The sequence below is a fragment of the Trachinotus anak genome, unplaced genomic scaffold, assembly GCF_046630095.1.
Source record: "Trachinotus anak isolate AG129_WGS33_773 ecotype Australia unplaced genomic scaffold, CSIRO_AGI_Tana_v1 ptg000019l, whole genome shotgun sequence".
In the NCBI taxonomy this organism is placed as follows: domain Eukaryota; kingdom Metazoa; phylum Chordata; class Actinopteri; order Carangiformes; family Carangidae; genus Trachinotus; species Trachinotus anak.
This window is the reverse complement of record NW_027273870.1, coordinates 5,030,063-5,151,958: the sequence shown is the minus strand read 5'-3', so window position 1 is coordinate 5,151,958 and position 121,896 is coordinate 5,030,063. Positions and strand designations below refer to the sequence as shown.

The following is a 121,896-nucleotide window of genomic DNA, read 5'->3' as shown; positions in this document are numbered from 1 at the left end:
TGGATGTCATTGTTTGTGACAGAGAGACATGTCTTTAATGGCACACCTAGTGCCCAAAGATGACTCTATGTTTGTATATGAATTAAAGTTCAAACTCGGTCAGACGGTGATGAAGTAACAAAATAAATAAATCTCTATCCTTAGCTGAGATCTTACATTTAGTTGTTTTATGGCAGGTCACTTACCAACAGAGGCATACAGCATGATGACATTTATCAGAGAGCACCAAGTCTTGAAAACATAATCATTCATTATGGCCAGCATCCTGCTAACTACGGTAAAACTGGTGGAGACAGATAACCATTGATGGTTAGGGGTTTGAGTGGACCATGGCATCCAGATGAAGCTGCCTATAACTAACATTGGCTGGCCATTTAGCCAGTGTAGTTTAACCTGAGCAGATACAATGCTGCTGAGTATCTGCTCTTTGCTTAGGTGAGTGTTGAATTCAAAGGCACTATAAAGGTCCCGTATTGTAGAAGGAGAGATCTCTATGTCTTTTTTTAAATTATAAAGCAGGTCTAGGTGCTGTGAGAGAAATGCACACAGCCCGTATTCAGAAACTGTGTTGTAAAATGAGCCGTCACGACTTCTGTAACTTTGTGATGTCATAACAAAGCCATCACCATCCTCAGCCATGCCCCAAATCCAGCCCACCCGGACCCATCATCCAACCTTGCAGGATTTAGTTTCTTTGAGCCTCTCTTCTGATTGGCTGGGCCACCTGTTGTTACTAGTGAGGGGATGTAAAACTATCCTGAAATGGTTTTTGGTTCTTAAAACCGCAAATAAACCTTCTTATGAATATCAAAACTTCAAATAGAATACAGGAAAAGTGTAAAATATGGGACCTTGAAAGTTACGTTGGGTCAGGGCTAGAGAATGATGTCATCTGTCAGGGCCCAGTAGATTTATGACAACACATCCTGATGCACAGCCTAGTGATAGGTCAAAATACCATTTAAAATGAGAAGTCGACCTCTGTAAGAATACTCAGCCACATTTTACATTTATGTATTGATTACTAATCTGGTATTTTATGGATATTCAGAAAGTTTATTTCACATTTTGAGTCTCAACCATCAAGGATTTGGGAGAAAATTCTTCAAAGAAGTGATCAGAAGGTGAACAGTTTTTCTATCTAGTCAACAATTTGTCTTTTAAATATTTTCCTTTTCAGAAATCACCGACATTTAAGGGAAGCACTGAGGTGATCAAACATACATATCATAACTTTGCCTCTCCCATTTCCTCTGCATTTACATTTAAATGTATGTGATACATTAAACTCGACAAAACATTAATATCGAGATGACTACTGCAGTATGATGAGCTCAGAGTAAACTGAAAAGACATCAAACTTTAACAAAAAAGTAAAATCTCTAGAGCTTAAAACAGTGAAGCATAGCCGCAGAAAATATGGCCCAAATTCAGACACATGCTGACAATGTCACTGACACACAAACAGGAGTGCATATCGGCTGTAGACTCATAGTCACTACTCATGGCTCAGAAATAACTATGGTTTGATAAAGAGAAACACTGTGCAGAGACCATGCATCATTTCAACTGACAAGTCTCTCAACCGATGGTTTGCCAGTCGTTAATGTCCTTGCTTAGTGCAGTGTGCTGCAGAGTTTATCACACATCCACACACGTCCTCGTCCTTACAGATACTGTAAAGTACGTATCTAGAGAATACTATTTGATATCTTACAATGATGTTTTTACACAGAACAAAATTTAAGAATATTACTATGTGTATCTTACTATATGAATGTAACTACCTGCAAGGCGGAGGTACTATACTTATGATTACAATATTAACAGTAAGGAATCACATTATTAGTCCTCACAATATGTAATTCTCCTGCTTCCTCTGTTTTTTTTTTTTGTCCATGCATTCTAGGGTCAGAAGTTGCTGAAGATCTCTTGTTTCTTGCTCCAGTCCATAGGGGGCGCTTTCTTCTTGTTACGGCTGGCGAGGGCCTTTTGTTTAGCCTCAGCAGCCGTAGGACTTAGACGCAGGCCACTGTCCACGAAAGGGTCCGAAACACGCCTCTCGTCCTCATCGGGAACCTACAATACACACAAACATACATGTTTTATGTGCACACTTATCAGCTTCTCATTTCCTGACTGCTTTATTTGCTTCTTATGTCATTCCTATCTCTCTCTCTCACACACACACACACACACACACACACACACACACACACACACACACACACACACACACACACACACACCCTGTCTCACCTGGATGCTCATGTCTGAGCTGCTGATCTCTGACTGAGTGGTGGAACTTCTAGAGGACTGGGATGCTGAGCTCCCATTAGTACGAGATTTTGGAGACATCTTTGTGATCGGGGAGTCTGTCAGCGTGACATTTATGACTGGTGGATCTGTGGCAGGGATTTCAGTGGTAGGAGAAGGGGTGGGTGGGGCACTTTCTGTGGCTGATTCGTCCACATACACCTCTGTGAGAAAACAAACAGAAAACACATCATTAACAATGATGGCAGGAGAGTAAAACGGGTTGTGTGCATCTGTCTGTGTGTGTGTGTACTACGACACCTTGGACATGGCTGGTGGTGGGTGTGATCCCCAGTCTGTGGAAGAGCTCGTCCGTTTCCTGGTCGACCACGAGGAGGCGGACTTCCTCCCCCCCTGCTCTAATGAGGGCCACCACTTCTGAGTGCCTCAGGCCCTCTACGTTCACTCCATTCACCTGAGAGAGAAGAGGAGATGAATAAAGGGAAGATGAAGGAGAGAGAAGATGCAGACAAAATAAATGAGACAGACAGAGACAGGGCGCAGGGAGCAGCCTAACACAACACAACAAGCGGGAGGTACAGGTTTTTGTCTAAAAGATCAAATACAGATAGAATCTGTGATTTGAGTGGAAGGGAACTCATTTGCATGAATTCCCTTCCACCTTATACAGATGGAAATGAGAGTCTCACTCATACCTGCAAGCGCGTGATACATGTCTGCATAAAGACAGAAACACCATCCCCTCCTCTACACCTCCATTCAAGATTATCCCGTGTCGTCTTTTCTTCCTTTCCCTCTTTTAATAAAACCTCTCTCTCCCACCTACTATAAACTTGAGACCAGCTAATCTGCTCTAATCCAATCACAACACCTCAAGTAGGTGCACAGACCTGACTGACGTGGGGAGTGGTGCTGTTGTTTTTCCCATTAATTCCCTAAAACTTTACATCTAATGATGGGATCCCGTATCTAATTCAAACAGCCAGATCCCCCTTTTGTCTCAAGTGTGTGTTTGTTCTGGTTTTACCTTGATAAAGAATTTACATTTCAACCAACAAAGACTTGATAATGTCTGTGTTTAATCTTTTTTAATATAGTTTACCCAAACCCACCCCAGGTTTGTGAATGCAAACCTGCCTCACCCATCGATCACAAGCTATCTTATATGCTGTCCTGCCTTTATTTACAGTTGTCTTTCTTTCTCAGACCCACATTCTGCACCTGTAAGCATTAAACACGGCACGAAGCAGACTTCTGAACAAGACTTTGAATGATTTCTTCAACAACCTCGACTAGTCTGTCTCCAGGCCGGATGTCTGCGCTCTCAGCAGCTGAGCCGGGGTCCACAGAACGTACAAACTGTCCACGCTTTGTCTTATCGCTGTGCAGGTTGAAGCCGTAGCCGTGCTCCCCCTTCACCAGGTGACACAGCCGGGGTAAGAGCTCAGTTGTCGGCTCTGGTGAGGGCTCTACCTGCAGCTATGATGAAAATAAGACAACGACAAAGTCTAAGATGAGAAGTTTACAAAAACAAAATATCAGAGAAGGTAGATTTAAATCAGTCTGATAAAAAATCCCTGCAAGAACTCCTATATATGTTATATATATGCCTCATATGTATTCCTTAATGAAGGAAGTGCTGATTTGAATGTCACAAATCACACACAATATACTTTATATCACAACTCTCAATTTATCACGCTCTTCTTTTCCAGCCACTGGATTCATTTCATTCCCGTGTGATATTAAAGCACTTAACACACCCGAGTCTTGCTTCAATCCATCACTGTGTTTCAACAACATTACATTATCAGTTTGTGTTAATGCATTTTTATTGCAGACTGGCTTGAATTTCATGCAAAGATAATAAAAGCTTGATATAAAAATCAGTGCAGCCTTGATGTTCGCTTCCATGGATTACACAAGTGAAGAAAGTTTTAAGTGTCTGCAGGGTCTGATCTTATCAGATGGAAGTGTAAAACAATGGCTACTTGTAACAGCATGAAATCTAAAGTGTATAGTAAGATGTTAAGACTGTATGCTTTGTTTTTAAACAGTTAAAACTTGCAAAAACTTGTGGTTTGTGGTGATGTTGAATTGGACTGTACTGAATGCAACATGATGCAGTACAACACTGCAACCACCACTAATTATGGCTTCAAATATAACCATAGTTTTGTGACACAGAGTCGACAAAAACTGAACATCATAAGCTGCACAATGATTGGAGTTACCACAGGGCTGTTGTTGGATTGTAGTAGATTGTGCAGGTTAGGGGTGGGCAGTAATTAAATATTGCATTTTTACTTTTGATACAATTGCGACGATATCAACACATCATATTATCCTTTAACAAAATTATTTTTTCTAAATCATTGATTCAACTTTTCAAATAAGAAAATTATTGCAGTCTTTGTTTTACATTTAAGAAGAGTTTTGTCTATTGTAATGCACATTTATTTTTGCATATATTTGCCACATTGTAATACATATTGATATAGTAAAATATCCCTCTACAGGTGTACCTATTAAACTGGTAACTCGCAGTATAGTAGTGTGGCTGTATTATGGGTTAATCAGGAGAAAGTGGCTGCCAGGATGAGCCAGTGGTCTCAGAGCTGAGCAGAGTGGGCTAAGTGGATCTGGCTGAGAGACGTTAAAACCAACTCTGAGCCTAATGACCATTGACAAGAGTTGACACATTGCATGATTCACCTGCCTGACTGAAGCTGCGCTCCGACTACTAGGTAGATGCTGGCTGTTTGTGTGTGTGTGTGTGTGTGTGTGTGTGTGTGTGTGTGTGTGTGTGTGTGTGTGTGTGTGTGTTCTGCTCAAGGACCATCCATGGATTAGTCCGTGCCCTGAGGGCAGCGCAGGATAGTGACTGTCTAGTGACACTGCTGTGACTGCGCCTTCATGGGTGACCTGAGGGCTTTCTGACAGATCTCTCTGTTCTTTCTGCTCCATCAAGAAAGGTTCACTGCACACACACACACACACACACACAGATGGAGACAGTGGCCAGAGTGCGAGCTGTAATAGTGGAACAGAACACCTTGGTAACCTATCGCCATGGTTCCAGGTCACGTTGCTGTCTCCTACTGGTTTTTAAACATCTCTGTTTCTATTGCTGGCCTGTTTGCTATATTTAACATGTCAGCCCAAATTAATTGACAGATGCAGACACACTCACACAAAGCTGCACACCATGCTGACCTGGAAATACTGTAGCTAAGCTGATCTATTTGAGGAACTCGTGTTTTTTCCATAGATGCTGTATTTCCATCTTGCAGTCTAGATAATCACAGTTAGTGCAGCAGCAAATTGTAGATTAATTGATTAGTTGATGGTCAAAAAATGAATCGAGAATCTTTGGAGACCAATTAACAAAAGTCACAAGTTCTATTTTCTTAAAGGTGAGAATTTGCTGCTTATCTTTGTTTCATGATATTATTAATAAATGTCTTTGGGTATTGAACTCTTTGGGTGGACAAAACAAGCTCTTTGACTATGACAGTCATTTTTCATAATAATTTTTCACTAACTTATAGACCAAGATATTAATTGATTAATAGAGGCAGTAATCTGTATATTAATCAGTGATGAAAATAATTGCTAGTTGCAGCAATGGAATCAATCAATGTTTCCACCACTTAAAATCACATTACACTGTTTTTGCTTTTAATTTCTTTTGTAAAATAGTCGCTACAATGTTATTATTGTCACATTTCTGACACCATATTGTGGATAGCTGAGTTAAATAATTAACAAGATAAATAAAAACGCTTGCTGTGAACATTTTGAGGAAATCAGCCTTACACAGAGAGGTTAGTGGAAGTGTTTCATGTGTGTGTGACTCAGACCATTGTGTGGCTGTGATAGCAGCCAAGTCCATGGTTACATAAGAATTCTGCATATGGGCGTCTGCTGCCACAATAACGTCACGCAACAATGACACTGCGTCTGTATTTATATGTACAGTATGTGAGAAGACAGAGGTGGAGAGAAAGAAATTATGTGTGTGTAAGAGTGCGTGTGTGTGTGCCTTTTGTATGATAAGGAAGTGCATGAAAAGCACAAGGCTTCAGTGTTGTTGGGATTAATATGCCATAATGGTTACCTAATCTGACCTGCGCAATTAAAGGTTAAAAATAATCACTCGTATTCAGCACTCACTGAAAAGGGCTATAAAGTGATGCCATCCTTTTCTGTATAATCATTACATTTTAATGGATTTAAAAAGTGACAAAAACTCCAAAATGAATGTCTACCAAAAGACAGAACCAGGGGAACTGCATCAAACTGCAGGGACCTTAATCTTAGATAAGAAAAAACTGAAAAACCTTGAGGTAAAAAACAAATTTCTAAAACATATAAAGTTATGTTCTGGTTGAGGCGATCAGATTGCACCATGTTGTACAGGTGCTGTTATTATTGCATATGATGTTTTATCTACTTTTACTTTTTTACCAAAAGTGAGAAGGAGAGCCGTGATGGCCAGCCCAGGGGCAGCCTGTATTTACCCTGCCGTCGGCTAAACAGATGGCAGTTTGACGTGAGCTGCAGGCCTGGAGGATCCTGGTCCACTTTGTTTGGAGCCCAAACACTGAGCTCAATCACTAACAGCCAGTTCCCGGTTATTTCTGCTGCCAGACGTCACCGCAATGTCTGCAGGGCACTTGTGGAAATTTTGTTTTTGTTGCTACATCATGGATGCTGGCTCGGAAACTGTTTTTTTTTTTTAATGTTCCGTATTTTGTGCACATTAACAAAGTTTTTCGAGCGAATCAAAGAAGGACTCTAGCTATACCTAATCCCCCCTTTTTTTTTTAGCTGTCAGAGATGTGCTCTCTCCTACTGTGTCCCACAGCAGGGGAGAGTGAGATTATGTGCCTCAAGCCCAAAATAAACTACACAAATAGCTTACAATACCTATGGACAAGCATTTGCTTGTACAACATTGATATCTTAATCTGGTCCCTTCCATGTCTGCTTTCTTTCCTCCCAGCAGACAGTGACGGCCTGTTTTGTTGGTAAGTGATAAAATCTGAACTCACCTTGGACAGCAAAATACAGTCCCAGTCTGCTACAAAACCCTAAATTCACTGTCTCAGCAGAGAAGACTGTCAAAATAAGAGCCCTGGGCAGAAAGAAGTCTGAGATTCTAATTTGTCAGATGAAAGACTAATCTGTTTTTGTAACTCTTTATCTGACTCTTTATAGCTCTGTATACAAAACAGGGGGAACAAAGTTTTAAGTCAACTCTCAGTGAAGTGAATGTGTGGTTTACACCTCCACCTAGTGCACTCACTCCCACACTATCTTTCCAAAATGACCATTCAGTCTGACGAAACAATACCGATAGTGTCTTTTGCAGGAAACAGTGAGCAGGGTTTTGTCTCCGCTGTCATCAGTCGGGTGGGAACAACCCTTCAGCTGAATGTGTGAGGTGCTGAATCTCAGTATGCACAAAGAGAAAACTCTCTTTAAACACAATATGCATTAGAAATAATCACACCTCTTCGAAACTACAGTGGCTTGTAAAAGGATAAAACATCGGGTTCAGATTATATGTGAGCAGATGTTTGAATGACAGGAAACAATTAAAGCCACTGTTGCACTGAGGCTGAGACGAGGTGAGAAATCTTTTTAAACCTGCTGTAATGACACTATTCTTATTCAGTGTTTTATTCAGTCACTCACTGTTTAATGTTATATTCTCTGCATTACCGCCTTTCAGCTTGTATGGACAACAATGGACTGTAGAGCCTGTAGTGTTTTTGTGTTTTGTGTGTTAGCTGAATAAAATAGGAAATTATAGTTCCAAACCTGAGAACGGTTATTAATATTCTTTCAAACCAGCCTATTTTTACTTGCAACCCCAGCTACATGCCCTGACTTGGATGTTTTCTGAACCTCTTTTGTGGCTTCAGTTCATTTTGTTTTCTTTTTTCTCCACTTTGTCTCTGCTCCTCAGCAGACTTGATGTTTGTGTTACAATGCCAGGAGCCTTTTTCTGTCCTGTTTTTGAGTTTTCAGCCCCCCCCAAGAGAAGTTACCAGACTCTTTCTCAAAACACCACTGTGAGCCTGAATCCAGCCAAGTGCTCAAGTCCAGATTAGTACTGACAGACATCAGGTATGCTCAGGAGTATATGATCAGTGTCACACACAATCTTAACACAGTAACACACTGGTTCACTCCTGGCAGCTGCAGTGACCAACTAACCATTTGGACTCTTCTAAGAAGAACTATCCAGATGATCCACAAAAGCCCTTAGATTTTTTGATATTTGACAGGATTCAGTATCTTGATCTCTGGCCTTACCTCTGCGTCAGTTGTTGTACTTGATGTCACTGAGGATCTCTTGACCTTGCCTTGTGTGGTCATGTGAGTGGACGAGTCTGCAGCAGGAGGGTTAGATGAGACTGTGTGGTTGGGTTTGGGAAACAGGGGTGAATTCTCTATAGGTAAGGGAGAGGAGGAGGGGGTGGGCCCGGGCGAGGGGCGCGGTGAGAGTGTTCCCATCTCAATGGCCAGGTCCTCCGTGCAGCGCAGGCCACGGCTGCGGAGGTAGTCATCCGTGTCTCTGTCCACCACCAGCAGCCTGGTGCGGTGGGGCACCTCACGGATACGACTCACCACCTGCAGAGAAGAGGGTTGGGAAAAATTAAAATGATGCGTGTGGTGTCATGTTGTTCACCCTGCGCATAAAATACTTTTATCATGACAAAGACACCCAGTTATTCCCATTACACAAAGCTCACTTTGACCCATTTTAGTACCCCCCCCCCCCTCTTTTTCCTCAGGCAAAGGAAAAAGTGGTCCAACAGGTATGGAGTCCATTGTTTGCACCTCAGAGAGTTTGTGTACCTCTCTCCACCATACAAGCACACATCTCAGATTTGATTTTTCCCCCCCATTTTTAATTATTGAGTCATCACTCACTTGATGGTGGGCTTCGTTCTCCACATTCTCCCCGTTCACCTCCACCAACCGGTCTCCCGGTCTCAGCCCGGCCAGGTCAGCCGAGGAGCCGGGCTCCACTTTGCGGATGAACTGTCCGCCTTTATTCCGTTCACCGTGCAGGTGAAAGCCATAGCCGCGCTCTCCTATGGTCAGGAAACAGAGCCTGGGTCTCAGCTCACTCTCCATCCCAGCGCGTCAATAGGAGGAAAACAGGTCAAAGTGTCTCAGGAGAATAAACTGGTCCAGGAGCTTTGGATAGTGTGTGGCTCTTAATCCAATGTACGGCTGCGCGCTTCAGTAACCAAACGTTCATCATCATTTAGCATGGTGCGAGTCCATTAATGATCCATAACTGTTCAGAGAGAACAAACCAAAAAGTAGGCTAAAACTAATGAGTGTTTAATCCATCATGCAAATGCAAGGGGCGCAGATGTGACCGCACAAAAACTGCGCGCAGCGTGCGTAAAACTGTGGCCAAAAACCACGGACAGGAGCTAAGTCCCGTCCATTGGAGGAATAATCCAAGAGATCAGAGATTAGAAAGCTGTTCCTCGCACGTAACACTTAATTCTCCTCGTCAGCTGGTCTTGTGTCCTCTTGTCCGCCCCGGTGAGAGTGAAGAGGCGTCAACAACAGATGCCACTATACCCCCCGCCCACCCCCGTGGCCTCAGCGCACACCTGACGTCTCGGCGCAGCTGCGCTTTGCAGGCAGAAACCGACAACCTGCGAGAGTACAGCTGTGAGGAGTTACTACAAAGAAACATGGTTTGTTTGTAGACGAAATGAGTCCGCAGAGGGACATCCAAGGTGCGCTTGACTGAATGCGTCCAACAAGTAACCATCAGTGTAATCCCCAGAACATTTCTCCTGTTACTGCCCCTCTGGAGAGACGAAGCTCCCCCCAGGTGGTGGAGGTGAAACCAGACTGTGACCTGAGAACGGAAATCTTCCTGATCCGCTCTCTGTCTCGATCTTCACTGGAGATCAATAAAGGGACGGCTGCGTAAAAGGGGATTTCACGTTTCATGAAATATAAGCTTTCCTTGTCCTTGTGATGTGGTAGCAGGACAATCAAGTGCAAGAGCGTGTGTTCTTAATGCTCAGATCAGGAAAGATGAGACTTACAGGAGGCAAATATTTGTGCAGATTTCTGTCCCACAGCTGGATGTATACTCTTCCAGGCACAGTAATCATCCATACAGTGGCACGTTGCAAATGTGTGTAACTTACTCAGTCTCCTAATTCAAACATCATTACAAATTACCAACCAAACTGAATCACTAAAATAACCAAATTAAAAACTGGAATATACTACCACAAATGTGTGGATGTCTAACATTTTATGGTGGCTTCAGTCCAGAGGATCTGTATCAGAATTCTCTGTAAAAGACATTTTGTTGTAGCAAGATATACACAGGTGTAACTAACAACACTAACATGGCTCTGTTCCATCAAAGTGTCTCAGTGAGCCATGGCTGTCAGCCAACATGCAAAATACCAGGAGCTCAGGCGCACCTAATAGGATGCAGTCCTTATTGTTATTGATTACACCTATGCACTTCCTGCTAAAACAGTCTAGTACTCTGTGGGGAGGTGTTATACCACACAAGTACCAGCTCTACATAGTCACGAAAGTCTCTTTTATGACTATTACATTAGCAAAGTAAATATTAATACTTAAAAAAAATATAGCTTCACAAATTTCAAGGCTGTTTGACAATAGTAAGCCATGAAAATTGACTTCTGTCAATATTCAATAGTCAATTTTAAAAATATTAACTTGAAATAAACCTTTGAATATATCTTTGTGAGGACTCACTTGTACTGTAAGCGTGTTAGAAAGGGACGTTTTAGTCATGGCAAGTATGAACAGATTACAGCAGGCAAAACTTGTTTCCATGTTCATGTGAGCACCTGACTGCTGTATTAAGACAGGTTTTTAGAAATGATCAATGTACTGTAATGTACTGTAAGCAGTGCTGCTGAGTAACACCATATAACCAGCACTTTTAATGTTGTTTTGTCAGGTGTCTTCAAGTTGTTGAATATCTTAAATTGTAACCAGGAGGCCAGCTGCACAGGTTCAGTCATGTCATTATAAAAAGATGCTGTGTATGAACCAACATGATAATGTTACGTGTTTGGTCAGTTCTTTTGACTTAATATTTTTTCAGTTTAGGGCAAACACAACAAATACATGCAACCATCTTTGGCAAATGGCAAACTTGAAATTAAAGACCTTTAAATTCAGTTTCAGAACATATGTTTTTTATTTGGTAAAAAGAATTAGCACTAACAGTACAAAAATATCTAATTTCATATGAAATGGAAATGAACCATAATTATATTTTTTTAGCTTATATGAATGTTTTGAGTGTATGTGCGTCTTTGTGTCCAACGTGTTCACAGCTCAGACAAAAACTTATGTGATGACTGAATCAATAGTTAACCTTGGTTTTCAGCCTCCTTCTCTGCCTGGTGGGGGAAACAGGTGTCGTCTCATCTTTAACAGCAGGATCCTGTCCAGGTTCAGTTTTTGTTTTAAAAGTGGACGTCGGGCTAGGAGAGCCTGGGGATCCAGGTTTAGGCCTCTTTGTAGGAGAGTTCTTGTGGGCCGATGGACAGCTGTGCTGGTTCAGACACACTGAGCAGAGAGGGTTGACAGGTAGGCAAACCTGCTGCCCAAAACCCACCAGCAGCCAGTTGATCTCACTCCACAGCTCCCTGCAAAAGAGTGTGAGAGGAACATCTGTGAACATCTCAAGGCGACTTTAAACTTGCATTAGTTGATCTTTAACCATTCAAGAGAAAATCATTTTGCTGGTGATGGATTCGCTATTCCTCACCATTAAAAATTAAATTACCACATGGTAAGTTTTCCTAATTTTGTTCGTAAGTTACTTACTATCAGTGAAGGCATGGTGTGGTGAAAAGCTTCTGTCAATCACCAAAGTGAGTGATTTCATATATGTTTCTAGGTCAATCTTGGTGATTCTGATATTTATAGATTTTTTGGTCCCTGCTAATTAGGTTGTACAGGTCAGCAGCAGTGAATTGGTCATGCTGTTACCTGGGTAACCACTCCTCCAGGGCCTTGCGTGTTTCCTCCGGGTTCTTGGTTGGCTTCCTGAGCCACCCCAGCCTGTTGGAGATACGATGGACGTGTGTGTCCACGCCTAAACGAAAAATCAACACCATCAATCAGAGCAGGTACACACACATTTATGATTTTAAAAAATATATAAATGTGATGTGGACACACTACATCACACCATCACAAATATGCAGAAGATTTTCTTTTGATTTTTCTATGCTCCAACTTCATCAACCTCAAATTCCTTGAAGACACATTACAAAACAACACTGCTGGCCTCAGTGCAGTCTAAAAAGCTACTGGTTTTGGTCATGTATTACAAATAGAGCTGAAAACAGAAAACTAATCATATGACATTATATGTGAGCACAGATTATAATATACAGAATCAATGTTATAACTTATTACCAACTTATTGAGCAAAACCACCAAACATTACCTTGTGCCAGTTTATTAATTGTGGGGATTTTCTACTTTTCTTTAGTCTATGTTTCATAAAAATTGTTTATGTTGGATTTTGGCATGTTGGTCGTACAAAACGAGCAATTTGAAGATGTCACATTAAGCTTTGGGAAACTGTAACAGACCTTTGTTACTATTTTCTGACATTTTATAGAAAAAAATCAATCAATTCATTAACAAACTCATCATCCGTTGCAGCCTTAATTGCTTATCTACTGTGCACAGTGTCGGGAAGAGTTCACAAGCACAAGGTAATAAAAAGGCTTCTTATTTCTCTTTTAAATGTGTCAAAAGAAAAACATGCACAAACAAAGCAAATATTATTTTGCAACATTAATATGAAAATTCTGACTTCATCTCCTAATATTTGCCAATGCTGCAGTACAATAGTGTGCAGGGCCTGCAGACAAGTCTCCAACTCTGTGAATTCATGCTGCTCTGTTTATTTATTTCAATTAACTTGATTACTAAGTGGCTGAGCTTGCAGTGGTAAATGGTTTCAGCAGTATGTCCCTACCTATTCCGGACACCTGGTCCCAGGCGATGTCCATAGCCAGGTGAGCCATCTTGGGTCCAACCCCTGGCAGGCGGACCAGGCCCTCCACGCTCTGTGGGATGTCCCCTCCAAACTCTTTCTGCAGCATGGCTGTTGTCAGCTTCAGATACTTCACTTTAGTCTGGAGGAGAGTGGGTGGGACAAACCAGGAGAGAATTCATTCAGGTGCAAAACACGGTCAAACGAATGAGTGACGGAGGGTGTGAAGGTGGAAGCGTGGTCCTCAAACTGATTTCACTTAAATTTAGTGATGCAACTGATAACACGTAACAGGCCAGAGAGTTATTTTGTGTTACCCTCCAGAAGCCGACGGGGTAGATGAGTTTTCCCAGTGTTTCATCATCAGTTCTGAGTATATTTTCCACAGTGCAGCCGTGTGCTCGGAGCTTCTGCATAGCTGCTGCTGTCACCTGGTCCTTGGTCTGACTGGACAGCATGAGGGACACCAACACCTGGAACCGTCTCACCTGTGCCAGCAGCAAAAATAATAAAGGGATTAATTAGACCTATTGACTTATTTTAAAAGAAAAAAAAATCTAAACCACACCTACATGTGCAAGGGCTTCTGTGTCGTAGCATTTCTCTGCTCCCATGTTATCTACAGGTGCGTCTCGGCCGCTCCTCATCTCACGAATGAATCCCAGTTGTCTCTTCCAGTCGTGAGGTTCCCAGTGTTCTGTCTTCACTGGTGAAACACCTTCATCCTTGTCATATTCCACCTTCAGCTGTCTCCTCCTGCGGCTGTGTGAAGACAGTGGGAGAGCGTCTGCTTCTGTTTTTGGCTGCACAGTTGGCTGTTGGAGGCGTTCATGGCACCCACCTGGATGAGCACAAAGAAGAGAGAATGAGGAAGACCTGATCCGGCGTGGGAATACAGAACATCTGCATTAAAAAGTAAATACAAAACAAGACCAAACAAAAAGCTTCCCACAGTCTTTTTTGCTCTGAATGTTGGATGTGGTTGAGGTCAGGGCTTTGAGCATGTCAGTCTAGTTCTTTCACACCAAACTGGGAACATCATCTCTTTATGAACCTCACATCATGCACGGGGGGCACTGACACCTTCAATCATGACAAGATCTTCCCCCAAACTCTTACCACAAACCTAGAAACCCACTTTTGTCTACAATAGTGGTGTCCACCTTTTTAGTTGGATATCCCTCAAATCAAGTGAGCCCTGTGCGCTGGTTGCATTAATGTCTAAAGACCAGAGAGTGATGTTTTGATAAAAACCAAAAGTGATGAGAAGAGGAAACTCAAAATGTGGTGCTGCACATTTTTTTTTCTGCTTTCCTGTTTTGTTTTTTTTTATTCATCTGTCCATTTAGATTTGTCTTGGGACCCTTGTAGTGTCCTAAGTTCCATATGTTATGTGACTTCCTGGGTCTGGAGCATTCAGTTAGGGGCCTAGGTCAAAAGGACATGGGAGATGAGTGCTTCTTTGTCTTAGGAAATAAGGTCCATTTAGATATGGACCATATATCTTGTCTCAGCTTCATGACAAAAACCAACCTCTATAAGTGGGTAGTTAGAGCAGTTATTCAGAGGAGACTCATACTGGCTTCGACTCCTCTCTCAGGCAATCCATGGTGCTTGATTTGATGCTGGACTTCTTTGTAATAAACCTCTTTATATACAAGCAAGACGGTGTCAGCGGAGTTTCCTTCTTCATCTTCACATCATCACTATTAATAAACAACACCCTGAATATCACTGTATTATGGAGTATAATCAGGCCAAGTCCATGAAAAACAGCTCCAGGCCAAAAGTAACTGCATCTGTCCACATAGTTTTGGCCATATAGTGTGTATTGTATATTTAGTGACTATTCCTGTGCATGCCCTCTGAAGGGTGATGGTAGTAGGTGAGTTTTGATGCAGCGGTGCCAAGGGCACGGTCAACAAATCAAAACAATCATAACTTTCCCAGCCTCAGCGCAGGCGCATTAGAAACTGTCTGTTAGAAACTAGTTATATGAGTGATGGCTCACTCGGTCCTAAATATCGTCAAAGGTGTCTGTGTGCAGCCGAGTGCAACAGTACCCGTCGATGAGGGGGCAGAGGAGGGTGCGTGCTCAGAGATCCTCGCCTCCTCCACCTCCACCTTCACCGCCGCAGCGGGAGCTGGATCCACATTCCTCCGTCTGTCGGTGAGTCTGGACCGCAGTGAGGCCGCAGGCTTGCAGCCAGCAGGTTGACTTCCACTCCGAGTGACCACAGACCTGCTGTGCAAGAAGTAAGGAGAGGCCATGATGAGACACGGGAGCGCGTGGCAGAGCCTGCTGCTGCAGCGGACGTGCAGCATTCAGATGAAGCTGAAGTTAGGTTCTCACGCGTCGTTTCCTGATCGCGACGGAAGCAGAAAAATTCAACCCCGTTTAAATAAATAAAAAAAAAAGTAATATCACTAATAAAAAAAATAATAAACTTAATATGTATTTTAAGATAATTAAAATATTTTTTTTCTAATCAAAATTATGCTGCAACAACTGAACCATCATGAGATTATAGGCTATGATTATTTCCTAATTACTACTTAAAACATTGCTTTACAACATTGTCCAGTTCTACTGCTTTCTCCATCACATTTCTTTCAATCTATTCTTAATAAAGGACTTACAGCGTCTTCCTGAAATTACAGCCTTTCGTTTTGGTTAATTTATAAGCAGTTTCATCAATATAACAATAAAAAGAGAAAAAGATGTATGATTTTGATTTGGAATATAATCCAAACATCTGGTTTAAAATAAGAATAAGAAACAAAACAAAACAAAAACGAATTAATGATGATCTTAAATTTGGACATACATCAGCATATTGTTATGCCAGCAGAACTGTCACCATTTGTAGAGTATAAACTTCCAGGCTGCCAGCAAATCCCATAAAGCTACAATACATAAACAACCTGCACACTGGAATCACAAGCCACTTTTACTTTATTAGCAATGTTTCAACCAACCACTGGACATTTCTACGTTTCAGGGTCTCTTCAATGAAACACTCATTTCATTTCTGGCAAGAGACATTTGTAATGAGCCTACTTGTCAAAAGAGGTAAAAGCTAATTGTACTCCAGTATTTATGGAAACAAACAAAAAAAAATTATTATAAAGCTCTATGCTAGTATAGGTCACAAATAAGACAACACTAATACAAAACTAATTTCCCCCAGGTTGCATCAGCAGTGAATAAGACATACAACACATAAAACATTCACAACTGATCTAAGTGTTATAACATATATATAAAGTAAGCTGTTTATAAAGATCCAAGCACAGATAAAACACATTAACATCAGCAGAACTATTCATATGTTGTATGAGGTATTTTAAATGACTTATTATTTTTGTTTTTCTGTCTTAACACTCCTTTTTCTCGCAGCCTCGGTGATTTTGTTTGCAGTAGTGTGACAGTGTGAACCAGCAACACAGAGAAAGCTCAGTTGCTCAGAACGACAGAACAACAGGAGCTTGACCTTCTGATCCAACAGCTCCACTCACAGGCGGCATGGCGAAGGTGCGGCTGCGCGCCCCAATGAGGAACCAACTTCAGCGTCGTCCAGCTTGTTTAGCTAGCTGCTAGCCAACTTTACTGTTGGGTAACTTATAGATACGCATGTGTATATAAGCATTACTCATTCTGGGCCCGTTTGGCTAAAATAACGGCAGCTCACATTTGTGTGGATGTTTTGCTCTTAATTTTTCATTACACAGAAAGCCAAACTAACAAACAAACGGGCTTTAGCGTAGTTTATGGGTTTAGCTCTCAACTACATTTCCCATCAGCGAGCGCGGCAAACGTGTTTTTGTAGGAAGTGCCCCTGTCACAGTATTAATGTGCCATCCGGTCGAGGAGTGGAGGACTGAGCTTGGACGGGAACCCTGGGGCATATCAATGCACAGACGCAGGCTACATATGGACGAAGCTGTGACTGAATGAAACCGAAAGCGGCTCAACTTTAGTAAGGTGAGAGGAGAGAGTGAGGGAGGAGGGGGAGCCGTTGTTTTTTAAGCTACCAGACCTTGAGTGCCACAGAGGAAAGCAATGTAAAGCGTCGCTAACGGTTCAGTAGCGCCATTGTACGTTTCCCCTGGTTGTGCCTTGTTTATGCTGTGTAGTGTTCACAGATATCGTTTGCTCTGGTCCGAGGCTACCTTGCACCGCTGTGGTTGTTGTTGTTGAACGGAAACAGAACAGTCGTTGTCTGTCTGCTCACCTCCCCTCCCCTCTGTCTCTGTCAAGTCCACATGACAGCAAATTCTTCAAACCTGCCCCCCCCCCCACGCCACCCCACCCCCCTCGGGTTTACACATTAACAGGCCCGCACTCTAAACTTTACTGCTGGATAGTTATAACTGGGAGTCTTAAAGGGTCTGATCACCAAATTACATTTGCATTGCCGCATCCTGCACAGTGAAATAGTATTAATTTGTTGTAATGATATACAACACAGTGATATACAACCCTATATTGATATAAAGTTCATAACTGCTATAAATGGACATCCCAGGACAGAAAATATCCACAGACCCTCCTCTGTTCCCTCACTACACTAGTTTTGGGTTTATTTGGCCAGGTTCAAAAATATCTGAGGACATGCACAAACGGCCAGCCATGTAAATGGCTCGAAAAGGAAGAGTCAGGGTTTCCCTAAGTGTTGTATTGTGCCACCTTGCCTGTATCAAAGCAAACCTCTGCTAACATCATAAAAAATTAGTACACTTTTAGGTAATAAAATATAGACTATCAGAGTGAATGAGTAAAAGCACTCATGTGACATATGTAATGACTGTGTTGTGAAAGTCCCGATTTCTTCTTAAGGAATCAGGAAAACTTTACAGTCAAAAGCTTAGATATAGTCAAAAGTATAATTGAAATCGCAATATGGCCAAGTGCAATATCCAAATCACAAGAGCTACAAAAAATTGCAGGAGCTGCAGTTTTTTCGATAAATGTAAAATGTGTCACAACATAGTCTTGCATTGTTAGCACCATAAGTGATGTGGTGATGCATAGATGCCCCCGGCCTACAAATCATATTCTCCATACATAGGTGAACGTGCTTGTTTGGTATAACACCCAAAAAATCAAGTGCAAAAACAATAAATTCCAACTGAAATTGTGACTCATGTCGTAATCGCAACAGCTGCTAAAATATGACCTTGTTTGCATATTGTTCAGCCCTAGTCGAAAGGTAAATAAGGCAAAAATGCCAATATTTATCATAAATGTGAGGCTAATTTCATCATACATAAGATTATGACTTTTTAAATCAAAATCTTCTTCATGAAATTTTGCAGGACATAACAAAAGAGAAATGAGAGATGAGTGTGAGTGTATATAATAACAGATGGCACCAATGCCCACATATAAACTAGAAGTCAATGGAAATATACAAACCAAAGGATTTACAGTATGTATACTGTATGTATATCAACACGAAAATAATCCATCTCCAGTCACTGCCAGCGAGCTATACATATTCATATATACCTGCCACACAAAGATAAAATGGTAACTTTAACTATAACTTTAACAACATCTATATAGCAATCTCACACTGTCAAAAAGTCAAAGAATTAGAGAAACACAACAAAGAAAACAACATAAATATTGTGCCTCTATTATACACATATATTTTTTCACCCATGAAATATTTCCCAAAAATGAGGGACTAAAAAGTAGAAATTACAGGTATAGTCAAGTATGCCAATCTGATGATGTTGTGGGAATTTTCCCACTTGTAATTAGGTTGTGCTGCTCTTTGATAAACCTGTCACTCACTTGTGCAGAGATATTTTTCTTGGTTTTGCTGCAAGCCCAAAGCAAAGGAGCTAAACAGAATTTTGTTAGTTGTGAAACAATACATGTCTCACAGCTCACTATGAACAGTTTAGAAATGCTTCCTATCAAAAATAAAACATCTAAAATAGTTTCTATGAAAACTTGTTATTTGGGTGAACTGACACTTTAAATCTCAAGCTTCATATGTACTCAATCACATGGATGCTCACTGTTGATGCTACTTTTGTATTGTCAACATTTTACCATTGTAACTGGCTGCAGCTAATGTTGCACTGTCATGTATAATGACATAATTGTTTGCCTCTATCCATCTTCTTAATAGATCACTGCAGAGTGATTTAACAATTGCAGTGAATTTTGGCTGAGTATACTTATGTTCTATTATGTTCTATTGCTACCATCAATCTAGTTGCTGCCTGGCAAGCTACAAAAAGTTCCATTTACAGGATGTGGGATGTATTTTCTGGCCTTGAGGTATTAGCTTGTGCGGTTTAATTGAAACTAATTGTGATGGTTGTTGCAAACATGTGTTACTGTTTCTTTAGGAAGTCATCAGTCCCAGCCTGTGCAAACTATCACCACTCCCAGCCCGGCCATGAATAAACAACCAAGCAAGGAGAGTCTCAAGGACAAGGTGAAGGGGATCTTTGGGCTGGGACCTCCGCGCCCACCGAGCAAACAGAGTGACACCAAACCGTCCGAGTTTATCATAACAACTGACATCATCAAGGTGTGCAGAAGAGACAGTGCACGTGCACAAACACTCACATTCACCTCATGCTTCTGAATATTTACCCATCATGTTTTGAGTGTTTACTCTTCACCTCTATGTCTTTCAGGAGCTCCACCCGGACTGCGGTCTGAGCAACCGCGTTCGAATGATGAACCACGTCTGTGATCTTGCCAAAACAAAAAAATTTGAGGAGGTGAGTCTGGCCTGGGTGTGAAACAGCAGCACAGGCAGTCACCTGTGTTTGTAAAACTGTGCTTGCATATACATGTGCTGTGCTTTTTCAGCATGCAGTGGAGGCAGTATGGAAAGCTGTAGAGGACATGCTGACTCCAGAGCAGCCACCTGAGGCCAGACATGCTGTCCTGCAGCTGCTGAGGGCCATTATACAGGGACAGGTGCAGTATATAGACGCAATGTGCACACACCACACACATACACATATACACACATACTTACACACAAGCAATGGAAGTATAGTTTTTGTCATTTCTCAAATGCATATTCTCTGTTTATTTGAAGGGAGAGCGACTTGGCCCACTGAGAGCCTACTTTTTCAAGGTGATCAGAGACTACCAACCATGCAACGAAGACCTCTCCGATAGGCTGGAAGTCTTCAAGGCCTTAACGGAAAATGGAAAAGACATCACGTACCTGGAGGAAGACATAGGTAAAACTCCATGGAAAAATATAAAAGCCTTGAAAACTTCACCTGGTTATTGTCTGGTTCACCAGCATAATCTTCTCTGTCATGAATTGTAATTTTATTATCTGGATTAAGGATTGAAAATCTAGTTGTCAGTGATATCAAATTCATAAGAAATACAGACTTTAAACTGACTTGCCAACACTACACACTGTATGTCGTGAAGTCTCAGCTGATTAGTTTCAACTTGTGATCACCGTTCCCTTTTTGTAGTCTGTAGTCATCAACTAATTTTGCTGTTTGTTTCTTTCCAGTACATCTGCACTTAGGGCACATATATGATGATTTTTATGAAGATTCAAACCCTCTGTAGTAGCTCACAAATCCTGGTAACTGATATTCAAGCTGAAATGAGCCTTCTTTGTTATAATGTTTGTAATTCAAACCTTTAAAGGCATGAATGGTCTTTTACACGCCTTATTTATTGGTATGTTTTTTTTCTGCTCCCTGTTTTCTCCTCTCCCCCAGCACGGTTTGTCCTCCTGTGGATGGACATAGGTCTCACCTCCGACTTTCTCCATGTTCTCGTAAATCTGGTGAAGTTCAACAGCTGCTACTTGGACCAAAATGTCTCCATCATGGTCCAGTAAGTCAGACAGACACAGAGACAGGCACAGTTTTGTTTCTCTCTAATTTGTTTATAACTTTCTTGCTTGTTCTCTTATGCTCTCTGCAGGAAAATCTGTCTCCTGTGCAACAGAACAACATCCTCAACAGATATTGAGGTGAGTATTTGTTTTTCCGTCACTTTACTTGTTTTTATACTCGAGCAACTGTAACTGCAGTACAACATGTTTTCAAGTGTCAGCTGAGGAACAATCAACACATTCTTTGTTCAGTCATCTCGTTAGCATTCAACAGTACATGCTGCCCTGCTCAAAAGTTATAGCTGTTGTTTACTAGTAATAGACACATAATTTGTTCATTACAGACCTCATGCCATTCAGTGGTTCAGTTAGAGGCTTTCAGGTTTGAGAAATAATGTGAGGACTTTCCACATTTTCATCAAACATGGATCAAACTGCTGATCCAAAGTTAAATGTATAGAAGGGCCATTCTTTTCCATTCTCAGGGAAAAATAAAACATATGATCTTGCAGTAACTGATGCATACCTTATAAACAGTGCCATGTAAACAGTGTTAACTAAATGTGTATTTATTACCATTACAGACTCATGTAGTGCTTATTCCATTTATGCTAAAGTGGAATAGCACATTACATTTAACCATATAGGACAATTACAGGAATTTTCCTTTTACATAAACATAAATATAATAAACAGGACAACATGAAACGATTTTAAGGTCAATATATGAAGCTTAATTATAAACAGTAACTCGCAGTCTGGTATAACAGGGTTGTAATTAACTGCACTTTTCTCTTGTTGCGACCTTGAAAAATGCAACAAACAAGGATTATGTAAACATCATCAATACCCATTAACTACATAATTAACACTTTAGTGAAACCTTATTAATTAACATAATACACCAGTCTCAGCTGAAACTGTACTACAAGTCTTTGATCTGCTGCTGTATATACTATTAGAGTGTGTAATGTTCTGTGTGGATGTGTGTGTTGTGTCCAGGTAGCACTACAAGTCCTGGATGCGGTGGTATGTTACAACTGCCTGCCCTCAGACTCTCTCACTGTCTTCATCATCACACTCTGTCGTACAGTCAATGTGAAGGAGTTTTGTGAATCCTGCTGGAAGGTAAGTGAAGAACATACGTACGTATACACACACACACACACACACACACACACACACACACAGAGAGAGAGTTTACATGCACATTTTTGCTTTTTGTCTGAAGGCTCTGATTTGATGGAGCATAATTCATATTTGCATCTTCTGATCTTTGTTGCTCTCTCTTGTTGTGCTGCCCCCTGCTTGCAGTTGATGAGGAAGGTGTTGGGGACTCACCTCGGCCACAGTGCTATTTACACCATGTGCCGCATTATGGAGGAGAGGTATTGTCCCAGGTCTCAACACATTTCTGAGCATGTGGTGCATTAAACATTGATGTTGTGGAGAAGGTGTGGGTCCCTATTTGTGTGTCTCTGTAACTACGTGCAATCTTCAACAGGGTGTACATGGAGGATGCACCATTGCTGAGAGGAGCTGTATTTTTTGTTGGAATGGCATTGTGGGGCGCGCACAGACTCCCTGCCCTCAAAAACACCCCCACATTGGTTCTGCCATCTTTCTACAAGGTAACACACATACACACATAGTACACATGTTATTTCCAAGTAGACATGTACTTTATGGTAAAATTTAATATCTCATTATGATATCTTGGTCACAAAGGGTCTTATTATGTAAATTACATGAAAACAGATGTAAAGCATAATTGGCAGAAATAAAACACAGAAACCATTTCTGTTTTTATTATACAACCCACTGCATTGTCTGGGGCTGCATTAATGATTATTTTCATTATCATATAATCTGATTATTATTATGAATCATTTTGTCCACAAATATCCCAAAAGGGATGCATGGGGGATGATTTATTGATTAGTTGTTTACCTCTAATATTGTCATTGAAAAATAGGCTGGATGCACATTTGTTTTATTATTGTAAGTAATACTATAGATATTTTCTGTCTAGCGATATCCAGTGGGAATTTCAGTTGTTTCCCCATCTCCTGCTCTGTGGATTTAGAAGAGCTAAGACAATTGATGAGTAAAGACACATGAGAATTGACTCATGTCTGAAATAGAGAGTAGTCTGAAAGGCAAGACTATGTTTGATACCATGAATGTAAAAAAAATGAATGTAATTGTGTTGTCTGACCTCTGCCCCTCAGGCCATGTCGTGTGCCAATGAGGTGGTGTCCTATGAAATCGTCCTCTCCATCACCAGACTGATTAAGAAGTACGGCAAGGAGCTGCAGGTGGTCACCTGGGACATCCTGCTGGGTATCATAGAGCGATTGTTGCAGCAGATCCAGGTATACACAGACTACAAGTGTAATTACACACACACACACAGACACACAGTAAAATAGCAGTTCTTCTTTGACCTTGTGGCCTTTGTCATCTGTTTTTACAGACAATAGGGAGTGCAGAGTTGAAGGCCATTGTGTATGAGCTGTTGACCACAGTAGAGGAGCTGTATGAGCAGAATGGCTATCACGGCTCCACAGAGAAATTCTTCAGTCTGGTGGAGAAATGTGCTGACAAGAGACCTGTTAGTTCTTTTGAGAATCAATCTCTCTCTGTGCCATCCTGTCTTGTCTTTTAGTCCTCGTACATACTGCTGCTTCTGTTTTAATCTTGCTCTTCTATGTTTGACAGGATGCATCAGTGCTGACACTCATCTCATACAGGGCCCAGTCTATCCAGCCAGCCAAGGACAGCTGGATTCAGAGCCTTCACCGCCTCATGGAGAAATTCTTCAGGTAGGATAGATAGATAGATAGATAGATAGATAGATAGATAGATAGATAAAATACTTTGCTATACTACCTTGGGGAAATTCATTTGGTAGGATGCACACTCATACACACACACACACAGTGTTGATGATCTCTAAAAACTCAGTGGGCAGGTTTTGATATTTTCTTTGTGCCCATCTTTGTTAGTCATAACCTTGATCTCTGTCTCGTCCCATCCCTGCTGTGTCGGAATCTTTCCTGTCCATCTCTCGTATCCCACCGTCTCTGTGAAAGGAATGAGACTCGCAGTGTGATCAGGATCAAAGTGCTTCACATCCTGTCCTTCGTTCTCAGTACCAATCGACAGCTGTACGAGGTCTGTACGTTCACACACATTCACACAGACACACACACACACACACACACACACTTACAGTGAGCTGTTAGCTAGTCTGTGTGCACACTACACAGTTGAGATACAGGCATATCAGATTTCCTTTTTTGTCTGTCATGTAATAGCCAAAAATGTGTTTATTGAACTACTATGCATTAAAGTTGTCTTATACATAATTGTTATTGTCTGTCTTGTCCTGTTGTTCCTGTTGTGCACTGATGTTTGTGATGATGCGGTTTCTCAGGTGAATAGATCATTGAAATTCCTCAAAATAAAATCTCTCTGTGGTTTTCTTCATTGACTTGTTCTAGGATGAGTTGATCGAAATGGTGGTGATCCCCCAGCTCAGTGGGATAGCTGAAGACCGTGACCTGGCCGTCCGAAAACAAGCCACTCAGCTACTGGTGGACCTTGCTGAGGGCTGCAACACCCACCACTTCACCAGCCTGCTGGACATCATCGAGCGGGTACACAATCTCACTTTTACCCTTCAGTGCTCTCTATTTTAGCCAAGAGGAGGTAATTCCAGTATTTGTTTTCTTTCTAGGTGGCCAGTCGCTCACTGGTGTGTTCAGGGGCCCTGGAGCTTTCTGAGAGAGACCCCACAGCAGAGTCTCCTATGGAGGACGTCAGGACTGCTATACTGGGCTTGCTGGAAATCTTGCAGGTAGAGTACACACTTGTAGGGGGAGGGCTAGAATCACTTAAGTGACATCAAAGAGCATCGAAAATTTAGAGCCCGGTTTTGTTTTTCTTTGAGGCTGATGATGATAATTAGAAGTTATTTCAGAAACTTCTAGATTTTGATGAGAAGGATCAGGTTTAAATACTCTATACTGTTTTTATTCTCTTATAAACTTAATAACATACTTTGTTTACAGTTTAAATTTACAGCAATGTCTTATGCTGTTTAAAGTTATTTATTAATTTTTCTTAACTATTGATGATTCTCTTGATTTTTATCTTTTAACTTGAGATTATCAAGTCATGGAAAAAAACAGCAATTAAAAAATGTTTTTGTGAATCTGATGTGAACACAAATCTTTGAATGTGGTGTTAACCTTCCTCTTTTCCCTCCTGGCAGAGCAAGCTTTACAGCCTACCAGCCAGCCATGCTAGTCGTGTCTATGAGTTGCTTATCAGCCACCTGCAGCTTCACTACAAGAACAAGTACTGTTCATCTATTGCTTCCAGTATTAGACTGCAGGTAGGGGTAATTAATTTTTCTGTGCATGGTTGTGTATCTCTTACTGCATTTGTAATGTATATGCCTTATTTCCAGTTAACTTTCTCTCTCCCTCAGGTGTTTGACTTCTTCCTGATGATGCGCGCAGACTCTCTTCACCGTCTTGGAGTCCCTAACAAAGACGGAGCCATGAGGTTCAGCCCTTACTGCTACTGTGACGCGGGGTGAGGATGCACACACATGCATGAGGATCCACAGCTCTTACCTGCAGCTGTGTTGCTCATGATAATTCAGTCAACTAAATGATAAGAAAACTATTTATTGTGTGTTTTGTTGTTTCAGGGAGCCAGAGAAGCGAGTCAGTGAAAAGAAGCCAACAGGTTCAACATCTCCTCCTGCTGGTAGCCCTGCTCCCCCCGCTGCTCCTCCCCCTTCAACAGCTTCAATACGCTCAGCTTACCTGCCCTACGCACCTGCCTTCAGTGTCCTCCTGCAGTGCCTCAAGATGGTACACATACACACACACACACACACTGATTCCTGCTATCTTTAATGATATAACACATTTGTTGGCCTGATTTTCTTTGGCAGGAGACAGATTGGAAGGTGCTAAAACTCGTTCTCGACAAGCTGCCGTGGACGCTGCAGTACAAAGTGCTGCTGTTGACATCACCATGCAGCTTGGACCAGCTCTGCTCTACACTCTGCTGCATGGTACTGCAAATAAAGACACATGCATACAAATCAAAATTTACAAGTCTGTACAGATGTGAATTTCCTTGCACGTATGTGACTAAATACCACGATATGTTGCTCATTCATTTGTCTCTGTGCTTGGAGGTGACAGATCGGCTGATCTCAGAGCGCTTGAAGAAGACCCCAGAGGGGTTTTCCCGCACTGATGTTCAGCTGGCAGTGGTTCCTGTCCTCACGGCGATCACCTCCTACCACAACTACCTGGAGCAGTCGAGACAGGTACAAGCCATATTGTGTAGACAGTAAGTAAAATAGGCTTTTAGGATGTTCTCAAGCTTGCATGTTTACTGAACATCAAATTTGGAGCAAGAAGATCCACATCTGGGCAACATCATCCCATTGTGACTGGTTTGTGTATTACACACACACCCTTATTTCTCAGATTTCTGATCATCCCACACACATACATGGATATAGACACATAGAATCAGTAGATACAACTAAATATTTAACATTAGTTAATTTCCTTTCCTCTGCAGAGAGAGCTGGTGCAGTGCCTTGAGACTGGCCTCATTTACCGCTGTGCCAAGCAGTGTGTCGTGGCCCTTACAATGTGCACGGTGGAGATGCCTGAAATCATGATCAAGCTCCTACCCGCTCTTATCGTCAAGCTCACCCACATCTCTGCCACTGTTGCCATGGCATCTCCTATGCTTGAATTCCTGTCCAGTGAGTCCAAAAAGCTTTTCTCAAAATGTATTCAGTTCATTGTTTAAAATTTTCTTTAACATTGTTAAATGTTCAAGGTTACTTAGTCACATCAGATTTTCTGTCACAGAGAAAGCACAAAAATAAGAAAATGTTTGATTGATCTGTTCTTCCTTCATTTCTGTTTCATAGCTCTGGTGCGGCTGCCCCATCTGTATGCCAACTTTGTAGCTGAGCAGTATGTCAGTGTGTTTGCCATCTCCCTACCCTACACTAATCCCTCAAAGTAAGTGCCCACACACATACAAAGACATGGGTATTCTCAGATGCACAGAAACACTCTGACCTCTTTGTTTCTTCCATCCTCATCAGGTTCAACCAGTACATCGTGTCGCTGGCCCACCATGTGATTGCTATGTGGTTCATACGCTGCAGACTTCCCTTCCGCAAAGACTTCGTTCAGTACATCACGAAGGTGTGTGCTGGTTTGTCTTTCTACCGTTGCTGACTTTTTTTATGATGTTTGGTTTTTATTTTGAAATATAACTGTAACTCAGATAAAAATACAGCAGGACTCACAATTTTCTCAGTTCTTCATTCCCACCCACCCAAACACATGAACAATGCACATATAAGAAAAACAAACAAAATACAATACTGACGTAAAGAAAGAAAATAATCATCGAAAAAATCTTCAATATACTTTCAGCTCATCAGAAAATTCTGATAAGTTCTGAGAAGGTCTCAGCCAATGCTGCAATTATACTGACTTTGGATTCCTTTTTTGTTGTTCAGTCATTGTCAGATAACACCTTAAAGGAATATTTCAATATTTTGGGAAATATGCTTATTTGTTTTCTTGGCGAGAGGTAAATTAGAAGATCCATACCACTCTCATGCTTCTGTGTTGAATATAAAGCTACAGCCAGGGGCGCATTAGCTTAGCTTCACTTAAAGACTTGAAACAGGGAAAAGAGAAACGGCTAACTTGGAGCCACGTGTCTTGTTTTCACTGTGAGAAAAAGAAAAGAAAAACAGCAACTAGTGGAGACTCCAAAAAGTCACTGTGTCTGGCCAAGAAATAGTCTGACACATAAAAAAAAAACCCATTACCCCACAACTTTTTTTATTTTTGTATGAATAAAAAAAAAAAAAAAAAAAAAAAAAAAAAAAAATATACAGAAACTTAACCTGTCACGTTTAGATATAGCCATGCTAGCTGCCAAGCTAAGCTAGGCTAATGTCTGCTGGCTCCAGCTTCATATGTAATGGACCTGTCAAATCTCTTAAATCACAAACTGCTGACATGTGACGTGATACACTTTAACTGTGACTCTTCATTTAGAGTTGTTTTCAGGCTTGTCCACAGTGCATGTACAGTGCTAACACACCCTCATTTCCTCTGCATCTCCATCAGGCCACAGAATCTTTTAAAGTTTTACGTGATGTAAAATTTTAAATTGTAAACATAAACTCTGAGATGCATAAATAAGACTTAAATCTTAACTTAATTTGAAAGTTGCTGCAGACCCTGTATTCACACTAACTACAGAAAATTTCAGTTTTGTGTTTCTTTGCCTTTACATTCACATCTTTGTCTCTTTCTCCAGGGTTTGCGCTCCAACGCCCTGCTGCCATTCGATGATGGACATGAGCAGAGTCCATTTCGCGCCCGAAGCACCAGCCTCAATGAAAGACCCAAGAGGTAAAGCATACATTTCACACACAGCTGGAAATTCTGACGTACAACCCAGCAGCACCACACACTGCCCATGTGGCCATTGTTGTGTAAGAGGGTTGCGGTTGCCAAGGTAACAGGGGACTCAGCATGACTGGTAATGTGGCGTAAGGGTTGCAGTGACTCCTCTCAGGTTGCCATGGTGATCATTAGTTCATTTTATTTATTGTTTATGCTTTTTTTTTTACATCTTGAAATTTGTTCTCTTTCTGCCACGATGTGTGTTTATTTTTAAATCCACTTCTCATATTAAAGGCTCACAGGGGGTGGACAAAATAACATGAACACCTGTGTAATATGACATCATCTAAGGCAACAGCCCTGCAGTTTATTCTAAAAAGAGATTTAGATTCAACTCTGTTAATATTTGAAACTATAGCTTTCTTTTACGTTTCATTTTTTGTAGAAGATTGTCTTAAATTGTCCAGGTGTTCGTGTTACTGTGCCCACAACCTTTGGCTTATAAAAGTACATAGAGTGATAGCATGGGGAAAGAAGTGTCTGGTTTTCTTTCTCCTGCTGTTGCATCTTGCCATCTGACTTTTATTCATAACCACAATAAATACAGACTTCACATGTACACAAAGAGAAATACGCACGGTCTTTCACACAGAGGTGTAAGGAAGCTTTTCTCAGCAAGGTGTCATTCTCATCTGCACATGCTGTAAATGTCTGTCGGTTGTCCGTGTCTTAATTGCGTTAACATCGTGTGGTAAAAACACCCAAAGTAACTAATTAAACCCTAGTATAGATGATCACTGAGAGGAGGGGTAACTGAGCAGAGGTTTAACCAGTTACTAACTATGCTGTGACTGCAACATTCCTTAACAGCACAGTTTTGTTGCCAACTGAAGAGGATGACCTTTACAAAACTGACCTGGAAAAAGAAACAGTAATGTGGATGAGGTTGTTTTCATACAAAACAGTTTCAGAATAAGACCACATAGCTTAATCTCCTAGTCAAACCGGTATTACCACAGTGCACAGTGCACCCAAAATAACTATTAAAACTAAGCAATACTGTTTGAGACCACACTGCACTCTCGGGGTGGGCCTCTTACAATACTTCCCCATATGTTTTCTTTATTTTTTGCGATTCACTGTAGCTTTTTTATTAAATCTCCCCCTCCTCTCCCCTTGTTCAATTAAATGTGTTTCAGGAGGTAGTGCAGCCTCTGTACACGTCTTATTTTAAGTCGCACACTTACTGGTTTATTTCAAAAGAACCTCGAAACACCCTTGCTGCCGTTGCAATCAAACACACTCCCCGTTTCAGCAGAACCTCCGCTAACATCAGTTTCTACTGATCTTCTGTATCAACCCACTTTCAGTGTTCCATATTGTGTTACCATTCACCCAGTGATCTGCCCTTGTGCTGCTCATTGCCCACTGTTGGGTTGGAGTTCTGCATGTCAGAGTCCACATGGATCATATCATGTTGGTCAGGCTTGTTCATATGTCATAACAATGCTGGTAATGATGTCAAAATTAAATTTGGATGTCTCCAAAAGTACTTGATTTTTGCTTAATGTATTGAAATATTAAATAAGAAAAGTATTTAGAGATGTATTTAATCCAGACTTGCTGTGCTCCAACCCTCAGGTTTAACCCAACATTTCATTTTCAGTTGGATTTGTGGTTTTTCTTGTGTTTTAACTTCCATTATGTCAGGCCTGTGCTGAGTCCATCCCTACTATTTTACTTCTCCTGTACTAGTTCTTGGCTTCACTATGTACCTGCTGTGTGAAATAATGTTATTTTGTTGCTCTCCTGAATACTTTCTGTGCGTATTTTTTTTTTCTGAAAAGCAGAAGCTGTTTTACCCTCTGCTGTAGCTTGTCTGTTTTCCTTTTAGTTGATGTTTAGCCTTTTTTTTTTTTAATCCTCTTTTTCTTATTCCGCTCTCCTGTAATCTGATTCATAGTGTTCACTGCTGTTAATTTTCACCTTGTTTTGTTTTTCTTTCAATTCTTCATTTGACCCCTCCCCTGCCTCCTGCGATTGGGTGCTGCGTTGTGGTTGTGGTTTTGGGGGGTGGTCGTGTCATCCTGGATCCATCCTACATTGCTCCTGACCCCTCCCCTCTTCTGTGACCTCTGCCCTTTGACCTTTGTGGCCCTGTCCTCTGCACCCTGCGACCCCCCCCCCCCCCCCCCCCCCCCCCCCCCCCCCCCCCCACTCTGTCCCTCTCACCTCCCCTCTGCGTGGTGTGCGCCCCGTGGTGACCTGCTCATGTCGCTCTGATGCTCGTGTGACGATTCCTGCTGTTTCCTGGTATCCCTCCTCACACCACACTCTCCCCCTACACTCCCAAACTACTTCCACCGTCACGATGACCCACCCCCTTACTACCCACTGCCACTGTATTGCCAACCCGGGCCCGTTCCCCTCGCCCTTCGCCATGGGTACTCATCACCGCCCAGTCTGCGGGCGGCAAAAGTGGCGAAGGCGGCAGCAGCGGTAGCCAATAGCAGCAGCTCTCCTGTTAAAGAGCTGAGGGACCTGTCAGCCATGGACGCTTTCCGCTCCCGCAGCATCAGTGTCTCCGAACACGCGGTCCGCAGGTTAGAGAAGAGCCTTCTGGGTAACCAAACAAAAACCAAAAACAACCCAAACACTTGTTGCTTCCTCCATGGGATGGTTGATGGTGTGTAGGTTCATTGTCATGCGGGTCCGTCGGGCGGGCGTTGGGTGGTTTGTTGCCAGGGACACCTGGAGTGGGTGGTGCATGCTGGAGGAAGGTTTGTGTGTCAACCCTTTTGGTTTGTTTTGGGCTGTGATCATACAAATGCTTTACTTTTTTGTTGATTTTGTTGTCTGATTTATTTTTGCATGCAGTGTTTGCAGAAGACGTCGGAAAACATCATGTTGATGTTTTTCTTTTTGATTTTGCTCTAACACTGATTTTGCTCTTATTTTCATTTCATTTTAATTTGTCTGGTTCGACTTTGACTATGTTTTTGTTTGTTTGTTTCGCTGGGTGTTTTGCTGACTAGTTTTGATTGACCTAACAACAATTGAATGGCAGGCGGGGCCGGTGCAAATCATATGTATCCCAAGCGATGGAGTCTTGATTGACAACAATTGCAACCAACAACTCTGCCTCCCTCTTCCTGGTGGGGGGGCACTTCTGCTTCCTCTGCCAGAGACAGGGACAACAGCAGCACAACAGCTTTGTTTGCTTGCTTGACATATTTTATGTTTTTGTTTTGCTCCACTCACATACACTGTGCTGCTATGACCATGGCAATCTCCAAGTGTGGGATTTAAGGACTAGCTGGGCTGGTGTGAACTTTGAATTCAGTTTGATTATAGACTCAAACCATTCATATCACCGCACACACATACACACTCTTTGCCTCACTTATCTTCATACCTTTATGCTTATCTTTGCTTGGCTGACCTGCTTGAGTGACTGACAGATGTATGATCTATCACTGCAGTTGGCACACGAGGCTTCATTGCCACGCTCTTAAATATGTCATACCACCTTATGCCCAACAGATGGCAGTAAAAGCCCAGCACTGGAGTGTTTGAACCCTCTGAATAATGTATTTAATTTCAGTGAAGTGAAACATTGAACTTAATGAGGCTGAACAACTGCAGTGTAGATCTGTTTAACCTGCCTAAGCTGCCAAATCTGCTTCTTTCTCAACCAGTTGGTTCTCTGTCTCTTGAATGGTAACATGTGAGTGACACGTTAGATTGAAGCCTGCCTCATGATGGAGACTGGTTTTACTCAAGACAACATGACCGAGTTTTGACCTTTTAGATCTTAAAGCAACATGTACACACATACACATGATCATAAAGTGATTCAGCTTTTGCCACTCATACAAAAGTATTGAAAGTTGTATTGCCACTAAGAAAGCAAAGCAGTGAATTTTTATAAATACAATATAATTGAGGTTTAGTTAGAAATAAAGTACAGTTGCTTGCGGTGTGGTAAGTAATATTAGAAAGTAGTGAAGAGAGTGCACTCTCTTTCAGTCGTGAGTAATTCATGGTCATGTTGTCTGGAGTACGTGTCCACTAGACATTGAAATGAAAAATGAATTATTGTCAGAAGAAGAATGGTAAGTCTAAAAATGTGTGGAGGAGTTGTTCATTCACACACTGGGACATGGTCTGAGTGAGAGATCTGTTCTTTTTCCCTTTGACAGAAGTATGACAAACATATCCACAGACCTCTCACACTTCATCATTTTCTAACTGTGTGCTTGTCTTTCCATTTGTAAAACAGTTTAGTTTAGCATTTGTAAAGATGCCTAAATTGGATTTTATACTGATGATGTAATCTTGTATATGCATGAAACCTTGACAATAGTCATCTTGAGCTGAGATGCACCTGTCAAGATAACCTCCCCCTAACCATTATAGCATCCTGGAGCTGGAACAGTTTAAATAAAGATAAAACGGCTTACCACAATAGATCCCCGAAGGACAGATGCTCCTTTAGTATTTCCCTCTTTTTTTTATTCTTCCCATAATTGGTTTCTCCCCGATTTACTTTAATATTTATCCTTTATTTCACTTTTATTTATGATTCCGTCAGGATGATTCATGAAAACAATGTCTGCCTTCAATACTCCCCACTGTGATAAACAGATACACAGTTGGGCTCAGTTATCCTCAGAGTGTTGTTGTGAATCATTTTGAGTGTGTTTGCCTTTGAGCAACGAGGCAGCGTGGCTTTCAGTTCACGTCTAGTTATCTCTACAGCCCTGACTGAGACTGATGTTAACATTTGTAAATGTGCTTTTAACCTGACTTGCCTATAGAGCACGCAGTAATGGCTGTTGTGGATAGAAAGAGATGCTGCTCACTCTACAGTGAATACTAATTGAGAGATTTGGTTTCAGCTCAGATGTTGTTGTGCATCCCTGTGGCTTAGTGAGCATGAAAACATGCTACACCCTAGATTCCTTCAGCCTCCTTCACAAAGCTTACTTATAACCAATGTGGTATCATAGCTCATGTGACCACTTATACCATGTCCCAGTGTGTGTCTGCGTTTGTGTGCTTGAGAAAATGTGATTATTATGGTGCATTTGCTACATTTATATACACACATGTGAATACACGTGTGTATATAAATGTTTGTTTTGCATGATATATAGACAGAGAGACGTGCACAGGTTTGTTTATGTGATTTAAATTTTTTTTATTAAATTATGTTGTGCATTCCTCTCACTCCACCTGTGCATTAGAACTTGCATGTTTCTGTTTGCACTGATAATAATGTTAAAAAATAGCAGGAGCCTGTGTGCTCTCCTCCCGCTCCTCTGCCTCTCTCGCTGTTGTTTAACCTTCTCTCTGTTTCCTGCTATAGGATGCATACCTCCACCACCACCTGCAGCCTGGGCTCCGCTGATGAAAATGCGGTGACTCAGGCAGATGAGGGGCTGAAGACCGTCCACCTGGAGCTCACTGAGACCTGTCTGGACATGATGGCACGATATGTGTTTTCCAACTTCTCCGCCCTGCCCAAGAGGTTGGCAAGCGATTGTGTGTGTGTGTGTGTGTGTGTGTGTGTGTGTGTGTGTGTGTGTGTGTGTGTTTGTGAATGTGGCACTTCAGAATGGTGAAGTTTTGAGAATTGAGACACTATACCACTGATGACTTTGGACTGTGACTGTCCTTTTAGGTCTCCCATCGCAGAGTTCCTGTTGGCAGGGGGTCGCAGTATGACCTGGCTTGTGGGCAACAAGCTGGTGACAATAACAACCAGTGGAGGGGTCAGAACACAAGCACTGCTAGGCCTGGACATGGCTGAACGTCTGGGAGGAGGAGGGGAAATGACCAGGTGAAGCACGCTCACACACTCTGAAAGCGATGAGAGAATTCCTCTGATTTATTTATTATTTTTTTGTTAAATCACTGTTTCCATCTCCTGGTCCTGCAGGTCAGATCCGTCACTACACACACGAATAACCAAAGAGGCTCCAGCCAAACTGGAGTCACAGTCAAGCCAGCAACACAACAGAGCTACACGCATACGGGTCCGCTCCATGTCAGGTAATCAATATTCAGGTGCTTGACAGGTAACACTTGGCCTCTGTGTGGTCCACAATAGACCTACCTCTCCCTCATTATTTTAGAATACAAATATAGTTTTGTTACAAGGAAATGAACTTTCTAATGTTAGTGGGACATTATGATAATTGTGGCTAAGATCTACTAGCATTTGTTTAGTGCAATTTCCCAAAATCCATTTTTGAAACAGCTTTTATAGAGCAGGTAAAATGACTTGTGGTTCTTCCTGCTGTCTCGAATTGAAAAATAATCAAGTAGCTTTTATCCTCCACAGATTTAAAGCCACACTTTTATCTCTGCCCGCCTGTGTTATCACATCTCTTTTAGGCAGTAACCCTCTCTTCCCCCGGTCTACTCCTGATGCATATTATGTAAAAGGAGATCAGTGGCATTATTTATCATGACTGTATCGGGTTATAGTACATTCAAAGGAAAATGGGATGCAAATCATTGCTGTGATCCTTCACGCATTAACATCTGTCTGTACTGGGCGGATCTGTGAGATACGAAATGTCATAACAAGATGTAGCTGCCTTTATATTATGCAAGTGTATATTTTAATGGTAACGTTCATGGCTTTGTCAGTCTACTTAATATTTTTTTTAACTGACCTTTGCAGTATTTTTTTTTCCCATTGAATCTAAATGTCTTAGCAGATAAGTTTTCCATTTCAAACTGTCCTGAACATAATGTGAGGAGTGTAATGATAAGAGCTAATAAATAATGATGATGACCTTCGTCTGACTGTCTGATTTTATATTCCAGGTGGCCACGCTTTACGTGCCGGTCCAGCTCAGAGTCTCAGTCCTCTAGTGTCCCCTTCTGAGGGCGAGTTAGCTGCTCCTCTCTCTCCCTCCTCTGGCCCCACCCTGGACAGCCTGGGTCCTCCCTCCTCCACCTCTGCCACCCCATCTGCTCCCCCGCCTCTAAAAGACAACCCCAGTCTGGCTGAGTTTGTTCCCATACTCACACAGGGCTGGGCAGAGATCTTCATCCGGAGACCTTCTGGTATGCAAAGCACACAGAGCAACAAGTGAATGAATATCAACTCTGAGTTTCATTTCATTATTATTTTTTTAAATGATAATTAACACCAGGTCACAGCAGTGGTTTTTTTGGTCAGTTAACTACAGATTAGTTATATAAACCCGAACATCAGAACATTTTCTAAATCATACTGAGGCTTCTCAATAGATTCTCTTGGGCATTTCCTGTAAATTTCAGTACAAAAGGAAAATCTATTTGCAGATGATTACTACTCCATCACAGTGAAGATGTGGTCTGCCTTATGTTTGTCAGTTTATTTGTTATTGTTGTGTGGTAATGAAGGAACACATTTGTTTAGCTTTGTTGGGTCTGAGATTGCAGCTGTATTATTATTATTTTTTTTCAAAACAAAGTAACACCCGTTTCACAATAGATGGGCTGTTTTTCAGCAGAGGAGGAGAAAGTGGATGTCTGGCGAGGGTCCCTGCTTGCAGCTCTAGTACCACATAAAAATACAACATAAAAACTTTGATGCACCTTGGTGTTTACTGTAGTGGATTGTCTATCTCAAGCATGTTTATTGTTTTTGCACATTGATTGTGATACTGTACTAATGACTCGAACTGTTGTGTGCTAAAATTCATCTAAAAACCTACAATGTGCTCTGTTAAATGGCCATCACTAATTGAAAGCAAATGTGTTTTCATGGTAGTTAATGTGATGAAACAGAAAATTCCCGTTGTGGTCCTTTTACAGCAGATCAGTGACTAACTCTCTGTCTGTCGTCACAGGTAACACGAGCTGGCTGATGTGTCTGGAGAACCCACCCAGTCCCTTCTCCTCTGAGCTCGGCAACATGCCGCTGCAGGAGCTCTCCAGTGTCTTGATGGCGATGGAGGGAGTGAAGGAGCCTCCTACCCAGACAGCCAGCGCTCCTGCCAGCACTGCTGCTCCGGCACCGTTGTCCGTCTCTGAGCCCGTAACCCAAACACACAGCAGCGTCGGAGGGAAGGCAAACCTGATCCAGCGCTCCAACACTGGTGAGGAACAGTCTGAGGAGTCTGGGCAGCGAAAGCTTGAAAGAAAGTTTGTGATTTGTTTTTATTTTGTTGGTGGTTGAAATTGATCTGTGCAGGTGAGTTATATGTCCCAGAATTTTTGGACGATAAAAATGTGATTGTGACATCGCTAAAATGAATACAGCATCCCGTCCATAGTAGTTGGCTACAGAATAGAGAATCATAATATATTAGCAAATCGAATGTTACGCACGAACGCTTCCCTCCTGTCTGCCTGACTGCTTGTCCAGGGTCTCCTTTAATGGATGAGCTAAGAGCCAAATTGCCTGTAAATACCTTATTTGAACCAGAAGGTGATCAATGAGCAAGTTTGGATTTGCTCGGGTCAGTGATCATCAAAGATCACTGCTTTGACATGTTTTTGTTCTATAAGTCAAATGTCTTTTTTTGTTTTGCAGAATCTTCATTTTCAGTGATGCCCAGTGTGTTGTGCTTTTATTCATTTTCTCTCTCACTGTGGGGTTCGACCTGCTCCAGTTATTCATCTTTTTTCCTCATTCTTTATTTTTCTTTCTTTTTTTTCTTTTCTCATTACCTTTAAGTTTTTCCCCCCTCATTCTGATTGGTTTGTTTTCATGTTTTTTCATCTTCACCACCATGCTGGTTTGTGATTGGCTGCGGTCTGTTATGTGGCATCTTGCGCCACCGACCTTTCCTCTGGCGTCCCACCCGCAGTGGGTGGCTCTCTCTGGTCTCTGGGTCTGGGCTCTGCCCCCTCAGGCCCTCCAGGCCCTGGCAGGTTGCACAGGAGCATTTCCTGGGCAGGTACTGTCCACCACATGTGTGAACCCACATCTCCCCCACCCCCCTCCAGAAAACCCCTGGTTTAGTGTATTTCTTCTCACTTGTACAGTTAATTTAATAGTCTGCGCACACAAACTGTAGTGACATTTGATCATCACATGACTGTCATTAATTCCACATTATATAAAAAGTTATAAAAAGTTAAAAATGTTGGCAGTGAAAGCTGTACATTATTTATCACATTGCTACTGAAAGTCTAAGATTAAAAGACCAAAACATTATTTTCCCAATAAAATGTTTTAGAAGACTAGTTTGACATTTTGGGAAACGTGCTTATTTGTTTTCTGATGAGAGTTAGATGAGATGATGGATATCACTCTAACACTGTCTGTTCTTTAATAAGCTAGAGCCAGAAGATACCTTAGCTTTGCCTAAAGACTTGAAACAGGGAAACAGTTAAGTTAGCTCTGTACAAAGGTAATAACGTCTGTTTACCAGCTCAAATTAATATGTTTTAATCCAAAAACTGAGGCATTTCAGTTTTACAGGGGAATATACAGTGGGCTGTTTCTTGGCTGGGATGCTCTGCTATGCTAAGCTAACTGTCTCCTGGCTCCAGCTTCATATTTGCCACGCAGATATGAGAACGGTATTGATCTTCTCATCTAACTCTCAGCAGGAAAGTGAATAAATAGAATAATTTAATATTCTCCAAAATGTTACACTGTTCTCATACTTGTGAGATATGGTGTGTAGGACTTTCTTTTTTCTTCTTTTCACCTTTATGCTCAAAAACTGTGCAAGTGAAGGAATTCAGCATTTCTGCTTCACCCACCAGTCTTCTATTAACACAGAGGGGGGGTCCTCTACAAGTGATGCTGAAAACATGCCTGCACTCGGATCAATCAATCCAATGACACCAAAGATTTTTTTTACCCCCACCCCCCCATGATTTGTTTCCTAATCATCTTCTCTAACTCTTGTGTTTTTTGAAATGTGCTCCCACATTGACCTTTTTAACCTTTGACCATCTGATGTTGTCAACAGGAAAGCCCAGACCTCATCCAACTGTTACACTCTTCCTTGCCTTACTGGTAGACCAGTAGGACCATGAAGATATTTTCAGCGCTGCAGTTTTAAGGCCAACACTCAAGTGTCAGACAGACCTGACTGTGTTGGCTGCTGCTTCTTCTTCTTTGAATAACGCTCTAGGGAGGGCGTTACTGGGGAGATACAGGACTGGAGGGGCCTGGTCTGGGATGCTGTTGTAGTAGCTGCAGCGTGTTTGAGCTGCAATTTCCTTTTGAGATTAATATAGTGCTCTGTCTCTCTTATCTATAACCAACAAGCCAACCAAACAGATGCATGCGTTTTGATGGAAATCAATAGAAGAAGCAGTGATGGATAGATGCTGCCTACTGCATTGATCTGTCTGTGTCTCTGATCTCAGGCCTGATTCACTCAAGGTCATGATCTTAATCTCTGCTCATAAGCACGTGTGTGTGTTTGCCTGGCGGCCTCTGAGTTTGTTTGATCATGTGGATGCATCAGATTCTGTTTCATGTGGCAATGATTATTTTGACTTGTTATGTACTAGAGTTTAGATTTTAGAGCGAATGTGTGTGATTTGTTGACGTCAAATTCGCTACTCACGACTGCGCTGAAATCTTTGATGTTTGTTGGGGGAGTCTTACATCTGTGTACGCTTTTCTCTTTCTCTGATTGTGTAACTAATAGTGGGCAGCAGTGGAATGTGTGTGTTACTTCAGTTTTTCTGTGTGTGTATATATCCACCTGTAACCTGCATCGTCGTTGCTGTGTCCTGCTGTAGACTCTGTGGTGGTACTGGAGGAGGGGTCGGGGGTCACCGGAACACACTCCCCGTCTGATTGGCTGGAGAGTGAGGAGTTTGAGCCAACGACCTCTGATCCCATCTTCATGTCTGCTGACAAGTTCACGAAGACTCCGCCTCCTGGAACGCTCAGCAGGGTGGGTAGCTGGCACACACGAAACGATAAACTTGCCGGCAACAAATAAACAAAATACCAGATATACATTTAGATACAGCACGGTAAACAACACAGGCTAATAAACACATATTCAGTGTAGCTTGTTGTGGTTGTACTGCCTCTGCCAACATTGAAAAGTTTTAAATTAAAATTTGTCACAGCATCTCTGTCACCTGTTGCTGTTTGATTATCAGCTGATAGAAAGTCAACATCCCCTGCAGGTTTCTCCACCTTTGCTGCTGCACAACAAGCAGCATGCCAGCATAGCCACGTGGAGCACAGCCAACAATGGCATTGCTACGAGTGTTATATTCTGCCCTCACAGAACCATACTGGGGTGTTGGATGCTTTAGTAATAAGCTAATCTGTTAAAAAATGCTAAAGCCACCTGTATGGCCATTTAAAGAGCTTGAAATCAACTCCACTTATCTTTCTCCCGCAGTCCTCCTCCACCTCCAGTCAAGATGATGAAAAGTCGACTCTGGAGGAAGTCAGTGAGGGAGCCATTCCCATCGATCAGCCTACCATGGGACCCACCACTCCAGGCAGCCAGGGGCCTGAGCTTCCCTTTCAGACTCACTCTCAGTCCCAGGGCCATGGACTTAACAAGTCCAGCTCCTCTCCAGAGCTCCAGACCTTACCTGAAGCCTTCACCAAGGCCGCTATGGAGTCAGAGACTGTGCTGGCGGACACATCACGGCCCCGTGCGCCTTCAGATGGCAAGCCTCAGCCCCAGCAGCCTCATTTTGAGAAAGAGAAGGTGGAGGTAAGCACAGGAGGGGACGTTAACGGACTGGGAGGTCAGAGTCAAGGAGGTGAAGGCCCAGGTGTAGGGTCAGCTCAAAGTGCAGGGGCGAGGATGAGGTTGGAGTTTCCAGCGGCGGCAGCACAACCTGGACCCATCTCTCCCAGCGGAGGCCACCGACCCCGGGGTCACACCATCTCGGTGTCGGCCCCCTCCTCCAGGAGGGAGAGGAGGACAGAGAGGGACTCGTACCACAGTCGGCCTGGACCTGGCAACACGGAGAAGATATCTGGACTGAGTCCCAGGTACTCCACCATTTACACAAGAAACTCCTGCAGCCTCTGTCATCTGTCTCTGACGCAGCGTATCAAGTCAGTGAGCTAATCGCTGCTCCGTCGGCAAGGTCCAAAGTGGCGGCCTGCCAATGAAGATAATTTTAATTACATTCTACAACCCACATTTAAATTGAAAAGATTATTTGAGATGATGAAAAATTTCAGGTTGGAATCTGTTATTACAGGACGTGAGAGGTTATACCCTTCTTTATACAACCCTCAATATACATTTTATTTTTTTCATTTCTTTATTTGTATTTTTAGACAAAGTAGATATCTATGAATACACAATCTATGAATCATATCTTATGTGTTTTAAATAATCTGTGTAAACAAAGGCAAATATCAATATGTAGCTTATGAGCCTGTTTAAAATGCTTGTGCTTGTGCCAAACATTTTTTTTCTCTCTGTCTTTGTCACTGTCTCCTTGTCTCCTCTAGCTTTGTCTTCCTCCAGCTGTACCACTCTCCCTTCTTTGGAAATGAGGCCAACAAGCCACTACTGCTGCCCAAAACTCAGGTTAGTTCACCTCTGTGCCTGGCTGACCTGAAATCTGCTCCAGCACCGTGCATAGTGCTGTTTACAATGTTTTCTCTCTCTGGTAGGTGATTGACCGTGCTGTGAAGGTCCTGGACCAGATGCCCCCTTATGACACTCATAAGATTGGAGTTGTGTTTGTTGGAGCTGGTCAGGTGAGAAGACATTAACCTTGATTTCTGTCTCACTTGATAATTTCTGCCAGATAATTCCTACAGCCCTCTCTCCAACGTTCACTCTCTTCAGGTTAACAATGAGGTCTCCATCCTGTCAAACGAGTATGGTTCGAACCGCTACGCTGCCTTCCTAACAGGCCTCGGCAAATTAATCCATCTGAAAGACTGCGACCCCGACCAGATCTTCCTTGGAGGACTCGACCAGTACGGAGATGACGGAGAGTTCACCTACTGCTGGCATGACGACATCATGCAGGGTTTGTCTGTGTGTGTGTATGTGTGTGTGAGAGAGGGAAAACAGTGACATTTATGGTAATTATTTGTTTTCCACAGCCAGTCTGCTCTGCTTGTTATTAATGAAATCGTGTCTCTGCAGCTATCTTCCACATAGCCACACTGATGCCAAACAGGGAGAGTGACAAGGGCTGCTGCAACAAAAAGCGTCACATTGGCAACGATTTTGTCATGGTTGTGTACAATGACTCTGGAGAGGACTACAAACTGGGCACCATTAAGGTACATGTTCAAATAGTAAAAAAATCTGAAATCTGCAGTACATATTTGTGCTTCAGCTCCAATCTCTTGTCTTTTTTTTAGGGTCAGTTTAACTTTGTAGAAGTCATTATAAAGCCGTTGGATTATGAATGTAACCTGGTCACCCTCCAGTGCCGCAAAGGTGAGCTGATTACTGTTTTTTTTTCTGCTCTTGCTCTTTGTTGCTGTCAGTTTTGTTTTACTTTTATTCTTTCTCTTCCTCTCTTTTTCAGACCTGGAGGGGTTAGTAGACACAACAGTGGCAAAAATCGTTTCAGACCGCAACCTCCCACTCTTAGTCAGACAGATGGCTCTGCATGCAAATGTAAGTCTTCCCCTTATCTCTGTCTCTCACACCTGGTCCTACGTACACACACTTACTTCACTCTTTGTCTTTCTGTAGATGGCCTCTTTGGTGCATCAGTACAGAGCAAACCCCTCTGATGCTTATGCCTCTAAGTGGCTGGCGAGATTACGACACATTAAGAGGATCAGGACCAGGGTAAGAACAATGCACATGCAGAAATAAGAAATGGATCTAATCCATCACTGTCATTGTTACTGATGGTTTCAATTTCCTCTTGTAATTTCATCCATCTTGTTGGCTGTGCTCTGACTCCAAGGCTCAAGAAGACATTCAGTCTCGCTCGACTCCCGGCATCTCACTGACCCAAGGACACACTCAACAAAACAAGTCATTTCAGCAGAGCACTCCAACACCAAACCCAGAAGCCTCTGGGCAGAGGAAAAGACTTGTATCAACAGTGGATGATTTCACTGATTTTGTTTGATTACATTTCTTATCCTGGCTGACACAAATGCACACACACACACACACACACACGCGCACACACCCACATACACACACAACCATAGGCAGGGCGAGTTTGTGTGTAAACGTGTGTGGAATAAAAAGTGACCATGAAAAAGATTGGAAATGTTGAGTTGTGCTTTGTTTGGGTAAAGCAGCTGTTATTGTTATTATTATTTTTTTATTATTATCGTTATCATCATTATTATTATTGTGTTATGATTTTATAATAATAATAATAATAATAATAATAATGATTATTGTTATTATTATTATTGTTGTTATTATCATAACTTTTCCAGATATCTCCATCAGGAGTTGGTGGAGACCACAAAAAGAGCTAAGAGTGTGAATGTTTTTCAGTAACTGTTGGATGTATAAATAAGCAACCATTTGCTAACAAGTTCACCGTATCCGTACCATATCAACTTCAAAGTTTAAGTAACATTAAGTGGTCACCCAATGGCAGACCATCAACCTGTTGCACAGGCAGGAGAATAAGCATGAGTGATGTTAGTGTTCAGCACCAGAACCATTTCATTATGCACAGTTCAGCTGTCAAACTCTTTATTTGACTTTGTCAAGTGCAAAAGCATGAGAAGTGCTACAACTGCAAAATACAGATATACGATACGAAAAGAGCATAGACAAATATTTTCAAAGACAAATTTGTAACACTGCTTTAAAACAAAATACATTGGACAACACAAAGGCAGCTAGAAGACACAAAGGTGGGCTTTGGCACTATAATGTTACATATGGTACAGACAGAGCTGGAATATAAAGGCCAATGGAGGTGTTGTGAAATGAGCTTCCTGTTTTTCTAGTTGGCATATTGTGAACAAAGATTTATATTAAATACTTTAATAGCTTTGGCTGTAGTGCTTCGGTCAGACTGGAGAAATGTAAAACTTTGGGGTTTGCAACACCAGTGCATGAATACACCGCTGAAGCACATAAACGATACTGATCATGAAAAGCAAAAATATATACACAAAGCACCAATATATACAGAAATATACACACACAAAGAAGATGGGCCTTTTTTTCATTCCTTTTTGTTATATCCTGAAACTCGTGAAATCTTGTGCAACTTATTTGCCAAGAAATAGGTTCAAAATAAAATCCTTTTAGGCTTTATACTGCGTGCTGATGGGGTCTATTTGGAATAGGGAGAAAAAAGAGCCTCAATCACACTTTGGTGAACCCATGAGTACCTTTGAAAAATCGGTACTCTTTCATACTCATTTCAAAATCCCATAAAAACAGAGCTGACATGTAACTTCCCACTTTTTGGCTGAGAAGAAGGGAACTGAAGTCTTAAACAGGCTGGAAGTCATTGTCAGTGGCAGAATTTAACCACAAAATACATCATTTCCTTTTGGTTTTCCTGGTTGTCTCTCCAGGTTTCGGGGAAAGGGTGGGTTCCCTGAGATCTGCCCACTGCACACAGGAAGTACATATGTACGTTCATCAAAATAAGACAAAAACAACACAACAAAGACCAGACAAAAGCACAAGACACAGCTGCAAACTATTGATTCAATACCTTGATAATACTTACTAGAATGTTTCTATAATGTAGCTGTTAAGGTATTAAATGAAAACTTGACACTTGAGAGTTAAATATGGCGTTGGATATCAGCTCCATCAGAAAATAAAGTGCTAAGTACAAATGAATTAATGAATTAGTTGGCGTGGTAACAACTCAGGATGCATAAATGACGCAAAAGCTTTGGCAACGTTTATAGTCAAGATACAGTATGAGTGAAGCTTTCTCTATTGGTTTTGGATACCAAGCTTATTACTTTACACCACACCTCATTAGAAAACAATCTACTTCTGAACAAAAGTGCTTTTTAATCACAACCATATTGAACACAACAATAAAAACATTTGTAGAAGATACTCAGACTGGGAGTCATTATAGCTTTATGATGGGAGAACTTGTGTAAATGTTCAGTACTGTTTATAAATGAAGGCAAAACCCTCTTCTTTCCTTAACTTTTATCTAAAACCAAACTTCTCCACTGAGCACCATTCTTCTTTAACACCTCTTTCTAACACTCCTATTCAATTTTGTCCTGTGCTATGACCACTTGCTACTACTTCTTGCCACTATTCATGGCTTCCCTTCATCTTTCATCTGTCTTTCATCCGACCAGTATGGAGAAGATTATATCTGCACCCTGAAGAACTGGCTGCTGGCATCCCAACAGTCTTTTGTGTGTGTGTGTGTGTGTGTGTGTGTGTGTGTGTGTATGTGTGTGTGTGTGTGTGTGTGTGTGTGTGTGTGTGTGTGTGTGTGTGTGTGTGTGTGTGTGTTCCTCTTGTTTCCTCTTGTTCAGCGGGGTGAAGTGTACGACACAGTACCATTAGTGTGTCTGTGCCTACAGTGTTATTTCTATGCATGTTAACCTGCATGTGCGCATATATCTGTGTGTGCCCGTGTGCACATTTGGGTTCAAAACCATAAAACATGACTGTTTTCAGACAGGCCACAAGTACCCATGGTAACCGAAATATAAAATATAAAAATATGTGGACAAACAACATAACTGAGAAATCAACACATTTTTTCTGAGATATACAAAAAGACTGACTGCATTGTCTGCTTTCAGTTCGTTTAGTCCTCTGGTGAACACGCTCATGTGCTCCTGTCAGGGACCCCACGTGACCTCCAGGGCCGCGTGGGGTCAGGGGTCAGTTTTGGTCTGGGGGAAATAAGGGATCAGGGATTTCTTGGTTTAAATGTTGACCTCTACATGGGTGTTTAAACCAGCTCACTTAGCATCTGGTGACCTGCACCTTGTTTCTGAGAGAACTGAACTGGGATTTGGACAGATCACTTCTTGTAAACCTGCTAAGTCTTATTTTATTGCTTTCTGCGCATCTTTCATTTCCCCAAACTGCTAGTCTCTGTGACTTTTCTTGTTTTCTCCCTTTCTCCTGGGTTTAGAGAGGGGCACCTGGGGACAAAACCTGCTGCCCCCGTCCTCCTCTCGTCCTTAACCCAACATTTACTCCCACATTTTTTCTTGTTTTTCTCTCCATCCAGAGTGCTCAGGATTTGGGGTGTCCAGTGCCATGCCTGTCTAAGTTGGGGTGCACCTTATTTTTGAGGGGTGGGGGCTTGCGTTTTCGCTTGCGTGTGGGAATGGTGGTTGTGTGAGCGGGGTGGTTGAACAGGCTGGAGGAGGGGAGGGTTTCTTTCTCTGTGGGAGGAGCAGGAGTTGATGGCAAAGAAGGTGCAGGGGTACATGGAGGTGCAGTGGGGGTTTTGGGCAGTGGGACATGGGGAGGGGTGTTGTTTGCTGATGAGACAGGGAGAGAGGAATCAGACGCAGATTTATCGGTGACTGGTGTGGGTGGAGGTGCACTGGCTGAAGACTTGGCTGATGAGTGAGGAGCGGGCGTGTGTGTAGAGGCTGATCTGGGCTTTAAAAAGGGAACAGGTGTGGCTACAGGAGTCTTTTTGGGGTTGGCAGCAGTGTTTCCACAGTCCTTTGAAAGTTCACTTTTATCCACCTTTTTCACCTTCTTTCTCCCTTTGTGTTTTTCTTTGCCACTGTTTCGCTCTCTCCATCCAGCAGAGTCCTTCTCCTCTGCCTTTCCTCTCTGTCCTGCCTCACTCCTCCCTCCCTGACCACCACCTCCCCTCTCTCTCGCTCTACACCTCCTTTTCCTCTGTGCTTGCTCCAGTCTACACTCCATGTGGTACAGATCCTCTGTTGCCATAGTGACACGGTCAATCTGTTGCAGCAGGGCATCAAGGGTAGGAAGCAGCCTGAAGGCTTCAGTCTCTTCCCTCTCCCTCCAACTGGTACCTCCCACTACCACTCCAGGGCCCAGGCCCAGCCCGAGCCCTAAGCTGATCCCCGGGGCTTCTGTCAGGCTGCAGGGGCTGGAGGAAGCTGGGCGCCATGAGGCCTCGGAGCCAGCATCGACACTGTCTGGTGTGGGTGGAGAGTCAGGACCATCTAGTGGTGGCAAGCACAGAGACTTACAGTCGCTGGTGGAGGACGAACGGGATGGTGGCAGCTCCATGCCTTCAAAACGCACCTTGTGACGAAACTATGAAGAGGATAAGAGAAGAAGATGGAAGATTAGGGGAAAAGTATGGGAGCTGATGTATATCTTTCTAAATAGGGCTAGAGACACAGTCATGAGTGTCTTCTACCATTAATCTTTTCATATTTTGTCACAATAGAATAGATATGACACAGGTAATGTACCTCCTTGGCCCTGCTGAGTCCCATCCACATTTTAAGTCGTCTGAGGAACAGCTCCACCATCTCGTAGTCTTGGAGATCCACAGCTGGACGGTACAGCTCTGCTCGTGCACGGCGGTAGTTCCTTAGTAGCACAGAAGTCACCAACCAAAGCAACACCAGCCGAAATACAGAGAAGCTTGTGTGGAACACCAGTGAGGAGATGGTGCTAGAGGGACCAGTGATCGTCCAGCCGGGGCGCCATGATAACAGGTGGCCAGCACCCAACAAAGACAGACAGGCTGAGCTCACACTGCCATAGCCGTCCAATACAGAGTGGAAGAGCTGGAGTCAAGGGGAAAGGGAAGAAAAACGTTTAAAACAGACAATTCTGATGAGTCAAAAAATAGCACAAGAATACACAGAGATGCTCACAATTTCTGGATTCTGGATGTATAATATCTGGATTTATAATATAATATACTGTACATAAGTTATATAAAAAATATAAAAATGTCAGTGTTTTTAAATGGGAAAACTGAGAGCCATTTAACAACCATGAGATGGCTGATGAGCTATTCTGAGATCATCACATTCAACAGAAAGATAACTGTAACATTGAAAAGACATTAAAACATCAACATATTATATATACATATATAAATGGCACAAGAATGGCACACAGATATCAGATCTGAACCCCACACGTAATAATGAAACATCTACAGCCAGGCTAGAAGCTGTGAGACTATACATGGGGACAACTGAGGTTGAGCTAAATGCTAACCTCAGTGTATTAATATACTCACAATGACGATGCAAACATGCTAATGTGAAGCAAATGCTCACCATCTGACGTTAGCTGAGGCTGATGGGAATATCAGCCTCAGTTTTGCAGGTATTTAGTCAAAAATCAAAGTATTGGACAAGGTCAAAGTTTGACCTGTCCTACATTGTAAAGATACAGGTTTGTTCTCTTCTTCGAGTCTTGGTGAACATATTTAGCTGACTTTTGGAAAGTTACACTTGGAAGTAGGTCTGTTACAGAAGTAGACTGATGGATCAAGTCTACTTTTTGAAACCAGGTTTTACACTGTCCTGCTTAAAATATCACTCATCACTCAGGACCAAAAGTAAGGCATGTGGTAGTGACAGTGTGTGGAAAAGAGGAGGTGCTCACTAGTGACAAAATAGTACTTTTCTGATTCTTTGCTGAAAAAAATATTCTTTATTATTTATCATTATCCATTATTTATCATTATTATTTATCAAATTATTATATTGTTACGTGCTGATATGCCTTTTATATTTGTCCTGCTATTCTTCTCAATCTGCTTTCCTCTGTTAATGTTAGTTCATGTAACATAATTATGCTTCCATGGCAGGGCAGTCTCAAAAACAGACATTATATCTCAGTGGAACACGCCAAATAAAGGTCCAATAAAAGAAAAAAACAAGCTGTTATGTATCATTCTGTTATTATGTGCACAGCAGAAACTTTTCCTCTAATTGATTATAGATTTCAAACTTAGAAACTTCACCAGACTTGGGCATACGTTGACTAAATGTTGTATCTTTCAGCAAAGCTGTTTGGTGGCTGACATTGAGGCTGTTGTAGTTAATCTAATAATAAAGATGAAGCTCTGTTATGGTGTCTGTGCTTAGGTGAAGGTTTAGTGGAAGTTATGTCTACTGTAAAGACAGAAGACTATAGGCTTAATACAACCTTGCATGAAAGATGAACAAACACAAGGTTATTTATTTGTACGCTGACTATTATCTACAAGTTCTCAGTATGTTTGGTATGTGTGTGTGTGTGTGTGTGTGTGTAGTCTCAGTGAAAGAGAAACAGAAGGAACAGAAATGAGAAAAACTCTGACCAGGTGTCCTGTGTGTGAGTAAGCCAGCATCAACAGCAGTAATGCCAGGGCGACTCCCAGCAGCTCCCAGAAGGAGCGGCGGAGAGCTCTGCCAAACACGGCCCACTCTCTGAGAAACCGCAACTGGTGGGATGCCTGCATGATCAGGGAGAGTGAGAGAAGGAACAGAAAAATGTGTGAGAGAAAATTTGAACAAAGTAAAAATTTATTAATGGTATTAAATGAAAACTTTTATTTTCATAGTTGTGGCCATCACTTCTAGCTGTTCTGATAACATTGTACTCAGTACATCACATTTATTCAGCAGATGCACCTTGCACAAGATCACTAATGTCTGAGGAAATAAACAACCCTAACCCTAACATAATTAGCTAAATTATTTTATGTGGAGGTAGTCTTTAAAGTTATATTATGTAACTTTTCACCATTAAAATGTCTAAAATTACAGAAGAGTATTGCTGCCATGCCAGAAAAAGAAAAAGTGATCAGTATCATATGGTGGCTCTGAGACCTCTGTGCACTGCAACTTAAGAAAACACATGAAAATAGACAAAAACAAAAACATCTTCATCAATATGACAACATCTATGATGCAAATACTCACAACACAACCAAATATACAAATGTACTGCAAAAACTCAACAACACACTGGAAGTGTTTCCAGGGGACACAAAAAAGTGATTAACCCGGCTGGGACACACTTGCATTGGTGTATTATAATTAATGTATTATACTAACACATCCATGCACATCCATTTGTTATTCAAAAGTCAGAAATCATTGAACAACAAGTGCAGCTCCTTTGTGTATTTGGCATATCGTATTGTATTGTCTTGCAGCTCAGCTCCCAGCCTCTGAGACGTCCTGCGTCCTCAACGCTGCATTAGTGAAACACCTATTTTTGACGTGAAACTGCTCTATTTAGTATTTCTACCAGTTTTAATCCCTCAGTCCATTTTTTATGGATAGGAGGACGCCTCTGCGGATAATTTGGCTGCTGGTTAAAAAACCTCCTGAATGTCTGATCATAAGTTATTAAAGACACAACTGAAACAAAGGTTAGCAGCAGTCTCAGCTCCCAGGCCTATCCTGATGTCCTGTGTTTGCTGAACTGCGTCGGCGAAACACTGACTATAAAAGTGAAACTAGATTTAAATAATGTCTCACAAATTCTAGTTTCATTTTAAAAAAAGGATACATCATGGTGCCACTATGGTTTTTATAATATCTTAGGTAAGGCTAAGGTGAAGATGGGTTACTATTTTCAGGCGTGGATTGCTACACATCATTATCCCAAATAAAGTGCAATGATATGGCTCAATAACATGTTTTTAACAGCTCATGTATGTAGTTATGGATATTCTTTTTAGTGATAGCTTGTCGAGTACATTGTTATTATTACTGACAGAACTGATGACCAAAACTAGTAAATAAAACCAAAGTTGTAATAAACAAGCTCTATTCTTTAATATGTTTATAATCAGCCCTGCTCTCCCCCTGTCTTTCCCTCTTACCTTGAGCACCAATATGAACAACAGCAATGCAGACATGACTGTGTACATTTGACTCTGCCTGGCCAGAGGGTGGAAATCTATGAAGGCCTCCCGCGAGCGCATCACGTATGATGCCCACTGCTGCTTGGCCATGGTGCAGCGGCTCAGGTGCAACCCGCACACAGACACTGCCAGAGTCAGTTTACAGAGTCCCAGGAGTCTCCAGGCTGACAGTAGGTACCTGTAGCCCTCTCTGAGGAAGCTCGAGATCCCCCGCACCAAGAAATACAACACCAAGGTGAGGAGGATGATCTGGAAAACAAGGAACCACAAAATGTCATTTCAGATGTGTCAATGACACCAAATGACGACAAAAACAGGGGAAAGGATTCAGTTATAGCTTAGGGGTCTATAGTATTAATAGTTATTATTATAGTAATTATTGGCAGCGACAGAGGGTTTGCTATGTGCTTACTGTAAGAAGGAGCTGCAGATCCAGGCCTGTGATTGGCCACAGAGTGATGACAAAGAGTTCAAGACTGGACTGGGCACGCTCAGAAACGGGGAACTCAAACAGGAAGGAGAAGACAGCCACGAGGTTTGTGTTGATGTTGTAGAGCGAAAACTCCACAAACACAGCACGAGTCCTGAAACCACACACATAAAGATAAGATCAGGAGTCAAGATATTTCAGAGACTTCCTATTTTGAAACCAACTTTAATATTTCATTTATCTTATTTAAGATGGGTGTTTCCATCACAGGAAGTTTTATTTCATGTGAAAGACAAAAAAGCACGAACTCAGTTTTGTGGTATGAACAGGATTAAAGGTTTGTTTTTACCATCAGTTATTATTCTCAGAACAGTTGTTGAAAGCAGACCAACATTCTTTACTGGATTGTTTTCTATCTTTTATTTTAATGTTTAGTGTTTTATCATTTTGCATGTGCAACTTTTTAATGACTGAAAGCCATAACGCAGATTGCACTGCAGGGACTTTAAAACTCCAGTCCAGATTTATAAAGCCTTGAGTATGCAGGGTTTTGTTTCATTCCAATCATTGTGAAATTGTGTGCACATGCAAGTCAAGCCCCATTTCTACTCCCTTATATCTGGCCCCTGGACTTTGGAACAACCTGGTCAATAAAATCAGAGAGCATACTCTTTTAAATCGTGTTTTTATAGATTTCATTGACTTGACCTATGCATCTAATATCTGGCTGAGCACTGTGATTAGGGATGGGTACCAAAACATGGTATTAAACAGGCCCTGGGGCTAAATTTTTAAAGACAGGAGTATTGATAAGCTCCAACATTATTGGTTCTGCTCTAAGTACTGGAGAAATTAAGGAAATATATCTCCTGTTTATTATTGCTATAAAAGTTAGCTTTCATATTTTATCTCACCAACTCTGTTTCTGATGAATACATTCATCTGTGATGCATTTTCACTTTTGTGTGAGGGGTTGGGGCAGGTCTGTGTCACATGCTGAAGCACCGTGCAGCACACACAAAAACACACAGAGACCCTGCTCTTATTGACAACAGCAGAGAGAACAAAATTTTCAAAAGTGTGGTTAAGTCCTTTGCATGTTAGGGCGTAAACGCGAAACATCGAGTGAAAGTCCATCACATTCAAGGGGGGAAATTTACAGTTTTCGATCGACAAGCACGTAGTTCATCCGCTGTTGTGCCAGGTGAGTTTTGTATCCTAGTAGCCTGGAGCACACACACAGAGTTCACTAAATTATATGAACATGGAGTAATGATGAAAAGCAACCATAACCTGATTGTTATGGGTGTGTTCTGAAATTTAATATGAAATGGACAGAGCTCCATCTGAGAAGTGGTTCACAAATTCAGTTTCAGGTTTAGGTCATTGATTGTTTTCAAAACAATGTTGTTGAAGTTTGCTATTCAAACATATTAACTGAGTAGGCTACATCAAAAAACAAGGGAATGTTCTTTTCTCAATTTGTATATTTTTCCTCTAACAAAAACAACAAAAAATACCGATCGATAAGCAGTATTGGTAAAAGTAGTAATACTGCAAAAATCTTGTCATTACCCATCCCTAATTAAGATGTCGTTATGCTCAGTTCTGTCTTCTACTAAAATTTCTTAAAACCTCAAAGTTTTTCTACGATTTGCAGACCTGTCCTTCTTTGTTTACTACCTGTGGTCGAGCCAGTGCAGCTGCTGCAGCTGCTGTAAGGAGGAAGAGGCCTCCTCCAGGCTTCTGTTTGGCTGGTGGACCTCATCGCTGCTGTTATGCACCCTCGCTTGCCCCAAACGCCACACCCTGGAAAGATGAGTGGGAGGATACACAGAAGAGAACGTGACACATCAAAGGAAACCAGATGTTAAACAAACACTGAGTCTGGCCTGCAAGTGAACGCAATGCCTGCCGTGTTACAGCCAAGTCATCAATCCCTTTCTTACCAGTTTGCATCACTAGCACCAGAAGCAGTGAAATGTTCCACATCTTTAGTTGGAGAGGTAAACCAGCCCTTTCCCCAATCACTGTCTCCTGCCCTGGCATCAACTGCTAATGGGAAAAAAATACAATTTCAAACTGAGTTTAAATTTCATTAACTTAATCAATCTGTCAGTAGACAGATGCTCAGAAATAACATCTGCTGTGATACTACAGATGAAAAATTTAATGCAGTTTACTCAACAGAATTGAAAGATAGACAGACAGAACGAAATAAAGAAGAGCACAAAAATATATTTTTCATGTGTACAGATTCAATAAGTTAGAGAGAGTTTCTGTCAGATCAGTGAAGCCTTGGTGACCACGTTTCAATCTCACCCTGTGTGTCACGGATTTGTCGCAGCCTCAGCGTGCCAAGTAACACACTTCCTGTGTCTCTCAAGAGGGCAGAGTCAACCAATAGCCGTGGCAACAGGGACTCATTCAGCCACATCAAAACGTTATCTCGGCTGAAAGACAAATCAGGGTATTTGTCACACACATTGTTGTCAAACATACTAAAGAAAATCATACAGGATGTTTATTTGCAAAAGGGATGACCGTACATTTGACAAGGGGAAACTCTAGTTCTGCTCTTTCCTAAATAAACAAAATTCACTGACACTTGAGACACTTTTCAAACTTGTTCTCTCTTGGTTTGAATAAAATAACACATGTAGGTCAAGTCTCAAAAGCCCACAAAGAGGAAACACAGGGCTCGGCCATGGGAGAGGCCAAAAAGATTGACACACTGTTTGCGTTTGCCAAAGAAATTCTGGAGTTTTACAAGCAGACAATTAGAAGGTCACGGAAAAATCTGATCTTATTCTGAAAGGAACAAACTAAAAGATGAGGTCTTGGTTAAGATTTTCCAAAAATAAAATAAAAAAATTACATTTTATTTGAAATTACATTTTGTTTGAACCAGCACAGGATCTGTTTGTTTGTGTGTGTGTACCTGCTGATGTTATGGTACTCAGGTGTGTGTAGGGCTTGTTGCAGTTGAGTGCGCAGTCTTAGGCTGTGTGTGTCTTTGGCCGAGTCAGAGTAGTTGAGAAGTAAAACCACCAACAGGAAAAACATGTAAACCAGGAAATTCTGAAAATGAGAACCAAATATTTTGTTATGAAATGAGACACAGAGCTTTAAAAGTCTTCAACACAGTACAAATGCAAAAACAGCCTCCAGCTTCATCTCTGTCTACTGACTCACCTTCAGCATGGTGTGCAGCATGTGGACCTTGCGGGCCTGGTGCCGTGCTTTGGACAGAGCAAAGCCCTGTGGTGGTCTCACCTCAGAGACCCGCTGGACCACTCTCTCCACACGGGGGAACTCCACAAGCACATCCTGGTCTTCTGGACGCAGGCGACGTACCCACACTGCATAATAAACCGTCTCACACAACACCTGTGGGACAGAGGATCACGTAAAAGTGAAAATAGGAAACTCTCAGCTGAGATACAAAATGTTAGCATGACCACACCCAGACGTGAATTTATTCAAAAGAAATTATATATATGTGACACTCCAGCTGTTCAGGAATAAAGAAAAATAACCAGATTTTCAGCCTGACATCAGTTTGTTTAGAACCCCTGAGTATTTTAAAGGTACCAAATTGTCAAAATTATATATTCTTTAAACCTGGACATTTTTGGACATTTGTGGGCAGCACACTTAAACTTATAAAAGTTGTTACAGCAAATTTGTTTGTGTTGCTTATTTAAACACCAGTGGTCATAAGTCAGCATTAATTTAAAATCGTATGACCTTCCGATGTTCACTCATTTTTATCTGGACTCATGCCTGGGCTCCACAAACTCCTGAGGAAAAGACTTTTTATTTTTGGCTCTTTATCTGTTAATTTGCTCCATAGTGTTCACCAGCTGGTTGCTAACTCTGCTGAGAGTGAACCGAAACATTAAAGTTACAGGCAGTAAAAACAAAACAGTGAGCTAAAAGAAGCCGAAATGTTCCGTAGATCTGAAAAACTGTACAATCAGGTGGTAATTCAATGTGGATTCCTCACGGCAAACAATATCTTTCAAATTACACAGAGTGATGTGATACATTGTTTATGAAAAACAAAACAAACATGGCAACATGTAAATGTGGAAAATAGTAGAAGTACTCAGCATGACTGAGTATAAACATGTTTTTGTGTGTCTACCTTGATTGGCTCCAACACAAAGCACGAGCACAGGAAACTGGCAAAACAGGAGATGAGCCACATCATGGCCACACTTTGACTGAACCCATGGCCCGCCCAAATTGAAACACCATTCGCCAGAGCGATCCCTGCCCAGCTGCCCCACAAGGCGGCACGTCCACACCAGGGAGGGAACCGTCTGGGACGACACACGTCTGTCACAACTAGAGAGGGGAGAGAAAAGGTCATGGGAGTGAGGGAATTGTATAAAGGAAGATTTGTGAAAGGAAATACTGAAAAAGAAAAATGAAAAGACCAGAGAGGAAATGAAGGCTCTAGACATGAAACAAAGAAGACTGATCAAGAAATAAAAAGGTAAAATATAAATGAAGGGACTTCTGTAAACACATTTTTAATTCACAATATTAACTATTTAAACGAAAGAAATTTGCATTTTGATTATATTGTTTGATACAAGATAACATTCGAAGGTTATTTCACACTTTGAAGGTTAAATAAGTTCTTAAACTTTTCAAGTGCTTAATCACAATGACTCTAAAGTCTTTCAATTAATTAAGTTACTAACAAAACAATCAGGTCAAGCAGTATAAACAGTGTCCTAAGAAGTTTGGACCCCAAGCTGAAACAAGTTTGTCAATTTATCCTTTCTCTGACAACAAAGGTCTTGCTTTTCTTATTAAAGACTGAGGCAGCAAAATGAGAACATGATGCATATTAGGTTCTGTATCAAAACATAACAATAAGGGCCAAGACACACAGCTGCCAGTCCAGCGCTCATTACTGAATGAAGTACGTCTTTCTCATTACTCATCTTTCTTTTTAAAACTAATCATCAAACTTTGCTCTTTACCATTTACCATTGCTTTATCCTAAAAAACTGGGGTTATTTATGTCCCACTGCATCACTGATCTGACCAAGGAGCAAACCAGCAGAGTAACATGAGAAGCTTGCTAAAAAAAATTCATCTATGAGGCAAATAACCTTTGGAATCCAATTTGGAGATCTTTTACAATGACTTTGTTGTTGTGATGGCTTTTCAGATTTAGTTAGCACAAAGATGTTTTTGTACAATTGACAAAAAGGACCTTGTCATTTTGTTTGATGTAATAGGAATGCTAACACAAGGACGAAATAAACTTCTCTGACATTTTCTGCTAAGCTATTTTGTCTACTGAGACAACAACCAATTCTGATGGAAAGAATAGAGACCAGGGTCAATATTTATCCAACTACTAAACTTAAGTGAAAGATGAAAGTAAAAATCCGTCTATTTTACTCCTAGTCTCAAACATGCTTGAAAGTTATTTATCAAATTACTTAAGCAAATGTATAATTATGTATATGTCTAATGCATAATTTCTAATCAATATGTATAATTATAATTATTATTGTTATATGTATTCATTCAACAGGTACAATGAATTACAATTAACTTTTATGTTCTCCCAACCCCAACATGGTCCCGCATAAAATTTCTATGGCTACAACAGCTAGAGAGATAGATAGATAGATAGATAGATAGATAGATAGATAGATAGATAGATAAAAAAATAAATAAATGTATTTATTTTCACATGGTGTTTAATAAAATGATAAATAATAATGAAATAAAAATAATCATATAAAAAAAGAACAAGAAGAACATGCTAAAACGGCTACACTATGATTGATTTCAGACCTAAGGACATGTATTGACCGTATGCATCAATGGTTAGTGCCTCCTTTGTCCTGGAGTGTCTTTAATTCAACAATGTAATTAATCATAGTGCCCCAAACAGACTCAATTTTCTAGATGCTCCCCTCAAGTCGTGCTTAATTTTCTCCAGGATTAAGAACATCACAAGCTCTTTCAGACATTGAGATGCTTTAGGGGCAAGTGGTGACTTCCACTCCAACAATAACCTTAAACTGCATTACTGTAAACTGAGCCTGAAACAAGACATGCTGTCGTTCACTTAATGCACCTTATGCCAGTCACTGTCATCTACAACTTGCCGAGTTCATCTTACCAATCTTTTTTTTATTTTATCAACAGAGCCCTCTACAAGATGAGAGATTAGGATATACATTTTTGAGATGAGGGCTTTCTGTTTTGTGGGAAAGTGCAACATTTAATCAGTTACTGAAATGGGGAGGGTACTGGGGAAAGCGGCGTAATTAGTTAGTTAGTTAGTTGAGTTTAACAAAAGTTATGAACCTGGAAGTATTGAAATAGATTTGATTTTGGGAGGTTAAATTTTCCACATAGTTCATTAAAGCTACAGAGGACATTGTCAGTGTTGACCTCTGCAATAGAGAAAAGGCCATATGAGTGCCGGCAGGGAGGAAAAGAAGGTTATTGCAAATGGGACGATGGTCCCTGGGGTCCGAAGGCAAGTCTAAACCGCGACCGTATTCTAAAAGTGGAAACAACCATTGGATTACATGAAAGTTGGGTTGGCCCGATGGGCAGTCTAGACAAAAGTTCACACCAGCTTAATGCTGGCTCCTGGATATTTGAAGCCCAGTAATAGATTCTTCTGTTAGGAAGTGCCAAGCCGCCTACAGATCTATGCCTCTCTAATAACTCTCCTCTGGGGGTCCTGTCCCTCCATAGAAAAGAGGAAATTAGTTTTTTTTGTTCCATGAAAAATAAGATTTGGGTAAAAAGACATTAGAAAATGTACAAAAAATGTGGGAGCACTTTCATTGTGATGCAGTTTACCCTCCCAGCAATGGTTATATGAAAACTATTACACTTTTCCAGGTCCGACTGAAGCTTGTCAATTATTGGTGGGAAATTATTTTCATAAATGTCTGATTAACAGGGGAATAAACAATATGTATAATTATTTGCATTGATTTGAAGATTTGATAGGATATTATGCAACTGCTTTAATTTATTAGTGAAGCAAACAACAAGAATAAAGTTGATTTTGTTTCCAATCACTTTCCATAAATTTTTTTGCAACATTTGTCAATGTGATTCTTACTCTTATTATGAGTTAGTTTGACTACCAGCAACAGAATTGTATTCCTGCTCCAGTTTTGTTTTTATTTTCTGTCCATTTCAGCCAATTTTCTATTATTATGTTATTCATTATTTACATAGAATATAAATTACATTACATTATTACATATTATATTGTCAGTTTCATATTTTAATTGCTGCTGAATATATAAAGGATTAAAAAATTAATGCTGTAAGTACAATGCTTCACACACACACACACACACTTTTACACACACCTGAATTTGAGGTGAAAGCTGTTTTTGGTGGGTTCCTTCTGTCAGATTCTAGAGGAAGAGGCTCATGGAGGAGAATCACTTCAGTCTTGTCTCCCAAAATGCTCGACCTGACACACAATACAATTAAACAAGAAAGTTTACAAATGTTCCAAGTAATTCTGGTAATTCTTAGCAAATTCTTTTCAGAGGTCAAACTTACAGGTCAGCCATCTCACTTTCATCTGCCTGAGGAAAGAAGTTCTGTTTATCTGCCAGGATGTGTTTGATTAGATCCTCATCTGTAAAAGAGCATCACTTCAGTTTGGACTTCATGACTCCCACAGGACGCAGACAGTGTAATACAGTAATACAACCAAATTCACTTTAATGTACTCAAAGAATTGAGTAATTGGTACTGACAAAGTTTAAAAGGCTGTGGTTACCTGAGGAGGTGAAAAATTTGTTGCGTTGGTCAGTTCCCTCCTCATCATCAGGGTTAAAGGTCATGTCCACACCCAAGTGCCTGCTCCCCTGACCCCTCTTCAGCCTGGGCATTCCTGCTCCATGCCCTGCCCCTCCCACCACAGACACGTCACTCAACAGCTCCGACCAATCCCTGTCCTCCGTCTCCTCCTCTGCCATGCCCCAGCTCTCCACACTGAAATACACAGTGAGAGATGTTTATTATCGCATTCTTCTTCTTCAATCCAGCAAATTACTCTAATAGCCTTTTTCAATAATGATGCTGTAGTAACACTGGACTTGTTGCTGAGACAATTTTGGCTATGGAGATTAAAGCTCTGACAAGTGACAAAAGAGAATTTTTTTTCTCATTTGATATTCAATGGAGGGAATTTTTACTCTTTCAGAGTAAAATTCTCTAAATTATAAACAATTTCCAACTTTTCTTTTTATTATTCTCACTTCATCTGACAGCTGGCAATTATACTTGGCATTTGTATTCCATTAAAAAAAGTCATGCTTATCTAAAACAGCTCCCATTGCAACAGAATAATTCACCTTTTGGTTGATGGCGTGGGCAAATCCACATTGGTTTCCTCTGAGTTGGTCTGAGAAAAAGATTGATAGATAAATAGACAGATAGATAGATGGATTGACAGACAGATGATAGATAGATCGATAGAGACAGAGAGAAAGCGAGAGAGAGAGAGAGAGAGAGAGTGAGAGAGAGAGAGAGAGAGAGAGAAACATACACTAATGACCTCACAAGGGAAAAGCATTGCTTTACTGCAGTGATCCTTTCTTTTCTTAAACAATCACTTGGCCAGAACCATGGGATTCATTTTAATTTCATATTAGTTCCATAATAAACTGAAAAATACATCAAGGCATCTCAACTTTAATGACAATAATATCAGGCACCACTCAATTCATCCCCGGCTTTTCCCATCAGACTTTACCTCGTCATTAAAAAAGAGGAAGGAACTTCCAGCCATGGAGTTGTCCAAGTCATCGATCTCCACAGACTCCTGGTCCACTTGTGGTGGGACCTGCTCAACAGACACACACTAATGTTCACACACATACACACACACACACACACACACACACACACACACACACAAAAAGAGAAAATATTCAAGTGGCCTCTGGTAAGCACTGAAACCTTCATCATGTTTTAGTTGTGGGCAGATCTGTGTTACCTTGCTGCGGCTCATTCTGAAGAGTGTGAAGACGAGCAGGTAGAGAGGGTAGACAATCAGACAGGTCACCACACCTGCTGCTACAGTCTCTCCATTTAATGAAGAAAGCCTTGACACGGCCCGCGGGCTAAAGCACAGGATGGCATTAACATGTAAGACCAAATCACCAGTTGCGATGTGGAAATTCACAAAGACAGTAGGCAGGACAAAAACACAAATGACACACATTCCTGTACCTGTATCTCTTGTCCACCACAATGCTGTACCACAGTGTGTTGGCCAGTAGAAAGAGCTGCAGTAACAAAGTGCAGCAAGTAGCTCTCTGCAGGCGGGTGAAGGGGCTGCGGGGCGGCCTCTCCCACAGCGACAGCCACAGGTGGCTCTCACACAGCGCCCTCTGCAGCTCGCACCATATGAGGCGGGGCAGCTGACGAAGCACAGCCTCATCTGAAGGAAACAGGAAGGAACAATGTGGAACTGGCATCAGACTGGTGTCAAACCACCAGTCATGCTTATCATGGATGATTTCATTGTAGTTTCTTACCTGATGCCTCCACCTCAATCTCTACTCGCCCATCAGTTCTCTGGTTGTCGACTGACAGCCACTCCTCAACCAGGAAGTAGTAGCTGCTTCCTGTGTGCAGGTCTTTCACCAAGACGTACTGTAGCATCCATGCTGGGGACAGACCTGAGGGAGGGTCATCAAACGATGGTTTGCTCAAATATCAGCTGCTTACAGTCTTTGTGATTACAGGGCTCTGTTCTCTGTGTGTGCATGTGTCTGTACCCTTGTTGTCATGCCATATTTGTATTTTCCAGATACTGCCCAGGCTGGTGTCCATAGCAATGTGGAAGATATCAAGAGCGTTGCGCGAGAAGGCTCCTCTGCTGTCGAGATGGCGGTGTCCACTGCGGCTCTCACGCCCGTACAAGTTGATTCCCACATGGGCTGTAGTACCTAAAGGACAGAGAGACTCGCTATATCAACCTTTGTGCACAGTTAATTTGTATTAACATAGTTTTTGGTATTTTCAATATTAAAAAAAGAAAAAGACTCTCTTCTCTACTTTCTCATGTCTCCTAGTTTCATTAAAAAAAAAGATCAACATTAACCACCTATTGTAATAACTGATGAATAAGTCAACTAATTTTTCAAGCAAAGGAGCTTAATATTTGATGGTGCCAGCTTTTTAAAAGTGAGAATTTGCTGCTTTTTCTTGTCTTACATTATAGTAGAGTCATCTTGGACTCTAAGAATTGTGATTGACAGTTTTCATTGTTTTTTTGATAAGGTTTTCATGATGCCTTACAGATCACAAGGTTAACTGAGGTTAGGTTATTGAGAAAATCATCTGGCTATTAATTGATTAATTATTTGATTTGATTAATTATTAATTTAATATAAATATAACAGTACATTATAGAATTAAAAAAATGTATATAGAACTAGCATTGCTGCTTTTAATCAATGCTGTCTTATAATAAGGCCAATAAAGTAATGTGGAACCTGAATATTTACAGTTACATACTTTTTAAGCTATATAAACAACATCTTTGCTCATTTCTTATAATTATGACTGCTGTCTAATAGTGACCCTAACTCACCTGCCCCTCGACTCCAGCCAGTCTTGACCTGAACTTCATACTTGAAGAGTCCATCTTGGCCGCAGAGTGGAACCACACCAGCCCGGCGTAGATCCAGCTGATCCAACTTGTGCAAAATGGCCGCTGCTACAAGATAGCTTAATAAGCCCAATACACACACCAACAGCACAACCAGGCTTGGTGCACCAGAACGTTCCTGAAGGAGAAGAGAAACGGTCTAAGTGTGTGTTTATCTGGTGAACATGAACAAAAATGTGTGTTCTTTGTGTGATACTGACTGGCACTTTAAAGCTGATAGCATTGCTTGGTACAAACAGGCCTCCAGCAAAGGCTGTGAGGTGCCTGGTGCGGCAAACAACTCTGCTGGCGTTGGTTTCTGCCAGGGGCACCATACCATCTGTCCGCCACTGCTTCTCACTCTCACTGAAGTACTGACACAGGGAGGCAAACACTGCAACCTCCAGACGAACACCCACAGGCTGAGAGCCAGGGCTGCAGGGCGTACTCACGTTGATGAAGTAGTCCAGTGTGGTGTCGTAGGACCTGTGTAATACAGGACAGAGGTGACAATGTTTGTCGCAGTCATACAGGACAGGAAACAATATCCAAAATAAAAAAAACTTCAGTTTTTTGGTCACACTGTCACCTCCCCCAGCTGTTGCAAACATGAGTATCAAATTCTAAACTAACCTTGTGCATGTTTAGTACACATCATATTACAATGCAGTGAATGAACAAGGGCTCTTACTCTGGCGACAGGAAGAAGGTGTATTTCCTGTGGTCAAGATCTTGCCCCCTGGTCATATTAAGTGTGATGCGTTTTCTGTCTGTGCAGTTGAACTCGTTTGGTTCATCATGGGAATGCAGGTAAGCTGTGATGTGTGGCTCCTCTACATCCTCTTCTCCTTTATCCTTCTCTCTGGAATCTGGTAAAAGTAAAGGAAAGCTAGAATTACCACCAACCAGCCAAGTTGCATGAAATATAGTCACAATCTCCCCTTCCTCAGTCACAGCTTTGAATAATGGCCACAAGTGTTTTTGCAACATTATGACATCACAGTGAAGTTGACCTTTGACCATTTGGATAAAAAATGTCATCACATCATCATCACATCACTATAAGAAATGTGTGTTAAATTGCATCATAATTAGTGTATATGTATACAGTATGAGCTTTGACCTTCCACTTGTGAGCACGAACTTCCCTCTCAGCGTTCCTGATATATCGCATTCACAAGAACATGAGGTCACTGTGACCTTGAATCTTGACCTTTGCAAACCAAAATCTAGTCAGCTCATCTATGAGTCCAAGTGAATGTTTGGTGGTCTTAAGATATCACATTAAAGAAGATGTTGGCAAGCCAGTTCAAAATTCACACTTCCACTCTCATGCTGCAACTAAATACTGAAAAGATTCATAACTATAAATCATACAATGTAATGACATTAGATGTTCCATCGTTTATAAGGAGAGCAAGGTTGCCAATACAACACAGAATAATTCTTTGATCCTTGTGAGAAAATTGCAGCATCACAGCTGCTTGGATGCATGATGGGAGTACAAACAATGAAAGGAAAAGGCTGCAAGGGGATAATACAGTCAAATATAACACTGCTACTAAATTACAGCTTCAAAATACTTTCCTTACTCAGTGTCAAAAAAATTTGAACTTAGCCAGTAAGTATGTTTATTGTATTAGGTTAGAATGATATTGTTCAGTTGTTCCTGTCATGTGTTCATCCCCAGTGTATGCAGTATAAATGTGATGAACGTCAGAGCTCACCCTCCAGAGAGGTGAAGTTGAGCTGTACGAACAGCCCTGCCTGTCTGTTAGTATTTCCCATGCTGACCCTGACAATGACGGAGTCACAGTGGCTGATGTTAACGGCTCCAGCTGTGGGCAAACCTCCATTACCAGAACCCTCAACACTGACATCACTGTTGCCATTGTTAACGGCAACAGTGATGGCCAGACTGTCATCCAGCCCTGAGATTGGGATCTGGGTGCCATTTTCAGTACGAAACTCCATGGATGCCACCTCAGTAGAGACGTTGTAGTTTTCCACATAGTTGAAGGGAAAGGGGTTGGACTCCACCTAGGGAGAAAAAGTAGAACCGAGAGAAAATCATAAGAGGAGTTGAAGAGTGGAGAAAATGAGGTCTGATAGAAATTTTGGGTAAAACAGAAAAGGGGAAAAGACAAAACATGAGCACTTCAGGAAAGTTATTTCAGTGTTTTCTGATGAGAGCCTTTAGCAACAGCAGCTTTCATGTTGCCAAGTTTTTTGACAGAGATCCAAAGATATTGAGAATTTTGTACTTGATTGAGTGGTTTCTGTCACGTTGGTTTTCTGATGTTACCTGAAACAGTAGCTGCACGATGCCGTTTCCTGCAGCAGCTCTGACAAGATTATTATTCAAAGCTCGTGGAATGGAGAACCACTCGCACTCTGGAATCAGACAGAGGAGGCAATTAAGAGCAGATTAAACACATTTCAACACAGTCCTGTTTATAATGTCCAACTTTCTATAGATTATAAGTTGATGAACATTTTAAACTACAGAAAGATAACTTTTGTCATAAAATGAGACACTAAGCACTCATCCCCACCTGGACTGTTGTTGTCATGGTAGCAGAGCAGGCTCTGTGGGTCTGCCAGTTTTCCAGTGGCAGCAATCTCAGCTCCTCTCAGAACCAGTGGCTCCTCGTTGAGCACCCGGGCATGCATCAGGATCATCATGAGGACAGAGGACAGGCTGTAAGCCTTCGCTGCCACTCGCAGAGGGTGCGGCTCTAGCGAGGAGGGTGAGGGGTCTAATGGGGGGCCAACCTGCTCCTCACCAGAGGAGGAAGAGGTGGAGACGGGAGAGGGGGAATCCACATAGGCAGCATGAAGGTTCGACTGGGAAGCTGACTGGCTGACCTGATGGATCAGATCACCTGGAGGCAGGGAGAAGATATGACATAAATTTAATAGCTGAGGAAGATAAGATGAGGAAAAGAAGAAATGTGCAGAAAAGTTACAGTTGTGCAGTTTTCTTCATAGTAGTTTGTTTTCTCCAATAAATCTTCCAGTCTTAGAGCATTGATGGTGTGTATATGATGTTAAGGGCTTTTTCAGAAATAGAGTTAGTGTGTCAATCACTGATAGACTGGTTGTAATTAGATGACTGATTCGCATCAACGATCTACTCAAGATTTTCACTTTTTTGTGTTATTTTTTTGGGGCAAGTTTTACAGTAGATCCATGCATCTGTATTTCAGTCTCACACTATATATTATGGCAGCCTCTGCTTCCTTTTATAGACCAGGTGCATGATCCGGTAATAAGCAAAAGCAGTGAGGGGGGCATAGCTCTCAAATGGTCAATAAGCATACACAAATAAATGACTTGTTGATGTTCCTATTTAATGTTACACTACTTTCATTCAGATTTTGAGACCAACACTGTTCTGAAAGATGGAAACTCTCATGGACAACATGCAACTTTCTTTCTTACCCATGATGTTCAGGATGTTGTCAGCTATCTCAGTCGGAGTGACAGTGCCCTGCTTAGTGTCTGTCTGCAAAATCTCCAGCATCGACTCCAGCTTGTTCAGAGTGCTGTTCTGACACTCCTCACAGATGAACTCGTGACTCACCGCCTGGAAAACACGCAGAACTGATCATTTGTTTGCTTTCTTGACTGTTTCCTTCCTTTCTAGCTTTATTCTTTGCCCTTTTCTTTTCCATGCCCTCTATCCTTTCCTTACCACCTCCCTTCCCTATCATATTACGCACCGTGCACTGTGCCAGAGCAGCAGAGGTCTGCTGGATGTCGTTCACAGTGGTCAGGTCCAGAGCCGTCAGAGCTCTGGTAATGTTGCTGCGGACTCTGACTCTGTAACTTCGCTCTGGGAACACCTGCGCTGATACCCTGGTCTGCTCATACTGAAAAACAGTATATACAGGTATAAGTATTTCTTCATGTGTTATAAAGTGATGAATGACTGGATGTATACCGTAGATGCATTAATTGATGGTGGGTGACTAGACCTCTCATACCTCATTTAGGACTGTGATAAGAGCCAGTGATAACTCTCTGACCCTTTGGGAGTCTCCCTGCTCCAGCAGCTTTTTGAGTTTGCTGTCTGTTAGCTCAGACAGCCAATGGGGAAGGCTGCTGTACTCAGGTGGTGGATCTGGTAGCACAACTTCAATGGACCTGGAAACAAACACGAAACCAAAAATGTGCTATTGAATATTGTGTTTCTAACTTAACAATATTGGATGGCAATATCTGTTGGCTGGTCTACCACTTGGTCCAGACTGAATTATCTCAACAAGTGTTGAAATTAACTGTGAACTGTAACTGTAACTGTGAAATTTACAACAAGACGGATTGACACAAATTCTTAGTATGTGGTTCCCAAAGGATGAACCCAAATAACTATGGTGGTCACCTGTCTTTTCTTGTAGTGACACCATGAAGTTCACATTTGTGGTTCGGAGTGAAATGTTTTAAAACATTTATTAAGACAGCATTGATTAAAAGCATGTGCCTGCTGTGAAGTTTGCCTCAGACATTTATGTTCCTCATGAGATGAACTGTAATAACTTTGGTAAGCCTTCTAAAACTAGATTTATAGCCTTGTGCTTATTTGCCTCAACCAACCAGCCAAGTTGCAGGAAATATGGTCACAAATCCCCTTCCTCAGTTAGAGAACTGCCTAATGGCCAGAAGTGTTTTTGCAGAACATTATGATGTCACAACTGACCAATTGGATATGAAATGTGACTTCATCATTTTAACCTATTATGTGGAAAGCCTGACCTATAACCAAAAAAGTGTTTTGCGAGGTCATAGCAATCTTGACCTTTGACCTTTGGCAATCCAAATCTAATCATTTGAAGAAATTCCCTCAAGTTGTTACTGAGATATCTTGTTCACAGTAATGGAACAAAAACATAATGCCATATAAAAAGTTACCAGGGTAAACATGACACCTGCTACACATCAGGATTGCCACTGTGATCATTTTGCCTGTTTTGAAATTAGTATTTAGTTCAAAACACTGCTGAGCCCTAGTTCAACTTCCCTTCCTGAGCTTGATTTCATGACTTTTTTTGGGATCATGTAGAAGATCCTCTTAAAAGCAGAGGAATAAACTTTTTCCAGTGCTGATGGTTTAATAAATTGGGCTTTTTAATCCTTAGAGGTCACTGATGTGCTGGTGGGCTGGTCATGCTCGATTTAAGAGGATGCATTTGAAGAGGATAATGAAGTTGGAATCAATGCCGCTTTCCGCTGAATCACAGTTAGATATATAACAAAAAAAAAAAAACAATCAAATAAAACATAACTTCAGAAATCCTGTAGAATACTTTGCTCCCTCATAGGCCTATTTAGTTGGTTCCAGATAGTGCAACCATACCATAAATAATACTGGAGACTACTCTTGAGCAAATCCTCATAATTTTTTTAAGTTCTAAAAATACCAAATATGTCAGGTTGAATTTTGTGGAAATGTGCAGCTGAATAAATACAGAATATTATAACAGAAAAGTACAGCCATAATTATTTTAAGTGTATTATTTCTTCTGTGTTTTTGGATTTGACAATTTAACTCTTAAAGCTCCAATGAAGAGTAGGAGCAAATTAATACAGAATATAAACAGTATATGATACTGTCTGTCAGTGTGGAATAAAATTAATTTAAAAACCCTAAAGCTACTTGAGGAGAAATGAGGGAAGAACTGTATTATAATAGGTTTTTTTACCTCAGGTTACCAAATCTAATTACTGTAACAAAATTGCTTTAAAATACTTTTTCTGACATATGTGCACAGAAACATTTGACCAGGACCTAACTTTGAGGATGTATAAAATTGTCCAGCTTTTCCTGTCTTTCACAGGAGCTCATAATTATTTGACATCTAAGAGTGGCTAAATTCACTGTTCAACACACTCTGAGCTGAAATGCCCTTGTGTGAGGTACTAAACTAAAGTCGCCAAAGAGCTAAATTTTATTAAGCTCTTCGGTCAAATTTTGGGGCTTTTCTAGTTCTACGGGGGAGTCAGAAGTTAAGAACAAAACAAAAACCTTTGAGATGGCAGGGATTTATCGTACCACTCAGAGAAACTTCAGTAATGTGCAGGTTTGGTGGACTGCAGCAGCTTGGGATGTAAACAAAAAAAAGTCGAAGGTCTGAACCTTTTTTAATTGGCCACATTTCTCTGCCTAACCAAACTAAATAGTAGTTACTTGTTAAGTGCAGTGATGGCAGCTCCCTGGTGGTCCTCCACTGTGATGGACACAGCTACACGGTGTCGGGCTGAGCTGAAGCCTGGGGGCAGGAAGGCCGAGTGCTCCGGACTGCTGCCTTTGTACACACAGAATTCCTCACAGTAGTCCTCTCTGCAGCGCATCACCTGCAGACTGTAGAGCAAGGGAGTCTCTGAGACGCCCAGATCACTGTAACCTGAAGACAAAAAAGGGAAAAAAGCAAAAAGAACAATATAAAAATGGTAAATGGGTGATGAGTAATGGTGCTGTTGGAACTGGACAGATTCAACAAATGTAAAATGCGGAAAAAAAGGCTGAAAATGGAACAGACATATTGTGTCAGGTCTATGAAAGTGAGGTGACAGCTTCCTTCTCCTACCTGAGCAGTTGAAGTGTACCCGGTCCAGCAGTGTGCGTACCCTCCAGCCTTCAGCGTCCCCTTCCCCATACTCCACTCCTGCTTCCCCTCCCCCTCTCAGGTGACATTCTCCACCAGCTGGGGGCATATTGTGATGCAGCATGATGGAGGCGGCACCCTCGCCATCAAGACTACCGTCGGTTACGTGCAGGGTGAAGATGTAAGAGTCTACGTGGCGCAGGACACCCTGCCGCAGCACTAGGTTCATGCCGTCACTTCCTGTGGTGGTGGAGGAGGAGTCCAGGACCAGAGTCTCGTTCTGCAGCGTCATGGCACTCCAGCGCTGAGAGACAAAGAGAGGAAGAGATTCTACTAACAGCAACTTAGACTTGGTAATTTCATCAGAAGCATAAGGCACAATTTGACAACCAAAGATAAGGACAACAGGCAGTGTCAGTTTCCTAACTTTATCAGTGAGACTTGATCAGTGCATTTTTCTTGGTTATGAAAAAGGGGTGTTGGGTTAGGAATGAAAGACACATAATGGGTCCTAAGCAGCTTTAAAGGAATAGTTGAACATTTTGGGAAATACATATATTCACTTTCTTGTTGAGATGAGACTTTGGCTTTTGTTCTGGTTAAACAAACAAGATAAAACATGTTAATAAGCGAGCTTTAGAAGTGCTGGTATGTAGATTTTGTTATCTTCGGACAGAGCTAGGCTAGCTGTTTCCCCCTATTTCCAGTTGTTGTGTTCAGTTCAGCTAATAGCTGCTGGTTGTAGCTTCAAATTTAGCATTCAAATATGAGTGAATTTTCTAAAATAACCTTGCAGCAGTCTCCTGGACATTTAATCTCAATATCAAGCTGTATACAAAGAACTTAGAAGCCACATTCTTTTTTTTATACCTATTAAATCACATGCAATTATGTGTTTCCCAGGGAAAAAAGGTCAGACATATATTATCTTATGAATAATGTTACTCTGTGCTTTTGTGTTGTTGCAATTACATTATTGTAGTATATTATTCTCCTCAGTTAATGACCTATAACTCATCTGAAGATGGTTCATAATGCTGCAGTTGACTTCTCTCCATTGGCTGCCAGCAGAGTTTAGGATTAATATAAGATGTTTGTTATAACCATAATCAGTCTATATGTCCATATTGTGACTTAATGCTTCACAGGTTGGCTAACCAGAGTCTGCCGGATGTTTGCATCCATACAGGCTTTACATGAATTAAAGAGGGTGAAACCTTTTCTGGAAACTGGACTTGTTTCCAGCTGCTGCTGTTCTTTGACTTCTCTGATGAAATATATGTATGTGAGAACTACATGTAGTCAGACAAAAGTCTGAGCACTTTCCTACTAAGTGGTCTCAGACTTATGGACCCCACTCGGTACAAAGAGAGCCAAAGTACAGATGATCCCTGAGTAGTATGGAAATGAAAGTACAGTGAAATTAGTGACCTTGGCTGGAGTACAGCTGAGCACAGTCAGCTGGTATGTGCAAACCAGTGACTCAACAAGTGTTTTGTCTTTCAAATTGTTTCCCTGTGTTAGTCAGGACATAACATATTCTCTCTGGCTCCACTTGTACCATGACCTCATTCTCACACCCACACACTGCCTGCATCACAAGTCCCAGGGAAAGTCTGAAGAAAGGAGGCAGGAGGAGAAGAGGTGGAGCAAGAGGAGGAGAGGGAAGAAAATGATCTGGAAATGTTGACTTCACTGTCACTTCTGTGGTGCAGTGACCTCATTTTGCTGAGACACAGAGTCAGATTTAGTTGGGTTGTGTGCTTGTGTCCTTGTGTGTGTGTGTGTGTGTGTGTGTCTTTACCCCACGGTGAAAGCCCTGACAGTTGGTGCAGGTCCCTCTGAGGTAGACATACGAGTTCTGGCTGACCTCATAGATGGACTGGGCCTTACACGACACACACTCCAGATACACCATGGGAATGTGACCACTCTGTACAAGCACCTGTCACACACAGACATACATGCAATGTGAAACAATATCACGGGGTACATTCTCTCCCAACAGAAAACTTCTGAAAAAATCTTCCCAACCACCTAAAAACAAACAACAAGCATTCATCTGCTCTATGTTTAATTTCTTATTCACCTTTTCTTTCTTTGTGTCACATGTCATAACCACACACTATGTGTCATGCCTTGATGTGCTTATTTAGACCACATGTGCTTTCCTCTTGTTTGTATATTCTATTCTATTTCTCAGTCTAAGAGCCATTTCATGTTTCCACTGTTATGTTCTGTTTGTTCTTATCTAATAGAGTAAAGGGTCAGTGTGTTTTGCTGGGAGCAGCTTCAGTGCCGAGATGTTGAATTGTTAATCAATTAACCAGAGATGTCAACACAAACATTTTGGAGAATAAATAGATAACAGAGAAATGGAGAAGGCTGGGAACTTGAGATTCTGAGTGTACTTATTTGAAAAAGAGACTGATTATTGTCATTACAGAGTATGATGTGATTGATTTATATTTAATTAATTATTTAATTTAATTATATATTATAGATTTATATTTAAGTAAAAAAAAGTTCTGCAAAACTTTCCAATGAACTTACATCAATCCATGTGGAACCTCTCTACAGATAAGACAGACAAGCAGTATGTGACATTATATGTACATGCTTAATATTTATGAGTGTGTATTTGTAATTAAGCAAAAATATTTAACATTGATAAATGACCACCACATTAATACTGAGACAATAAAACCAATAACAAACATGACTTGACTATATTTTCCACTGTGGTCCACTATAAACTGTTTTTTTCCACACTGTTAAGATTTTCATCCTGCTTGTTGCGAGTCATAGATTACAGAGCCCTTATATGGACAGCAGAGGTTGACCTCCTGCTATTATAGTTATAGTTGCTGAGGGCAAAGAATGAGTGTAAGGCTGATGACAAATCACTTCAAACATGGTAAAAAACACTGCTAACAGTATGATATATGAGCTCCCCTATAATCCTAACCCAAAACTGACAATCATACACAGTATTATTTAAAACAATGGCTGTGACCTTTCTTTACCTAAACTGCAGAAGGTAACAGGCCTTTATTTGAGTCAGGCTTTTATCAGAGGCAGGGCTCCATTTCTCATTCCCTGTCTTTTAAGTATAATTGGTTTATAATCCCTTTAAATGAAAGAGTGACTACCTGTGACCCCTCATCACAGCTTGCATATGATCAAATGATTTTTTACCTTGAAACTGATCAGATGCTTGTTAAAATAATCGTTGGAAGCCTGAAGAGGTAAAACTACCTCATATTTCAGAAGAAAAACCAAAGGCTACAGATGAATCCCTAAAAGTTAATTGAAGTTGTGTAGCAGTACAACATTTTTTTTCCTTCTTTTTAATGCAATTTATTAGTTTGCGAGCCTCCACTTTAGTCTTGTGACCCAGTGGAGGTGCTCTGCCCCCCAGGTTAGAAACCATTGACTTAAGCATGTATGTATTCACATGTGGAGGAGACTGTGTGCACTTACAGTCTGTGTGGTGGACTCAGGTGACATGCCGTCTTTGTTGATGGTCAGTTTGAAAGTGTATTCAACACCTGCCTCCAGCTCAGAACCGGAAATTCCCAGCACTGGCCCACTGGAGCCCAGGCCAAAGTTCAGACTGGAGCAGTGCTCTGGACCCTGCAAGCAGAAATTGGGAGGAAGAAGTTAATTGTAGCAGATACTTGTAGAAATGCAAAATTAGACTAAATGAGACTTAATCTGGTTATATTAATATTGCTATAACTTCATTGTTATCTCAACATTGATACTGATGCAAGAAAAAGGCCTTCATGTGGCTATAATTGAATTTTACTTTGGTACTACTAGGTTCTTATTTGTCATTTCAAAGTCAGTCAATTTTTTTTTTTTTATTAAATAAAATTTAAAAAAAAAATTGTCTCAATTTTTTTAAATTAACTATGAGAACACTGCTTAAGTAGGTTTTCTAATTGATGCTGCTCAAGTTATGACAATTTATTTATCTAATGTATATTACTCATAATTTGTGAATTAACGAAGCAAAAATGTGCTTTGCAAATGTCTGCTATGAACTATGAATCACCATCTTAGAGTCATTTGGATGTTCATGGACAGTGGATGCTGAGAAATGCAATTTTTAAGTTCTCAAAAATGGTACATGGTACAAGACAAATGTTTATTTCGCCTGCACAAATATGCACAAAAACGGTTTTATTAATATCCTGATCAGATGATGCCAAATTCAAAAACATCTAAACATATGAAGGTGGTGAGTAATACACTAAAAACTGTCACAATATTGGATTTTGTTGGCACTGCCCAACTCTCCTTCAGAGAAAAACCTTTTGTAACAGTGAATATTAATATTTTTTTCTTTTTTTTACTTTCTCTATTGTGTTCATAATTGTATTTGCGTCCAAGGTCAGGAGAGTGTAGGACATTTGTGATTGACTGTGTTTTTGACAGTGTTTCTGTCTGCTCCTTTTCTTAATCTCTTCAACTTCAACTTTCCTTCAACCAGAATGCAACCTTGTGACCTTCAACACATCTCAATATGTTTTATTTATTAGCAGTTCTGTGTATCAGCAGTGTTGCACAGCTGTGTGAATGTAATGTGTGCATGTTGTTTATCTGTAAGTGTGTAATTGTCAGGGTGGAAAGCAAAGCACCAGCTGTGGAATGCTGAGTTTATCTCAGTTACATAACCCTTTAAATGCCTGTCCGCTTAGATGTACAGCACACAAACACACACACACACACACACACACACACACTCACACACACACACACACACAGATACACACACGAAAATATCTTTTTGGACACACCCATCCCATTGCAATTTATATTGTGGTCTTTTGCTCTTTTGGTGCACAGGCAGAATGTGTTCCCAACACACACACACACACACACACACACACACACACACACACACACACACACACACACACACACAGCATACACTCAAACATTAAAGAGGCACACTCACAAACTGTGCTGAACCGAATTCTCCTCACATCAATGCTGCCAAGCCTTTCTGAAGTTACAGTACTCAGTCAGGACCAGATGACCATTACGTAATTTTTCCACAATCTCCTTTGCAGAATCAACTCCAAACTCTGTCTTATGAATTCATCATTAAAAAGTTTCAAAGTGGAGTTTAGTTTGACAATTCAACACTCTTTTATTTCTATTAGACTCAAGCCAAATATTGAGGAAACAGTGAGAGACAGAGAGACAATCCTGTCTAACCACAGGAGCAAAAGCAGAAAAGCACAGGACTCTGTTGAACTCTACTTCTCCTGTACTTTTAGACCTCTAAAAACACCACTTGTTCATTCACTTCTCAGTAATCTGCTCAGAATCTACAAGTAATCTGAAGTAGTAACTCATATATAGCTTATAATATAGTGTATAATATGTAGCTATATTTTATTGTAATACTTGGTTCTTTTTAGAGACTCGATAATAGCATGCTCTTCAACAAGTTATACAAACCTCTCAAAACAGAATGAAACAAACCACACTCCTGGTGAGAGCTTGAATATACAATTCAGAATGTAGTGTGAATGGAAAGTTGTTAGAAAGTCAGAAAGTCCTTGTTGCTTGTGAGAACAACAAAAAACTGCTAATTCAACAAAAAAAAAAACTATTTCTCAGTTACAATGTGTGAAAACATCTTTTGTTTCTTGCTTGTGCATACCTTTGAGGTACTTTGACACTCCCAGTGGTAGTGGAGTAGTGACTGGCTGTCTGGGTCCAAGTTGGGGTCGTAGGACTGCTCCGCACTGAGCTGCAGGTCCTGAGTCCTTGACCATACCCTGTAGGTGCCCCCTTCTATAATTGGCATCAGCCTGACAAGGAAAAGAAGTTAAAATGAACATTTAGTGGTGCAAATTTTCGAAATCAACCTTTTAAACCCCATTCATTCTTAACACAGTTAACCAGGAGTTATGCTTCTGCAGACATAAATGTAAACATCTTTGCAAACATGTGCTGCACGACACAATGTATGTTGGGAGTGAAGTTATAGAATTTACCCACATTTTGCCAAAAAACATTTAATGAGGGAAAAACATTTAGGGATACATAGAAGGTAGGCACCAACACCAGAGGGGTTGTGGTTTGGGAAGTTTCTGTGGATGTTTTGAAACTAGGTCACTGTTAGAAACCATTGTAAGTGGCATGAATTCAAAGTGACTGTCAATTTTAATATAGATTATTATTATTATTATTATTATTAGTAGTAGTAGTAGTAGTAGTAGTGGTAGTATTAATTATTTACCCATAACCATAAATAAAGGGGTGAAAGTATGTAATTAACACCTCTACAGGGAAAATGTTGTGTTTCTCTACTGACCTGGCAGCCATGACACTCAGCTGCAGACAGACAGCCTTCCTTAGCGGCACGCCTTCATATGACAGAGAAAACACCAAGCTGTAGTTTCCTGTTGCCAGAGCCATCTTAGGCAATGACAGCTGCAGCCGCCGCACATCCACCTCCATTGAAAGGTGAATTACTGGGACAGGCAAAGACTGAGAGGACTGAGTCACCGCTCCAGGGGGAATCTGGCCATCTTTGTCATTTTCACAGGAGGGTGTTGAGAGTATCTGCCAGAGGTATTGAGCTCCATAGCGTACACAGCCTTTCAGATCCACACTGGCTTCCACCAAAGTGGGTTGGGATCGCCAGATGGCAAGGCGGGGGGCTTGAACCACCTGCACCTCTGGCTCCTCACACTCTAATACACTGATGTTTACCTCCACCTGGGCCAACACCCAGCTCACCAGGTTACTGCAGTTCACCTAGCAGGGTGAAAAACATACTGGTGAAATCACAAAACCGGAGAGCTTTCACATACAGCATCTGTCAAATTAATTTATCTCACGTCAGATAATGGATCTACATGGAGTAATTCAAAGAAACATACTTGGACCTGGTAGTGTCCTGGGAGTCTGTACTTATAACCCACAGTTGTGGTATTGGTGTGAACTGGAGTAGAACCATCACCAAAGTCCCACAAACACTCCACAGCGTTAGACCTGGGTGTGACAGAGGTCATTAGGGTTATCGTCTTGTTGATGAAAGTGTCCTGAGGCGCTGCATACAGGACGGCAGTCGTCAGCGGGTTCTGCACTAGGATGAGCTTGGTGACGTTCTGAGCATCCATGGCGTTGAAGCCCCTCACGTAGATGGTCAATAAACCTGCCTCTTCTGGCGTGTATGACACCTGGGGATAGGCGATTCATTGAGATACATCACCACTTGTGCACTTTAACAATATAACATAATTATAATATTGATATTTAAGTGAGCTGACCTCATTGCCGATATGTGATGTCTTATGGAGGTGGTGCAGATCAAAAGTCCACAAAAAACTAACAGGTTTTCCCGTCACGATGCTAGCCACAAACAGTTTCTTCACACCGACGGGGATTGCGGTGCAGCTTCCCAAGATGGAGAGTCCACGCACCGGCTCCATCACCTCAACCTGGAGGTGCCGCCTCTTGAAACTCACCTGGATTGTCACATTGCAGCACATAAAGAGAAGTGATAAGTATTAGTTTGACTATATTATCTGTATCTTGTTCACATCTTGATAGCAAGCCTAACGTGTTAATATGCAGACTGTGTGGAAAGTGGAAAAGTGGAAAAAAATGTATTCACTGGTAAATGCTACCCGAGCTGTACATGTTATAATTTAAAAATGTGGCAACACAAATGGTAATGAGGAGGAATTTTATGTGATAGTCTTGTTTGTAAAGGCTGTGTTTAAAATGTTTCGTTGATCCTCTAGTGAAAAAATCAGCCAAAGCATCAATATTACATTTTCTTATAATGTATGTTAACATCTCCGTTCACTTTACCTGGTTGTGAGCAGTGAGATTCACCATGTAGGTATCCACTCTATCGAATACGTGCTCATAAGTTTGGTTGGGTTGAGGGGTGACAGTGGCATCTCCACTGATGCTGAGGATAAGACGAACGTCAGAGCCCGCTGCCATGGAAATGGTGAACACCACCTTCTCACCAACTCCTGCAATCTTTTTACTTGCCCTCAGCTCCAACCCCTGAATCTTGTCCTGAACGAAGAACTCCCTTGAGACCACTTGCCCACTGACATCATTGGTGGCATTCAGAGTAACTACGGCTGTCTTTGGCTCATGAAAAATCAGTGACGTTTTCCTTCCCAAGTCTGTTCTTCCTTCTAACAGCCACGTCCACATCACGTTGGTTCCTGTCAGTACCTCTCCCTGGAGTGAGACGGTGACGCCTGTTGCTACGTAACTTACGTAACTCTGTTCTGTCACATTGGTAGCTGTGAACCTTAGTCCAGAAATGACTTCCTGGACACTGAAAATCTCTGACACAATCTCTGAGCTAACTTTATTGAAGACCTCTACGGTAACTCTTTTTTGGCCAGGAGTGATGAAGGTGTGGGTGTTCCAGGGCTTGTTCCACGGCAGAGGATCCCCATTCACAGACCAGCGGTACTGCAGGTCCGAGCCCTCCATAGCTGAGACTGTCAGGTTAGTTGGAGCATTGACTGCAACTGGGTTTTTGCTGATCTGCAGGTACACCCCTCTGGCTGGTTCCAGGAAGTGGATGGTTCTGTTGACAGACAGCTGGCCCAGGAGGTTGGCAGCCCAGAGGAAGATGTCAAGTGGACCTGGCGTAGAGAAATTCACCTCCACACTCTTTCCACTAATGTTGAAGCTTGAGCTGACTGGGTCTAGCTCTCTGATGAGGTTCCAAGTAAATGTCATGTTGGTTCCTTCCTTCAACCCTGCTTGAAGGTGGAGAACACGGTTTGTAGCAAAGCAACAACTGTCCGGTCCCGTTCCTCCACCTCCTCCACTGTCATTGTCTGCTAAAATCTGCAGTCCCTCCAGCTCACGTTGAACAAACAGGAAGATACTCGCTTGTGCCGTTCCTACGTCATTCTCTGCTGTAACAATGATGTTGAAAGTGCCAACAGAGCGGAAGGTGTAGAACATGGTGTGGGTCCCTGGTATTGAAGTGCATCGGTCACACAAGATCCAGGAGAACCGGACGCCATCTCCTTCCTCCATCTGGGCCTCAAAGTGAACCGAAGCATTAAGAGGGACATTTATCAAGCTGGCGTTGACGGTCAACCCACGGACTGGTGCAAGCACAGCAACAGGTAAAGTAGTGTGATTTCTGCTAACTGTGTTGGTTGCTGTCAGTGTGATATTGTAGTTTCCTGAGATATTGTAGGTGTGGGGCATATTCTGGCCTGTGAGCACATTTCCGTCTCCAAAGTTCCAGGTGTAAGTGACATTGGAGGCCAAGGAAGAAGCTGTGAAAGCATATGGTGCTTTAAGCATCAGGTTGTTGTACTTGGTGCCATTATGTTGAATAACAATGGGTCCAACTGGCATCAGAACCTCAATCACAACACTGGTATTACTGGTGGAGATGTTATTGAAGACAGTGACCGTCACCATGTAATGACCTGGGCTTTTATATACTGTCACCATATTCCCAGAACCTTGGATGAGTGCAAGGTCATCTTCTCTGCCAAAGTCCCACTGATAACTGTAGTTAAACTCTGGCTCAGCTCTGACCTGGAACCGGATCTCTTCTCCAACAGCGTAGTTTGATTTCTCAAGGGTAAGGCTGATGTTGGTCAAAGCTGGCTGCACACACACCCAGTTGAAGAAGTTGGCCTTGGTGGCCCTGTTGACCCCACTGGAAAGAAGCAGGGAGAGGTGGTAGTTCCCACTTGTTGAGTAGGTGTGTGAGACTCTGGGGTTGCCAAGGTGTGTCTTGTTGGGGCTTCCATCCCCAAAGCACCATTCATAAAGATGAGCCGATTCGTTACCAGAAACCCAGGCTTGAAAGTTGACAGGGGTCTGCTCTTGGACACACCCAGATGGCTCCATCCTTATAACTTGGAAGACAAACACCTGCACTGGTAGGGTTATCCAACCAAAGCTCACAGCATTTGCGGCAGTCACGTTCACTGTGTAGTTTCCATCTTTGACGTAGCTGTGTGACACATTAGGTTCAGATGTGGAGTAGATAGTGCCGTCACCCATGGAGAATGTCCATGTGATGTTATTACCTGAAGCAAGGCGTGCCCACACTCTAGTGGGACTGTGAAGCTCTGTAGGAGAGGAGCTTTCAGCTATTAGATGTTCAATCTCGTCATATACAAACATCTCCGCACAAGCATTTGTAGAACTGATGGTGTTGTTTACCGATACACAGACATTAAAGACGCCACTGTGTGCATAGGCGTGTGCCACACGGCGGCCTTGCAGTGGGACTGAACCATCTCCAAAGTGCCAGTCATAGTGAATTCCATAGGGTGAGGGCAGAGGGTGAGCCTCAAAATCAGCTGATTTGCCAGCAAGGAGCAGTCGCGGCTCTGTTTGTATATCAACACGAGTAAGGATGCTGTAGACGCTCATGTTGATGCTCTGACTGATGTTGTCATAACGATTAGACACTGACACCAGTGCGGTGTATATTCCTGTACAGAGAGAGAGCAAGAAAAAGGAGGTAAAATTATCTATAAGCAATTATCTAAAATAGTCTTAAAAACTTTTAACCTTACGTAAAATGAAGCAAAGTGAAACTAAACTGGCAGCTGCTCCATTATTCATTGCTACTACTGCTTACAGGGAGATGGGTGAGGGGTTACCTGGCTGAGAGTAGATATAGGTGACATTGTTGCTTAGGAGGACCTGGTTGGGAGAGTCTGGGCAAAGGAGGGCGGGGTCATAGGGAGGCTTATATTCAAACTCCTTATATCCCCCGTCACCAAAAGACCATCTGCAGCACAAAGACAATGTAAAACCATTAATAGAGGTCAGAGAAATACATGGAGCTTAGATGAATAGATTTACTAATAACCATTTCCACCCACACACACACACAGTCTCTAGCTGGAAAGTGGGAATCTTCTTTGACGAGGCAATAGAGGGTTTGGACATGGAGAAGTGGAAACTCAAAACTCAGGAAGCCTCTCTGGACCAAGAATGGTGAGAGTGGAGGGAAACTAAGTGAAAGAGTGCACCACAGTTGGGAGGGTGGGAATGTGAAAGAGGGAGGGAGAGAAAAGAGCAAAAGAGAAAGAGTGGAGGAAAAAGAAAAAAAAGTACAGGGGAAACAGCCGAGCAGAAGGGAAAATTCTTGTCAGCAATCTGCTCTAACCACACAGTTATAAATCCAAGGCTCTGCGTGGTATGACTGCTGCTGTACTATTATGGTGCACGGGAAGATGAAAACAGAAAAAAGAGCAAAGGGAAAGAAAGAGAGAAACAGATAGAGGACAAGAAATACGCAGCCAAACAAAAACAGATGCAGTGCTTGTCTATAGCTGCCTTAAAAATAATCTATCTATCTACGATTCTGTCCATCCCCCTCTGTTCATACCGGACGGTGGCAGCCACAGACATGTCCACGAGCACAGAAGTGGTGAGAGTCTGAGTGGAGCCCTGAGGGACCACATCTGGCACACCCTTCACTGTGAGGTTGGCCATGGGCTGCAGGCGGTCCACTGTCACGTTGAAATGCTCTGTGAGGGAGCTCACATGGTTCATGGCCGTCACCTGGAGGAGATGACAAACAACCAGTAAGACGGCTGAAGGCAGTGGGTAAAACTTGTCAGTGCTGTGTCACTATGTCAGCCATAAATGTGGCACAATACTATGAGGTGCAATCATAATACAGTATTTCCACTCCAATCTCTTTAGATATTGGATTGTTGGTCAGACAATTGTTGGTCAGGGCTCTGGGAACCTGTAAAGGGCACTTTTCACAGTTTTCTGACATTTATTGACCCACAGTTATTTGACAATAATCAGCAGATTGCATAATTGATACAGGATGGGCTTCAAGAACATCAAAATGCTAATAACTTTTCAGATTTTACAGCAGTTCAGGGAGTGTTACTGTATTGTACAACTACAAAATCATATATTCAGGCTTGCATGTGCAATTTTCAGATGTAATTAACAGAGAATGTAATCAAATCTCACGTTTTAACACATTTACAGATTCTTCATGTTCTTCATTTTCCATGTGTTAACTGAGTGACACTGTTTGTGAAACTGTCTGATTATTGATGGAAAACGTCCAAGTTGAATAAAAAGCTGCAAAGTCACAGCTGAAATTGTTTAATATGCGCACATTTTAAGACCGTTTGTCTGTCTTTGTGGATGTCCCATTAAAAAGCTGGATATCAAAAACAAACCTGTCACATATAAACTTAATCAAAACAATTAATATTCCTACTTGTATGCACGCAACTGGGAAGACAGTTTAGCAGTATGACAGCAATTTGACTTATGTTGAATTCACAGTTGACATAGACGCACTGTGAGCTTGTAGACGGCAGCGTGCTGGTAGATGACGTTGAGAACAGTGTTGTAATAGGTGAAGTAGGGCTTGTCATCCACTGTCCATTTAAATGTGGGACTGGAACCTTCAAGCACTGATGCTGTGTAGCTCTAAAACAAATAAACATACATACTTAGATATAAAGACATGATCGAAAAAGACATATCAATATCATATATGAACTCTTAATACAATAACCTAACACCAAGTAAATATACTTCAAGCACTCACCACAACTGACTCCATCAGCACCCTGTGTGTAGGGTGTGGCTGCACCACCAGACCTCTGAGGGGCTCTTCCAGCTGGACGACCATAATTAGGCTGGCCTCTGTTACGTTGTTGTGGGCCTCCAGCTCCACCTGCACTGGACTCCTCTGCTCCTCGACTCCCAGGTTCAGATCCAACACTGCATACAGGCTGGGCTCGGTGGCCCTGACCCCAGACCCTGTGCTCAGCCCGGGCCGACAGAGAACTAGGCTGGAGGAAAACTCTGATGGACATTCTGGCTGGAAGGTCACACTGTGATTGCTACCCCGCCAAGAAGCCTTTGTTTCGTAGCTAGACTGGACACGGAGCAGCAGGCGGGTATCGTTGGGTTGGAGGTAGAGGGTGCCATTCCGGGGAAGAGGGTGGAGGATTGTCAAGCCCAGAGGGGGCACCACTCGCAGTGGGCATGATGCTGAGGCTGGGTATGATGGCTCAGCAGAAGTCACCTGAAATTTGACCAAAATTAAATTTTGATTTTGTCTCAGTTATTAGGTAAATACAACAGTATTTACAGGAATACTGGAAAATAATTATACAGACACTTAATGGGTGTTGATTGATTAGCATGCAGTGACACTGAAAACACATGCAAAAATATTGGTAATATTTATCTCTAAATTATATTAATCTCTATAAACAGATTTAAACATAAGATCCTATTACATGTAATTTCATCTCTAGCAAAATGTTAAATGCAAAGTTAATTGCTTTATCTAACATTAGAGTGTCGAGAAAACACAATCCTTACAGAAAAAACTATACAGTATATGTTTTACACTCTTATGTGACCTGCCAGATGCATGCTGCGATATGACATACTGCTTTGATGTCTTACCAGCAGGCTGTAGAGCCCGGGCTGGGGTAAACCAGCAGACAGCTGTGCTCCCTGCAGCTGGGTCTCACTGTGTCCCACATAGAGCACTCTCACTGGGCAGACTGCTTCCTCCAGCCACCCTCCCTCGCCATCCTGCACCAGCACGTCCACGTCAAGCTCCGGGTCAGGCAGAGGGTCAGTGTCAGGGTCAGCCAAGCTATCTGTTGACTGTCTGGTGTTGTTGATCCAAATCCACTCTGACTGGTTGAGGGCTAAAACAGGTTGTCGCCATAGTGAGTGAGGAGAGGACTGACAGCGGAGTAGGGAGGCAGGGCCAGCATCATGCTGCAGGGCAATGACATCACCACGGGAAACTAGAAGGTCCTCCAGTTGCTCTTGTACCTGGAAGAAAAGTCAGGTAGATTAAAGTAAAATTGCATACTACAACTTTTTCTGCAAAAAAGGAGTATCTACTTTACTGAATCAAAGCTTTTAGTGTTGCAGTGAAATGGCAGGCCTTGCACAACAGCTGCAATCCCTTAACTGTTTATCCTATCTGGCTGTAAACACCCTCAAACTAAAGCTGGCAGTCATCAGCTATTTCTTCTGGGCTCTCTGTATTTCCAAAGCAAAAACACTAAAAACTCTGTCCCTGTTGAACAAATGTGAAAGCAAAAGTAAATCCTCTCACCACTACATGTGCAGCTGGTCCTGCAGGTAGAGTGAAGACCACCTCATTTTGTAGGGTGTAACGGGGCCTCAGGGCCCCAGGGGGCAGGCGGTGAGCATGGGTGCAGTTAGGACAGGATGATGGCTGGCAGGGACTAGAGAGGGCCAGGCAGCGTAGCTGGAAGGGACACCACTGCTCTAATCGTGGGCAAGAGGGTGGATCACCAGTCCGAGTGTCATTTGGGACACAAACAGCCACTGGAGCGCACAGCGGACCCCCACAACCTGAGACACAAGATGCATTTTGTTGTAATCATTCATTTTTTATTGAGATGAAAACAAAGGAACAAAGGAAAGCAGAACAAAAGAATACAACTTTTCTTATTCTCTTTACTCTCTGTTTCTCATTATGCAACAAAATGGCCCTGAATGTCATATTATAATTACTGGATTATTACTGATGTATCACCGTGTAGCAGCATTTTAATATTATATTTAGTGGAAGTGGAGCTAATTATATCTCCACCTATTTAATATGTAGATAACTATTACTATTTAATATGTAGATAACTATTTTATACACTTTTGGCTAGTTTAATCTAGAAAATTGTTTCATGTGTTTTGTATGTAAAAGTTACTATAGCTGTTAAATAATTGTAGTGGAGTAAAAAGCCCAACACTTACCCAATACAATACACTCTGAAATCTACTGGAGTAAAAGTATAAATGTATTTTTCTTTCCACCACCTGATGTAGTCTATACATATATGCTTATTCCTTACTTTTCCTGTTTAATAGTAATAGCTATATTGTGAACAAAAATGAGGCAAATTTGATCAAAACACACGGATACTTCCAGGAAAAGTACAAAAACACTTGACAAACAAATACAAACAAACAAATCTGAATCTGAAGCTAATGTGTCAATGTGGCCACTTAACATCTAACAAGCATAATGGTGTAAAAATGCAGATAAAAGCTATGAATTACTGGATCAATGAGTGAAATTAAACCTCTTCAAAACAATGCAAACGCAATGGGAGTCTGAAAGATTTGACTGTCTGTGTTGTGTATGTTTGTAGTGGGAACATAATTAGTGTGCTGGGCTGATATCCATCTCCAAGTGGGGTAGGGCAAACTTGCTTTCTGTGTAATTAATAATCCAGTTGCATTATCTCATTATCTTCATTGTCTCCTGCTGCAAAGTTTTACAGAAAACATGCTTCCAGATCTTAAAGAAGCCACCCGTGTCTCTGTGGATTTCTGTTTCTCACATCTTTCATGTGCATCCGCTCTTTGCTCCTTTTTGTTGCACATCTTTGCTGCTATGTCTCAGTGGAGATGCACAAAAAAAAAACCAGAAAGCATCTCAATCTTTTGTGCCATGTGCCACGCAGTGTTGCAGTGATGTGTGAAGTATCTGGATGAGGGAAGGAGCTCAGAAGGGAGGTGACCTTGATTAGTCTTGTTTTCCTTCTCCTGTTTTGCCCTGCTTTCCATTCAAAACTCTTCTTTCATGTTCAACATGTTTCATGTTCACCTACCTAACGACTTTAGACAAGGTTGGTCAGTGTGTGTGTGTGTGTGTGGGGATGTTTTTGTCTGACTGGAGATGTGGGTGCAGGTGGCATATATACGGTTTTTAACACCTGATACTCACCAGAAATGTGCAGATTTTTTTTTTAGTGCAAGTGTGTGTGAGAGTGTGTGAGAGTGTGTTTCTGTGCTTTTTGTGTGACTCACTGGGTAGCAACAGGTGCAGGCCGGGATAATGGCAGTGAGGCCTGTAGGTTTGGAATCGGACTTGGATTTGTGAGCTGAATTCCTGAGTGACAAACTCAAGGGAGGACAGACGACCTGCCTGAACAAAGCTCAGAGCTGGGAACAACAGCGTCTGAGTCAAGAAAAAAATCGAGGAAAATTGAGAAAAACAGATAAAAAGTTTGACAAAAGAAGTTTTGAGGAGGACAATACAATGCTTAAATAAACAAGCTCAGATTCCTCCTCACCTCTATGCCACTGCTGGGAGGTTGTGGAACAGAGAGCACAGCAGCTGGGGCACGATGTAGAGGATTATGCGAGGTAAACACAGCCAGTCCCACCATGTATATCCCTGCATCTGGAACACGAACTGTAGTGGCAGAAACAGAATTAACTCAAGGTGACAAAAGAGGAGGATTGAGGGATTTAAAAAGAAGAGAGAGAAAAAAGGCAGTGGAGGCAATTTATAAAAAATGATGGAGCAACTGCAGTCGATACAGAGAGAGACAAGAAGTGAGAGAGAACAAACCTCTGAAGAAACAAGCCAAACAAAACTAAAGGAAGAACGCTTCACCAGAGCTAGAATGTATCTGCTCATTGCAGACTGACACAAACGCAGAGACAGAATCAAAGATGACCAAAGAACTGCAACTAGACCATCAGGCAGACACACACACACACACACACACACACACACACACACACACACACACACACACACACACACAGAAACTACAACCTGCCACACATCTACACTGAATTTCACACTGTCACATTTAATTCCTGTTCAGCTTTGAAGGCACTTTTAGACTGCGCTGGTTTTTCTGACGACTGCTGTGCATATTTTTAGAGAAATCCAGCCTCATCAAGGCGCTTCCTATGGAGCAGACTAATGTCGTCAGTCCAGTTCAGCTTCTGCTTGAGCACCGTCAGCACCAAGTGAAGTGTTACACCAAATGTTGTTTCAAGTTAACTGCAGAACATGTTCTATTCCACGATGATAACAAAGTCAGCAGGCTTTTGATTTACTGGCTCTGCAGTGGAAGCAATATCGAATCTAACACTGTTGGTCAACAATCATGTTACTTTGCCTGTATCCAGCAATACTTATCCAAAATGAGACTGCTCCCATGTCTTAATGTGTTTAACACAGACTCATCAACATTGTGTTATCCACTTAACATCTAGATGTAGTAGACACTTATTTTGTGTTTGGACATTCAAAACGGCAATTTTGCTCCGGCAGTCAAATGTGATTTTCACTTTTAGACAAAAAATATAAATTTCCAGCTGGCACATATAAATACTAGAACAAAGACTGAGACAAAAAAGCAAAAAAAATTTTCTGCAGTTTTTTTTTGTATGTCCCATGGAAATTTTAATATATGTAGTGTTTTATTCTTTGACAATTCTGTATATTTATACAGATAGAAGTGATGAAAATTTGAAATACTTACAATTATGTTTGTGGCCTTTGGGGAGAAAAAATATTACATTTTCTATGTGGAATTGTTTCCATTCCTCCTTGCAGATCTAGTCTGAAGATGCAGCCCTATTCCATCACAGAGGCAAATTTGTATCAGAATTATTAAAACATGGGAATGCTTTGCCACATTATTCTGATGTAATTATAGTGCTGGAAACGATGGAGGGCCATCTCTGGATGCGTCTTATACAAGGAGCAATTTGTATCAATGCCAAATGTGCTCCAATTATAAATTGTGCTTCAGGGAGCCAGTCTTGTGCTTGTGATTAGTTATAAAAGAGGTTGTTTGTTTTTTGTTTCTATGCTTGTTTGTGCCAGTTAATTTACATAGAACTGATAGTGAAGAAGGCTGAAATTCTCAGGTCTTCGCCCCAAACTGAGGGATTTAAGGAAACCAGCATGTGCACTGTATCTATGCCTCAGTTTTCATTTTCTTCCCCCTGATTATGGGTTTCTAGGTATTTGAACTGCTTTATATTTTTGGTGTGCACGTAGCAGTGTGTCTGTGTGAATGTGTGAATACCTTGAGGCCTGTACTGGCAGACATAGGCACGTTTGGCACTGCATGGATGTGGACTGGTCTGGCCACGCTGATCAAGGGACATGCACGCGTTTCCACGGGAGATCGATGGTAGCAGAACCTCCTCTCTCTCCTGTGCTTCTGAGCCGTTCACCCAGTGCAGCTTGCCTGAAGAGCTGAAGAGCTGACGACCCAGCCACACACCTCGCTCCCTGCGGCAGGAATGAACAGGCAACACAGATTAACACAGCAACTGCTTGACATTTTGCTTTGTGGCTGCTGACAGCTGGAAAATCGGCTCCTTCACTTGAAAGGAACACGGAAACACAGAAAGACACACATGCAAACACTACCAATGTAAGAAAAGAAAAATTCCCCATGAAATTATCTAAGAACATACAAGCAATTCAATGATAAATAATAATAATAATACTAATGACAAAAACATCTTGCCATGCATATCCTTATGAATATGATTGTACTGTCAGACAAGGATAACACAAACCTCCTCACAAAACATCCAGACTTGAACGATTTCTGCAATCATTTGAATTGGATCTCAATAAGTGACATTGAAGTTAGTGAATTATGTGCCAGCTTGCCTTCAACAATCAATGATTGCAGGGAAGACAGAGCATGAAAATGGGTTGTGATTGAAACCCAATGGGATGTCACAGAGGCAATGTCAGATATTTCAAATGTCCCTGTGATTATGACAGATTGGATTCTCACTCCATGAGTCTACTAATGGAGTGCCCCCCAGCCCCACCCCGCTGTTTCTTTCTGTCATAAGCTGTTAACTGAAAACAGGGAAGTCACAGAGTGTGCACAGCGATGTACAAACAAACGGAAGCCAGTCCATGTCCACAAATTCACCTGGATAAAAGCTTTTTCTCTGTTTGTTTTCTCCCTTTCTTTCATTTCTTTTTTTGTCAGACTTCTACACTGGCTAACTACTCACATCTGTGAAAACGACATCTAAAAGAGTGGACAGGGGTTAAAAAATACCAACAGAGAGGGAACAAAAAAAGGATCTTTCTAGCAAAAAAAAAAACAAACAAAAAAAACAAAAACACAAGGACTGATAAAAAAAAAAAAAAAAAAGAGAAGATCCTTGTATAAGCAGGGGGGTGGAGAAACACAGGAGCGTAGGAGGAGAGAGGGGATAAGCTCCATCTGCAGCAGGTTTTTTCTTCTCTCATCCACTCCACGGGCAGGGTCTCTACCCTAACATTAACACACACACACACCATGAACTGTCGACTCCTCCTCCCAGGGTGTTAAAGTTACAATGCAGCTGTGCTTTTACAGATGTGTTTTTTGCAACCTTCTCTGACCTAAACACCAAACACTGGAGATCTTCAGACCAGCACAAGGCCAGAAACCTTTCTGTCATAACAAAACCAAATCCAGAGTGATGTCCATCTGCATCATACAGATGTGCAGTACACACAGCGAAGGAGAATTAGTTTTAGTGCAAAGACAATGTATACTGTTGTCAAGGGTAAGCCATATGGCTAAAGCTGATGTCACAACCTGTGCACATTTGAATATGCACTATACTATTTGAGAAAAAAACAGTATTTCAGTATTTTTACGCTGCCACAGAATAAACAAAACACACACACAAAAAAAACAGATAAAGTTGAATAGATGACAAAAACCCCAAAGAAACCAACACAGCAAATTTCAAGGTATGAAATTCAGAAACATTAAATAATGATTAATGAAAGTACTGCCCTTGAAACAACACATGCACATACACAAACACAAAGAGGCGCATTCAATCAAATAAGGCTGAAGGTTCACACAGACATAAGGGGAGAAGCAAGAAAAACTGATTTTACACACATCCCCATGCAAAACATGCACTTTTGTGATTGTCAGTGATTGAAAGTTCAACATCTGTTTTGAGTATTTGTTGTCTGTTTCAGTGTTTCTTTGGCTGTCGCTGGTGCAAACAGATCACAACATGGTAAGAACTATTAACTTTGTAAAGCAAACAGAGATGACGCATTGTGTCACAGAGCTGGCAGATTATCTGTTGTGTACCTGCCAGCTTTCTGCAGGGCCTGGTCTCTTCTACTAATACCAGATGACTAAAATCTCTCTCTCTTGCTCTCTCTCTCTCTCTTTCCTCTCTCTGTACATACACACACACACACATATATATATATATATATATATATATACACACAGCTCCTATTCTGGGATAGTGTCCAAACTTTTCACTAGTACTGTACAATATGTAATAATATAATAATATATGTGTTGAGTATACAATACACTACTACTTAGTGCTTGAATAAAATGTGTTCTAAAATCGTTTTTCTGTTTAAAGAAAACTGATAACACAAATAAAAACAAACAAAAAAAACTGAGAATATGCATAAACATACAACATTATAGCAAAAAATCACACAGAGAGATGCTGGGCCCCCATTTCCACACTCCATACAGGCAGAAAACACTCACTGTGTGACTTTGCGTGCCAGCAGGTTACGCAGTGCATCACTCTTGACTATTGCCAGATCCCCGCCGCGATCTGAACACTGTCGTCGAGCATCGGTCCAGCTCAACTCCCCTGGAACTATCTGGAAACAGCGTGAGGACTCGGCGTGGAACACCCCATCTTTTGGACAGTGAGGCGAGGCTGGTGGAGGACAGGGATGAGTCACATGATTTCAAAGGTCTTTTGAAGACCAACTTGCAACATCACAGAAAGAAACAATTGCTGTTTTATTGCTAAAAAGAGGATCTTCATAAAAACTTTACTCCTTGGGGAAAAAAGTTTTAAAATGAGAGTACACTTCTGTTTTACATGTTTGATGAGCACTACAAAGACACTTCAGAGAGACAATACACAAAGCCAGTGTTGTTGTGATCACAAAGCCAGTATTGTTGTGATCACAAAGCCAGTATTGTTTAAACAGAATTTGCAGCTATAAAGTGCTGCCAGTTCAAAAGATGAATTAACATTTAGGGAGCTCTGCTAAATGTTATCAATAAATGAAAAAGGAAAAACATACAGAAAAAAAGGTTGCAAGACGACTGAGATCGGCTATTGATGACTGCAAGGAGTTTAGTCACACACCATTTCCATGCTGATAAGTTTATTGACCATCCATCAGCTGAAAGTCATCAGCTGCTTGAGCATTGATGTATCTTACCTTTGGCAACCTGGACACCATCCTTTGTGATCTTCCAGTCTACATCCATGCCAACAGAGCCCCAACTGACAAGTGTGAAGTCTAGGCTTTTATTGGCCACAGCGAGAGGTGGACAACGCAGCTCCAGTTTGGGAGGAACTGTCACCGTCACTTCCCCCCTTTTAGAGACCTGGGCATGCATAGATATAAAACAAAACATTTCAGTCACAGGTCACTATTCTGAATATACTACAGGATATTTTACTCATTGAGAGAGTTAACTGTTGTTGTATAAGCTTAAAAAGATTTCCTAATTTTTTTCTTTCACCTCCTTGTGTCCAGCCCAGGCCACCACACTGACTGCATAATGTCCCGGAAGTCCATATTTATGAGATGCTGTGGTCACCCCTGTTCTTGTAGTGTTGACCCGAGATGAAAGATCACCAAAGTCCCAGGACAGCATCACCGGTGTGACAGAGGAGGTGGCGGTCAAACTGATATGGTCGTGAACACTTTGCAGTGGGAGACGCCTCAGTGAGATTGAGAAGTTCACCGCAAACACATCATGAGCCAGAGTCCACCCACATTTCTGTGAATTGAAGGAAACCATGTGAGGAAGAGGAGGTTTTTGTGCCAATATGCACAAGTCTTTAAAAGTTAAAAAAAATGTTTTTTTACTGTTAATTGTTAAGATGTTTGTGGTTTCACTATTATTTTTTATGGTTTTAAATAGAAATGTGGCTTTAATGAAACTTATGAATTGCTCCAATTCAAAATAAACAAATCTTGATTTTCAGTTGGAGTACTGAATAATTTCTCTTGAGTTCCTCTGTATAACAGTCCTGCAGGAAACTGAAACTGAGGATGTAGGAAAGTCACTGAAGCCACAGAGGGAAGTTGTTGGTAGGTTATAGGAAGCTTTAGAGGAAATCCTGAATGATGTGTTTACACAAGAAGGAACAAACCAAGAGAAGGAAGCTATACAACAGCAGGTCTCCATTAGCTGCTCTTTATCATGCAAACACTAAACATCTGAAGGTCTTGCATTGCAATCATTATTATCAGGCTCCACAGTGTGCTTGCTGTGCTACATTACCTTCATAACATGGGGGTTTGTGCATGCAGCTGAACACTGAGATTCACTGATGAAATTGGGCTCGGAGTTTGTGCTGCAGAGACACTCCTGCCTTGCCCCCAAACCCCCATAGCGGTGTGATGCAGCGAAACACACACTGTTACATTGTTCACGTGTGAAATTTCCAGGCGTGGAGGAAGAGAAGATAACAAGCTCACTCCGCCCTCCTCCACTGCTGCTGTCCTCAAGACAACCTGCGTAGTTCAGACCTGAAGATGAGACAGAAAATTTAAGGGCTCACTTAACTTTAAAACATACATATTTTGTGTCATATATCATTTATAATTGTAACCACCATCAGCAGACCATCTCTGTCCAATCCAGCAACAGAGATTGAAAGAGGTCAAAAAATGAATGGTTTATTTTTCTAATGTCTGAATTTCACATCGATTGCATAATACAGTTAAGTTATTTTGCCCTTTGATCTGATATTTAAACCCAAAAGCTACTATTAAGTACTAAGCCTGCTTTCTTATCATCAAATATGCACTTGATTGATGTCTTTCTTTCCTTGAGTTGAGCCTCTCAGACGTCATCAGATTACATACATGCTGGCCCAAAAACAGCTCACATCTTATTGGGACTAAGAATGGCGAGGGACTTCATTTAGTGCAACAAAGTTTGCTATTTGTTACACTACACTATTTGTTCCATAATGCATATATATGTGATTTTTGTGTGAGTTGTTGTGAATTTGTTTCATACCACAGGTGAGCAGGCTGACATTGAGCAGGGGTTGGTGGCGGAGCTCAGGAGGGTGTTTGCAGAGCATGGCGTCCGGTCGCCGAACTCGCACACCTTTCTCCTGGAGCCAGCTGACCAACCGGAACAGCTTACAGTCGCACTCAAAGGGGTTACCGCTCAGGTCACTGGAGGAGAGGAGGAGGTGTAAAAATTGACTGGGTGAGTAATGGTGAGATATGACAGCACTCACAGGGACAGGAGGGGCTGAATCCCAATTACACTACTGTTAATAATACTGTACGTGCTAATGACACTGTGATAAACCATTACCGTTGACATTTGTTAATGGTCCTTGAAATAATACAAACAGCACAATGGGCAAAATGTCAACAACTTAACCAAAATAAGATACTGGAGCACAATTCATTTTAGCAATTTAATGTACCTGATGTACCTGAAGTGTCAGGTGCATTGGGTACTTGAAATGATGTTTGAACAGTTAGCCACGACAAAGATGACAGACTAAAAAAAAACAAAAATAACTTACAAATTTTCTCTTTTGTATTGAAATAATACTCCAACATCTTGGAAAATGCACTTGTTTGCTAACGTAATTGTGTTAAAGGAGAAGAACAGTTAGCCAATGGTTAGCATAGCAGCTAGCTCCTGCCAAAAGCTTCAAAATACACCTTCCAGCAAAAATGGACATTTAGCTAGTGCACTAGCCACCAATACATTATGTTTAGAGTTGGAAAAGTCTGCAAATTTACAATAACGGCACGCATCTTGGCCTAACTGTACTCACTTAAAGTAGCATTGCAGCTCCAAAATGTAAATTAACTGTAAATTAAAACATTATGTCAATACTGAAACATAGAAAGTGTAGTTAAATATGGCACCTTTGGCAGAGCTAGGCTAGCTCTCTCCCCTTGCTCACAAACTTTTTCCTCAGCAGATATTTTGACATCTCATGACAGAAAAACACAGGTGTTTTTAATAACATTAATTACTCTCTGCTCCAGTGTGTCCCTAAATCATGACAGTGACAAGTATGGACAATACCAGGACCCTGGAACTGGCAGGACTTAATGGACAACAATCATTATTAATGTTATTAGTTAACGTGTGATTTTCCCGCTGTGACATATCAAAATGTCAGCCATAAAAAAATGTATTCATTTCAATGATGTAAGAGAAAGAAAGAGCTAGGGAAAGGAGGTAAATGGCACAGGGTATGAAGGGAAATTACAGGAAAGGAAGAAGCAGCAGCGATGGAAATGACAGATGAAAAGAATTTTTAAAAAAAACTATTGAGGAAACATGGGGAGAAGGGGGTGAATATATGGAGCAAGAGATGGAAGCGGCAAAGAAAGAAAGGAAAGACAGCATTAAGATTACGTAACGTGGCTTTCTATCCGTTACCCGACTAGTCCGCTGAGCTGCACTCAGTTACAGACTCTGCACAAGAACAAACCTTTTCTCATCTAAAGACCTGGTGAAGGATAATTACTACTCACTACCTCCCACTCCAGTCTGAAATAAAGCTCCATTCATCTTGTGTGTAGGCGAAGTAACTGGAAAAATACTGCCTATTTAAGCATGTGTAATCAGATGTATCTGTTTGTACATGTGCTGTGTGTGTGTGTGTGAGTGTGTGTATAAATAGGTTCCAATTATATTTGCCTCATCCTTTCATATATTTAAATGTATTGTGGAGAAGAAACATAAAGAGATGTAGGGAGACACTGAATGCAACATTGAATGGTGATTACTTACATTTGAGTTAAATTGCATAGGTTGTCGCATATTCTCTCTTCTATGGTGGTGATTTGGTTGTTGCTCAAATCGCTGATGGAGACAAAACAGACAAATCACTGTTGACATTAAAACAAAAGTGAGTCACTTTCTTGACTGCACTAATTTGTGACAATTACTATCATACATATCATATTTTGGTGTGAATTTGTCATTGACTTAAACAAAGCCAATCATTGAGTCACTGGATGAATGTAAAACTGTTTCTTCTACATCATTATCATTTACAGTTGTAAATAGATACAGTTACACAAAAATGACTTTCAGATCTGTGTTAATTAAAGAAAAGGACATTCTCACATCCTCTTTACATGATAATGACTCATATTACTCACATAGACAGTGCAAGTGTTTAGCCAAGTGTTCATTTTTTTATGTTGCAGCCTCATGCTAAAATGTATTTTATTTAATTAGTTTTTCCCTTACAATCTACTACTGACACAGCGAAAACTGAATTTTAGATTTTTTTTTACAAATGCATTAAAAAGGAGAAACTTAAATATCACACCGACATAAGTATCCACACCCTTTACGTAGCACTTAGTTGAAGCACCTTTGACAGCAGGTCTCTCCAGAGATATTTCATTGGGTTCAAGCCACGGCAGTGACAGGGCCACTCAAGGATATTCACAGAGTTGTCCCTAAACTACTCCTGTGTTGTCCTGGCTGTGTGCTTTTGGTCATTGTCCTGTAGGAAGGTGAACCTCTGTGAAGCTTTTGCTCTGAAATGCATTTCCAGCTGTAACACTTCATATAAACAGGTGTGTGTGCCTTTCCAAAACCCTCTGCTCTCCATGCTTTGTTTCAACATCTCTCTCTTACTTGTCCTTTACTCCTCACTAACTCCTCTCCTTTTCCTTCTCCACTCATGATCTCCTTCTCCCTCCCTCTCTCTTCTCCATCCAGTAGGCTACATAATGGAGCCGTTGTGTGGTGGTTTTGGAAGGAACTGATGGAAACCACCAGAGTCCTCTCTCATCACACTCACACACACACACACACACACACACACACACACACACACACACACACACACACACACACACACACACACACACACACATACACACACACACACACACACACACACACACACACACACACACACATACACACACACACAAACATGTGCTTAAACACCCATTCAATGGGTGGAAGGAATAAGGTAATGGATGGAGGAAGGGAGAGATGGACAGATGGAGAGAGGGATAGATGGAGGTAGTGGGAGCCTGGAGCTGTAAGCTGTAATTGAACTTAATCGTGCAGTGATTGGTGTGTATGCGTGCATGTGTGGGTATGTGTGTGTGTTTTTTTTCGTGAATGCTCTCTGGTCCAGCCAGCTTACTCCTGGGATTTCTGCCTACTTAAATCCAGTCTAAACCAAGCCTTTCTCTCTCCTGCTTTCTTTTTCATCTTCCTCATTCTCTCCTTTCCTCCACACACAACCTTGAGTTTGCCAGGTCCTCATCTTCTCCAGACTTTGTACTCACAGGACTGACAGTGGTCCACAGCAAAATACCCCTCTGGGAAGAACATTGATCCTATTCCCTTGAAGATACCTGACAAATAGAAGATATATACATACATAGTTAGATGGATTGACAGAGATGCAGCTGGATAGAAAGACTGTGTATAAATGTGTGAACTGGCTGTGTGTACTCACAGCTCTCGGAGGCCGGTGAGACGATCTAACAGGCTGGTATCAAGGGAGGAGATGTGGTTCTTGGAAAGGTCTCTGCGGGAACAAACCAACACATCCTCACTTAAATGAATGTCAGGGCAAGGTGATAGCATACACATACACTGACTTACACACACATACACACAGCATCATCAGAGGTTACAAGTAATTTACCATGTAATGTGATTGGATCAGTGCTGGGAAATTAAATGTAATAAAAGCAAAGAAGAGAGAAAGTGAAACGTTTCGCTCTTAGGAAAAGAGCAGGAGATAAATAAAACCAGACACTCTAAATATGTAAGTAGATGTGCCAAAGAACACATTACTATAGGAGAAACAATAGAGAATTTTCTGGTTAATTTCCCTTTATGATGACACATAATACAGCTGTTGTCGGCTAAAAATGTCATATATCATAACTATTTATTATAGTTTTTTTAGGAAGAACAAAAATAGTTCTGTTTAAAATAGGTGACCTTTGACTTTTTCAGTTCATTCAGTCACTGTTTTCACTTGCACAAGGTTCAGTGAACTTTCCTAACTCATAAAACAGTCTTTTATTTGATGGCAGTTAGTAGAGTGACATCAAGTGTTGTGGAGCAAGAGGAAACAGAGGACAAAATTACTGCAGCCACCAGGACATGCCAAATAACATGTATTTCTTTTATTAAAATTAACCAAACCTAAATTAAAGAGGCACTCCAGTGATTACGTATAATACTTCAATACAGTTGAGATACTAACAAGAGACATTAAAAAAAAAAACAGCTAAAATCGATGCAGCAGAGGCGAAAATATGCTGAGTTTAGGTCCCTAATATGGGCCAAGATCCAAAACCGCTGGATCCAGCATTTTTCAAAATGCAACCAATATAATTTGTATGACCCAATTATTTATATTTCAAGCTTTCTGTCTCCAACCCAAAGCACAGATAACCCTGATGATATTATTTTCTCAATCTTACAAAAGAAAGCTCATCCAGAGGCACAGAAGGCATACATTGTTTTCACAGATTCCCCATGAGGAGCAAATTGTTTATGAAATGATGCCATGCAGCTTTAGACCTTTGATGAGAATCAGGACATGCGAGTAGGCTAATAATGTGATTAGTTTCATTTGGGAGTTCATGAGTTACGGAGATTAATTTTTTAATCAAACAGTATGAAATATATCCCTGCGTGTCGAGCTGCGAATGAAAGCCAGTAGAGGACGGTTAATGAGAAAACTCTGTTGTAAATATCACTTGCTCATGTTCACATGTTCACATGTATTGAACCTCATGAAATCGTGGGCATCCTTATTCAGTCGTCTGAAAAACAACAAGATCATGGCAGGTTTTGTCTTTCGTCCTTTCTGCTATTGAACAGTGAGTATAATCGTTTCCATACACACCCTCAGGATCATGATCTCAGGACTTACCCAAATTATGCTCTGTATTACTTTTAGCTACTTTTATAATGCAGACTTTGAGGAGTAAAGATGCAGATGAGACTGAGTAAAAATTTGTGAGTAAAAGTTCAGGACATTTATTTCGTGATTGCATGGACACTCAAGTTTTCATGTGTTACACTTTCTTTCATCTGCATGGATGTTATACTTTTGATTTCTCACTTTCATTTAGAAATCTTTCCTTGGTAATGCACTGTAATTACAATATATCATTTTTCAGCATGACTGTAAAATAATACAGATGCACATAAGAATTTGATTAATACTAGCTTTTTTAGACTGATACTGTCACTGATATTAGACTGTTGAAAACAAGAAACAAATATTTTGATAAGAATCCCTTAAATTTGACCATTAATGCAATGTGACCAACATATTTAGTGAATGGGACATTTTACAGTTGAAAAGTAAACTTTTTAGTGTAATGGCGTCATTGTCTCTCAATTAACCTTAAATATATAATTTCTCATTTCTGTATAACAGTTCCTTGTTGCTTTAATATCAGGCAACATATATGCTGCTGTGCTGTGCACTATAAATAAACCTATGTTGGCCAACATATAAGGTTGATGAATTGGTCCAGCTCTAATGATGTATAGATGCTCGCATACTGTTCACTACCTACACAGTATGAAGAGTATACAGAAAATAAACTAGACTTTAGTTGAAGTCAGTGTGAAAAACCAGTAGATAAATGAGTCAGGAAGTGAGAAAACTGAATTGTTTGAACTGTGAAGGTGAGTTGCCAAGACAAACAAGGAGAGCAGAGGAGGAAGCAGGAGAGAGCCGAGCTAAGTGAAGCAGCTTCAGTCTCCTCTGTGAGCCTTCACTGCAAAGCCTCAGCTGCACGTGAGAACGATGAGACAAAAGGAGAAAGGAAGAAAAAAATAACAAGGAGCCAGATGACAAGAAGCCAGAGGTTGTGAGAGGACAAAAAGAACTCTGTGTGTGTGTGTGTGTGTGTGTGTGTGTGTGTGTGTGTATGAGACAACAAGATAGTGCTGCAGAACAGCAATGATCTAATATCGAAAAAGTTGTATAAGCATGCTGATCCATATCTTTACTTACAGTGTGTGTTCAGTAAAAACAAATTAAAAATCAACAATTGACATCAGGGAAATGTATATGTGAGTTTGAGTGTATGGGAAAACACTCGCCTCTCTCTCCTCTCTCTCTTTCTATGTGTGTGTATGTGTGTGTGTGTGTGTGTGTGTGAACAGAGCAGGACGCCCATTCCCAAAAGGAAACATCTGTACATTCCAGACAAGCTGTGTAAGAAAAAAAGGAGAGCAAGAGAAAGAGAGGGAGAGAGAGGGGGAGAGAGAGAGAGAGTCCTCCTCTGCTAAATCCATCAATAGATGAAACAGGACAGCAGAAAGACGCTCCACCCACAAGCTGATCATTCACACATTAGGCTCACACCTCTTCTTATGTAATGCTCTGAACATCAGTCCCAGGTGTGTGTGTTTGTGTGTGTGTATGCGACTATATAAGAAAATGTTCTTTCTGACCAAATGTGCAACACTGCATAAACAAGAGGAGAAGTTGAGAGAAAGAGAGAGGGAGAGAGGGAGGGACAAAGAGAGAGAGAGTATGTGTGTGTGTGTGTGTGTGTGTGTGTGTGTGTGTGTGTGTGTGTGAGTGTGTGTGTGTGTGTGTGTGTGTGTGTGTGTTTTTGACAATATCATGTGACCTTCAACCATGTCTATTAGCAACAGGCTCCTGTTCTCTCAGCTACCTCTGGCCACACATGGTTTTACTTACTCACACACCCACCCTGCAGAGTACACTTGAGATATAGGCCTGTGCGCGCGCACACACACACACACACACACACACACACACACACACACACAGCACACATATGGTTCTGTTTTACTGACGGTGTGGCCAATGATCTAACCACTCCTTATAAGGCCTGTCTGGTGCCACTTATTCTGAGCTGGAGGATGAGAACGCACACACACACACACACACACACACACACAAACACACACACACACAGAGTCCTCATTGACTACTTGGGCAGAGGGACTGACAGAAAATATGAATTGAGGAAAAGATAAGTCAAAGAAAAAAAGAAAAAAAAACACAAAGAAAGTCACTTAAGAAGATTGATGGCTCTAAATGAGTACTAAAAAAGTACTAAGTTTGGTGATGAAAACTCTGATCTGAAATCTGAGGTCTGATCATATCTGGATATCTGGACAGATTGATATCTGCTGCATCGTGGTGGCCAGCTGGTCCAAGTCCCTGTTAGTGCTCCACTAACCTACTAAACACAGACTGCTCTGTGGTTGCTTTCATCCCCCTCAGCAACGCTGCCTGATTCCCTCCTTTCTCCACACACTCTATCAATTTCTTTCCTCTTTTTCTCTCTGTTGCTCTGCTGCTTTGTTTATATTCAGAGTCTGGGCAGACCAAAAGCAGTGTGACAGGAAGTGGAGCAGGGCAGAAGTAAAAGAGGAGTTAAAGATGATGGAGTTTGAGAAGGAGAAGGCAGGTGTGAAAAGGAAGCAGAGGAGAAATTGGGAGTGAGTGAGTAACACAGGCCAGGACTGGAGAACAATCGCCCCACTGTGGGCTGCCAGCCAGCACCTCATGCCTGAGACAGGGGTGAGGGGGTGGGCAAAATCTCAGGAGCAGCTGGGTACTTTCCCCACTGCAAAAGAATGGGAGAATGAAATTAGGGGAATGAGGCGAGGAGCTCGGGAGAAGGGGTTGTTGATTGAGGAGATTTGGTCTAAAAAGCCTAACATTGTGCTACACAGTCTGGTTGGCTGGGTCACAAACACTCCTCTCCTCTTTAGAACATTCTGTCCATTTTTCCAGCTGCTGCTGCCTGGGTTGTCTGGTGTCCAGCTGGCAAGTGAAGGGCAGCTGTGTGCAGCGGTTTAACACACTTGCTCAAAAAACAGCGCACTTACATATACACACTTTTACATGCTGTCAATGCATAAAGGAGAAACACAAATTGTGTGACGCTGCCCTCCACTCATTGCTCACTCTTTTTCTGGTAAACGAATCTGTTTGAGTCCCACTTATCATGAAGTCATAAACTGTGGGCTTAAACCAAAAATGGGTCTCAGGCCTGAAGTACTTCTGGGGTGTGATTACGAAAAGGAAAAAAACCAACTAGTTATTATTTCAGTGAAGCATAATTTTAGTGAAGTTCAACTGGAAAAACCCATTAACATAACTCAAAATCAAATACCAAACTCAAGTTTGACATTTCTTTCTCACTTGTTTTTATAAATTTACACACAAACGAAACTGAATGGTATAAGGAATAAAGGAATAAAAATAAAAAAAAACCTGGTAAAGATCCCTGACAACTTAGCAGCAAATGGAAACAAATGTTTTGAGTAAACAGCAGCGTAGTGGGACCTGCTTCTATTCCTACTTGTCTTATTTTATTTCCGACAGGGTAGACGCATCATCTGCACATCGCTCCAGTCTACTGTGAAGTCACTCAATAACAACAAACGCATCTGCCAAAAGATGTAATGTAATGTAACAAGCACCAGTAAGCTGTCATCAGCCGTGGTTTCTCGATCAATATCAAAGTATAACCCATCATATTGAAACAGAAGTCACGAAGCGCTTAACAAATAAAGATAAAATGAAAATAAGACACACAGGGAAATAATATTCTGTTACATATAGGACAAATCAATCGCACAGTAAAATTGAGCGCACAAAAGCACTCTGGCAAGTGTGTAGAAAAAAAGCCATACATATTTATTGAAATCAGATAACAACCTAATAGAATAATGATGGATATTAGTTTCTGTCTGTCACCCTCCTCTTCATAATCACATGTACACCTGGTCAGAGCGTTGTGTGAGCTGCACTCATAATCACCCTATGTTTTGTTTTTTATAAACAACAGTTCGGAGCAGGGAATGGCTATGCTTTGGTTTTTATGTCGTTTGCAAGGTTTATACATCTGGCCCGCGGTCTTTTGAATTGAAAAATGAAAATGTAAAGGAGGGCTGCAATTTGCATTTCAACTTTGGCAGGAGAGATGTGTAACTGTCTGAAAAATGATAATGCAAAACAGTGCCAATCCTCTTGAATTTGATTGCCACCTTTGCATCACGGAAACATGCAAATTGAATGTTAAATGTTCAACACAATTATCATTTCTTCTATGTTACATTCATACATTGTGTTTGACTTCAATAATAAACTGATTTTTATGATTAGGTGTTCAATGTCATTTAGAGCTGGAGTAGGCAGAAATCTAGAAAAAAAGGAAAGGCAGAATTGGAAAATACAGCCACCATCCCGCAGTTCTCCTCTAACGGTCATGCACTTCATATACACATGCACCTCAAGCAGCACGGCTGCAGCCGGGAGCCTTTGGCTATGGTTAACTGAAGGCTAAACTATAACCAACATTCAATATGTGCCCACATGTGGTCCTGACCTTTTTATTTTTTAATTTTTGGGCCTTCTGGAGAGGGCATAAAGTGCATTTACACCTAATAGGAACAGGACGTACCATATAACACGTCTATAACTATGCTAGCAGCTCTGTGAGTTGAGCTAATGTCGGCTCACAATCACAATGACTGTAGCATTTCCTCTGCCAAACGAGTAAATGTAACAATCACAATGCTAATGCTAAAGTACACAATGTCAGCAGAATGGGAAGAAAGGAAAAACACCTGTTATTGTGGCTTGGGAGTAGTCACACACTGTTCCAAGATGGTTAGCCCTAGTGCTAATCTTGTAGTCGAATCAGCCTAAATTAGCTTATTTTGTTGTGTTATGTAGTTGTAGCAGTGAAACCAGATACAAATAACTCCCCCTAAAAAAATTAGTTGAGTGGATTGTGTAAGAGTTAACATTGGGTTTTATTTTGATGTAACTGTGTGCTGTGGTGCATTCGCAGCCATTCTGCCAACAGTTAGTTGACATGTCTGTAGTTCTTATCACCACGAACTGAGAGACCTGGCTGCTTGTACGTACGGTTTAATATGATGTGAATGCAGCTCTATGTTTACATATATAGCTGTGTCTGAAATCACTTCCTTATTCCTTATATATTCAGTAGTTTATTATTGTAAGCATTAAATTTAGATTTCAAACACTTAGGAATCATCATCATTCTGTGCCATCACAGACAAGGATCACTTAAGTTTTCCCCTCTATAAAAAGCAATGCATTGCTCTGGGGGAGTATAAGAAGAAAGTATACATGACTGTTAAGGGGTGTACATGCTATGGACACAATGTTTTTCATTTCATAGTGGAATTTACGACAGTACTACAGTAGGCTATATACAGTAGAGCAAAAAATGTCACACTCAGGATATGGGCACAAATTAAGTGGCTTAGTCCATCCAATCCATCCAATAGTTGTCGAGATATTTCAGTCTGGACCAAAGTGGTGGACCCACCGACTGACTGATATTGCCTGGGCATGATGCTAGCAAGGCTAAAAATAAGAAATCCTTCTAAAGCAAACAACTAAAACCTGTGTAGAGCTACAGTGTGTATGTATGGACGGTTGCTCTGGTGTAGCTGGATTGTCAATGCAACACAAACATTGTGATTATGTTGCACTTGTCGAAAGACAAGTGGTAGCACCCACTATAATCCTCTCTGCCTGAATTCACGGTGGGGCCGTGGATGTGGATGCCTGCGGCAGTTGCTAGGCAATAAGGTAAACTTTCGTATTTCTGCTGCCAGTCAAATAAAAGCATAGGCATGGCCATCGGCCAATCGTCACTGTTGTACCTGTTGTCATACATGTACAGGCACAGGATTGGACATAACCAGGAAGAAAACAGAATAGCAGTAGAAGGAAAGAAATAAGGTTTTATTTGAAACTATGAAATTCTAAATTAGAATTGCATTTTCACAAAAAATAAAGAACACAAATTTTCCGCGAAAAAAAAAGGAGCAATCCCGTGAAAACCAGGACGGGTGACACCCTTAGTGTTCATCCGACAGCAGATTAAGAGCACGTCTGCATCCTGTGTACATACTCAGAGGGGAAGTCAGACTTCTTACATGTGAATAGTTAAACAATGTTTGAAATTCATATAACAATCACATGTTAGCACCACTGTGTAAAACTGACACAATGTTTGCATATTCATATTTCTAGCCTTGAACTTAGAAAGGGTTCTTATGCTGGCCCCAGGCAATCAAACGGTGTGTGCAGGGAGTTGCATAAATAAATGGTACTATAGTCTAATTTATCTTATGTTTGAAAAAGTGGGAACCTTCACTGATGCAATGAACAAGTGAAATTGAAAGGGCAGAAGGAGCAGAGAGAACATTAATGAAGTGCGTCATCCAGGAGTTAAATAAGCCTCCAACAGAATCGAGACAAGCAGAGCTTCAACCACCCTGACAGCACAGAGGTCTGCCCTCGACACAATCTGTGGTGAACATGGTGAACTTATTTGGCTTCAATTTCCTCCACACCATGAACCAGGAGACAGCGTACAGCACTTCATCTCTTGCTTTCTGTACTGCCTCAGTTCTCTCTGCTCTCTGCTCTTTCTGCTCGTGTTGCTTGTTGCTACAGTTTCATGTGTGGCTTTCAGGTTCACTGGCACGAAACAAATGAGACTTTTTTTTTTTTTTTAACTTTTCTCCCTCACAGAACCAGACATGGATCACCTGTAGACTTACAAATGGGGGATTGAGTTCCATGTGTCTTTTAATTGTGCATCAGAAAGTGACAAGCGACATGGACTGCATGTACATTCCCTGTTTAGTATTGGCTGCCAAATGTGCGTTCCTTAACTTGAAAACTGAAATGCAAAACAGGCTTTTTGTTATGAATATAAATTATATCATGACATTGAATGAAAATTTAACATACTGCTGATTTACATTTCATTCGAATTTTGGCAAGGTTGTAATTCCACAGTTTAGAGGCTAACAATCCACAGTTTTCCATTTTCATCCTCAAAAACCCATGTTAACATTTAGTCCAAACAGGGCAGAGTGTTATTCAGGAATATCTTTATGTGTGTGACTCTGTACCCAGTGAACTAGCTACACAAACAGGCACTGCAAATCTGTAGTCTTGGCTGTTTGTATCTAAATGCAGGGAACAAAATCCAATTATTATTCTCTCCAGTTCTTTCTGTAGATAAAGTAACAACGGGGGGACAACAGATTAAGTTGTTTTGTCGAGCTAGAGCAAAAGTCAAATGTTTCCTCTGCAGTGAACACCAGCCAGTTTGTTTCACTTTGTCTTGCTCTCTCTTGCTGCCTAATGCAACCCAGTCCAAATGATACAAATTTAAATTGGCTGCATACAAAACACTTCTCTACAGGGCATTGATTATTTAGAGATTTAACAAGTAAAAAAATGTCTTGAGCTTATATAACCAGGATTGAATGACCACAGGTTTCTAATCTCCTCCTTGAACCTTTTCTATTCTTCTTCATCTTCACATTATAATACTAAGCAGAGACTAAGGGACTCTTTGGGAACCTTCACATATTGTTCAGCTCTTGAGATTAGTGTAGTCAACTATGCCATCACTGGCATCTCATTCATTAGTGCATTCACTCTCAAAACTACAGACCCCAGTATCAGATCCCTGCCAAAAAATATAAATATTATATTTATTCTGCTTAAGGCAGAAACAGAACCTAAGCCCTGTAAATTATATCAAATAAATAATCAATATAATTGTACTCCTGATGGTGAAGTTAGATTTAATGTAATTGCATCACCTGAAATCACTGACCTAATTAATACTTTCTTCTCTGTGCAGTTTCAACCAAACAAAACAAAGCTATTACAAAAAAATAAAATAAAATTATATATTTTACCCATTAGTGTAAAATGTTGTCATAATTGCTGTGTGAAGTTATTAGTTATGGCTAAAGTGTTTTATGTGGTCACAGTGACCTTAACCTTTCACCTTTGACCACTACAATCTAATCGGTTCAACTTGAGTCCAAGTGAATGTTTGTGTCAAAGCGTTACTGAGATATTGCGTTCACAAGAACGAGACAGATGGATGGAGGGACGACTTGAAAACATAATGCCTCCGGCCCTGGCTGTGCCTGGGGCGGAGGGATAAAAACAATCAGAAACTAAGAGAAACTTACACAACAAGAAAGAAAGATCATTTTGAAAAACTACACTAGCAAATTTTCAGCTAAATATCTCAATCATAAGCAGAAAGAAAAAAAAGGAAAAAAAACAAAGGACAATCCTTGAATCAACAATCAAAGCTCAGAACTCCATTGATTAACTGAATACAATGAAAGAATTAGAAAACAGCACAAAAAAAAAACTAAAATGTGCCAAAGCATGTGGGCCTGACAGCATCGGGACTGAGACACTGACACACAGCAGCCCCGAGCTGAGACAGGCCTGGCTTCAGTTGTTCAAGCTCGTTCTTCAGTCAGGCTGTGTTCCTGAGAGCTGGAGCTACAGGCTTATTTTCCCCAACACATGAGAGTGGAGATAAATTAGAGCCTAACATTTACCAAGGCATTTGTGTGAGCAGTAACCTGTGGAGGGTTTATTGCAGTATTATCCATGGCCGAATGCTGGCCCTTCTTATGTAACATGATACCTGGAGTACAGGGCAAATTGCCTTTTTACCAAATCTCTGCACTAATGACCATCATCACGTACCCCAGAATAGCTTAAAACTAAAACTTAATGCATGCTTTATTGACCTTAATAAAAAGGCTTTTGATTCTACTCGGCAAGAGTGGTAATATTATACATTTCCCCAAATTGGTCAGGTGGGTAAATTCCTGCTTTATGCTGATGACGTAATGTTTTTGTCACCCACACAAGAAGGACTTCAGCAGCACCTGGATCTCTTGGAACAGTACTGTCAGAAAGTTTAAAATCATGATCTTCCAGATCTCAGGAAATAGCAAATATCAATTAAAATTAGGAAACACCCACCTATTATGATTACCTGAGGCTCAAAATAAGTGCCTCAGGTAACTTTGATCTGGCAGTGAATGCACTGAAACAAAAAGCATGCAGATGCTATTAACAGAACATTTTACAAACCAGAGACACCAATTAAGAGTTGGGCTAAAATATTTGACAGTGTAATCCAATCAAAAACCCTCTGTGGTAGAGAAGTTCGGGGTCCACTCAGTCATCATGGATTACACTAGATGGGACAAGCATCCAATAGAGGCACTGTATGCAGAATTCTGCAGGTCCATATTAAAGATCCAAAGAAAAACACCAACCAGTGCATGCAGGGCAGAACTGGGCTGTTACCCATAAAAAAATACTCACATCTCAAACTGAGCCCCTATACACACTGAGATTTCAGGCACTACAAACCAAACAACTAAACCAAGACCTTTTGATCAAAGCGGCACTGTTTTCCAACCACTAATCAGAGTAAAACTGGGGAGGTTTATTCAATTAACAAAAGATGCCTATGTGGAACATTGGATGAATCAAAACAAACCTCTAAATAAACCATGAATATAAATTAGAGAAGAGACACAGTCTAACCATAGTCCAACGGTCTAACATAAGAAATCCTGGCTACTAGCACTGGAAAGAGTCTGTGCTCCCTGCACAACAGATGAGGCAGAGACAGAGATGCACTTCCTCTCAAAATACGACAAATATAATATTGTCAGAGTGGAATACTTTACAAAATTTGATTTGTTCACTCCAACCTTCACAGAGCCAGATGACAGTGAAAAGCATGAGATTGTGTTAGAAGGACATGCAGCAAACCTCGCTGCACAATATGTGACCGCGTGTCAAAGACTGAGGGACGCAATCACTGACTGTGGCATATCTTGACATAGCCTATTAGACATGACACGCACACACACACACACACACACACACACACACACACACACACACACTCACACACACACACATACACACGCGCTATCAATTTTCTCTTTATTTTGCTTCATTTTATTTTACTTTCTCAACTCATTATTGAATTGTATTATCCTTGAAGCTTGGCAATATTGTTCACCTGACATTCATGCCAATGCAGCATAATAAATTGAACCGATTAGACTTGACACTGGGGAATAAGGGTAGGCTTCTTAAAATATTCCAGCCAGTCTTTGCAACTGCAAACACACTTGTGTTTGTGTTTTCCTCAGGAGGATCCACCAGTCTGCTACGCTTGCCAATCTACTAAATGAATCACTAATGCAGGTCTAATGTAAAAAGCCCTGGACCACTTCATTATCATAAAGCCCTGAGTTCAGAAGACAAACATTAGCTGTACTGAGCACTGCCACATACATCATTCACAGCTGTCATCATGAATTACTTTAATTAAGTGTCCATGTTGAGGGTATTAAGGGTATTTTACAGCATTTGTGGAGTCAGTGTCAGATTCTCTCTTCCTATAACCCAGCAATAACATCTTACATGCTTTTGAACTTACCTCATGTCGCTCTGCTCTATTTATCATGCCAATCTCACAGTATGTTTCTCTATTTCACAGCAAGACTGATATACGACCCCGACCTACCACATGTGCCCAAATGCACTCAGCAAGTAATATGTAGTGTCTATTCTACAAGGTCCATTTACCGCTGCACCACGAGTGCCAGTCTGCCAGTATTTTCTTGAAGTGCACCCAAAAGCTATGTTTTTGAGTGTCAAACGCTCACACTCTGGAGGCGGCTAAAACCGGTGGCTGGCTGTAAAAGTTGCTTGAATTCAGTCAGTTTCAATGGATTCCAAGAAAACTGATTCCCAACATATCCACAGAAACAGTTCAAACTACTCTAATAATAATCAATCCCCTCCTTCACCCTCTAGTTTCTCCAAAATGCAGCAGAATTCTCAAAGCTTGTACCTATATTCAGCCCTATATTTCTGGTATGGCTGCTTAATACATACTGAGTGTTGGATGGACTTCAGAGTGGCGGATTATGTTGCAAAACTTATCTCAGGAATTTCTGTAGACATTTTTTGCAGTAAAAGCCTGTCACCGTTGAGAGCCACTCAGACCGACTAAATTCAAGCTGCTATTCTCTGACATGTGCAATCTCCAAACACCCACAGTGTGTGAGTGTTGAGTACTCACAGCATACACTTGGAGAGAACGATCACTTATAAACCATCAGTGTCTTTTCCTTATTTTTATTACTCTGTTATTTCTGTCAAAACTTCCTGTGCGCGGATGATGTGATTGGTACGACTGCACATTTTTTCTACTTGTTTTGGGGCAATTAAATAGTGCCAATTTCTTGCTGCCAAACCTAAGCTTTAAATATATTCCTGCATAGACTGATTGATGACATACGGAGTGTTATATAACTTATGGGCCGACACGAAAACAGTCAATTCAATAAACTTGTAATAAGACAGACTCTTGAAAAAGTAATGCTTTATAGTTAGTGTGATGGACGAGCTAGTGCAGGCAAGCGTCAAGTATGCAGAACTCAGTTTCAGACAATTTAAAAATGAGGGACAACAAAGAGTTTCCTCTGTGGATGTGAGAATGAGCCCTGATATCTCAAGCATGGTTCAGCCAAGACAACTGCCACTTAGAAAATATAAACACATCTGGCAGAGGTTTGGCAGGAAGGATTGTAGCCAACTATATGAGTGTCTGTGTATAACCCAGCAGTGTACACATTTCGGTTGGAAATTGTTGGTTAGAAAAGAGTTGCAACCCTGCAAACTTCAAACGGGAGAGTAAGCCCACTTCTAAGACAAAGGACAACTTCAGTCTAGTGGACGTTGCATCACCTACACACACACACCCACCAACACACACACACACACAAGTGACATCCGTCTTCAGTCGGCTGTGTAACCACCACCACCACTCCAGTGAGTTAATAATGAACCAAGACTGTTCTTTTACCAACGCACACAAAAACACACACACACACACACACACACACACACAGAGGGAAAGAGAAGAGGAGAAGATGGGAGCTGTCTCGCCTTCTTCTTCTTCTCTCTATTTCTTCCCTCCTTCTCTTATTTATGACTTTGTGGAATGCCTCTGCTTCTGTGAGTGATGTCACCAGTAACTATCGCCATGGTAACACAACAAATTCCCCCTCGCATATGGTCCGTACATTCAATCTTTCCTTTCCCACTTCATTAAAGTTAGTGTGTGTGTGTGTGTGTGTGTGTGTGGATGATAACCACCTCTGCAGGAGGAGGAGAAGAAGAAGACAGACAGAAAGAAAATGATCGAGAAAAAGGGAGAATTTCAGATTCAGTCTGACAGCTGTGAAGCCTCATGACCCAGTGTGAAGCCAAAACTGCTCCTTGTAAATAGCAGAAAAGCACATCGCTAAGACTGAAGTGTGTGTGTGTGTGTGTGTGTGTGTGTGTGTGTGTGTGTGTGGGTGGGTGTGTGTGTGTGCATCCCACTGTCATGGTAACACCACAAAGTTTTCCTGAGCGGGGCAGATAGGACCAGGATGTGTGAGACTATGAGAGTGTTTATTCTTCAGGTAAACGTTGTTCTGCCCAAGATGTCCATGGTCTTCAACGACGGAAAGTTCATCTTGAAACTAAATAGTTACTCTACTTTGTTACTTGGCATAAGTAATAACTAGTTTCAGTTTTACTACTGGTAAATCAGTCTGCATTCTGCTTATGGTATTTTTCCATTAAGCCTACCAGGAACAGGAACTACAATCTACAATCACTCTAGCAGCTCTGCTGAGCTGTACTTAGCCACAGCATTTCTTTGACCTAAATACTGACATTGGCATGTTAACAGGCTCTCAATGTGAGATATCACAGCCTAGATAAAAGTGGTGGCCAACTCACTGACTGACATTCGCATCTTTGAGTTTTTCATGCAGAAAAAGTGTAGTTGTAGGAAATACTGCTTTATACATATATATTATTTAAAAACTCAAGTGTTTTGTAAGATTCAGATGTATGGTTTTCTGTGTAGCTATGGTTGTAATAATAGAAATAATTGCCATCACCAATGTTTTCTTGATATTAAATAAAGTAAAAATCAAGTCTGTAGAAATGTTTTGGCTTTTTTTGAGCTCCTGTTTGTATCCAGTCACATGCAAAGCACCTGTCGATATCCTTTTGCCTTTATAAATCCTCTAAACATGCACTGCTGTTATGGTGTAATCTAGTTTCTTTTCTAGCTGACCTCAGATTTTTATGTGGAACGTACTGATTAAATGACTCAGCAAGCTCCACTGTACTTAAGGACATTTGCTTTTATAACCTACTGACAATGACAAGGTTACAAAAGAAGTGAAAAAGAAATGAGGTGGACATTTGAAATAGTAAGTGGTTACATTAAATAAAGAATCAATACATTAAATCACACGTTGCCAAAGAAATCTGTGCACTCGGCTGTGTTGCACCAGCCACTTGTCCTCCACTGTGGACTCATCTCAGTGCATAGTACTTTTAGACAGATGCTGACTGAATTTCTTATTTACTTTCTGTCTAGTGTCCCAGAACACACACACAGTACCGCGATGATTTGTGTCACAGCAATCTGCATATTAAACAAAGGCTATAGGGACTGAGTCTATTCCACAAGCATTTCCCTGAAGTGACTTCAGAGTTGCATAAACTGTCTGAATGAAGTGTTAAGAGATTTTTATTGTGTGTGTGGGTTGGAACAGATGGGCTGGTGTGTAACGGGAATGCTTTTCTCCAAAGGCTTACTGCAGTATGTTAAAATACTCCACTACCACTGGATGTTTTTTTGTTTTTGTTTTTTTTTTTCAGGGGCATGTCCATAGCTTTTAGATCTGGAACCAGACAGGGGCACAGACTGGGAGGAGAGGAGCTGGTATTTAACAGAAGATGCAACATTGGTCTCATTTCAATGTAGGTCTTTTCTCATAAGGTGACATGTTCTTGCTTCAGTAATAACACAGCGCCTGTCCTATCAGAGGTCAGGGAAGCAGCTGACAGCAAAAATGGATTGCCATCAATCCTTCGAATGAAAATCTGTTGCTTTTCACTGGAAGAAAAATGAAATGACTTTGTGGTTGCCAACAGATTTGACATTAAACAGAAAACAAGCACAAAACCCATCGAGGCTGACAGCATGCGTGTTCACAGTATCAATAAGAATGGTTTGTTTCCATTTCAATATTCAATATGTATCTCAGTATGTTTGCCTTGATCAAATCTTCTTAGTCAAGATTTTCTTAATCAGAACAGTAATTTAGATTAACAGCTGTAATAAATGACATTAAATTTACATACTCCAGGACAACCTCTGTCACTGCACATTCTTAAGACAAGTGAATTATTTTACTTAGAACCCAAATTCAGAGTTAGAACTATCTGATCTTGCCTGAACAGCTTTCACTGAAGTGGTCTAAATGTCTCCCTAAAAACAACGACATGCATGATTAGGTCAAGAATATTCAGCAGTAACTCAGCTGTGCCTTATCCTCTTACATCCCTCTGTCTCTCTCACACAGACACTAGAAGCCAGTCATAGCAACCGATAAAGGTCACATCCCATAGCTGATGTTTTTGAAAAAAAAAAGAACATCAGAATTTAGCTTTCATCATTTTACCAGAGGAAATGCATCTGAAACAACACCACACTAATGTCAGACACATGCATTACAGCACCACACTGGTTACTGGTTTGTCCATTTATTGCAGAAATAAATAGACACTGAATAAAAATAAAACTCAGAACGCTGTGATATTGACAACAATGACAGTTTCCCTGCTTTGTTTTTAAGTGGAGGAACCCCACTTAGCCTGCAATATGAAGAGCCAGCTCTCTGTGTTTCAGGCTAAAGAGAAATGGTTTGTTAAACTTCAGGGAAAATGAGCAGTGAAGCTACACAGAAAAAGACCAAGTATTTAATGAGTGAGGTGATTGTTTAAACCGTCTTCTATCTATCTATCTATCTATCTATCTATCTATCTATCTATCTATCTATCTATCTATCCATCAAGGTGAGATACATTAGGATCTGGATGCCTAACCCTAATTTTGTGTGCGCAATAGAGCTGAAACAATTAGCTGATTATTTGATTAGTCACTCAATAGGTAATTTTGATAACTGAAAGCAGAGGTAGCTAAGTTAACAAAGAGCTGCAGTGGCACACAGCGTAAACTTCAGGCTGAAGCAGCACTCTCACACACAGTCCACCTGGATGAGCGATCCAAACTGATCATTCTCTGGCCGTGCCATGGACAACCCCGTCCGCCCGTCATTCATTTACAACATCTGTCCTAGTTGATGTTTAAAGGACAGCCCTGTTCTCTGAGCAGGTCGTTAACAACTAATCAAGCTGTGACCCAGGGTTTGTTTAGTCCTCCAAGGTCTCAAATTCACACACAACAGCGCCAATAACAAACTGGAGGGGAGACAAAGAGACAGGAAACACTCCAATCAATCATTCACTACTCACATTTATGGAGATGGAGCCTAAAGTTTCAAGTGACCTTTCCTATAGGTTCTAGGTCATATCTCTAAACTGTTAATAGTCACGATATAGAACAACTTTCTCTATAAATACCAGTATAAAAAATATTGATGTATGATGTTCCATCCTCTCATATCTACAACAACAGTTTGACATTATTTACTGCAAGACGTGCTGTTAATGCACTTTGTAAAGATTTATGTTAGTCTTAAAGATCAGGGAAAACGAAGTTCTATGTTGAGACAGGGATCAAGACGACTTTAGGAGGGCTAACTAATACATTACATCTCTGAGTCCTGCACCCTCATCTCTCTCTCCCTCAGGCAGTCTGAAGGCCATTACCCAGACAAGTCCATGCAAGTATATGGTCTTTTTCTTTTTTATTCTTTAAATAATGAGTGGATAGGTAACAGGACAAGCACTGCCTGCAGCATTTTAAAATGAATATTTTTAAGTTCTCCACTGGATCTAGGCTGGATGTCTCATCCTGCCTCAGTCGGCCATGAAATCAGAGTTAATTAAAAGCAAAATATCTGATTTTAATTCCATACTTCTGCTCATAGGACAGAAAAAGGAAACAAGAGTCCAAAATAGCGAGTATAGTATATCAACAGTTGGTCACCTCTACATATGGCCTCTGCTGCTACAGTAGGACCAGAGAGGTTTATCTAGACTGATGCAACTGGTGCTCCAAAGGAGTCTGATATGATTAAAGACAGATTCTGCATCTAGATCTGTCTCTAATTAGAGTCACACCTAGAAGAGCAATTTCCCTCTCCTATGCAAATAAATGTCAAGTGATATTAAGGAAAGCTGTTGAGGTGAACGGGTATGTCAACAGATATTATCTACATGCATCCTGTTTTTAGTTAAGTCAAATTTCAGCTAAAACATATTTTACTTCACTTTACTTCAGACTAAACAACATCCATATGCTTATTTACTCAAGTCTACTAAATAAGAAAGTTCCAAAATAATGTGCATTAATCACAGACTCGTAAAAAGAGTAAATATGTAAGTTCAGTAAAAGAGGTTAGTTAGAGGGGAAACAAATAACTGATAACATATGGCTTCCGTCGGGGCAGAACAGAATGTTCTCGCTGCAGCAGAACCCGAGGCGGAAGACTGATCTGCACCTCCAACACCAGGTTCGCTTCTCTGGTGACCAGCTCCAGTTAAACTGCCAGACTCAGATACACTGATAAATGCACACACAAACACACAGGATCACTAGCAGTATGGCCTTTGATACAGGCCTGGGCCACAGAAAAGGTAACCTTCAAGTAAAGAGAAAGTGCTGTTTTTGTTCATTACTATCCTCATGCATATCCAAATTTTCAGTGTTTTTCTTCAGTTTTTAATTAAAAAATATATTTTTTAAAATTCTATCTTTTGTTTTTAACAACTTACACTGGTGCACAGTGCATGGTTGGTGTTACGTACTAATCTATTCACCACATTTGTCAGTGTTTATGCATGAGCAGGACTTATTCTTTCGATTAAGAAAAATACCAATCACTGTTTCCCAGAAGCAAAGGTGAAACACTCAGTATGCTAGGTTTGTTCAACCAACAGCCCGGACCTCAACATGATCAATTTCCAGTTCCATAAAATGCCATTTTTCCCTCAGGAGAGACTCGAATGATGAATCTGTTATAAAATAGTTGAACCTCCTGTAAATGGACTCATCCATAAATCTGCTAATTGTTTCAGGGCCATGCATGACAACAACAAAAACAAAAGATGAGATGACAACTTCCATTTTCTCAGTTTTGGATGATGCAAACAAGCACGGATGTGTTGTAAATAATAACATGGTAAACCAGCCTGCACTAATGGAAACCAATGAAGAGAAAAAACAAAGAAAGAAAAAGTAAGAAGGTACTTTATCCCACGCTTCCTCAGACTTCATAGGGAAAAATGGCTGTTTCCTATTTTAAGTATTGAGTTGAATCTTTTCCAACCATTAAAACCTAGTCAAAGTGAGTTAACGCACTCCCCTCTGCACATCCTCTGCTCCCCAACCTGTTTTACTCACAGCACGCTGGTGGCCAGCGGGATGTCTGCCGCCGCTGGGGCCCTCTCCAGCTCGATGTTGGAGCAGTTGACGACGCAGGACGGCTGGGGCCCCGCCAGCGCGCAGCTGCAGTTAACGGGACAGGGGCTGCAGCTCCTGCCGCCGTCCCCCTGCGGCCCGGAGCCCCACACCTCCAGGCAGCAGAGCGCCACAAGCAGACTGGAAAAGAAGCTATACCTCGGTACGCAGACGCCATGTTTTCGCTTGGATAAAGTCTGTCCATTTCCACAAGGCATAGCTCACTCACATCTCATCGCCTCTGATGGTGTAAGTCCTCTCAGTCCGGGAAGGCACAAAATATACAGAACAATACGCGTCCTTTTTTCACGGCTTTCATGTGAGGAGACAAAGACAGAAGAAGGGACAGACTTTTTGACACCGTTATTCCCCTTGCGTCTTCTAGTCAGATTCCCTTCCTCTGAAAATCTAACGGGGCTTCTTGCTTTTTCAGGGGAAAAAAAGTTTGGGAGAACTTCCTCTCTCCTCCTCCTTCTACTGGATGCAGTTCCCTGATCCACCGCTGAGGCCTGGCACGCAGCTTTGTTGTTTTATTAGGTTATTAAACAGACAAATGTGATCTTCTCTTAACTAAAAATCTAATAGGCTAAACGTCAGATAATTATCAGAAATCAAATTCATTAAATTGCGCATTAAATAAAAGTTTCAAATAAAATAGAAATGATAAAAGAAAAGTACATTAAAAATATCGATATTTAATTAAGTCTGCTTAATAATATTTGCAGTCCTCTGTCTGTTATCATGGTCATTGGACAAAATTAGTCATGTAGTCGTTTATGGTCATTTCATTAAACAATTTTTAAAAAATAATATGCAGGCTGCTATGTAAATTTGACAGGTGATGATGCAAAGGCCAGTTTTATTTGATGCTGCTTTAGTGTTAATGCTTCCAGGTGAAAAAAAAAAACAACAACTATTACTGAAGAAACTGACATCCACTTTATATATAGAGCTCTTGGGGGCCCTGAGGGTCTGGTGCCCCAGGCAAGATAATTCCCTGATTGGTAAAGATGACTTTATCAAGGTTGAAGGCTTAATTTATTTGTCCTTTAAATCATGGAAATAACAGTGCTTCCACTCTAATCAAGCAATTACAATAATGGACCTGGGAATAAGATGATATATAGATTTTTTCACAGGTTATAATCACATGTTTTGTTCCCATATAAGACACAGTTGATTTATTTAATTATTTTTACAGTAAGGTTTTTCTCAGGTTTGTACAAGGCCCCTGTCCAGCTGTAGGCCCTGTGTAATGTTCAGAGTACAGAGTGCACAGAGTCTCCCTACCATTAGCGTCCTTTCTGTGTTTCCAGTGGTACTTTCACTGAGTTAGTATGTTGTCAGTGTGTATTTTTCCCCCTTTTCTACAATAACCAAGTATCATACCTGACGACATTCTCTACAATAACATTAAAAACAGTAAACAGTTTGGTGCAAGGTGAATGGGAAAGTGTGTCCAAACTTTTGACTGGTACTGTATATACATATATATTTCAACAATTTAGTCCAGCTCTTTTTTTCTCAGCTATCTTCAGAGGTGTCTTGGAGAGGTGATTGAGGTTTCTCAGTTGGCAGGTCTCTTTTGATGTTCCTCAGAAAGTCTATCTCTAGGCAGCCAGTGTTACTTAAAAGGCTCAGCATGACGTTGAGCCAAGTGAACATAGAATCCCTTTAAACTCAGCTCACATCAAATCAATTCTGTTTCAGTTTAACTGATTAATGCTTTATTCGCATGGCAAACAATGCACAAGTTTGCCAAAGCAGCGTGAACAACCCCAGTTCATAAATGTGCGTCTATCTCTGTAGATAAAAGCTGGACCAAAACTGCCACTAAGCATAATTATTTGAAATTATTGGAAAGGTAGAAACAGAGTTCAAAGTACAGGAAATGTGTAAATCACAATGAAGCAGTCACTCAGGAGTCCTTCTTCTTGAGGCAGTGATATGATGCTGAATTTCCTCCTTCACCCACAGAAACGTATCATGTCACTGAAGTATTGAAAGGACACTGCTCTCTCATGATTTGTTTGTAGAATGGCATTTTTTTTGCATTTTGGAAAAAAAGGAAAAAGTTGAATTAAACCCCCCCCACCAAAAAAAAATCTCTCTCCTCGGTATTTCCTGAGGCAGTGCGGGGCACGTGTTAGAGGTGTTTCCTGGGTATTTGATTTGGCCAGGGCCCACCCATCCTCCCTGCAGGCGTCTGGAGCCCTGCACGGAGAAAAGAAGAGTTCCTCAATGACTCTCATGCTCTTTTATCCTCAGTGGCAGCGTTTCATTGCAGAGTTCACACTTGAGGAGCACAATGTCTGCAAGTGGAGGAGGTCAGGCCAAATAACCCGAATGGTTACTTTTTGTAGCATATATGCTGCGTTAGTCTGTTCCAACTCTAGTCTGAATCTGTAGGATGTTCGGACTAAGTGACAGTCAAACCAAAGACTCTATGTACGTCTTGTGCATCACTTATTCACATTTCCTCAAAACTCAGTTCAGTATATTTCGTATCTTTGAAAACTTTGAAGTCTTTACTACAGTTACAAATAAAGTTCCCTGGCTTTGAACAGAAATGTTAAATATTTCAAGAAAATATATTAAAAAAAGACAATAAGAAGATAAAGACGGACACGCAGACATCACAGAAAAAATATTAATAGTAGCTTAATAATTCATGTCCCTTGTTCAATATAAAAATCATAAAATCTCTCATCCTAAAATATATAAGTATTTAACATTGGAAATGAGTTTTACTTTGATGCCGGTTATGATTACAGTGTGTCCTATGAAGGGCACATTTCATTTTGGAGCTTCTCTTTTCATTTGGTGGAAGGTTTTGTTCACCTATGCTAGATAGTTTCTCATCAGACAGTCCTACTTTTTAACTTGAGCTCTTGAACCCCATTTGTAGCTGAAGTGCAGTCTTGCAGACAGATACAGAGACAGTTTACACAGTGAGCTTTTCAAATATTCTTGTGTTTTTACAGTGAGCAGAGACAAGCAGGCAGGGAAATTACCATTAGATTCTCAGAGGGCTACAGGTCCAGATTATACAAAGAGACACAGGGACCGTCATCTGAGTCAAGCAAACAGAAAACCTCCACAGAAGATATGAGGGAGCTGGGCCTCAGATTGGTGAGCCATCCTCCATGAAGACAAAATGTTAGTTTGCCTTTGGTTAAATTTAATGGAATAATCCAGTGTCCTGGATATCCTGTTGTTTTTACAGAACTCTGCTCTTCGAATCAATGATGTCGCCTCTGTTTTGTAGCCTTGTTTACAGCCATGCTAGGCGTTCAATGCTAGCGTCAGCATGCTAACGATAACATGCTGACATTGACAACGTATAATGGTATGACGTTAACAACTCATGTTCTTAGTTTAGTATTTTAGGATGCTAACATTTGCTAATAAGTACTAAACACAAGACACAGCTGAGGCTGATGGGTATGAACCCAACATTATTTCAGTGCAATTTCCTAATAATTTACAAAGAAATTTCCTTGAAAGAAATATGTAATTTGACCCAAATTATAGAGAAACTGAGACCATTTTCTGAAACTGCCTCTTGTGTCAAGTTATTTGTGTTGGGTTCATTAGCCACTGTTGTTTTTTTGTTTTTTTTTAAATAACTGCTCCTTTTCAAAATATTCCTCCATCATTCCTTTATTATAAAAAAAATTGACAGGATGATAGTGCTGGATGAACAGGAGGGACATAATAACATATGTGATAAGTTTCATGGTGATCCATCCAATGTCGTTGAGAGATCTCACTCAAAACCACAAATGTCAACCTCATGGTGGTGCTTGAGGAAAAGTCAGGGGATCATCAAAGTCATTGGGATTCACTCTGCAGGTACCATAAATCTCTTTCCTTTGAGACATGAACATCATTTCCATCCCTAGAACTAAAATGGCGAATAACAACAGAATGAGTTTTAATTTTATGTGTAGAGAGGTTTATTTGCATTGCATAAGACTGGAACACGGTTCATTGTATTAAATCCTATATATGTTTTAATATTCTTTGACAAGAAAAATTTCCCTTATGTATTTTGTATATGCATATGTATTTGTCCACCCACCCTGTCCTTCTGGTTAGTTCTGATCGAACCTCAATATAAAACTGTGAGATATTGGGTTGACCTGTACATTTCAGCTGACCATTACAGACTACTAGAGCTGGCCCACTGAACCAGTTTGTCCTAATGTATTAAATGTAGTATTTTGTATTTGTCTGGCCTGGACTGGTCCAGTCTGGCCTGGGTGAAGATAAAATGAGCTTGGCTCCTGTTTGGTTATGGGGAGGGTCCTTCAGCCCAGCCAGGAAAACAGCACTTACTAAGGCCTCTGTCTGTGTTATTGTAGGGCTACAGGAAGAGAGGGGGAAATGAGGGGAGAGGAGGGAGAGGGATGAGGAGAGAATGCAGAAGGAGAGAGCGAGGAGGTTCCAGAGAGGGTGAAGGAGATGGAAGCACATTGTAGAAAGGGCGAGAGTTATTATCAAAGGCTGAAGGATAGGTAGTTGAGGATCTGGCAAAAATGATGATAGTGATAAAAACTAGGAGAGGGAAAGGGGAAGAAGACAGGAAATGCTTGACAGTAAGATTATACTGAAAACAGAGATGAAATGCACAAAAGTGAAAAATAGCTAATTTTCATGATCTTTGTCTCCACTGATTTTAAGTGAAATGTGTGAATACTTCTTCCACCACTAATCTTACAAATTATTATTACATTTAGAAAAACCCATAGCAAAGTAATAGCAGTACAGTAAAAAAAAAACCATACACAGTAGTAACTTTGAACAAAGGGTAAAACAATCTTCGAGAAGACACCTAATTTAAATGTAAATAATTTCAGTTTTCTCCAACTGGAATAAAGTTAACTTAAACATATTATTGATGGATGGTTTAAATGGTATTTTGGCCTTGCAAGCTGTGATTTACATGAGACATAAACATCATACATAATGCATAATGCATAACACAAAAATCATCATTTTGCACAAGTATGCGAGAGCCTTGTAGAAGTTACAAATTTACCTGCAATTTGTGATTGACAATCATTGGTCAGAGTAGTAGTCATTTATGAGAAGTAACAGTAGCACTACTAGTCGTGATCAAAGACAATGCCACAATCTCTGTGTTAGCAGTGCTTAGATATCGCTTTTATGAAATGAACACCAACCCTTTCAATCACCCACTTACTTTGGGAATTCTGGTGTTTTTAAGTTACAAATAACTTGGCCATAATTTCTGTTTTCATGCAATGATTCTTTCCCAATCTAACTTCCTGTTTAAAGTCAACATAAAGCTATACTTTGACACATTTTTTCGGAGCTTGCTAAATCCCTTTTTGGATGAACTGATCCTGCAACTATTCAGCTAACGTCATCACATTTTTGTGTGAGACAGACATTAGAGAAATCGCAGTGACAGCTATGCATATGCTCCAGAGATACGATAAGTTAAGCACCACCTAGAAGTAAAACCTCAAAACTTAACACTGAGTTGAATGAACCCCTTTTTTGATATTAGTAATAATAACACATTTTAAATCAGAAAGTTTTTCTTGTCTTAAAAAAGAACAGGAATCTTACATTACAGTACAGAAGTCTCTCACTCAGTGTATGTGATGAATGGCTCTGATTTCTCAGTGAATAGAAGAAGAAACAATTCTATAGTTTCTTTTAAAACACAGTAAAGCCTATTACATTTGTTAATTTGTGTAACTTGTACTGACCACTAATCCATATTTCTAATGCTCTAATCTTCAATATTTCTAAGGTAAAAATTTAAAAGGCATTTTTAAAAAATGTTGGCTGTGAGAATATTGCCAGCCGCTGCTACACAAGCAAAATAGTGGACATGAAGAAAAGAAGAGAACGCTGTTCTAACTCATTCAAAGACTTGGAAGAATTATGTTCCAGACAATAGTGTTCTTCATGTGCCTTCAGTCCATCCAAACACTGAGCGCAAGCTCATGTCCAGCCTTGAGAAGTATGGCGAGCACAAACCTTCATCTAAAGAGTTATTGTAATGATAGACAATGGTGTAGGTCATTGCACATGGGTCTATAGCAGGCAACAGAATACAACCATGCTGACCTGCCAAATGATGGCTGAGGTTTGGTAAACGGGTAAAGGAGATCAACTACATCACCAGCTTTTTCTTGGTTTTGGGTTTTAGGAAAACGAGAAACAGAGAAACAGTTTATTTGTGACACAGTGGTTTCTCTGTGACATTAATTAACACCAAAGACCAAATATAGTCCTTACTCTCTCTTTGGGCTCCTTGTCACACTGTTGTGTGTTTTAATGAGAACACATGTCTTTGTTCTGCCAGGAGTCTGCATATATAACCCTCTCAACTTGCCTGCTGTGGTTCCTTTTTTTTTTTTTTTTACATCTCTCTTTATTCCTTAAATAGCAGTCAGCTCTCTTTAACTATAGGTGCTCAGTTTCTAATCCCTCACACAGCCACATCTTTGAATGTCAGCTCATCAACGGGCGCAGGTGTTAGAGCAGGTTGGACATTAATTGTAGGGTCACTGGTTTAATCCCCAGTCCTTCCAGTTGAAGTTTGCTTATGCAAAGACACTGACTCCCAGATTACTCCAGGTGTGTACATGAGAAAGGAAATGTAAGTTGCAGTGGAGGATTCTATGCCCTGCTCAAAGGGACTCTGACAGCAGTTTTTAAGAAGGGGGTGGTATAAAATAATATTTGCTCATCATCTGGTTTCAGTGATGCTGCAGAAATACAGATGTTTCAATACTTGCAGTGAGCCTCCTGTGGCAAGAACACTGAATTGCACCCCTTTTTTCTGAAAAAGCAGACACAGTAGGAGACTAGCTGGTGAATGTAGTGGTGCATTTAGCAGCTAAAGAGCCAGATATTTTCCTCAGGGGTTGGAGGAGACCAAAAACAGAGCTAAAAGAGAATGAATATTGGTCTTCCATCCATCAGCTGCAGGCAAACACAGCTCCAAATGAATAATAATGTTGCTCCGTAACTGCTGGGTTTGTAAATAAGCAACAGTTTGATAAGTTCACCATGTCAACTTAAAAGGTGATGACATGACAATGGCCAAAAATCTGTTGTTGCAGTTTTAAAAGGAATCGTCAGACATTCAGGGAAGCAGGCCACTTACATTAGTTAGATAGAGAGAATATTAATACCACCTAAGTCGGATAAGCACGTACAGCTAATGGATATAAATACCACACTTGTATCTGTCTGTTAAATGTGAGGAGTAGCTGGTTAACTTATCTAACCTTAGAATAAAGGCTGGAAACAGCAAGCACCTACTTGCACCTCGCACATGAGGGTGACAAGTTGAGGGATTATTATGTGCCTACATGTTGGCTGGATGCAGTGACTTCCTGCAGCCTTGTTGTAACAGTGAGGTTGCCATGCAAACAGCAGAGACTCCATAATGTCAAACTATTTCTTAAGAAGTTTCTAGAAGTTTCCCATTGCATACACAGTACAGAAGAAAACAGGGCTCACTTTCCTGTTCTCACAGACTACACAGCTCACACACTCTATTTTCAAGATTGATTCATAAATCTCATCAACTCAAATTTTGGAACACAAGTACAAACTCCTTTCTTGATTACCATTAATTAATAGACTATAATTCCCATTGGGATTTTCCTAAATCTGTTAGGGCTAAATTTAATAATTGCTTTAACTAAATGTCTTCAACAAAATAGGCATCTTATTAAAAATAAGATGTGGTTGCCTTTCATTAATAGTTTTCTTTTATGTTATAAATAATTTTGAGCAGAAGAGTATCAAGCTACTTGTCTTCCTGTGTTGTAATTCATGCACTTTGCTTTCTGGGCAGCCATGTTTTCCTGTTTTTCATTTATCTTTCTCACATACACACTGCCCACAGGATAATAATGTCCTCTGACAGGCTGGTAAGGTCAACCCTCGGGCTGCGTGATAGCTTCACTCCAGGGCATTGCTGTGGAGATGGGAATAAACTCTTTCCTCTTTACCAACCCTGATATTAACTAAAGACTCTTGTGTGTGTGTGTGTGTGTGTGTGTGTGTGTGTGTGGTAGTGGGGGGGTTAGTTAGTTCCATGTTCCCTGCAGAGAAGGAAGACAAACATAGAAAAGGAGGAAGACTACAAAGCAGTGGAAGTCAAGGATAAATGTTATGGTCACAGAAGCATATAAACATCATGATGTATCTGTTTTGTCAGCTACTACTTTACTGTTGTGTGTGTGTGTGTGTGTGTGTGTGTGTGTGTGTGTGTGTGTGTGTATGTGTGTGTGTGAAATGCTTTTGTGAATGATGCAAATCCATACAACATTGCATCATCTTAAATAAATAAACTCAGAGTTATGTGAGCATTACATTTTGTCCCCGTCAACTGAATTATGTGACAATATCACAAACGGGACATAATGTACTGTTTTCAATGTAAAGTTTGAGAAAAGTTTTTTATTTTAGAAAAAGTACAAAATTGCTTAATATAATTTGGGGATTTAACATGTCTGTCTGCTTCTGTGTCTGTGCTTGGAGAGCTATTTACAAGACAGATTGTCTGAATGTGCTGGAAATCTTAT

The 121,896-nt window shown here is 41.0% G+C and overlaps 4 protein-coding genes across 9 annotated transcripts; 1 reads left to right on the top strand and 3 right to left on the bottom strand.

The window, feature by feature from the left end:
- Window positions 1-1,033: 1,033 nt before the first annotated feature.
- On the bottom strand, window positions 1,034-9,807 carry LOC139636900 (Na(+)/H(+) exchange regulatory cofactor NHE-RF2). The gene is made up of 6 exons (XM_071505300.1): window positions 9,226-9,807; window positions 8,605-8,922; window positions 3,565-3,756; window positions 2,578-2,731; window positions 2,260-2,480; window positions 1,034-2,079 (listed from the first exon to the last, which is right to left on the bottom strand). Exons 1-6 carry the CDS (start codon window positions 9,430-9,432, stop codon window positions 1,912-1,914), a joined length of 1,260 nt encoding a protein of 419 aa, XP_071361401.1. The 5' UTR covers window positions 9,433-9,807; the 3' UTR covers window positions 1,034-1,911.
- Window positions 9,808-11,494: 1,687 nt separating this feature from the next.
- nthl1 (nth-like DNA glycosylase 1) lies at window positions 11,495-15,697 on the bottom strand. The gene is made up of 6 exons (XM_071503505.1): window positions 15,403-15,697; window positions 13,912-14,180; window positions 13,657-13,827; window positions 13,322-13,481; window positions 12,319-12,424; window positions 11,495-11,972 (listed from the first exon to the last, which is right to left on the bottom strand). The coding sequence occupies exons 1-6, from the start codon at window positions 15,662-15,664 to the stop codon at window positions 11,687-11,689; spliced, it is 1,254 nt and encodes a 417-aa protein (XP_071359606.1). The 5' UTR covers window positions 15,665-15,697; the 3' UTR covers window positions 11,495-11,686.
- Window positions 15,698-17,184: 1,487 nt separating this feature from the next.
- On the top strand, window positions 17,185-42,823 carry tsc2 (TSC complex subunit 2). 4 transcript variants are annotated; one of them, XM_071503501.1, is made up of 42 exons: window positions 17,185-17,324; window positions 19,709-19,893; window positions 20,003-20,089; window positions 20,181-20,291; window positions 20,416-20,563; window positions 21,068-21,185; window positions 21,276-21,324; window positions 22,189-22,314; window positions 22,501-22,574; window positions 22,691-22,817; window positions 23,418-23,561; window positions 23,663-23,800; window positions 23,908-24,011; window positions 24,282-24,363; window positions 24,693-24,848; window positions 24,929-25,048; window positions 25,466-25,588; window positions 25,685-25,791; window positions 25,910-26,075; window positions 26,159-26,281; window positions 26,408-26,542; window positions 26,803-26,992; window positions 27,164-27,257; window positions 27,344-27,446; window positions 28,582-28,676; window positions 31,133-31,273; window positions 34,042-34,203; window positions 34,357-34,515; window positions 34,615-34,727; window positions 35,511-35,753; window positions 36,524-36,772; window positions 37,487-37,576; window positions 39,387-39,544; window positions 40,007-40,614; window positions 41,086-41,164; window positions 41,251-41,337; window positions 41,429-41,615; window positions 41,735-41,874; window positions 41,956-42,034; window positions 42,126-42,217; window positions 42,296-42,394; window positions 42,516-42,823. In XM_071503501.1, exons 2-42 carry the CDS (start codon window positions 19,759-19,761, stop codon window positions 42,681-42,683), a joined length of 5,709 nt encoding a protein of 1,902 aa, XP_071359602.1. In that variant the 5' UTR covers window positions 17,185-17,324; window positions 19,709-19,758; the 3' UTR covers window positions 42,684-42,823. The 4 variants fall into 4 exon arrangements, with proteins under 4 accessions (XP_071359602.1, XP_071359604.1, XP_071359603.1 ...); XM_071503503.1 differs by lacking the exon at window positions 31,133-31,273; XM_071503502.1 differs by lacking the exon at window positions 37,487-37,576.
- Window positions 42,824-43,253: 430 nt separating this feature from the next.
- pkd1a (polycystic kidney disease 1a) lies at window positions 43,254-113,926 on the bottom strand. 3 transcript variants are annotated; one of them, XM_071503339.1, is made up of 56 exons: window positions 113,255-113,926; window positions 94,387-94,458; window positions 94,214-94,282; window positions 92,685-92,756; window positions 90,930-91,093; window positions 90,186-90,433; window positions 89,418-89,678; window positions 89,111-89,279; window positions 88,416-88,593; window positions 85,944-86,152; window positions 84,183-84,304; window positions 83,917-84,067; window positions 82,196-82,458; window positions 81,526-81,906; window positions 80,654-81,136; window positions 80,401-80,532; window positions 79,457-79,632; window positions 78,723-78,853; window positions 75,919-78,551; window positions 75,372-75,569; window positions 74,982-75,281; window positions 74,411-74,856; window positions 73,754-73,904; window positions 71,557-71,709; window positions 69,878-70,018; window positions 68,056-68,377; window positions 67,656-67,872; window positions 65,455-65,614; window positions 65,191-65,340; window positions 64,910-65,054; window positions 64,021-64,350; window positions 63,771-63,859; window positions 63,193-63,505; window positions 62,157-62,334; window positions 61,687-61,951; window positions 61,409-61,604; window positions 60,591-60,761; window positions 60,348-60,491; window positions 60,040-60,250; window positions 59,804-59,930; window positions 59,561-59,668; window positions 59,160-59,209; window positions 58,583-58,797; window positions 58,360-58,438; window positions 58,161-58,267; window positions 54,932-55,134; window positions 53,977-54,171; window positions 53,723-53,862; window positions 53,104-53,234; window positions 52,731-52,833; window positions 52,465-52,590; window positions 50,764-50,935; window positions 50,310-50,600; window positions 48,795-48,929; window positions 46,939-47,259; window positions 43,254-46,777 (listed from the first exon to the last, which is right to left on the bottom strand). In XM_071503339.1, the coding sequence occupies exons 1-56, from the start codon at window positions 113,527-113,529 to the stop codon at window positions 45,767-45,769; spliced, it is 13,983 nt and encodes a 4,660-aa protein (XP_071359440.1). In that variant the 5' UTR covers window positions 113,530-113,926; the 3' UTR covers window positions 43,254-45,766. The 3 variants fall into 3 exon arrangements, with proteins under 3 accessions (XP_071359440.1, XP_071359439.1, XP_071359441.1); XM_071503338.1 differs by having other exon boundaries at window positions 52,731-52,836; window positions 113,255-113,925; XM_071503340.1 differs by lacking the exons at window positions 92,685-92,756; window positions 94,214-94,282; window positions 94,387-94,458; window positions 113,255-113,926 and adding an exon at window positions 91,808-92,622 and having other exon boundaries at window positions 52,731-52,836.
- Between the last annotated feature and the right edge of the window lie 7,970 nt (window positions 113,927-121,896).

Bases quoted from the DNA above. Each gene is read 5' to 3' on its own strand.
- LOC139636900 (XM_071505300.1), bottom strand. From the start codon at position 9,432: ATGGAGAGTGAGCTGAGACCCAGGCTCTGTTTCCTGACCATAGGAGAG. The intron at 2,732-3,564 runs GTTGTTGAAGAA...CTTCTCTCTCAG, and splicing joins CTGGAGACAGACTAGTCGAG to GTGAATGGAGTGAACGTAGA. The intron at 2,481-2,577 runs GTGTCGTAGTAC...GTTTTCTCACAG, and splicing joins CACCACCAGCCATGTCCAAG to AGGTGTATGTGGACGAATCA.
- nthl1 (XM_071503505.1), bottom strand. From the start codon at position 15,664: ATGCTGCACGTCCGCTGCAGCAGCAGGCTCTGCCACGCGCTCCCGTGT. The intron at 13,828-13,911 runs GTAGGTGTGGTT...CTGCTGGCACAG, and splicing joins ACACAGAAGCCCTTGCACAT to GTGAGACGGTTCCAGGTGTT. The intron at 12,425-13,321 runs GTAGGGACATAC...TTTTTCGTTTAG, and splicing joins GGACCAGGTGTCCGGAATAG to GCGTGGACACACACGTCCAT.
- tsc2 (XM_071503501.1), top strand. From the start codon at position 19,759: ATGAATAAACAACCAAGCAAGGAGAGTCTCAAGGACAAGGTGAAGGGG. The intron at 26,282-26,407 runs GTACTGCAAATA...CTGTGCTTGGAG, and splicing joins GCTCTACACTCTGCTGCATG to GTGACAGATCGGCTGATCTC. The intron at 27,447-28,581 runs GTGTGTGCTGGT...CTCTTTCTCCAG, and splicing joins TCGTTCAGTACATCACGAAG to GGTTTGCGCTCCAACGCCCT.
- pkd1a (XM_071503338.1), bottom strand. From the start codon at position 113,529: ATGCCTTGTGGAAATGGACAGACTTTATCCAAGCGAAAACATGGCGTC. The intron at 73,905-74,410 runs GTCAGTAGAGAA...TTTCCTTGTCAG, and splicing joins CTGAGTGTCATGGCTGCCAG to GCTGATGCCAATTATAGAAG. The intron at 58,798-59,159 runs GTGAATTATTCT...TGTGTATTTCAG, and splicing joins CCCACGCCATCAACCAAAAG to TGTGGAGAGCTGGGGCATGG.